At 39.5% G+C, this 144,179-nt stretch overlaps 3 protein-coding genes across 4 annotated transcripts; 2 read left to right on the forward strand and 1 right to left on the reverse strand.

Annotated features, from left to right (window-relative positions):
• The first annotated feature begins 19,600 nt into the window (after positions 1-19,600).
• On the forward strand, positions 19,601-22,030 carry NEUROD1 (neuronal differentiation 1). The gene is made up of 2 exons (XM_033065448.1): positions 19,601-19,778; positions 20,863-22,030. Exon 2 carries the CDS (start codon positions 20,872-20,874, stop codon positions 21,952-21,954), a length of 1,083 nt encoding a protein of 360 aa, XP_032921339.1. The 5' UTR covers positions 19,601-19,778; positions 20,863-20,871; the 3' UTR covers positions 21,955-22,030.
• Positions 22,031-31,992: 9,962 nt separating this feature from the next.
• On the forward strand, positions 31,993-82,912 carry CERKL (ceramide kinase like). Of its 2 annotated transcripts, XM_033064970.1 has the most exons (13): positions 31,993-32,218; positions 52,933-53,175; positions 60,044-60,175; positions 65,110-65,173; positions 67,735-67,877; positions 73,868-73,942; positions 74,992-75,169; positions 75,430-75,495; positions 75,821-75,846; positions 75,931-76,039; positions 78,925-79,021; positions 80,214-80,380; positions 81,217-82,912. In XM_033064970.1, the coding sequence occupies exons 1-13, from the start codon at positions 31,993-31,995 to the stop codon at positions 81,296-81,298; spliced, it is 1,608 nt and encodes a 535-aa protein (XP_032920861.1). In that variant the 3' UTR covers positions 81,299-82,912. The 2 variants fall into 2 exon arrangements, with proteins under 2 accessions (XP_032920861.1, XP_032920862.1); XM_033064971.1 differs by lacking the exons at positions 31,993-32,218; positions 52,933-53,175 and adding an exon at positions 63,623-63,686 and having other exon boundaries at positions 60,090-60,175.
• Positions 82,913-84,710: 1,798 nt separating this feature from the next.
• On the reverse strand, positions 84,711-117,752 carry ITGA4 (integrin subunit alpha 4). The gene is made up of 28 exons (XM_033064969.2): positions 117,568-117,752; positions 117,360-117,481; positions 111,396-111,502; positions 111,168-111,297; positions 109,831-109,898; positions 109,058-109,187; positions 105,617-105,702; positions 105,229-105,288; positions 104,997-105,134; positions 104,261-104,372; positions 102,551-102,645; positions 102,157-102,247; positions 100,791-100,836; positions 100,255-100,409; positions 98,802-98,956; positions 95,597-95,746; positions 94,119-94,195; positions 91,684-91,834; positions 90,840-90,938; positions 90,335-90,414; positions 89,918-90,004; positions 89,274-89,364; positions 88,509-88,616; positions 88,183-88,302; positions 86,664-86,783; positions 86,050-86,148; positions 85,726-85,845; positions 84,711-84,876 (listed from the first exon to the last, which is right to left on the reverse strand). The coding sequence occupies exons 1-28, from the start codon at positions 117,750-117,752 to the stop codon at positions 84,784-84,786; spliced, it is 3,075 nt and encodes a 1,024-aa protein (XP_032920860.1). The 3' UTR covers positions 84,711-84,783.
• Between the last annotated feature and the right edge of the window lie 26,427 nt (positions 117,753-144,179).

A 144,179-nucleotide genomic window follows, 5' to 3' on the forward strand; every position in this document is an offset into this window, starting at 1 on the left:
CAGCAACATGAAAAACAGACCTTATATCCCACAGGTATTCATCTTGCAGGAGTAAGAGGCTTGACCTGCAACCACAGTGAGGCTCTGTCAGTCAGCAGCTGCCAGAGTTGCTCCAACAACTGAGGGTGTTTTTTGTACATCCAGGCACAGGACCTCCAGCAGCATTTTCTTACATCGCTCATGGAAAGCTTGGAATGAAGTGGAATCTTAAATGTTGTGCTTTGGAAGGCGAATCACAACCCAGAGAGATGCTTTTGGGCCACAGTGCCCAGGTATGCAGAAGGAGGATTTGGATATTGCTGTTCATGAGGATCATGCTACTGTATCCATCATCTGCCAGCCAGCAAAGCTTCCTCAGGGAGTGCTCATTTTGGCTCAGAATGGGACTATCCAATTCCCACTGTCTCCTATATAGTCTGTATATTAGAACATCTGCCATGGAAGATTTAGTTCTTCACTGTCAGTTTCTGCTTTGTGAGTTAGCTGGGTGCTAACACCCAGTATTCTCTTAATTCTGCAGAAAGACTTGCACCGTGATAATACTAAAATTATTTGTGTGTAGGCTATTACCATGAGGTTCATGCTGAGGTCCTTCTCCTTCTCTTTCTTTTTCATCTGTATTTAAATCTGAGTGCATACATTTTATATTCAGTAACTACTAAGTGGCAGTTTAAGGAAAGTTTTTCTTGATTCATGATAAATCATACCTTTTGATATACAGGTCTCATTCAAAATGGGTTGAGTAATTTTGGTTTTGTTATCTCAAATCTTTGTTCTCTAATGAAGATCTATTTTAAATATAGTTTTCACCTTCTCAAATCTAAAAGCATGCAATCTTTCCTAAAGATTACTTTCTTCCCCAATATTTTTAATAATTAATTCAGTGATATGAGTAGCACTGTGTACAAAACAAGATAAACACAAAATCTGCCTGCACCCAAACTCAGGGGGAGGTGCAAGCTGTCTCCAGATTATCCCCAACCCAGACAGAGAGTAACAGCACCAGGAAAGTGCAGAAGAACCTTGGTATCTCAGGGCTCCTGCTGAGCAAGATCCTGGCAACATCCGCTTTCATTGTCTGCTGAGTTGCTTGATTTGGGATAAGATAGGTATGCACAGGGTACATGGTGTACAAATAACTATTGCTTGCTTTTCTTCGTGATATTTGTGCCTTTGGTTTCCTTTGCAAGGTCCAGCTTGCATCCAACACTGGAAGACAAAAACCACCCTGAGAACAGAGAGTGCCTATGTCCAATCCACTGACAAGACTAAATAAGACAGTCCTGAAAACAAGAAAGAAATACATACCTGTGCCTAACAGGTGTATATCTCCCTGTGAACAAAAGTAGGAAGAAAATTTATAAAAAAAAAAACCACTTGTTTTTGGGAATAGTATTGGAATCAATTCTGGAACCATGTTCTTAGAGAATGGTGGTCAAATCCTCCTAGACTTTTCCCATGACAAGGGAGTTTCAGCAGGAGTAACAGGACAAACAAGTGCATCTGTAAATCTGCATCTGTAAATTAATGACCGACAAGTTACCAGGGCACATTGTGGACTGAAATAAGAGCTCAGGCAATGTTTGATTTTGGTTTTAAGGCAGATTTAAAATAAAATGGAGCACAGTTCTGAAGAGGAGTTCAGCGAAACCATTTCAATATGTTCAACAGACTACATTTTACTCTCTCAGTTCCCAAAAGAGTCAGGGTTTCTCTATAATTTCCAGGGGAAAATCACACGTAATATAATCCTTTGGTAAAAAGGACAGACCTCGTAGCGCAAAGGAAAACAAACTTTATTCCCCAGGTAAAGATTAAACAAATTTTTTTCTCTTAGAAAAAATATCCAATCTTCAAATAGAAACAAAAATAGGGAATAACAGCTACGATAAAAATAAACCAAGTTAACAAATAAAGATACAAGCATGTTTTTCTTCTGAGAAAAAAAAAAGAGTAAAATTCTGTTCAAATAATGAAAGGAACTTCCAGCCTTTTTGCTTCCTTTTTTTTTTTTCCTTTTTGAGAGCTTGAGTATATGGTATATGGTGGTATATGGTGTATGCTCCAATTTCTCCCATTCATAATTTGACAATGGCATCTCTTTTTTTTCCTTGTGGCACATGATTCCCTCTTTCTGCCCCAAATCCAAAGTCTGCACAGAAAATGAGCCTTTGTGAAATGAGCAGATTGTGACAAGCAGTTCACTTTTACCTATCAAGACCAATGATGTGTGAAACTCGCATGTTAAAAAGCATTAAAATGTGTCCAGAACTGATCCTACCATATGTTTTGAGGCTTTCACCACCAAGTAAGGACCTGTTTTAAGGAGGCAATTTTTCCACATCAGCTTAGTTCCTCTGTTGTTTCAGCAGGAGCACATTCATTGTGCTCCTGAACTTTATTTCTTCCATGTGTATGTGCTCACTGCAACTTGTCATGTATAGAATTGTTTTTTGGAGCCTGAAACCTGAGCACTTCCCAGGAAGCCTGTAATAGCAGTCAGGCTCTAGGTCATGCTTATCATGTGTGAACCACCATTTCTTTGGGTCTTTAATACTGATTAACCAACCAAATAATAAATTAGATTGAGAGGGAAATCTTCAGGGAGGAAAAAACAGATTCAATTTAATTACAACAACATATCTTGATTATTTCTTGAATTAATACTAAGATTCTGCACTTAAACAAGTAATCTTTGTCCTAATAATTAAGGTCATTTGTCCCTATGGGTTATTTCCTGCCTGAAACAGAGTCTGGAGCTGTGCAAAGGTGGTGGGCTGAGCATGTGGGAGTGGGAGCAGAGAGACAGTTTTCATCACAGCCATGCAGGAATGCATCTCCTTCCCGACAGGAAAACCTTGCTGGGATCATGCCGGGATCACCTGCAGTGTCTTCCTCAATGAGCACCCGTGAGGACTCTCAGGGGAGGGAAGGGCAGTGGGCAAAGCCAAACAAGCCAAAATCTCAGTTTCAGTGCCACTGGCATGTAGGACTGTTTCTGGCCTCTCAGATTGAGGCACCCCAATGCCATGTGCCTCCTCTCCCTCTTTGCTTAGGCCAGGATCCTGCGTGGGAGACGGGCATGTAAAACACACCAAGGCATTTGAGGCATTCCCAGAAAGCCTACACTGGTGTTCCCTTGAAAGCTGGGCAGACCTCCAGCTATCCTTGTCCTTCATGAAGAGGATGGACTCCATGGTCTCTCCAGGCCCTTTTTGGAGCTTCCCCCCTGTGCTGATGCTTATAATTACTGATACTGAACCTTACCTGTATTTGCACTTCTTCACTTGAAAGATGCTTATGCATTTTGAAATGAAACTGCACTATAAAGGCAACTGTGTTTTTGTTGTTGTTGCTGCTGGTTCCATTCTTCTCATTAGCTTAAGAACAGCTGACAAACAGGTCATAATCCCTCAGGAATGTGAATAAAGTTTTTTTTGTCTGGGACTTCTATGGCCCAAGCATGTCTGCAAATGGAGGAGTAAAGCAGTCACAACAGAGAACAGCAGCAGAAAAACACCAGCAGCACCACCAAGTGTCAGCATTGAAAACATCACACATCGGGAAAATACCCAATTTCTACAGGAATTGCAGGGGTAAATATTTTAAAATCCAGCTTGTTGGCATCTAAATGAAAATAGTTTCATTTTGAAAATTTTTTAAAATCAGTTTTGAAAATTTTCAGCGTCAAAGAAACCTGCAAGCCTTCTTCCAAGTGCCCAGACCCATCGTGTTCTGCCAAGGTAATATTAGTATTTTCAGAAAACGAAATACATTTCCAATTAACAAGGTAATAATTTGAATAGAAATTTGGATGCAAACCTTCTCAACAACTTAAATGGGTTCGTGTTTGTTAACTACACGCTGACAAGCACACCCCCAAGTACTCAGCTGCTGCCATATGCTGCAGTGTGTGCAGGAGTCACTGCTTTCAGCACGGGTGCAGATCTGCTTCGTGTTACAGGCACAGACACAGCACATGGCAGCTGCCAACGGAGGCCACTTCAGAGAAAATCCTTCTCTTTTCTGAGAGTCTTATGTTATTAAACGTGCATCAGAGACACAGCTTGTGGATGTAACTCCTTTCTTGTATGAGAGAACCCGAGAGCACCTGCTTGTCGAGCATCACATCCCCAGCCACACGCTGATATGTCGGGGTGCTCCCTCAGGGTCCCAGGAGATGGAGCATGGCCAGTGACCATGGCTCCAACAGAGAGCTACCTACCTCTGCCTTGTCAACAGCTGTCAGGGACTGCATATTTGTGACACCACTGCTTTTATTTTTCAGGGTAGAGTAAGCAAAAAATATGAGTGATGCCTTTTTTTTTCTTTGTTTCCAAGCATTGTTAGATTCTCAGTCCCTTTCGGCTAGCATTTATCTAAGGTGCCTTTACAGACTACCCAGACAAACCAAAGAAGTATCCTTTTGCTCCTTTGAGCTGGTTTTCTGGTTGACACAAAATTAAAATCTTCAGTGGAAGTGAAGAGACACAGTACTTTCAGCTAAAACACACAACCAGCTCTCACAAGCCATCTATTTCCATGGCACATTTTGACAGTAAAACAGTCTATTTTTTTGTGATTTTCATTTCCTAATTTGTCTTGCCTGGCTGCAGCTTCACGCTGCTGTTCATGCCAGTGCCAGTCCTGCACACTCCCCTGCTGAGCATCTCTTACTTGGCAGAGTGGGAGAAGGCAGAGCATGATGTTACCACTGCTTCCCAGGCAGTGCGGGGCTGGGGACTGCTCTGGCTGCCACAGGAGGACATCCCTGTCCTTCTGATTAATTATGTCACCTTCTGAAACACAGCCTCCCAAATCTCTTGTGCGAGTCTGAAGATATTATTGTAGTTCATGGCAATGGAAAGGAGAGGATTGAGGGCAAACTCCCATCCCAAAATGCTGTGGCCATGCAAGAGGAGCTGGAAACCACTGCTGTACTCAGCACTTTTCTTGGGGTGTCCACCCCACAGAAATCACCAGCACCTGCTGATCTTTGTGTGTGTGTGCTTTCTGGGTGTGAACCCCCTGTCCTGTTTTCCAGAGACAGGTTCAGGAGTGTGGATGTCTCAGCAGCTTCCTGGCTGCATGAGACAGAGGGAAGAGTTCTCTCTCCTTTAACTTCTGATACTCCTTATCATAATCACCCTGATAGTGGTTTGCTTCAAATGCAACCACATTCACGTTCCCTCCTCCGACAAGTGCCGGATTTCTTGGTGATTTGCACAAACACAAACACCTGTAATCACATCAGCCCTGCTGAGAGCCCCCAGAGAGGAAGGGGCAGCGTGCAGCCCGCAAGGAACGCGGTGTCCCAGCGAGCGGTCCAACGGCTAACGGCCACTGCGAGCATCGCGGTGACCAAGCACCACCTGCTGCCCAAAAACTCAGCTCTTTGAATCCATAATTACAGATTCCAAGCTAGCTGCAACAGGCATCATCTGATAACCTGCTGAAAGTCTGAAGTAACCTGCAAATCTTAACTCGCTTTGCAGAATTTCAAACCTTAACACTGGCCCTTACCAAACCTCAGAAACTCATGGCTGCTTTAAAATATATCACATCTATCAGTACTTGCCCTGTGTGCACTTCAAAATGCATAGTATTGTCTCTACTCTGTGACTACAGCCCTTAAATAGATAAGATAAACTGTTGCTAAAGTGACTCCAAAATTAAAAATACCACATTAGCTTCTCCTAACTTCAGCTTGGTATTTATTTGTATGGCTACCCAAAACCAAATATTGACCCTAACTTCTGGGAGAGCTATCCAAAACTTCAGGTGAAACATTCGTTTTTTTACCAGCAAGAATACATTAACCTGATTCTGTGATCCTAGTTGCCTCATACTCCCCTAAAGCCTTCACAGAAGCAGAGCAGCACTACTCCCACCTGAAAATTAAGAATAAGGCACCAGATTAATGAGGCCAGTCCCCAATGATCTCATGCAACTTTGCCAAACATTCAGGAGAGATCCATCTCTGAAGCCTACTGTCCTAGCTCCTTGTGCTTCGCTTACTCTTGGATTTATAGAAAGTTCAAGACCACCTACAATTCCTGCAAAATAGAAATACAGCATTCAAACCCAGCCTTGAACTTGCCTCAGAGTATCCTACAGATTGGAGAGAGAAATGTGCTTGTCAGTATTTCATGTCCCCTTAATTCTATCTGTAACTGCAAGCCCATAAGAGGTAACATAAGACTTAGGTGGAAATTAAGAATAAAGATATTCAATTACTTTCCTATATGTCTGTTTGGGAGGACATCTCAAGTCACCACAGGAAATTGCTGCTATGATCTCATTTTCCAGAACTCATCCTGAACTGCCCTGTTGCTCAGGTAGTTTGAATGAAACCACTCCATGTTTCCAGACCTACTTTCCCCTTAACTCTGGCAGCCTCACTTTACATGTAACAGTTAAGATGTCTCCAAAATACATTTTCCAAAACAAAACTGAGTGTTAACTGTCAGCCTACAGGTGCCCAAACACCTATGGATGCTCTGAGTTTGACAAGACGTTCACATAGGGCTATATCAATCCCACGGCTTTGCAAATCCAGCAGAAATCCTGCTGTTGCAAAGCTTGTTTTCTCAGATCCTAAATTGAATCTTACCCTCAAGCCTTCCTTTTGTTTTAGGAAATCTCAAGTTTTACAAATAAAGTGGCTCTCGGGGCCACTTTCCTGCTCAGCTTCAAGAAAGTTGCTGGCCATGGGAGGGAAAAGACCTGCCTGCCCCAAAATTGAGTTTTCCAATTCTCTCCGTACTCAGACGTCCGGGTTAAAACCGGCCCAGCCCAGTTATTGGGATTTTCTGTGTGGTGCTGCAGCCGCGAGGCGGTGAGCTGGCTGGCAGGGCAGGGCTGAGGGACGCGGAGGCGGAGGGGGGGCCGGGGGAGCCTCCCCGGGGCGGCGGGGACCCTGCCCGGGAGGGGGAGCTGCGGTCCCGCTGCTGCTCCGGTCTGCTCCCGTCCCTCTCCCGGCTCCCCTCTCGCCCCTGTTCCGGCTCTGTTCCCATCCCTGTCCCGGCTCTATTCCCATCCCTTCCCCGGTTCTGCTCCCATCCCTTCCCCGGCTCTATTCCCATCCCTTCCCAGGCTCTATTCCCATCCCTTCCCCGGCTCTATTCCCATCCCTTCCCAGGCTCTATTCCCATCCCTTCCCCGGCTCTGTTCCCATCCCTGTCCCGGCTCCGCTCCCATCCCTTCCCCGGCTCTATTCCCATCCCTTCCCAGGCTCTATTCCCATCCCTTCCCCGGCTCTATTCCCATCCCTTCCCCGGTTCTGTTCCCATCCCTGTCCCGGCTCTGTTCCCATCCCTTCCCCGGTTCTGTTCCCATCCCTTCCCCGGCTCTGTTCCCATCCCTGTCCCGGCTCCGCTCCCATCCCATCCCCGGCTCTATTCCCATCCCTTCCCAGGCTCTGTTCCCATCCCTTCCTCGGTTCTGTTCCCATCCCTTCCCCGGTTCTGTTCCCATCCCTGCCCCAGCTTCGCTCTCGTCCCTTCCCCGGCTTCGCTCCCGTCCCTTTTCTGGCTCTGCTCCCTTCTCTGCCCCGGCTCCGCTCGCATCCCTGCCCCGGCTCCGCTCCGGTCCCTGCCCCGGCTCCGCTCCGGTCCCTGCCCCGGCTCCGCTCCCGTCCCTGCCCCGGCTCCGCTCCCATCCCTGTCCCGGCTCTGTTCCCGTCCCTGCCCCGGCTCCGCTCCCATCCCTGTTCGGCTCCTTTCCCGTCCCTGCCCCAGCTCCTCGCCCGCCGGGCTCGCACCGCTCCCGGGAGGCAGCTGCAGCAGGCAGGAGCCCCAGTTTAAACACACGGTAATTATCCAAATCCTAATCCGGCCGCTTTATGTCGGTTTATGACTTTGCAGCAATTAGCTGCGGTGCACGAAGCGCTGCGGGCCGAGAGCTATAGACCAGCAGCCTGTCCCTGTCCCTGTCCCTGTCCCTGTCCCTGTCCCTTCCCTGTCCCTGCATTCAGTGGCACAGCTGAGTGCGACAAGAAATAAAGCAGCAAGCAAATAATACCGAAAATACAAATCTCAGTATGGAGTTACCCGAAAAATAAGCGGAAATACAGCGAGGGGAACTCAAACCTACGCAATTTGCCCACAATGATAGCAAAGAAACAAACTGTGATACTGAAATGTGAGGAAAACAGCCCAAATTCATCAAAAAATACGACACTTATAATTTTCAAGATGCATACTGTATGAAACACAAGATGCCGAAGTGGTTTACTAAGCTAAACATTCAGGTGCAACGCCGTAACTAAATACTAAAAGCACATGCTAAAATAATATTTTAAAAATCACTCGAAAATCAAAGCTAAATTTTAAATGTCTTTAAGTATTTCATCGAGGTATACGTAAATTAACATCTTTTAAATAAAGCCAAGAAGAAAACCAGAAGATATCTTCCTGGAGCACAGAGAAAAACCTAAACAATAATAGGTAACACATAAAAAATGAGTAACAGATGGACCAACTGGAGGATTGTGCTTAATGTAATTAACATTAGCACTTACTGGTAACGGTTAATGGTCCTATACCATCACACCTCCCAAAACAAAGCCTGATCAGGGACGCATCAAAAGACACGAAGTGAACCCTGAGGCGTAAGTGCCATTTAGAGCATGTTGAAGACATTTTCATCAATCTTCATGAGAAGTAACAGCTATGGGAGAGAAAGAGATGTGAGCAAGTTTCCATTTTGTAATCTCTACATTCTCTTAAGTAACTAGACTTTCCCCCAAAAATATTATATATGGCTAATTTTTTCTCATGTCTCTGCTGCTGAAGCTGAAATATTTACATCCCTTCAGCTGTCATTCAGTATCAACCTATCCGAAGGCATCATTTTGCATTTTAAGAAAGGAGTATGAATTTACTCAAATTCTTCAAGAAGCCAAAGAAAGATTTAGTATATACTAGATAAGTATATAAAAGGTGGAAATGTTCATGTCACTAGAAAATCCTTTGTATTTTTAATTAAAATTTGAAAAAATGTATTTCCACATGAAGTTGCTAAAGTTGCTTTGTATCAGTCAGAATTATAGTTCTATTAAAAATAACTTGTTTGTTCATTTAGAAAACGTGTGTTATAAATAATAATTATATGAGAAAACCCCTTTTTGCTCATAAGATCTTGGATTTGAAAGCTTATCAGAGTTGTAGATTGATAAGAGGACTTGCTTGAGAAAACAACAACATGCTTCACTAGGCAAACCCAGATGGCATGGACTAGGTACTGTGGTTGGTTGGGTTTTTTTGCCTCCTCTTCATGTTTGAGAACAAAATGAAGAAACCACAAAGTCTTAAGTCCTTCCTAAAAGCAAGTACTACCGAGGAGAGATACCTTTAGAATTATTTAGCGTTCACAGACACAGACCCGGTTTGTGAATCTGGGTTTTCTGCCTTCTCGGGTCTGACTGCAGGACAGGTTCTTCAGTGCCATCTCCTGGTGGGCACGATCGGCAGGAACACCGACTGCGGCATGAACCTTATGGAGGGTCGAGAAGATGAAATGTTAATATAGGAATTTGTTTCTGCCAACTTATTCAACAAAATGACACAATCCAGTGGCAGATAATTGCTTTTTTTTTTTTTCTGCTATGAAAAGTATAATTTGTACCATGCTTTGTTACATACATTTATATGAATTTACTTACATGGAAATAAATGGAGCCCATAGACCATTACTGCTTCTTGTCTAGAATATGTGAGAAAGATTTTTTTTCAAATAAACGTAAATGTGAAGATAGGGATGTTTTTGCTTTTGTATTTGTATTTTTTTTTTTAGGGGAATTAGCTTTCTTATTTTCATTGTTAATAAATATTTGCTCTATTGAGTACACAATAAAAGAACATCCCCATCTTCTCTCCCACAAAACCCACGCAATTTTTGCAAAGAAGAAGAGGGTCACTGTCATTATCATCACTTTATTGCTGACTTTACAGCAACCTCTCTGTGCCATCTTCAATTATACATGTGCTGTGCTGGACTGAGGATGGAGGTGGAGAAAAAGAAATTAATGCTCAGGTATTACTGCAATTCCAGAGCAGGACAGAGCACCCTCAGAGAGAATCCTGGTGCTGTGTGACCATGGCATGGTCCTGGATGACAAGCAGTAACTGCTGTGAGCTTCCATGGCCCCTGCAGATCATGGAGCACAGCAGCACCTCTGCACATTTTAATCGTGCACGGCAACTGGCAGCTGGTATAAGTTGGAGACATTCTTCATTTTCTCTGATTTATTTCAGAAGTTGATTGGGAATGCACGAGGCAAATGAGCACAGAAATGGCTCCAAGTTACCTCATTTCATGTCCTCCCCCACTCCTCCCACTCATCTGCACAGCTCTGCCCTCACTGCCATCCATCTCCCCAGCACAGCACTAACACACACAAATGAACCTCGTGCAGGTGCTCCATTTCTTCTGTGTTGTCCGTATGAAGCAAAATATCTCATCAGTTATTTTCTGCTTCCTTTAATATTCTAATGTCTGTGTGTCACTAAAGGCTTGTTTTCAGTCTCTTGTAAACTATCTCACCATAATGGTCAAGAACATCATGTCTAATCTGCATCTCAAAGCAAAGAAATCAAGATATATTCTCTTGCACTTAACTGGACACAAAACGAAGGAAAACCTTGCTTAAGTTGCCTTTAGCATAAAGTCTATTTAACAATTTCAATCTTTTGTAAAAAGGATTCATAGAAAATACTTAATTTTTCAATCAAATAAATGTTAGCACTAAGGTTGCTAGAAGCAAGCTTCTGATGGTTGCTGCATGAATTCTTGTGCCACTAGAGATGGGCACTGGATGCCTCCTTCTCTGAGTCTGATACGGACTCTTGTCTGTCCTTCCCAAATATTGCTGTGAATCCTTGTCTTTCAACCTGGTCTTAAAGAACATCAGTATTTGGCCAGATATTTTCTTGCTAGTTCGGTTGCTGACTAAAACAATTGTATTGGCCAGAGAAAGGAAAGCTGCCATCTCTTCAAACTGAAAATGTAGATCTAAGCAGGATTGTGTATCTGTTCTTCAGAGTGAACAAGCACAGGTGACACTTTGGGGTTAGCTTGGAGTGAGAAGGAAACACGTTGCAGATGGAGAGTGAAATGGGTAGGATGACATGGGCTTAAGCCATCCAGGAAGACTTCTGCTTCACTGAAGACATCTCAGGGATCATTTTTTCAGAGATCCAAACTAGGATAGGCAGGACTTCCCTTCTGCCATTCCTACAAAGCTAAAAATGAAGAAAAGGACAAAAATCCAGTATATGTAATAGCACAGTGATCCCATACTGGACCAGATCAAAGGTTCATCTAGCCTGGTAATGATGTTTTCAGCAGGTCCATCCCAGAGAGTTTAACGAGGAGTAGAAAATGGTGCAGTGCCACCAGTCATGATGGCTCAATGCAGAACCATATTGCAGCAGAAAAAGCTTTCCCCCCTCTCTCCCTGTTCTTATTCTACTCCTGGCTGTGTGCTTCTGCTTCTTATCCTGCATGTGTGAAGATGTTTGTCAGGTCTTCTATGAGCCAATGGAGCCAGCTCAGTGGCAAAAGAGTTTTCTAAATTGAATCTCACGGACTCCATTTCTGTATCAGAGGATGGAGCAGATTACACCAAGAAAAACAAAGGGAAGAGAGAAATAGGAAGGTAGGCAGAGGAAGTGAGCCTTCCCACCCTGAACAGCACCACGCTGTTACTTTTCTCCAGCTGCACAGGGACATAATGCCCTGCAGTAACCACATGGCCTTTACTGAGTCCTCAATTGCTGCCTGCACCTGCATTGCCACACTTGGGCTCATTTTCTCAGTCCTTGATCCAAGGGTGGGAATACAACAGTGCTGCCAACCAATGGCCAGGCTGACTCCTCACTACTGCTCCTTCCTGTTCACAATTCCCACACCTTTGTTCACAGCAGCTACTGAATGAGCTGCCCCAAACTTTCAACAGAAAATTTGAACTCAAGGTGATCCAAGAAACTTATAACTACTTGTGGATCTATAGTAGAAGAAATGGATTATAAATTACTCTTGAGATCGAGTATATGCCTGACACCAACTGAAATTGCCAGCCTTTTTCAATAATAAATCATTTTAGAAGTACTACTCTATCAGACATAAAGATTCTTGCTGTTGTGAACCTTGACCCACCAGTTTAAAACAAAAACAAACAAAAACAAACAACCTGCTGACAGTTGCTTTTCAATCCTGGACAACTGTAACCTTTAATTTTGAAAAGAATATGCAGTCATTCTCTTTAGTGATAGTTTTACAGAGCATCAGTCTACCTAGAGATGACATGGACACAGAAGAACTACAGATGGTAGTTTGAATCAGATCTTTAAAAAATACATCTTAATGTTATATTCTGTATTTCTGCTTTCACCAGTGCTTTTTTACAGTCAGTTTTAAAAATGCTAGATCTCATTCTCCCTTGTCTAGTCATTGGTTTTGAGGTTTTTTGTGTTGCCAAAAGATTCTGTAAATACCACAGCATGAAGTCTGAGGATAAATATACAGAAACATAAAAATAATCATAGATTTCTTCTCTACTGTTTCCCATGTGAAATTGTCAATTACAGATCTGCAAGCCACCTGAAGAGTGACCAGGTGAGAGTTCTCCACTCCTGTTGGAGGAAGGGGTTTAACAGCCCCCTTCAACAGAGACCCCACTCTGCAAAGCAGTGGAGAGCAGGGTTATTTATGTGCTCTTGTTCAAGTGAACATAAACAACTGGATGCTCTAGCAAACTGACAACAGGCTACTAACAAAGGGCCAGATGCTCTTATCCACTTGCAGGGGTGAAGAGGGACAAAATGAGTAAATATTTATATTATCATAGTGGCATGTAACTGGAGCTCGGTTGTAGGGAAAACAGTGATTTACAAGCATGTTGCTCCTCTCTTGGGAATCCACATAAACCAAGCAAAGGTTCAGCACTGAGAAAAAAACTCTGACAGAAGGACTAATCCAGATGAGAGAGCTACAGGTTTTCAAGACATGCTTTTCTTTGGGCTCAGATGATGACTAGCAAAGAGAAATGTTTTCTTGGGCCAGAGTCATCACAAATTAATAGGAAAGATCTACTGGTACATGAGAGAAGTGAGTGTGCATTGTGGCACACAGCTTCAGTCTCAGCACCTCAGAAATACACCCACCTTTGGACAAAACACACCAAATACACCAGCTTTGGACAAAAGCTCAGCATTTAGGATGTCTCTCTACAAGATTAGTCCAGCCAGAACATCCTCAGCTGTTGCCTCACCGGTTGCTCATGCCACAATTCCATTACAGCCAGTCCTTTCTCCAAAGGGGACCTGGCAGGCTACAGTGTGGAGATCATTCTTCTTCTACTGCTTTTTTCAAGTTTGTCCACGCTTGTCCCACAATCACTTAGAGTCACAGCCATCAGTTCTCTGACACTGAGCACCTCAACAAGGTTTGCATCTTCCCTACTGAAAGATCACAGAAAGTTAATTTTGCACAAGAACTTACAATAAAATATTTTGAGGTTTGGACATAGTCTTTATCCTCATGAACATTTGCCTTGGAAAATTCTTGGAACATGACTGCAGTTTATTTATGTCTATGTTGTGCTTGGTTTCAGCCCTAGGGCCTTGATATAACCACACTTTCTGTAGCTGAATTTTAAGATTTCCCCCAGCCAACGGAGGGCAATATAATCACATTCTGCAGGAAGTGATACAAGAACAAAAATACTTTTTTTTGGATGACAAGATACCATCTTTTATGTGAATCTTTGCGATGAAAGAGGGCAAACAAAATGTGCTATCTAATGCTAATTCTGTTCTTTGTGGATTAGAGGTTGAGACACCTCCTCAAGAGACAGAGAAGGAGCACATCATGTCAGTGTAGTTTTGGGAAAATCACAGCTGGGATAGTTACTGTCCCAGGAGCATCTCTGAAAAGCAGTCACATGTGATGACACACACTCTTAGGCATTTGACACAATGCTGTGAGCTGACAGTGAAAATCGTGGGGGTAAAAAGGGAGTGGTGACAGGAACGGCAGAGGAAGGCAATCTCTTAAAATGTGGTGATGTGTGTAACTAAGAATATCCTCATATACTCTTAAAATGCTTAGCAAGAGTTCCAGTTGATTACCTGTGTTCTACTGCTGTAGAGGGAAATGATTCTCCATCATGCCCAGCTCACTGTGGAGCACTTAAAGCACAGATCCAGGTGTGAACTCACTCCAAGAGGTAAAAACAAAGCCGTATTATGTAATAAGATTTAATGATTATTTGAATCTCTTTTTCCATCCCTGTGGATCATTGATTTAATCTTTCTTGTTTTGTTCTCAGGATATTGCTTAAACAAGTAACCATGTTTTGAGATTAATCAGGACCGTTTTTGTGTATAACCCTTTAAGAGAGTTTTGGCTTTAGCTTTCTTCAATAAAGGAACACTAACAGAAGCAATAGCTTTTCTAAGAAGTGCAAAATGTTGGCAAAATGTTCACACTGGATGGCCACAGGGAACAAACCCATAAGCTTTTATGTGCACGGCCTGGGGTTCAACTGCTATTTTCTCTCAGAGGAAAAAAAAAAGCAGACCTTTTAAAGCCACCACTAAGGAGATTTCTATTTAGAGAATATGCAATAACTCATATTGAGACAAGATTTTAATCTCAGCAAAGCTTTGGATAATCTGCTGGCACCTGTGTTTGATGCTCTTCCACCCCATTGCACTGCTTAGACTGAGGCCAAAGGCCAGATCCTGCAACTGTGTTTGTGGCAACAGTCCTGCTTGTGCGAGAGAGAGTTTTAGCAGAAAATAGGCAAAGACTGGTCAGGGTCTGCCCTTGAAAGCGTCACCTGTTAGGAAATTACACCAGTGTCATCATCTTTTATATTCCTTTGGAGTCTCATATTCTTTTTAACAAGCACTGCACCAATTGACATTATTTGTTGTAAATATCTTACCAATGCCTTGTGCTGCCTTGCTGGAGGACACGGTGTGAAGTACAGACCACTCAGCCTGAGGGAACCAGGGGAAAGGTAATATCTAGGATGGTTTTGGAAAGAATTGGGAAAGGTTTTTCACATGTAAATCTCAGCTGCTGGAGACTGTGCTTCAGCCTGTGTGTGATCTAGAGAGATTTTTGTAGAGGTTTATAGATACAAGCAAGCAGGGATGGGTTTGGTACTGTGCAGATACCATTAGAGATGCTGTGGAGTGTTGCTGCTGCTGAGGCCTCTGAGATGTGAGCCCCAGTTAACAAGTGTGATGTTGGTAGAAGTTCTGCAGCCTCTGCAGCTCAAGCAAAGAGAAAGAAATGTACAAAATAAATATGGGCTTGGGTTTGATAATTTGAGCACACAGTGAAAGGTCCTGTAAAAGGAGATAATGTGGCTGGGCATAGGAAAAAAAGGAAAAAAATATCTACATTGATGTGTCTTACACAGATACATGTATCTTTCATCTCCTTAAAAACGAGCTTTATTCATTTGAAAGGGTTAAAAATAACATCAGATTTCTCTCCTTCTTTGATTCTGTGATTCATGTGTCCCATTTTAAAGTCTACACCCTGTGAAGAGGAGTGCATTATCAAGGAAAGAGGCTTGCCAGGGACAGAAGGCAATTTCCCGTAGCAGGTGCGTACAGCAGGTGGTACACAGTGTACCTGCAACGAAAAGGTAGATTTAGGCTAAGATTTTATTTAATATGGAAAACTTATTGCATCCTGAGCCACTACTGGGGATGTGCCAAAAATCGTGTCTGCAGCATGATTTATTACGTGAAAATACCACCGAACTAATCAGTGGAGTTACTAATTAATACAAATCTGCATTTTTGCATAAGCAATTAGTGCAAAGAGAGTGCAATGAAAGAGGAAGTTTGACTCATTTAATCTCAGTGTCTATTCAAGCGGAAAGACCCACTAGGGCAAGGCACTAGGATCTACATTTGGATTTTTTTTTTCCTTTTGATTAGTTAAAGGAACTAAAAGGTCAAATTATCAATATTTAATTCAAATGGAAATGCATTTGTTCAAGAGGAAAGAAAACACTTTATTTAAACAAGGTGGGACTCTGGGGGTAAATGCCTGGATCAAAAATAATTAGATTTTGCAGTTACAACAGCATCTAAATCCCTTCTGATAAGAATCCTTTTTCCTAATAACAGAGGTGGTTTGACACCGATAGCAAAGACTGCTGACGCTATTTAAACTGTAGCTCAAGCGGTAGCCAGCCCACCAATACAATTTAGACATTTGCTTTAATGGTACGTACTTCTCTGATTTGTTTTTTTTTAATCAATTTGAATTATATTTTAAATCTATTGTGATTTCATAATTGTGTGCACTTGACTAAAAGAGTAATTTAAAAAGCTGATAATTAAACCTTGGTGGTGATGTATTTTCCATTAACTAAATAGAAGTTTACATTTATAGAATTAAAACAACAGCACTTATCTAGCGGGGAAAGGCTCAATAAAATTAATACACTGAGTTTTAAGGGGGAAAAGAGCAGAAGAGGCACCTTAATGAGCCGTACCAATTTTCGAGCCCAGATGTACATTGCATCCTAGAGGGACGCTACGAAGGGCGAAGCGGTCTCACCCCGCACCGAACCGGTACCGGAGCGGCGCTTCAGCGCGTTGTTCTCCCGCGGTGATTCCCGAGCCGCGGCAGCCGGAGCAGGCTGGCACAGCTCGGAGTGATCCGGGCGGTGGGGCTGCCCTCTCCCCCCGTCCCCTCCTGTGGCCGCAGTGGGCGAGCGGGGGAACACCGCGGGCAAGCCCGAGCCGGCCCTTCCCGAGCCCGACCCCCGCTCCGGCGGCTCCGGCTCCAGAGGATGCGCTGGGACGGAGGGACGGGGAGACACAGCGGGGAGAGACCTTTTCCCTTCTCTTGTTTGAGTCAGGATAACCTCCGTGCGTTGTGTGAGCGCCTCTCTGGAGAGGGAGAGAACGGGAAACCTGGCAGCGAAAGGAGAGAGCCCGAGCAGCCCGGGCTACCCGGGCAGTAAATCACTCGCTCAATTATAAGCGAGGCTTCCTCTCTCCAATAGCTCCAAGCTATTTGGGAAGGCATCTTTTCCCCGCACTCTCGCAGGTGCAATATGAATCAATTATCTTAATTAAGATAATGCCGCAAACCCAAGAGATTTCATCGGGAGCGGATTTCGCGCTCCGGACAACTGTAAGGCGTTTTCACAGCGCTGCTTCCCCCGCAACAAACCCCCCTCCCGGGCGGCTGGGACAGGGCTCGGCCCCAGCGGCGAGCCGCGGAGCGGGGCCCCGGGAGCGCCTCCTGCCAGGGCCGGGGGGCAGCAGCTGAGGCGGGAGCGGGGGCGGCCCGGCCGGCCGCAGCTTTGTTGGGACGCGTGCGGTTCGCGTGCCGCGCCGCGGGAGGAGGGGAGGGGGCGGGAAGGGAGCTAGGGAGGGAGGGCAGCAAGGGGAAAAAAAAAAAAAACAGAAAGGAAAAGAATATAAAAGAAAAGGAAAAACAAAAAAAGAAAAAAGAAAGGGAAAAGGGAAGGGAAAATGAAAAATAATAATATAATAATAAAATAGAGAAAAGAAAACCAAAGGATTCGGGAGGAAAAATAAACAGAAGCCGAATTAGAAGCCAGATGGAGAAGGAGGAGTCTGTAGGTCAGGGAAAAAAAAAAAAAAAAAGACACGCTTGGAGCGATAAAATCAAGCGGTTGGGGGAAGAGGAGGAACAGGGAAGGTGGGAAACTGGAGCCGTTGAGCCAGGGGACGGCCCGAGCAGGGAGGCAGAGCCGGCTGCAGGGGCCATCGGGAGAAGCTGCAGTGCCGAAGCAGCGGGAGAGCGGGAAGGATGAAGGCGGAGAGCAGAGCCCAGCGCAGCCTCATCCCCAGCCCCGACGGGCGGCACGGAGCAGTGCCTCGGACCTGTCGGCCCGGCTCCTCACGGCCACGCGTGTCCCCTCGCCACAACCCACCGGGGCGGAACGAGCCGGGTCCGGTGGGTTTAAACCCCTCTGTCCGACTGCCTGCTTCTTTATTTGTCTCTCTAGTTACGTGCCAAACGACAACGTGTTGATTTTATTTTGTTCCTAGCGAAGATGACTGTGTTGATCACACTCAGAAGAACACGAGCACCCAAAAGTTCTTACCGCTCCCCGAGATCCAGTTTTCTGCCAGTGCCCTCCTCCCAATATTTTTGCCTACTGTTTCCCCAGAGCCCCACATGCTCAGGTGTATTCCCAGTCCTATTCAGAGGGACATTTTCCAGCAACCCAGACAGGGCTGGACCAGACCCATCTCTCTCCTGCGCTCTCCAAACCTGTTCGAACCTCTCCGCCAGCAGAACGCGCCCGTTCCGGTGGCAGCTCCCGTTAACGGGGTCTCGCTCTCTCGGGGGCCGCTGGCCCGGCGGGAGGCCCGGCCCAGCCGCCCAGGGTACGGCACGCTCCCGAACCTGGCCGGGGACACCTCTGTGGCCAGAGGAGGCTCGCCACGGGCTGGGGCTAGCATCGGTGGCTCGGGGCCGGCGCTTCCCTCCCCTCTGTGCCCCCGGGAAGGGCCGCAGCCGCCGCTGACCCGAGGGTGCCCCGCTCCAGCGCCGGCCGCCGGACCTGGCACACACCGCGCTGTTGGCCCTCGCTTCCCACAGAGAGCCGGCCAGCTCGGAAATAACAAAAAGTAGCCGGTTGCCCTCTGTATTTTATTACCGAGAACATCCCCGGAGTCCCCTCCTGTTGCCCCGCCGGCCCCGGGCTATGTAGGTCACCAACAGGAGAGAAACATTTTAGAAATTAATCCGACCTGGAAAATTATCTTCCAAATCCATTTCCTTAGGGCGGAATGATTTGTTTCGTATTTAAAGCTTCAAAAGGCGAAAATAATTTTATTTTTAATTAATAAATATCTGGATAATCGTGCCGGTAGCACAGGTATCATGCGAGGGGGCTATCTCGCTCCTTAAAGCGCATCCCTAAGGTGTGGCGGCGTTCGCAAACTCCGCCGAGGCGTTTCAAGACTCCAAAGCCACCCCATTCGGCATCTTTCCTCCAAACTTCCCGTTAACCGGCAGCATTCCCACCGAAAGCTCGGGAAAAGCCAAGTGGGGTTTACTCCAGGCCTTAGGACAGACCGGGAGGTGCGTGTGCGTGCGTGTGTCACAACAGCCCCGGGACGTCCGTCTTCCCCAGCACCGGGGAAAAGCGGGGAAAGAGAGGGGGTCTGGAGAGCGACGGGGGCTGTGGCAGGGAATCTCCGGGGTCAGCGGCGCCCGTTAGGAGATGTAAGGGGGCGGCGGCGGGGACCCTCGGGGCCGCACCCCAGAACAATGGGAACAATGCGGCTCGGCGGGCGGCGGCGGGCGCGGTGCGGAGCGGAGGGCGCGGTGCGGAGCGGCGGAGCGGCGCTGGCGGGGTCGGCCGGGCGGTGACAGATGGCGCGGCCCGCGGGTCAGCGCGGGCGTGGCGGCTCCGCGGGCGGGCGCGCGGCCGCATACAAATAAGGCGCGTCACGTGGGGGGGCGCCGCGCGCCTGACGTGCGCGGCCATATGGCGCGTGCCACCGGGCGGGGCGGGGCGCGGGGCGGGGCGCAGGCGCGCGGGGCGCGGCGGCCGGCGGGGCCCGGGTCCCGGTGCCGGCCCCCGCCGCGCATCCTCCGTCCCGCTATATAACGGGGGGAGCCCGGCGCTGGGCAGCCTCGGGAAAAAAAAAACACCGCACACATACATACACACAAGCGCGCGGCGCCCTGGCACGGAGAGCTGTGCCGGGGTTATGAGACCGTCACCGCGCAGGAGAGGCTGAGCAACGGAGGTAACGGGAAACCGTGTTTTGCCCCCGCGGGGAAAGGGCTCGCGGCGGCTGTCGGGGTGGGAGAGGACCCTGCGAGGTCGGGGCGGACGGGATGTGCCTCTGCCGGAACGGCTGCAGGTTTTATTGTCACTTGCGGTCGTTCCTGCGGGTGTGTGCGGGCACACCTGTATCCATCCATACAGGCACACATACATATGCGTGTGTATATATATGTATATGTGTATATGCGTCCATACACACATATAAATATGTATCTGTGCGTCCGTTCGTACGGACGCGTATCACATATGTTGATGTGCTTCCACCGATGCACCTCCGAACTTTGGGCTCCCTTTCCTCCGCGGAGCGCGATCGCCACGGTCCCAGCGCAGGCTGCGCCTCGGCGGCCGTGCGGCATTGTTTCTTCCCGGTGTGCCCGACGCTACCGGGGGGCGGTCGCAACCCCACACGAAAGGTCCCCCCGGGGACCGGGGGAAGCGATGCCCGTTTGCACCAGAGGGGACGACGGAGACGGCGAGCCGGGGCCAATCCCGCACCTGTTACCACGGGCAGGGGCCGCGCAGCCCCTCCGCGGGCACACAGTGACAGTCCTGCGGACGAAGGCGGGACCGGGGAGCAGGTGCTCGGCGCCCGCTGGGGCGGCACAAGCCCCGCGCAGGGAGGCGGCAAGGGGGAGCCGCGGAGAGCGGCGGGGACGGGCGTCACAGGCGCCATCCGTCCCTGCAGGTGCCCTGTGTGTGCGTGTGTCCGCCTTCCCCTATTCGGTAAAAATGTTTGAGGATTTTTTTCCGAAACAAAACAAAACAACCCACTCGCTTGGTCCACTTGTGTCGTGTCGCCCGGGCTGCCTCCCGCACGCATAATCTACTTATATTCCCCGCTAATATCGGCGAGTTACATAATGGTATTTGAACATATGTCAACTTAATTATAAGGCAGAAACGCGGAGACAATTAAAAGTTTGCCCTGGCACGGTGGGGAATCCAGGGCTTCCCTCGGGAGGGGGCGGCGGGATCGGGGAGCGAAGCGCGGGCAACTTGTCCGGGTGCTGACACGTCTCTTTTCTGTCTCCCCCGCGATGCAGAGGCTCACCATGACCAAGTCGTACAGCGAGAGCGGGCTGATGGGCGAGCCCCAGCCGCAGGGCCCCCCGAGCTGGACGGACGAGTGCCTCAGCTCCCAGGACGAGGAGCACGAGGTGGACAAGAAGGAGGAGGACCTGGAGGGTCTGCACGCCGAGGCCGAGGAGGACTCGCTGCGGAACGGAGAGGAAGAGGACGAGGAGGACGACTTGGACGAAGAGGAGGAGGAAGAGGAGGAGGAGGAAGACGACGACCAGAAGCCCAAGAGGCGGGGCCCCAAGAAGAAGAAGATGACCAAGGCGCGCATGGAGCGGTTCAAGCTGCGGCGCATGAAGGCCAATGCCCGGGAGCGCAACCGCATGCACGGGCTGAACGCGGCCCTGGACAACCTGCGCAAGGTGGTGCCCTGCTACTCCAAGACGCAGAAGCTCTCCAAGATCGAGACCCTGCGCCTGGCCAAGAACTACATCTGGGCGCTCTCCGAGATCCTCCGCTCGGGCAAGAGCCCGGACCTGGTGTCCTTCGTTCAGACCCTCTGCAAGGGCCTGTCGCAGCCCACCACCAACTTGGTGGCCGGCTGCCTGCAGCTCAACCCGCGGACTTTCCTCCCCGAGCAGAGCCAGGAGGTGCCGCCGCACGTGGCGGCGGCGGCGGGCGCGCCCTTCCCGGCGCATCCCTACCCCTACCAGTCTCCGGGCTTGCCCAGCCCGCCCTACGGCACCATGGACAGCTCCCACCTCTTCCACCTCAAGCCGCCGCACGCCTACGGCGCCGCGCTGGAGCCCTTCTTCGAGAGCGGGCTGGCGGAGGGCGCCAGCCCCGCCTTCGACGGGCCGCTCAGCCCGCCCCTCAGCGTGAACGGCAACTTCTCCTTCAAGCACGAGCCGGCCGCCGACTTCGACAAGAGCTACGCCTTCTCCATGCACTACCCCGCCGCCGCCGCCGCGCTGGCCGCCGCGCCCGCCCACGCCGCCATCTTCCCGCCCGCCGCCTCCCGCTGCGAGATCCCGGTGGACGGGCTGGCGCCCTACGAGGGCCACCCGCACCACGAGCGCGTCCTCAGCGCCCAGCTCAACGCCATCTTCCACGACTGAGCCTCCCCTTGCCGCGGCGAGGGCCGGGGGAGCCGCGCCCCGCCGCCCGCACCGCCTTGTTTACAGGGGGCAGCCCGGCGGGTCCCCCCGCTCGCCCGCTCTCTTTGCTTCCGCTCCTCCGAGCGACGCTGTAAATTGGGCTAGGGGCATTGGGATCGCGTCAATTACCTGATCGGGATAACAAAATCACAAGCAATAATTAGGATCTATGCAATTTTTAAACTACGATGGGCCAATTACAAAATATATATGAAATCTATATTTTTCAACCAACGTTTTACTACTTGTTACCTTTCCCATGCTGAATTATTTTGTTGTGATTTTGTACAGAATTTTTAATGACTTTTTATAACGTGAATTTCCTATTTTAAACCATGCAGCTTCATCAATTTTTATACATATTGGAAAGGTAGAATTATATCTAATTTATACAAAATGATTTAACTAATTTAAACCAGCAGAAAAGTGCTTAGAGAAGTTATGTTGCCTTAGCACTTCTTTCCTTTTCAAATAGATGAAGAAGAAAAAAAAATGCACAATCCGGGCAATTTCTTTCCCATGCAAGTCTCTTTTTTCTTTTTTTTTCTTTTCTTTTTTTTTTTTTTTTTTTTTTTAGTTTCTTTTTCCTTTCCCCCGTACAATAAGAACCAGATCCCCTAGGTCTTGAGAAGATATAAGGACGATAGACTTATTTTCTATTAAAACATATCATTTCAACACATTACTTGCACAAACTTGTATATAAAGATTATAAGCAAATGCCAACATCCTTTTAAAATCGAAAGCTGCTTGACTATCACATACAATTTGCACTGTTTCTTTTTAGTTTATGAACCCCTTGGCATTCCGTGTTTTTGGTTCGTTGGATTTTTTTTGTTTGTTTTGTTTTGTTTTATTTTTTTAAGATAACTTGAAGATGTTAATGTTTCCAGGCGCTATAAATGCATGATTTTATACATGTTCACACAATCCGTGGTTGTCATATGCTCATTTTATGAATCTGAACCGAAATCTAATCAGGTTGTTAAAGTCGGGCTATATACCTATTGTAGTCGATTAGTACGGTAGCTTGAAACAAATTCAAACCATTTAATCCGTAATTAGAACAATAGCTATTGCATGTACAATGCAGTCCAGAATAAGTGCTGTTTGAAATGTAACGCTGGTTCAACTGGAATCAATCTGTACTGTAATTTTGTTTGTAATCCTGTATATTATGGTGTAATGCACACTGGGATTTTAGAAAAAAAATCCATCCTTTGGCAACAACATAGTATTGAACATTTGGTCGAATGTTGCATTTTTCCTTAAATGTGATTTTTTTTTCTTAGTGTATGTAATTCCTATGGGATTATTGTTTTATTCGGATAGCTCATGAAAGGTGCAACACTTATTATTTGTAGAATAAAATTGGACTAAAAAAAGGACGCGGATTCTTTGCTTACCTTGAGGAGCACTCGGGGCGGGGGGTGTTGGTTTGTTTACGGCGATGCCGGCTATTTGCAATGCTGATGTGCGGACTGAGGGGAACGGGGCAGAAGCGCGGTTCGCCTGCGAGCTGCGGCTGCCGGCACGGGCTGCGCCGGGCGCCTCGGCCCGGCCCCGGGGTGTCCGTGGGGTGTCCGCAGCCAGCTCGGGCCCGCGGGGTGTCCGTGGGGTGTCCGCAGCCAGCCCCGCAGCCGGCCCGCACCGCACACCGGGAGCGCAGCACCGCACACCGGGAGCGCAGCACCGCACACCGGGAGCGCAGCACCGCACACCGGGAGCGCAGCACCGCACACCGGGAGCGCAGCACCGCACACCGGGAGCGGGCGCTCCGGCCCCGGCGGGCGGCAGCAGGTGCGCCTTTCCCCCTGCAAGGCAGACCTGGACCCGCGCTATCGATTCATCGTCCCTTCCTCTTCCCAGACGGGAAACGTATTCCTTTAATCTTCACTGATTATTCTGAGGCTTAAGAAACCCGGAGACACAACCTGCGGGAGAGCAATTCCCCTAATGACCAGGAACAATTATCAACAGGTCTTTGCCTCCGACCACCAGAAACAGATTTAAGACGTTACCTGAAATACTTCATATGAAGCCTGTCACAAAGCAGAGGTATTTAATAATATTTCAGCAGAAAGTAAACAAGCTTTCTTATGGATGAGGGCTTTTTTTTTTTTTTTTTTTTTTTTTTCCCCCAGGAGAAATCAAGCTTCTGACATCTATTTTAAAGGTGTTTGTAGCTACGGAAATCCAACGTGTAAGCATGGCAAACCTGTCCTAGCAGTTCAGTAGTCTCTGCTGCCAGGCTTCCCCGTTAAAAACATGCTAAAATTTAAATCCGATGCTGACTGATGCATTCTGCGGCATCTCCCTGCATTTTGCCAGAGCCTGCAGCTCCACACTCCAAAGCTGTTGCTGAATCTGAATAGAAAGAAAGCAAAAGGCAACTTTTCAAGCACCCATTAACCTTTCCCAGGCAGTGGCAATACAGGTACATGTGCCCTAGATAACCCGAGGGGGATGGATGAATGACGATTTTTCAGGTAAAATTGAAAAAGTTGACCCAGGCTTGCTTGCCTTTTGGTTATGTGCCTTCTTCCTAAATACAAGGATTCTTCTAGTCAGTCAAGGGGCAACTCACATGCCACCATCTTTTATTCAAAGGCAGGCACAGATGTTCCTTCTGCAGGGGAGGTTTTAATTTATGAAAATGATATTGTTTATGCATGAATGCACTCTGCATAACACACAGTACTTCCATCTGATGAGAGAAATACCACAGAACCAGTGCCAATGTCAGGAACATATTCTGCAAATTTAGTCGCTTAAATGTTTAATGAATATTTGGAAGGCATTTCCAAAGCACAAGAAACCTTTTCAATTACCTTTGCTTTTTCCACCGTTGATTACAAAATTCAACTCCTCCAGCCAATGCAACCTACTTAAAAGATCTACCTAGGCAATCTCAATATTTGCTACTGTGATCCTTCAGAGAAAGTAGTGTTTTAATGCTATGAGCAATCTAACAAGGAAAATTAATTAGGCATTTTGGTAACTAGAGGCTCTATTCCACAAATCACTTGTGAGTTTTCTTATTTCAATTAGTTTTGGGTGGTTTTTTCCCTACCACCACCCTTATAAAATATTGGAGACCTTCCCCCCACCCCCGCTTCACTGATGCTTCTGATGTCTCCATGATATTTCTTTCATACTATTAACATCAAGCCAAATGTTGAAATTTCTGCTCATGACTCCCACAGGAAGGTCTATCAAGGTCTGTTTTAATGGAAAGAATTACTCACACTGTTCCTCTCCCATGAACATATTGCTAATTAACTAAGGCTATAGGGGGATTATCAAACCTCCACACGCAGAGAAAACTCTGGGGTTGGTTTGTACCCACACACATACTGGGTCAGCCAGCATAGGCCTAAAACTCTATTTTTAGGGCTGGTTGTGACCAATGGCCTTTCCCTTCTTTATGGCGTACTTTTGACAGCAGAAATTGCTCTGCCACCAGTGCACGCTTGAGGTTAAATCTGCAGGTACAGTATGTAAGAAACAGTCATGACTTGCAGCCTTTCCCTTCTTGGTGTTCTGGAACAACAGAAGAGGATCTGTGGAGGTTGTGGACCCATTGTTGGTTGTGACAGACACAGCTGACGCCCCAGCCAGGGCAGAGGAATCTGAAATGGTGGAATTCCAAGTTATATCCACAAGATGTCTGAGAGACAGAAGTCTCTGTTTTTCCTAGCCCAAATGAACAATGGGCCTGAACAACATCAGACCTTGGCCCAGTGCACTCAGAAAGAGTCTCCAGGTGAAGCAGGTTCAAGGAGAATTAAGATTCTTGAATTCACCAGAAGAAAACAGAGAGCCACTTTCTCCAAAAGATACTGCTACAGAATATTAGTAAACTAACATGGAAAAGCAACATGCAGTTCCAAAGGTAATAAGGATTAATAGAAATAATTCTGAACTAAATACTGGGAGCAAGAAAAACAAGTCTTTTATATCTTCTGTAACTGTAAAGAAATCTTGCAATTATTTCAATATTGTAACTGATTAAAACTATATCCACCATGACCTTATCAATCGCTTTTGACATATGAAAAACATGAGTCTCTTTTTTTAAAAAAAATATAATACTTCTGTTCAGAGAACCATCTTGTCATATAGTTTTAGAAATTACAGAGTTAAATTTCATTCTCTTTTTTATATATAAAATGTATCTTAAGATTAAAAAAGCAAACAAAACCCACTCATTTTTCACTCATTTCGATTGAGGAAGAACAGAAATGAAACTTGGAGTTCTGCCTGGTGCTGTATCAGGCAAAATATGCAGAAACTGGTCTTTGTTTTTATTGACCAAGATGGGTTGTATGGTAATTATTTCAGAAATTATAAATGGTTTACACTGTTTCCTTTGCTGAAAATCCCATATTACAAAAGACCCTTGAAAAACATAGTACATAAATACATACTGAAACAGTGAGCTGAAGATCTACAAATACACTGTTATTTAGATATCTACATAAGTGTTTTTTAAATAATTCATATATGTATTTAACAAACTGTCAGAAGCTATGCAATACAAAATTAAAACTGACAATGCTCTCAAAGCATTCTCTTAAGTATTTAGGTTGCCTACAGGGTATGTAAAACATAGAATATCAGCCCTAGTTTTCCGTTCCCTAGCTTGTAGGGGTTTGCAGCATAGAGTTAACTGCATTTTGCATGAAATAAAATAGAAGCAACTAATATTTACATGTTTACCAACACTGTGACAGAGCAATAGAAAATAAGATTCAGAGGGAAAAAATTACCTTAAAAAGATAGCATACCAACCTTAATGCAAAGAAAGGACAATATACTCTGATCAATACATTCACATTTTATATTTTTCCTATTACCACATTTTTCTCTATTGTTCTGATTAAGATTAATTTCAATTCATGAGAGTATCAGGAATGGCTGCAACTTCAGACTGCATTTCTGCATACTTGCATAATAATTTCACTTGTTCTTGTTGTTCTATTAGCAAAGGTTTGTCCATTTCCTTTCCTACTCTTCTTTCTCTGTTCTTTAATGCTTTCCTTCATTTGAAAATTTAAAGATGTATAGTAATAGCAATGCTCTCTTCTACAGACCATTGATGCCATTTTCCTTCATAATAATTTATGGCTTTGCTTATCATGCAAAAAAAAAATGGTGTTCTGCTTAATGTCACTTCTTCATGGTAAACCAACTCAATAGAGCTGAATTCATATTGAGAGTTACAAAAGATTATTTTCAAACATAGAAACATAAGAAATATAAGAAGGGAGCATATTTAGGAGAGCTAATATCTTTGAATGAACAGCTGAAGTATAACTGGCTATACACTAAACCCTCACTGTATAAACACACATTGTAGCCAGAAAAACATACAAGCCAAGAGTGTGCTGCCAACTTAAAAATTCAGGTTTCTTCAGAAGGAAATCTCCATTAGCAACAGAAAACAAGTCAGATACTAGAAATGTTCAGTCAAAAGCTCTGGAATGGGGATCGGGTATTTTCCCCAGAGTGTCTTCTCATCTCTTCTTATCTAAATTCCTGTTCCTTAACTTGAACATCACATTTTTTATGAATCCAAAACTGGCCTACTTACATCTGTGAATTTTTACAGATATTTTTCTTGAGGTGGGAGGACATATTTTCCCATAGAAAGCTTGCTGTCCTTCAGTTAACACTGGCTGTACTTCCCTCACTCACTATTTCTCTCACATGTTGTCCTACCTCTTTCTTCAGTTCACAAGGTTCTTCTAGAAAAGTTCTGAGGCTCTCACTGCTTCTCAGCATCTAGAGAGCAAAGGATGATTTCCAGAAAGAAATATTGTTAGTTAAGGAGAGCTTAGCTCCTCTCTTTGTTTCCTACTACCTCTTCTCTTGGTCCAGAGGATGTTTCCCCCTCCTAGGCCATCTGGCTGTGCTCAAGACCAGTACCCTGACCAGGGGCAAAACGTCCCCTGGGTCCAGACTGCTGAGAAGAAATTCTAAGGAACCACAAGGGAGATGTCCCTTCCCTCATGCAAGATTTATGATTTAGAAGAGGCTCTTATTTGTGGTGTCTGCCTTCATTTATTGCAGCCCTGTCTGTGCCATATCCAGGTCCTGACCCACAAACTTGGTATTTTTGTCTGACTTTGGACCTGCCTTGGTAACACAAGCTTTCCTGGTGGCTGCTGGGCTAGCACTGACACTGGCTACTGTCACCTGACCTGACCTAATGGCTCTGCTTTTCAGCTTGATGCTGGACCTACCTTGACACAAGGGGTTTGCCTGGCTATCTGGGCTCTTGTTGAACTTAGCTACACATAGTTCTGTTTACCTTGGTCAGGTATATGGGATCCTACCCAACCTGTAATCACTCTAAGCCCCACCTCCTTTATGAAGCAGCCTGCTCCTACTGTTCCTCAGAATTGTGCTTCTGGCTGCAAGGCCCATGAGGCCATTACTGAGCCTTAAAAACCCTGAGCATCCCCACCTGCAACCCCCTCACCGACCCTACACATGAGCCTGGAGCTCTATTCAAGTTCAGGCTGGGACTACAACTCCTTTAATTACAGGTGCTGTGTGATGCTGGTCTGCAGCTCAGCCACAATCTTGACCTGAACCCTGCTGATCCAGACCTGCCTCATCATTTTAAACTTGGCTGATGATTTGGGTTTTTGATGGATTCTACCACCCTCCCAGACTTCCTTACTCAGGTACTTCCAGGTGGGTCCTGGCCAGAAAGGTCTCTGCCTTGCTAGCCCTGGCATCTTTCTCAGCTCCCTGTTCCTTAGGGAGCAGCTGGCCCTTGCTGTTCTTGACCATGGCTTTGCTTCCCTTTCTGGTGTGTCTTTTTCCCCCCATCCTCTTTTTATCTTCTGACTTTACTGGAGATATTTGTCTAAAAAAACCCAACCAAAGAAAAATGTGAAGACATTTCTAAGGCAGCTCCACAACCTCTCTGGAAACCACATGGAAAGTTTCAAAACCTAGTTTGAAGGTTTATTATAAAAAATGTTATTTAAATTATGTAATCTTTACTAAGGGATGAACAGGGCTTCTCTATTTTTTTGCACTTATTGGTATTGAATCATGAGATGGATTGGGTTGGAAATGACCTTAAAGACTATCTCATACCACTACCCCTGCTAGGTCCTGGTCACCTTTCATGTAAATGGAATGTAAAACACACTTTACCTGCTTTGGCTGACCTGCAATGTCTCCTGCACCATCCCATTTCCTTGTGCAGCACACTGTACTTCTAGAAGTCCCTTGATCATTCTGTTGCCACAGGTACTGAAATGCTTCACTTCCAAAATTGGCTAGGATCAAAGATATCGAAGAAATCAAGACTGTTGCATGTAGGCTCAGTGTCCATGCTGAATGCTACTATGCAACTCCTACTGATTGTCTTGCATCATCTTTTTCTCTGAGAACAGCACAGAAGAAACTACATTGTATGATCAACACACAACCATTTCTTACAAGAAAGCTCAAGGAAGTTTTATGTGTGACAGTTCCAGACATAGTCCAGATAAATTCTGATTTATCTAATCAAGTCTAAATGAAGTCTGATAAAATTGTATTGCTGGACTATTCCACGCATTTCCAAATTCAGTGTGCAAATCTGAAATTTGTAATAACTAAAAAAAAAAGGTCCGTTAGAATAGACTTGTTTAGAACTTTCCCCTCCAGGAAAATAGTGTCTGTCTCAGATTTACAAAGAATTGTGGGGGTTGAGGATTGCGAACAGTAGCAAAACACAATGAACAGACTTGTATGGTTTTTGTTACTATATACAGTTCTCTAACTATTTTGTTTTTATCTAATACATTTTGTACCTGCACTGTTACTGATTTAATAGACTTTTCAAGTAATGCCTGTAAGAAAGTGTTACAAATTTTAATTACATCACTTGAAGAATATTACAAATCTCTTAGGAACTGGAGTAGTTTTCCACTGGTGGTACTGAAAACACTATTTATTTTAGGGTTCTAAGCCAGTCTTCAGTTTACCCTTTCCTCTATCTTAGGAGAAATCATCTGGTGATAATATATAATACACACTAGGTGGTATAGGCTAACAAATTGTCCCAGAAACAGCTACAAATGACTGCAGGGGATTATACAGGGCATACGACCTCCAAACAGATTTGACTATATCTAGCTTCACATTATGCTTTATCTTCCAGTTAATGATTTAGCTTTCCTTTTGAATGACATCAGTGCAAACACATTAAAGATCACTGACACCAAATAACAGGCACAAGTTGAATTGGCTCATCTACTGCTGTATCAAAATGATAAATGTTAAGGTAAGTTTGTTTGGCTCACAGTTTTTCCTGCCTCATCACCCATTTTTTTGCTTAAATGTATATTTTGCACAAAACTTCTACACTCCACACATAATTTCAATTATTTATACCTTATTCTGTCTGATTACTTTGCAGTTGAGATATTTATGTCCCAACAAAGAAGACCTAAGGGACAAAACAAAAATTGAGACAATTACTAAAAGCTTGAAGCAAACATAAACCTTATGTGGTCATGTTGTGATTCAGAAAGGCAAATTGGTGAGGACTGCATTAATGTTGGTAAAAGCTGTGTTAATGGCATGATGCAAATTGAAAACAGCTTGCATATTGAACAAATATTTGGAATATACTTAAAATATGGCAAAGTAATAGATGGACATAAAATTAAAATGTTTTACAGTGGTGACTTTTAAAACCTGTCTTAAATCTGTCTTCTCTGCTACATAATAAGTAGCTTGGTAGTGGTTTTTATGGAATTATGAAGGAAGGCAACATGTCTTGAGAACATGCATTATTTCATGAGCTTTTGGCTGGTTTGATGTTCTTATCCGTAACAACATTTCTACAGTGCTGAACATCACAGGAAGAGCCTTGGATACTCTAACATGCGGCTTAAACTGTACCATGTATCCATCTGCAAAAGGCAATATTTTCAATTTATTGCTTTATTTCTCAGAAGGACATTTACATTTGTCCTGTTACAAACATTAAAGATAAAATTACTAAACTTCTTGTTTAAGAATATCCTTTTCATGCCCTAGTAAACCACCATGACATTGTAAAACTTGCTAAGTGTACAAGTTTAGCCCTTACTGGCTCAGAAGCACCTTATCAATGGGAGCTGGCCCTGCACTGTAATGTGATTGTCATCAGTGAATCTGGACATCAGGACATCAGGACCTGTGAGTAAAGCTGTCATTCCTTCAGCAGTAAAGTCTATCATTTACAGAGCAAGAGTAAAGTGGTCTTCCTTCCCTGCATTCAAGCTTTGAGTAGGAGGGATGAGGGAACCATTCTGGGTGTTCTTTCTGCCCTGGCCCACTTGCCAGCAGATCTGTTCTAGCACGGGTCAGTACCAGACTCCGAGTCACTGCTCTGCCCTTACGAATGAAGGGTTAACGGGGTGATACCTCCACCGGGTTTATGGCAATAATCTCTTTTGCAGCAGGAATGCCAACATGGTCTTTACATTAAGGTTATGCCAGAGTCACAACTTGTGAAAGACTCAGCCTCTTTAGTATGGAAGGGCTATTAGAACTTCACGTCGTAGTTTTCTAAAGTTAAGTAGCAACAATATTGTTAACGATAACAGAAAAGTAGAAGACGAGGGACTCTGACAAGGAAAATTAATTTCTGTAGTGGGAGCGTTCCTTGTTTGGAGGAGTACCTGAGGAGGGCAGAGCGCTGAGGTGCCCGAGTGCCCTCGGGCCGCTGTCCCCGTGGGCAGCGCACCCGGCGGGGCTGCGGGCCTGTCCCCTGCGCCCTGCCCGGAGCGGGAGGGACGTGCGGCCCCGCCGGCCGAGCCCCGCCGTGTCTCGGTACGGGCCCAGGACGCGGCCCCGGCCGGGCCGGGCGCTCTCCCGCCGGCCCCCGGGCGGTGCGGCCCCGCCTGCGGGGCGGGGCGGGCGCTGCTGGGCCCGGCGGGCCGCGGGCGGTGCGGTGGGGCCGGAGCCCGGTGGAGCCCGGCAGAGCCCGGCGCTGTGGCCATGCCGGGCACCGCCGCTGTCCCGCTCCCCCGCCCGCAGGGCCGCGCCCGGGCCGCGCCCCAGGAGCGGCGGCGGAGGGTGGCCCCGCTGGCCGCGGCCCCGCCGGCCCGGGCGGGGGACGAGCCGCTCCTCAGGGGCATCTTCGAGATCGGCAAGAGGAGCTGCGACGTGGTTCTGAGCGCCCGGCGGCTCCGCTGGAGCCCCATCCTGCCCGAGAGCCCCACAGGTGGGACGGGGCAGGGCGGGCAGGGGTGTCCGCCCGGGCCGGGGCGAGCCGGGGCAGCGGGGGCACAGCCACCCTAACCCGGGCTGAGGAAAGTGCCTGAAGGCAGCGCTGCCGGGCACCGCTGCTCCCTTCGAGCTTGCTTTGCTGACTGACAAGAAAAAGAAATTGTTCATAACGCTTTGAGTGTCTTGTACCTGAACCAGCTCTCTCTGGCAAGAGTCTTGTCTTCTCGGTGGGTCATACGAAAGGGACAGAAGGTAGAGAGGATGTTTGTGTGGCGTCTTAGCCCCAGGCAGAGCAGTAAGAGGATTTGGTTTTGTTCCCGCGGCATCAACTTTTCCCGGCTCATACTCTCTGGCAGGTACACAGGCTGGAGCGCGGAGAGCAGAGCGTGGTTCTGCGGGACGTGCCCGAGTTTGGTGCTGAGGCTTCTCTTGCAGGTCGTCCTTGCTCGGTGGTGTTCACACGATAACACTCTGAGGAAGCGTGGTTAAAGGGCTTGATCAAGTGAAACAAATTATACACAAAAGTTTAAGAAGCAAAGGAATGCTGCTTGGACGTATCCAAATAGATATTTTCCTCCTAGAAAGTGTGTAAACATATATGTAGTTTTAAAACTGCGTACACACTCCTAAAGGTGCTTGTTTATTGCAGTGACCTCCCAGTGCTTACATGGAAGAAATCAAAGTTGCATTCAGGAATGCAGTTTCCAGGCAGCGTGTTTGCCTTCCGGGGTGGCATGGTTAGCTTGTCCAGGCTTAAAATACCACGTTTATTTTAGCAGTGTGTTGGACAAACTTAAAAAGTTCCTATGGGTAAGATCTCATAGCCATAGAGTCAGCATTTAGAGAAGCACAGAAGTAGTTAGATGCTCACAGATAAAGTCAATATGGTTCATTTAATGTAACCATGTCGGGATACTGGAGCTACTGAAACTGAACAAGCACACAGCCATGCCCTGCTGTTGACTCCTCTCCTCTGCATCGTGTAACCATGTTAATGCTTAAATGTTTAATACTCACGCTTAAATACCTGCATTTCAGCAGGACGGCTGAGTTCTGATCGCCCCTGCACCCGGTGGGGGTGCACAGTCCTTCCCTTCCTCTTGGGGAGCCAGTCTGGTACCTTAAGTAATGCTGTTACTTAGTGCTGAAGGTTCTCTTCCCTCCCGTTTGGGACTAGCTACAGGTCTCTGTGTGTGTGGTCTGTAATGTGATTTGTTAATTATTTAGTTCTGTGTGTAGAGCTCTAATAAGAGTGTCACTTTTTGTTCTGCCTCCTTTAATGTAGGTTGAATTGCCATATATCAGGAACTAGCGTCTGTAATTGTCTTGTAATTGTCTTGTAATTGTCATCAGTGTGGGATATTAAGGTGCAGACAGGAAGAATAAATTTTGGTATGTATTGCTCCATGCTTTCAGAGATGGGGAGTCTATTCTGTGGTTTGGGATTTGTGTGGTTTTGGCTTTGTTTGGCTGGTTTGGTTTGTTTGTTTTCCTAAGAAAAATGAATCCCTCTCAGCTGCTACTTTCATACAGACATCAGAAATTTTACATGGCTCCTGAAAGGTAATGAAGTATGCAGTGCCTAAAGTCAGACCTATAGCAGATGGCAGGACTTCAGGAGTCCTATGGAAAGCAGCACTGACAAGCTGCTGCCAATTTTATCAGGATTTGAGCTTTTACTGTGTGTGTATTAAATATATGCTAAAACTTTTTTCTCTGACAATTTGGTTTTATACGATGTGGTGTTGAGCTGCTGAACTGTTTCGTTTTTAAGAGGCTGCAGTTGCAGCAGTCAAACGCAGATTCTGGAGCTTGAATGCTTTTTCTTTCTCTCATTCTTGGCTCCCAGTAGCATTTGCCCTGGGGTGTTGTGTGCTGGTGCTGGGAGGAGCCATCTGTGGTGGGGTCTCACTCGTAGCTAAGTGCAGCAGTGGAGCGTTCAGAGATGGCTAAGGGCTCTCTGGACACATCTCTCCACTGGGATTTGGCTGTTGCATGCTCTCTCCAACCAATGTAGTTTGCCTTGGGCTCTGAGAGGTCAAGCCAGGTCCTCACGCTTTGCAAGTGCTACTGAATGTCTCTTGCTTGGACTTGTATGTAGCAAATCTTCCTATTTTAGGGAAAGGTCTTTATTCTGTGGCAATTACTACAGTCTGTCAAAATCAGAGACCTATAAGGTAGTTGCTTTCTTCCCTTTTTCCTAACCTCCCATCCCCCGTGGTTCTCCAGATGAATTCCTGTCTTGCTGAAGTAGTGGTTCGTCATTCGCAGCTGTGTGGTTCCAATTGTTTGTTCTTACACGTGGTAGTTTGGGCAGCCTTGGCTCCTCCAGATTCTAGCAGAGCTCAAAGTTCCAAAGCAGGGGACACCTGCTGTGCCTGTGCCCAGTGGTGTCAGTGATGTGTGTGTAGTTGTGCTCCATTGTGCTTTTCCTGTGGGGCTCTAGGCAGCTCCATTATCAGGAGGACTCTGTCCTGATTTCTGCAGCTTCCATCTGCAAGAGGGTTTTGGCTTGCTGAGGATTTTTGATGTCTTCCTTCATTGTTCACTCTACAGCAAAGTTCCTTCCTCTCAAATAAGCATGATCCATTATGGTTGTGTGTTATTCATTATGACAAAGCTTATGGCAGAAGTGAGTCTTGGGCTGGTGTTTTGGTATGGAGCTGGGCAGTGAATGTGTCAGGTGGGGATGTGGACAAGTGTGAGGCACGGCTCAGCTGGCCCTGGGAAAGGCTGCAGCTCCAGCCTGGGCGTGCAGCTCAGCTGAGCCTTCTCTCTGGAGCCAGAACCCCTCTGACCCATAGCTGGTTACTTGCTTTAAACACTGCACTGGGTGCTCCAGTGAGAAGCAGAGCTCACAATCAGTAGTTGATAGTTTTTTTCTCTAGCTTCTTTTTCTGTGGCATTCCTATGCCATAAATATAATCACAGAAATTAAGAAAAAGGCAAGACTTCTCTATTAATAATCTAGCCCTGAACTGTGGAGGTTCTCATTTTGAGTGCTGCTTCAAAACTATAGCAGAGAAAGCTTAAGTACAGATTTGAATGTTATATGTGATTTTTGTGGGTTCCCAGAAGATCTTTTGTATCCTTTTTATGCATATGACTTTTTTTTGTTGTTAAATAAAGACTAATTCTGATAATTTTTAAAGCCTCCAGCATGTTTTTAGAGTTTACCACAGAGTTTCCCAATTAACAATAACTGCAGTTTTTCAGCAGAATTCTGTCAGGTAGGAAGTGTAACAAGACTGGCACTTGTCCAGTGCTTTACCAGTATGTGAAGTCTGGAGGATTTTCATCATTATGAAAAGCTTTATATGTGTAATTTCTTTTGTGTGTATTAGACTGGATGGTAAATGAAGTTATTCTCTGACTGATAGCTTGCAGGCTGGGCTGACCATTTGGATAATAATAGCAATAATTTGCATAAAACTTGCTTTTTAACTGTAGGTAATTAAACATAATTTATAAATTAATTACTGAACAAGAAAATAAGATCTTGAAGCAATCCAGAGGTTAATGTACTATTGAATATATATTTCATAATGAATAAAATAAAAATGAAAAAATATATAGTTTTATAATGAATTAAAACTAATCAATATATTGTTTAAGTATACTGTTCTTATCTATAGTATGCTATAGTTCTTGCTGATATTCATCTAAAATATAGATTTATAGATATTCTATGTAAATGCAGCATTAAGGAAAAAGAATCACTGGTGTATTTCAACAGTGAAAGAGTGAGCAATAAAGGACTTAAAATTAATTCCGAGTGCATAGTGGCCTGTTGCCAAGGCTATTTAGGAACAGATGTGGCTGAAATAGATACCAATAGTCTGTTTGGGATCTCTAAAGTAAGACATCTGTCAGTCTATCGGTCAGTCAGGAATAATGGAAATAGAAACTGGCTGTTACAAAACGGGAATTACTGAAGTTCCAAGAGGACCAAATTCAAAGCTTTTGATTCTACTTCTGACATGTAGAGAACATATTTTCTCTAAGTGGCTTATCTGTTGTCCAAACAGAAAAACTATTTTTAAGGAAGAGACATAAAAAATATGAAGTGTAACTGAAAGTGAGGTGTTCATGTACCACATTAATGAGATGTAAATTGAAGGAAGAAAGCACGCAGTTTTAAACAATCCCGTGGTGTCTGAACTTATAAGACGCTCAAATCTTTTTCCAGGAAGTCTGTAAAATTAATGCCTTTCAGAAAAATGTTGCAAAAATAATTTACTCATCTACAATTCATTGTGGAAATTGAAAAATATTTGCAGAAGTAGGATACACTAATTAAAGGAGTCTTAAAATTTGTTCTTTTTTTCAGGGGACTTTTGAACATAATATCTTGACTGCCCATGAGTTGTTTTTTTTTTCGTTTTTCAGAAGATCAGTTCATGTGTTTGTGACACAGCTTATGTTGTTTCATTCTTTGTTCTTTCTTGTATTTCACCCATTTATGCACCTGTTTGCTGACATTGAAAGGGGCTAATAGCCTCTGGTATCTAATAGGGCCTTTTATATGAACTTTAATTTTCTACCTCCAAAGAGAGAGATCAGATATTTAAATCTTTGTTCCAGGATAAAAAGCTTTTATGCTAGTTCTCAAAATTTATATTTGTGTGTTCACGTTTGCATACACATTAAGTCCTGCCTGTATTAGTGGGCTGGATTCCGATACAATGGGAATCTGAAATAACAGGGTTATTTAGCTTTCATAGAAAGCAACCCTTCTTTGTGGCCTTTTTGATGCAAAACTTTGTTGATGAATTTGTGGTTTGTGTTATCTTAAAGCTCTTGTAGGCAAACTGGGCAAGTTTGAGATGTGGATAAAGGTGATGGATCTTGCTTTTGTGGTTGGGGTTTTTTTTTTTTGTTTCTCCTGTAGCACTGTGTAACAAAGAGGTCTTTGCCATGTTCTGTTATCACAGATAAAGCTGTGTTTTGCTGTATTCCTCTCCCCTTCCTCCTGGGGAGCAAGGATGGTGCCTGGCTGGGTGCTTGGCATGTTGTGCATCACTGGGCAGCTGGCACACCAGGAACAAGCTGGTGCTGGTTTTCCACTGAGCAGGTGGATGGAAGAAAGATAGGTGGGAATCAGGGGCCAGTCAGGAGCTCTGTGGTGGGGTGAGCTGAAGTATGATGGCAGTGGAGGGGTTGTGGTGCAGTGCCCTGTGGGTGTGGGAGGGATGTGAGGGGACAGAGGGGACACTGGAGCTGTTGCTGGGCAGACAGGGGACATGCAGGGTGATGCTGTGGTGGGAGGAGGGGTGTGATACAGCGTGAGGGAGTCACTGCAGTTAGAGGAGACACAATAAGGTGATGTGGAGTAGAATGGGAATTTATTCTTTACAAAATTATCAAGGTTCCATAATTTTCTTGTTCACAGAGTAGCTGACAACTTGACTGTGCCTTTTGGGCAAAGGTGTGCAAGAGTCAGGTGCTGGTCCTGCTTATATAGCATGAGGGAGAGAATCCAAGGGTGTACATTCAAAAAGAACTTGATATGCTAACCAATCTATTATGCCTATGCTGGTGATATTTTCATATCCACAACAGTGCTGTAACACTGAGTACCTTTCTCAGTGTAAATTATTGTTCTTTTTAAATCATTAAGGAATGTGCAGTCAAACCCCTTATCTCCATTTCTTAATTATCCTGGTTTTTTGCCCTTCAGAAACACTGATTTTCTTCTAGCCCTTCTTTCAGATCCTAGATGCTATTCTATTCTTTCTTTGTCATTTTACCATATCATCCTTGAATCTGTACCCCTCTATTATGCACCTTTGTCTTTTTCTATTGCATCAAATGTTACCTGCTTATCTTGACTTTTAAGCGTAGTTAATTGGAAAATGCATGAATTTTTTTGCAGTTGTGAAATAAAAATAAAAGGAGGGAAGTCTGTCACCTGCTCTTATTGGAATCAATAAAACTAAACTTAGAAAAACAGTTCTCCTCTTCTTGTAAATGTCTTGTCAACTATGTATATTACAGAACCAGCAGATAAATAATAGGTACTGTTGCAATTATGTAAAACCCAAACAAATAGATACTGGATAAAAAAGAACCCTTTTTGTTCGTTTTTTCATTTAGGTCTATCTTGTGCACTGCCTTTAGAAGGAAGTTTTTATTCAACACATGCAGTATTTCAAAGGTATTTTTATCCTAAGACAATTTATGAAAAAGCTTAAGTGGCTGAAAATCTGAGAACATAACCTGAAGAACTGAGTAGTCTGTGTGCCTTAACATTAGTTGGTTGTGGAACTAATGTTTTCCTTTCGAGGAAATCAGTGGTCCTGGTTTTTATGACTTATGTTGTAACAGTATGTGCAGACAAAAAACCATAATGTGTTGAGTATCTGATACATGTATTACCATATTGCCATAAGGAACTGCTATTATGTTAGACACCAACTGATTTTGTGATAGTGTTGGATTTCTCTCACATATGCTTATGTTTTTGTACAGATGATCCTTTAGGAACATCTGCTAGTTTTGTGGTGGTATCTGCTGTTTCCTTTCAAAATTTGACCTTTTTGTCATTTAGTGCTGTGACTGCTATAGAATTGTGTTTTACCGGGATCCTTTTCTAAATTGATTTCTGTCTCATAGACATTAACTGTCTAATTTTTGGGTTGTGATTTTTTTTTTTAAACTTTTTAAACTGCTGACTTGAAGTAAGTGACTAGAATGTCTTCCTTCCAATTGTTCAGGGTGTTTCAAAAATACTGGTGTCTGCTCACCAAAGGTGTGGATGGTATGTCTCAAACTATTTCACTAGGGAAGCCGTTTTGGAACTCTTGTCTTGCAGTTTAGGAACCCTTCTCCTTTTAGCTGAAGAGCAGATTTGAACAGTGAAACCAGATGTTATAAAAGAAATTGAGATTGTAAGCCTGAATTTTTATGTGAGACTTGCTGTCTGAAATCTGTAAGGGATTTGATGAAACACAGGTCACTTACGTTTAAGAGCTGGTGGAGCTTCCTCCTTCCCCAGTTTCTCACTTAGTCATAATAGGAATATATTAAATCACTGACAACAATTTTTTCAATGGCTTGATTTAACTTGCAGTTTTCTAGTCTAGCATGGGGCTATTTCTCACCGGTGTGTTTTTAGTTTAAACAAATGGTCAGTTCATTTACAGAGTTCAGTGCTGAACTCTGAATTTCCTGGCTTTTGCCTGTTTGAGCAACGTCAGATGGTAGTTAGCTGGATGCTTTTCAGTACTGAATAGTTGCTGTAGTTGTCAGTTTATTTGAACTGTGACAATATATCTGTTCTGCCAGTCCATACAGCTCAAGTGAATATAGGAAAGTATTCTTTGTGAGGCTCTGAAAATGCAAAGCAACAGATGTTATGTACTGCACAATTATAGGTATCCTGGAAACAGATCTTTACACAGTGCAGGCAGTCTTGGAAAAACAAAATTTGACACGTGAATGATCAAGTTAAGGGTAACAGCAATAAATCCTTATGACTAAATATAATGCTGTTTTGCACATACTGATCTGAGTTTGGGTAATTCAGTGCTCATTGTTATATCACCCTCCTTTCATTTGACAAAAGTTTAAAAATTATCTTGTTCTTTTTTTTCTGCATTGTTTTAGTACAGCAGAGTAGAAATAGAGTAAGTATTCTCTCTTTAAAATAATGTAAAAATGGCTTTTGAAAAAAAGCTATGTAATTCTAAGGAGTGAAAATTCTTGTAAATAAATTGCTAACAGTAAATACAAAAAATTCAAGATGACTTGCTGGGTTTTTGTGTGAAAATAGCACATCTTTGCCTGGCTGATCTGTTGACTGTTCTGAATATGGTTCAAAATGAGATTGCTGCTGTCCAAGTCCTCTCCCTGCTCTCCTGTTTGATGCATGGCCTTTTGGAGACTTGTCAAAACGCTCTGTCAAGAAAGGTACTGAAAGATTTCACACTTGGATGGTTTTGGGTTTCCCAAAGGCCTGCTCTGTCACATCTATGTAATTTAACTTGGAGTGAGGTGATTAGCTAGGGATCAAAATTATTAGTGTCAGTGAATAATACACTAAGAGTTAGATGGCTGTAGATGGTGGTAATTCATATAAATATCAAAATTTGAACAGATTTGTGATTTCATTCAGTGAATTCTGCAGCTGGCACATTCTCTGGTAAACCCAAGTGGGTAGTATGCTACCATGATTGGGAAAAGATTGCATGCAGATGTCTATTTTAAATTTTTGTATTGTTTTTATTTCAGGAAAAAGAATACTCTGAATATTTAATGTCAAATGTAATGTTTCTTGGTCACTTGACTCCAACACACTTAGTTTAACAAGGCTAGTAACTGGAGTTGGTTTGGAAAACAATTCTTAGCAGAAAAAAAATCAATGTTTGTTTCTTTTTTAAACTGTAGTACAAATTTTAAAGGAGGTTTTTTTTTTGTTTTTGTTTTTTAGGATTTACATTTCTTGAGTAGTTAATTATTTAAAATAGGATGAAAACAAGCAGGTGGTGATTTTGAAATTTTGTCCCTAGGTCTCATTTGTTTTATGGAAACCATTTGGTGAAGATACCCACTGAAATTCAGTACTGAACTTAAAATTATTTATGTATATACAAATGTTTGTCTTGCTTAAAGCAGATACTGCTTTTTTCATCAGCATTTAGCAATATAGATTTTATGTAGGAGCAGAATAATAAAGTAAGACCTTTCCTACAGCACAACTTCAGAGCCATGGCAGTTTTACAGATTTGACTAGGCAATGGGACAGTAAGTCTGAGTGGGAATAATTGCACAAAGTGAAATGTATTGATCCCTTACTGTAATGCCATCAGCTTGGTATAAAGATCAGGAGCTGTAGCTATACCTTCCCTAATGTGTATGATTATAGGTTTATCATGTGGAAAATGTTGTCTGTCACTTAAAGAGTTGTTAGGATTATTATGTTAAGGATAATTAGAACATAAATAGAGACTAAAGCAGATGTTTGTATGCTCTATAAACCAGCAGTTATTTAACCACATCTCGGATCTGTGTGCAGTTCTGGTGTTCTCAGCAAAGGCGATGTGGGACTGGAGAAGGGTCAAGGGGTGGCAATGGTTAAAGGCATGTAATGGCTTCTGGATGAGAGGGGCAGACTAGGCTGGCGCTTTTTGGTCTGAAAGGAAGGTGCTTGAGATGGGGCTGGACCAAGTAGGTGACAGATTTACAACATAGAAGAACCAAATGAATAGCTGAGAGAACTGTAAAACGTACTGCCAAAGGATTGCCAATGCTAAAAGATTTTGTGGGTTCAGATGGAGATGGAAGGCCTTGTTAAATGTGTAGTAACCCCAGTCAGTTCAGGGTGTCCCAGATGAAAACAGGTGGGGAATGGAAAAGTACTAGTGGGAAACAGAATAAATGCTTCCATTATTCCTTCTCTTCTCTTAGCATCTGTTTATGGCTATGGTTTGATATAAGATACTGGGACAGATGGAGGTTTGCTCTGTCCTGGTATTGCTGGTCTTACATACCAGAAATCAGTTAAATTATATTTAAATGATATTTTGAGTAAAAGCACACCCATCACTAGTCTGCAATTCCACCTGTGTCTGCAGTGCCAAGCAAGATTTGATAAAATTTGAACTTCAGTTAGTCTAACCTTCCGTTTGCAAGGTACTTATTTTTATTGGTGGAACAAAACAGTTTAAAGAAAATATGTTCTTTGCCTGACAAAATACCAAGAGATTAATTTTATTAAATGTTGATTAAGAATTACAGTGCAGTAGTAGATCATATAGGAAACCTTAGCCATAATTCACTTGAAAATATTGTTCATACGAATGCTTATAGTTATTATAGTCTTGGAGGTTTTTTTAATACTTATTTTTATTGTGGAGAAAGGAAGTTAAATTCCAAAGACATGGTTAGTCTTGTATAGGATGAGGTCTGAAACTATTGTGAATGATTTAGTTTGATCAGCCTCAAAATAAGGAAAAAGCATAGCTTCAATATGCCCTGCTGGTATTTTTCCATAAATATATTTGAGAAGATCTCTGATGCTCACAGAAGATAAACCTTAGTATAAAACATCCATTTCCATTTCCTATGTCAGCAGCTTAAAGATGTGTGCCAAGATATCAATAATGATTATTTCTTGAACACAGGTGGTGATAATTTTCTTGCCCAATTCACTTTATGGCTTAGTCAAAGATTATTGTATGATTTGTAATGTGTGGCTGGATATGTGTAAAAACTCATATTTGTTAAATTCGCTTTAAAATGAGCAAAATAGGTTTAATACTGTGGTAGGGGAAAATTTGCGTGGAATAGTAACAATAACACACTGTGCAAGTGTGTGCTGGAGAGTTTGAAGATGCATCTCTCTGTTGCTGGTTGGGTGCCCTGAATGGGAATTGCTCCCTGACTCTGCAGCCATACGCAGGATCGTGATACTGTGAGTAAAATTCGTAGGATCTGCAAGTGAAATACTTACTTCAGCCTCATAGTGATAATCCCTGTATATATTGGTGTAATGCTAGCATATGAAAGTTTGGGGAGTAAAAATTTGTGTGTATTATGGGAAATTTGAAGTGCATCTTTGTCATCTGATGTGTTTATTCAACAGTGAAAACTGGTCATAAACTTTATTTTTTATATATCAATCAGTAATCTTTCTGTTTGATTTTAGTACTTTAGTACTAGGGTTAGGAATGGATATGTAAATGTGATGTGCAGTTACCGTACTGGAGATAAGAGGAGTTGGTGGTAGATGCCAAAGCACTTGCTTAAAGTGCATTGGAGAGGTTTGTTTGAAGTTGTTGGTGCATGCCAGGATGCAAAGCAGACGTTGTGAAGCATTTTGGGATGGGCTTATTTGGAGGGTTTTTCTGATGAGTGACTCTGTTTTAAAGCAGTCAGAAAATAGGTAGTTTTCTGTACATAACATGGTATGCTAATGTAATTTGATATAAAAGGGGATGTTATCTCTATACTTAATTTGAATTTCGTGGTACTCAATGTTGAAGTTTTATTCATAAAGCATCATGAATTCTGTGTGTTCTCTGAAATGCATTAACTTATCCTGCTTTAGGCTATGTCACAATTAAAAATGGAGATTTCCACATTTTTGAGAATCTAATGAAAATTCCATTTTCATTACCATTTATTAATGTAATTTCTGAATGGTATAACAACGTGAAATATTAAAACAACTCAAATTAAGGGCTTCACCTGATAATTTTGAGTGTATTTTAATTTTCAGAATAACATTATATATGATTTTTTTCTAGACTAATCAGGTATTTCCTAGAATTATTTTTTCTGCTAATCATTTTGCAGACCTGTTGATAGACTTGATAAGTGTCTGATGCGCACAGAGCAGAATTCAAGCAAGCTCCAAGATATTTATTATTTGCAGTTTTTGTTGGGTGTGTGGCAGCGGGTGTGCATGGGTTCTGCTGCTCAGTGAAGTGAGTGTGGTGAGCTCGGTGCACATCCACGGGCACAGGTGGGAGTGCTGGTGGCGTGCCCCACGCAGGGAAACACATGGCACCACACACCATGGGGCAAAGAGCACGCAGTTGGAATTAGAAATCATTTTATGGATACCTTGGAAATTTGTGCTTGTTCGTATGGGCTGTGATTTCTGAAAAGGCGTGCGTGTAGTTGTATTGAACATTTGTGAGACAGACAGCGCTCTAATGTAGCTGTCCGTGCTTTGTGCAGAGAGGAGCTATTGTACGAGCTTGTTTATGTCAATATTTTAATAATTTATCTTTATAACTGCTTTTGACCATATTTATAGTAATGTTGGCACCCTGTGTACAGAAGATACAATCAGTGCTGAAAGGAAACTTGCATCCATCTGGAAGCAATAAACTTTTCTAAAAGACTGCACAGTGTTACTTAATCCTGTGATTTCTCACTGTGAGTGAAATTAAGGTTTGGTTCAGTTGTGTCACATCGTATTGGTATCAAATCTTTTGTGAGAGCTTTGTCATAGTGTTAAGCTACAAAATAAATTTTAAAATTGATGACAGTCTGAGAATGTGATTTCCTCAGTCATAGAATTATGCATCATTGCAACTGAAGTCAATTCTATATAATAAAAAATAATTGTGATAGCGGAAAGCTTCTGGTGGTGCATTTTGCCACTTTCTCTTTATATGAAGTGCTAATTTGTGTACTGCATAATTGTCTAAGAACACCTTAATTTTGGTGTGGCTTTCTAAGTAATTTTTGTATTGTACATCTATCATGTAGTATAAATTATATTTTACAAATAACAAAATATTTTACAAAGTTAGAGAAATGTGAACAGTGTCCATAAGAAGAAAAGGGGAAATAAAATCAGTATTATAAACATCATCTAACAAAATTCTGGGAGGTTTTTGGTGCTTTTCTTTTAGGTTTTAAGTTCGTTACAAGTGTGGTGTACATGAACAAAATAGGATTCATTCACCCCTGCAGGCATTCATTCTTCCTGTTCCTAAGTGGCAACTGAGCATTGGGGTGAGGGAAGGGTTTTATGCTTGTCAGAGGATTCTGGTGGTGCTATTGCCATCTTTTGCCCTTGGGCTAGTGTAGGAGATGCAGATACAATAATACAAAGGATGGCAGAGTTTCCTTCATAAATCTCTGGGAAAAAAATAGAGCAGAGATCAATGAGGATAAAGGCAAACATGTAGAAGTTCATGGGTGAGCTCATCCAGCAGCTGATAGCTATGCTTTGATAACTAAAAGCATGACTTGCAAGGGTACATGAATTATCAACAGTTTACAGAAGGAAGTTGATTTGTGTTTGGAATGGACTGTTTGTTCTTTTTTCCTGAAGAAAATGTTTCTTGATAACCTTTTCCAGAAGAGACTAAAATTCAGATATTTGAGGCATAATGAAACACTGATATTTAGCAGTATGGATGGTTTCTAAATCTGTATTTGAGGCTGAGGCAGGTCTGGTGCAAGTAAGACTCCAAGTAAAAGTAATTATTAACTTGTATTTAATCAAATTCGGTAATGTCATGTGGCCATAAGAGGCCATTTGTTTCCCCACTTCCTCTTATTTTCTGAAATGACAGAAGTAATTGCTGTGATTGTAACATAAATTATTAGCTACAAAACAGTGTGTATGCGTGAGAGGTTTTCGAGGAAATGTAAAATTAGGCTCATGTTTCCTCTTTGGGGATTCTTTAGTGTATTTCAGCTCTGCTAGCCCATTCTATTCATCATCTATACCAGTCTTCTGTTTGTTTCAGAAATCTCTCTCAAGATAAATTCCATTTTATAATGGGCGTATGGTTGGTCTGTGTAAGACCAGTAATTTAATCTGATACAAGTGTTTTTGCGGAGGTTTGGGAAATGATGGAAATCAGTCATACTTTTGTTACTCTGAAGTTTCTCACATAAGTCCTCTTATTTATTAAATGAAAGGCCTCAAAGTTTCAGCCACTAAATGAAAGGTTTGCAGCTACTTTTCAAATCATATCATGAAATTAGGCAATATGTGGGCCATATTCTTAATATAAAATGTAGAACTTTCTATAGTATATTTCCAGTGACCTCTTTCTTGTGGTGTTAATAAGAAAATGTAATTATTAAAAGCAAAATCTTTGCTTCATGAATCCTCTCAAATGCTTCAGGATGGGAATCAGTCATTGTCTACCTTGCTTCTTTTCAGCTTACCTTGTTGTTCTAGCCTTATTCCCTATAGATCTTTGTTATTTTTAAATTCATCATCTTCCCTCACATTCTTTCTTGTAGAATGAAGGGGAAACTCTTCCTTGACATGAAGTTTTTTTTCTCTGGAACAGTGTTAGCCTTCTGCTAAATCTTCAATCACACTTTTTTGCAGAGGTATTTATTCAATAAGCTATTTGACTTCTTTCAAACTGCCAGTTTCAGTATGTTTTTCTAATGAAATTCTGCCATTAGCCTTAATAAGCACGGTACTTCACTGCTCTGTCTGAGAGCTGAATGAAGACACTAATGAAAGCTTGATGGATAGATGTCTGATGAGCCTCATTCCAAGAGGAAAGGCCTTTTCCATGCCTGCTGGGCATCAAGCAGACCCAGGATGCTGTGTGTGTGTCACTGAGATGTGGTCAGAGGGGAAGTCCCCACTCCTGGCCTTTCTGCACAAGGCATCAACTCCAGCAAAACCAGCCCCTGAGCTGTACTAAACTATGCTCTCACACTGTGGGATCCTCTTTTCTTTTGATTCAGCCAGAACTAAGTACTTTGGTGATGGTTATTCTTTTCAGAAATTTGCCCATTGCCATCTTTTAAAGCTGTTTTAAGTGCTTGAGTCTGGTCCAACTCAAGACTTCAAGGATGATGCCAAACGTTCCCTAAAGCTGCCCTTCCTTCAGTTGCTGTGATCTGATGCTGTGCACAGGGGCTGTGTGTGCAGCAGCCCTCTTGGTTTGGTGGGATGTTCAGAACCTTGAGGATTAATTTTTAACAGATATGGTGGAGAACAGGGGCTGGCATCAGCTGGTTATGGTGTCGTGGGGGAAAGAACTGTTTGAAAAGTGGTGAGAGACAAGAGGGGAAGATGAAAAGTAGGAGGTTACAGTTTCAGATGGATTTACCCATGCTGTGAATACAGTAAAATTGTTCAGAAGCAAGTGAAATTATTCTGTAAACCTTTATCCCATGACTGAGATTTGCATTGGAAAATTACTGAGTTTGTGGCTAGTATTGTGTTGAAAAATTGAAATGTTCTTGAATTTAATTTTTTTAAATATGTCCATTATTCTTCATAAAAATATTCTTTTTAGAGGTAGCTATTTGTGATGGTAGTTTAAAATAAGATGACTTCTTTAAGCTAGAATAGTGAATACCTCCTTGTTCAGTGAAACATGAATTTGTCATTATTGTTTTGTAAAGTGGAGTTTTATTCTGAGACTTATATATATATATATATATATATATTTAATCTATAAGATGTCAGTAGAGCTCTAAAGAATTAAGAGAAGCCATTGTGCATCTTTTCCAGTTCTTGCTGACTCTTGTTGATCTGTGTGATCTTTGGGGAGTTAGCAGTTGGAAGTGAAAATGCACAGCAGATTGGCTCAAGCCATATTGGCTTCCTGCTGATGAGAAGAGATGGCCCCAGTCCTTCCTTCTTCCCTGCTGGGAATTTTCTTAGCCCTTTGTAGCATCTCTAGTTTTAAAGGACTTTGACTTTTTAAAGGACTCATTTGTGAGCTGATCATACTAAGCAACTTGTCAGAAGACTAAGCCAGGGTAAAAGTGGGCAGTCTCTGTTACTTTAGGGAGTTGGTTTGACTCAGCTGGGTTGTGCCCAGAGCCAGACTTCAGGAAAAGGACTGGACTGCACAGTCGTGGCAGGTGAGTTGAGGGTAGGTGTCTGTATTGAGAGAGGGATTGACAGCATTTGCTTGGCAAAATACATCACTTCTCCCTAAGGTTCTCTAGAGAAGGAGAATGAAAATGGGTTGTATTCCTGTCAGATGTTTTTAAGCTCAGTTTTCTGCCCTGAAGGAATACAGCTGCTGCTGCAAGTGAATAGCTGCCATTAAAAGGTGAAGTGAGTAGTTGCACCCTGCTTTTTCTCTCCAGCTCTGCAGAAACTGAGATGCTTCTCTTCAGTCCCTTGCAGTACTTTCTGAGCTCCTTGCTGCTCCCAAGCAGGTCACTCATTGCACACAGTCTGAGAAATGTGTTTCTAGATTAGGGCCTTGCTTGTGTTAAACTTCTCCTGAACACCTTTTTAAAAGGACTAGAGTAATGTAAAACTAATCTTCAAACAAAAACCAGCCCCTCCCCAACCTGGCCCTGGCTGTACCACCATCTCCTCAGTTTACTGTTTGATACTTTTGGCAAGCAGAAACTGAAATTTTGCTTTCTCTGCTTGCAGAAAAGAGTAAGAGGCATAGCATCAAATTTTGACCGAAGTGTTACATGACCCATCTTTTTGAAATAAGAAATTATTCCAAATTAATGTGTTTTGAAATAGCTTTTCTGTCTCATGTTTAGAGTATTTAAATAAGTGCTAAATAGCCAGTAAAGCTTTACACTTTTTCTTAGCTTTTCTGGCAAGAATGATCATATCTGCTTTTCTCACTGCCAGCCCTTCTTAATCAATAAGTAGCTGAAAACTGTAGAGGTTTTATGAATCAGCTGCATGCTGCTTACTGTGCTTTGCTGATTTACAGTGAGGGAAAAATGGGTTTACTGACTGATGGGCCAATAGATGCTGGTTTATATGCATTAGACATTATATTAAATATTCCTAAATATAGATTTACAGATATACTGTCAAAACTAATTTACTTTTTAACTCAATTTTTATCTTTATATTAATATAGTTATGTTTTATTGTATATCCCAAATGGTTCTTTTACAAGTCGTGTTCATACAGTGTAGGATGATCTGTGATCAATTTTATAATAAATAAGTGTTTTATAATAAAACACTTCTTTAATATGTACTGATCATTGTATTTTCTTTGGTTTGGTCTTGATGATTTAAAAAAAATTTCCAGTTGTTTCTGTTAAGTTACACTGCATTCAGCTGTATAAATCAACTATTAAGAGTGTAAACTTTGAGAATGTAGTGAGGCAGAGAGCCTAAAATGTGTGAAAAATTTATTTATTCCTTATAGTCAGGAAGGCTAAGTATCTTGCCAAGGGTCATAGGAAGCATTTGTGACCACGGGAGTATAACACTCTTTGCGTTGTGTCCAATTCTTGTACCTGAATTACAGTCACATTTCGTGTGTGTTTTCTGATATTTTCCATGTACTCCAGATATTTGTTATGGAAATCAAGTCCTTAAGTACCACTTCTAGATGTTGGGTCTCTGTGGTACGACAACAGTCCAAAAACTGGTTCCTTGTTGAAGTGTTGTTTATATTTAAATATCACATTTTCTTTTAAACTGTTCTATTTTTCAGTAGTGCTGCTTTTTTCTCTTGTGTATGTTTTCATCAATTTCACTGTAAACATGAGGTAGTCTTTTTGTTTAAAACCTAGTGTAACACGCTTAATTAATTAAAATTTGGCTTACCATTTAAAATTAAACTCGATTTGAGTGTATTTCTTCTTCATCTCTTGGTTTAGCTCAGTATGGTTGATTTAGACATAATTTTTTGTTAAATAAGAGATTCGACTACCATAAATAGGAAAAATGTAGCATAGTCTCATTGCTTGAAATTAGTGAGATGATAAACAGGGGCATAAAACTTCCTAGAAATCCATCTATCCAGGCAGATTTTTCTTTTTTTTCATCCTGTATTTGGGAAAAAAAAAAAGTGGACATGTGCAGAAACTGTGAGTACAATTAGCGTCAAGCAGATAAATCCAACTCTAATCCTGTTTATGCTCTACATCAGACAGATGTGCTGAGATTGATTTAGACAAGCCCTTGGCTTATAGTAACTTTTTTTTAAGTGCCATATATTCTGGTTTTGTTAGATCTTTGTTAAATGTTAAGTGCTGTTAGTTTTGCTCTTCCCTAACGCCTGTAACCTACTTTATACAGGTTCCCTCTCTGCTTTCATGATGACAGGGCAGCCTGGTAGAAGAGATTATCTTTATTCCTTGTAATTAAATTGACTTTTTTTTTTTCAGAAGATACAACAATGGGAAGTGGGTACTGAATTAAATAAATAGCATGATATCTAATAGATGTATACTTAAATCTCTTGCAAGAACAGATGGTACCCAATATCTTTCTAAGTAATGTGAGAGGACAGTTAATGTTCTGAAACTGCTAGCAATAACCAATATGATACTAACGAGTCAGTACGGCTTTCAAAGTTTAAAAAAGTGTTTAATCCAATATGTACTTTATTGCAAAAGCAAGCTTGGTTGTTATCTCATTCTAGAAATATTTTATAAATACAGCTCATGACTTAAATTTTCTTTTTCTGAGTTGTTTTATAAAATTTTACTGCATTTGAGATGGTCTTATTTTCAATAATTAAAGAGAATGAAAATTATAGAATATGCCTAGGATTTTTATGCAGATTTCTTTACAACTTTGGGCTGTCCTAATCCTACTATCTAGTTCAATCCTACTAGCTAGCTGTTTCCTCTAGAAATTAAAACTTGAGGATGATGGTTTTTTACAACTCAGCATTCCTAGAGTTTATATCCTTTTCCAGGATGCATCTGGAAATGTATTCCTGTGAAACAAACGAAGTCAGATTGTAGTTTTGAAAGTCTAGTGCTGCCTGGTAAAAATGTTTTATTTTAAATATCAAAAGTTTTGCTATGCATCTGAGCAACATATGAATTTGATAAATACAGAGTAAGAGGAAGATGCACAAGCAAGTAAGTAACTGGCTGAAATAGTCATGAAAAGAAAATGCAGACCTTACCTGGCTTAAGACTAAATGTCATTTTATGAAAGCTAGTGGGGAATAAAAAGTATTTTATCAGGCCTTCATTTTCCTTGACTTGTACAGGATAAATAGACTAATGTTTGTAACTTATATGTGGGGCACATCCATAACATTGGCATAATAAAGTTTGTGATATCCTCAGCAAAACTAAGAGTTAAATGCAAAATATGATTTATTTCAAAGTATGATTTATTTTAAAAGCAAGCCCACTTAGAGTATTTGTATTGATCTGGGGAAATGGGAAATGAATGTTGTAGCTCAGTTATTGCTGCAGAATGGTTCTGGTTATATTTCACTTGTCTCTGTTCACTCCTTTTGCTAAAACATTGAGGTTGTGTGCTGGCATTTTCAGTGTACTGAAAGAGACTTTGTGAATAAACCTAAGCAGACCCCTCAAAGATTCAGTTATAAAAATAAAAACAAGTCTTAAATGTAGGTATTGAACTATGTAGTTTTAGGTAATTTGGGACATCATCAGTCAGTTTTTCATTTCAGGCCTGTAAAAACTATTTACCCTTAAATGTTTTAAAAGAGCAATACAAAGTTGGACCAAAATGAAGATCTTGGGTTTGGTAGTGTTAGGACCAAGTTTGTACAATGTCCACTTTAAGTTTGTAAAATCATAGTTCAAATGGAATCATACAGTATTTTTTCCTCTCCCAGTTCCCTAATTTTAAAAGGATACATTGAATGAAAATACTTTGGCAGCAGTTGTTACAGTACTTCAGGATTTGTGTTAGTTTTTTTAAAAAAATATTTAGATGAGTTTACTCCTGTTTATTTGCAGTGTACTTCTGAAAATACATGCTACAGACAAATTCCTGTGTACTATCTCAGTGCACACCAATATTTACTTGTCACAGTATTCCTGCTGAGAGTGGAATGATTTTAGTCCAGTTGTACACTTTAGTAGCTGATTTCTGGAGATATTAGGATAATAAAGTGTAACAAGTTGGGAAGAATATGTGGGAAGTATAACAAGGTCATGCTTCTATTTCTCGCAGGTTATTTGGTACAGAACAGGAAAAATGAATTGCTTGGGAATTGTGAGAAGTCTTATTGACTTGAGCTTTAGCTGTGTTAGCTTGGCTAAGGAGAAGTCATCCAGGATTCCTGGATGGAGGGATGATCACTGCAAAGTCTCCTTCCAGAAATGATGTTGAGAAATGCCAGTATCAAACTGTTACAAGAATTGGCAAAGTAATCTTTTTCCTGCCTGGAAAATGTATTTGACTTTCTGAAACCCTCAGCTTCACGTGGTGTAATGAAGTAGGGGGTGCTGTCCATCTTTGCCTGGATGACAATTAAAATAGATTTTCCCAACACTCCAGTACAACATGTATGAGCTATTCATCAAACAGCATCTGCTACAGTCTTTGCTATTGAGAAACCAATTGAGAGGATTGTTCCTAGATTTGGAGAAGTTTCCTGGTTTCCAGCATTTCTTGCCTTGAACTGCAAAGAGACCTTTGTTGGTGTGCTCTATCAGATCTGCTGTAATTATGAAGAAAGCAGGGAAAATTTTCTTTCTGTGTCCAAAGAGTCTGGTACCTACAGGAATGGTGACATTTTTCCTTCAGTGTGTGTATTTGACTTTGTTTTTGAGGGATCAGAATGCAGCTCAAGAGAGCAGAAAAGGGAGAAGCCTGTACTCAAGTGCCTCAGTTGATACATCTCCAAAAGGCACTTGGAAATGAAGTGTTAGCATCTGCAGCCACAGTATCCATGTAACTAACAGCCCCAAGATAACAAAACCTTCCCTTAGCCTAACACAAATGTCCCCTGGGATGAGGATCTCAAACTGTCACAAGAACTTTTTTGAAACTGTTTTTCTTGTCTTCTAAACTGAATTAATAAATCAAAAATGAAAGCAAAGATGGGTAACACAGTTTTAGTTTATTTGTCTGTTTTTGCTTAACTGTTTTCTGATATGTTTCTGATCTAAACACAAAAGGCAGTGGTTGTATCAAACAAAAAATATAGTGAGTATATAGTCAGCTTGGGTCATAGCACACTTTCTGATCTATGATTTCCAAGTATGAATGCCATGACTTGGGTGAATGGAATAGAGAATTTACTTTTTGAATGCAAATTCAAAAAAAAGTGTTTCTTAGAGTGTGAAATGTTATTAATTTTTTTGGACACCAGAAAGCTGAGTAAATAACCTCTTTGAAATTGTTTTGTTTGTACAGCTGGATGCATAACAAAGTTGGTAAAAGAAAAGACCAATGATTGAGGGAAATGATATGCCATAAGTTTCAATGCAAGCATGAACAGATGCAAGAAGTGAACCTAGAGATGAAGCCCTAACAATACTTTCAGTTGTTACTCCCAATCACATTAGTAATGCTTTTTTTTTTATTTTTTTCCCCTTACAGGTGATTCCAGTGTGGCTTTACAGGCTCAAGAGGAGATTATTGAAATGAAAGATGTATTTTCAGTAAAATTGAAACGTCGTCGTTTTGCAGGGCAGAAAAAAGGTGGTACTTTGTTGGGTATCACAATTTTTAAATGCTTGAATAAAGAAGAGAATAAGCTTACAGACTGTGCTGTCCATTTAAATAACTTAAGTGAAGATCATTGTCAGTCCTGGTTTAGACATCTGAAGGAAATTCTGAATGGTAAGCATTTAATTGAGGTTGATGTCATATTTGTTTCTATTGGCAATACATGAGACTGAGTGAAGCTTAGAAACATCCTGCCTGTGGAATTTTAAACACAGATATGAATCTTATTTCTGGCAAATGTTTAGTGTTGGAGTAATACATGGTCAAGCGTAAATAAAGTGACAATAATTGACTAGTGCATCTGTAAAAATGAAACAAATTGATGTTATTTTAGGAAGAGTTTTGGAAGCTACTGAAAAGAAATGGTTTTCTTTATTCTGACTGGAGAGTCTTCTGGGAAATCCGTTTCTGAAAGAAATAACATATTTTGTTGATATTTTTACTTGAAATTGCATCACACTTGATGGTACTACAGTAGTTGCACTTCTGGAAGCTCTTCAGAAACTTTCTGGTGATGATTTAGGAAATCTGACTTGAGAGCTCCATATTCTTTAGGAGACTAATGGGAGAGACTCCTCATCTTCATAAATTCACAGGTGGCAGTGCTCTTAAGGTTCTGTAGGACTCCTGTTGCATAATTTGATACAAAAAATTATTGACAATAGTGATGGGATGCTATTCTTTACTTTAAAAATATCTTTCTGTGTTTGCTTAGGCTCATGCCACTTTCAGGGTGCTTTGTTTAACCAGTTGCAGATTTGTTTGGGGTTTTTTTATTTTTTATTTTATGGAAGCTCTATCAAAATTAAGAAAAAAATATTCACCATATAGGGAATAAAGCACCACAAGAAATCCAAGCCTTTCACTGTAGTTTATATTTGAAAGGCATAGAATGTAGCACATTTTTGATTTAAATAACCAAAACAATATCCCTTCCCCAATACCAAACTCTGATTTAACTCCAAAAGGTGTGTCTGTTTACAGATTGTAGGAAATGATTTTTTTATTACAGAAGAAAAGGCGGTCTATCTTGTGACACCCTATTGGAACTCCAGCTGAATTGTTAAAACAGATTACAGAATTCAAATCCTGTACACCTGTGGTGTTTGTAACAAAACTTTGAACGAGAATTTGTGGTGGACTTCTGCTAGAGTTTCACAAGCAGTTATTAAAGAAACAGCAGGAGTTATTGATGATGCATCCTTGCTTTGTTTACAATATGCTTTGGATTTTCCCAATGAAAACGTGTATTAAAAACTGCCTTTCCTTTTCCGCTTTTGAAAGACTTTATCATGAAATATCTCAATCTGCAGGAGTGCCAGGATTCCTGTAGATCTCCAGCTATCCATAAAGGCAAGGACATTTGCATAAGGAGCAAATGTCTGTTTTGTTCCTAGATTACTCCCCATCTATCAGGAGCGGTGATACCATATGTTCACAGAAAAAAAAGCTGCAGTATCTCTAGCTCAGGTTGCCTTGACCTCGAGGTGCAGTCTCTGTTTTATAGCTTTGTAATTGGAAGCCACCTGAACCTGAAAAAAAAAGAGTGTTCTGTCCAATGCTGTTTCAAGTTCTTGCTTCAGTCTTTTTCCAGAAGCTCAGACCTTGTACAGATATGTTTTGGATCTCTGATCAGTACATTTTTTTCTCCTTGCCTTCTACTTCAGGAATAAACAGAACTCAGAGAGACAAAAATAACCAAATTAAATCCTCATCATACCAGTTGCTAGTGTGTATGTTCCTCTTAGTCTGAAATAAAAGTATACAGTGCAGTTGAGATCTGTTGGTTTCTCCATGGCTGATATTTCTGTGTGAAATTGTAATGGATTTTCATAATTTTTGCTGCAGCCTTTTTCTTTTTTTGTAGTAGGGCTGGAGTCATTGTTGTTAATGAACTCAAATTGCTTCTGGTTTTATCCTTCTGAAATAGTAAAAGTTACTTCCCTGCCCTCCCTCCTCCCCCACTCTGTCTGATCACAAAGTAATTTTTCATTAACTTCTGTGTTATTTACTTGAAGGATTTTTTTAATTGTTTCTAGGCTGGATCAAAAGCAGGTGATTTATCAAAATAGAACATATATACATATATATGTGTGTATTTGGTCAATAATATTTGGACATTATGACAAATGGGAGTTACTGTCAGGTGTGTTTCCTCTGCAGATAAATGCAATTTCTATTTGTTTACCTTTTTACAAGTTTTTACTTTTTTTTTGCATATACATTAATTAAGGAACAAGAATAGCAAATTTATCAGTGATAATATGAGCCAAATGGGGGTTTCTAATGAAGATTTATTTTTTTCAGAAGTTTCATGTACACAGTTTCCTTTTTACAGTGTGATCTGTGTCTGACATGAATGTTTCATACATGGTTTTTCCCTGTTCATTTTCATTATCTTCACAGTGAGGGTTCTCTGTTGCTCTGACTTTATGTTCAGAGTACTTCAATTTAAAGTTTAACTGGGCTATAATTTTTTATGAAGCCTGTTATCATGTAAGTGAGCACACAGAGATATAAGTGTTTAGAATTTAGTTACAGTGACTGCTGTTATGGTTCTTTCTGTATGTGTGTGACAGGGTAACACAATATATGTACCTCCATCCTCCCATATTCAAGTAAGTCCTTATTTTCTGCCTGCTTTCCAGTGCATGCCAACTAGATATGAAGAGCTTCCTCACTGATAGGGTGTTCCTGAAATGTGATCTGTGCATCACATGTTTGTTAAACTGCTGTAAGATAACCACTGCCATCTTCATGCACCTCTGGAGCCTTGGCTCTGGTTTGGCTCCTGGAAGGCCCCAAAAGGCAGCTCAGACAGGGTCTAGTGTGCTGTTATCTCGTGTCAGCACTGGTGCGCATCCCACTGTCAGTTATTTCCATTTGTACATCACATCTTTTGGTACAGGATTTATGGGCATGGCCTGTGGAGCACTGACTGTGTCAGTAGAATTCACTGTTTTATCTAAAATCCTGTGCACATGCAAATACACAGGTGTTCTTAAAGGATTGAGACAGGCTCAAAAATGAGAGAAAGTGTACAGTTGTCAATGCTCATCCTTTAATTTTTTTAACAAGATAATACTAACAACTGATTTGGAAAAACTTTACTTAAAAATTCTATAAACTAACAAAAAACAGTAAATGTGGTTTAGAATAAATGATAAAGTAGCAAAAAAACCCACAAAGTGCATTTTTTAAATCTATTGTTCCATACTATCTGTCACACAGGGTTTTGATATGAAAGCCAGAAACTTCATGCATGAAGTTTTAATTAAACCATTAATGTTAAACATTAACTTAGGTTGGTTAATATTAACAGTGGTGTCTCCATAGTTACATTATCAACTCTGCCTCATATTGTTGGTTCTTCTCATGTATAATATTCCTAATGTTGTAGAAAGTATTTATAAATGTAGGTGGTAATGACATGATTCCAGGCTCTTAACTTTTGTAACATAAACCCATTTTCCTGAGGCCGGGGCCTGAAAGCAGCACAGATGTATGTCTGAGCACAGCGTCTCTGCTGCCCCAGGAGCCTTTGTTTTCTGAACACCCTGATTGACCCACCACCCTTCATGGTTCACTGATTCACTTGATAGATCAAGTTTAAACTAGTGCATATTAGCACATTTGTTAGTACTAGGGGAACAGTTGGCCTTCCTGCTTTAGGCTGCTGGCTCGTTTCAAATGGAGCAGCCACAGAAAACAATGACAGAATACCAGTTAGGAGAGCCCCAAAAGGCTGCCAGACTGGGATCAGTTGCACACAGTAGTCAATGACATTGATTCATTCATATACAGGTTGTTTAAAGACAATTAAAAGATTATTATTTAAAAAACACTTTAAAGAAACTTCATAATAATATTGTGTGCAAGTTTAATCTTTGGCTGTTAGAGGATATGCTTTCATTAAATTCAGTTGTTTGGTGTGTTCTAATGTGTCCAGTGCACACCAGGAATGATAAAGTAATAACTTTTGTCATAATCATCCTTTCATGTCAGTTGGCAATTATTTGGCACAAACAAAACCACTTCAGTAGCATACCATCTCTGCTCAAATGCCTTGTTTGTGAAAAGTATCTCCATCAATGAAATGTTTTCTCTCTCTAAAAAAGTAAATTGATATTCAAATATTCATAAAGAGAGTATTTTAATACTATCATACTATGACTTAATTTGGTTCTTGAATATCTTGCTAGGATTTATGTATTAACTGATACACTTTTCAGTCATAGCCCAATATACATGATCATAAATAGTGTTTCTGGTTGAATGAATTATTTTTTCTTAAAAAATTAAATCCAAGAGTTTCCTCAAAAATCTAAGATTCCGCACCCCCACCCCCAACTGAAAAATCTATTTTCTTTTGCCTATATAGGATTTCTTTTTAAACTTTATATTGCCACCTAGGGTTAAATTTTTATATCTCATATGCAGAAGCATTGGAGTGAGATAGTGATGTTTGCTTTTATCCCTTCAGTTTTTTCCTGATGTCTGTTTTGTAGACCTGGAACTCGCACTGTCTGGGTAACAGAATTTTTGACACTTCATCTGCTTGCTTTCTCTACTTCTGCAAACTGTACTGTCCTATTCTTTCCCCCTGCTTTGTGTATTGTATTCTTATATTTTTATGTTTGGGGGTGTGTTTTTGGCATGTTTGTTATAATTTTTAAGGTATACTCAGATATCCATGACCAAAGTCAGTTTTTACAATTTTTTAGCTCTGTTTGTTGGTGGGGGAGTTGAGTATTAGGAGGACCAGCTGATCACAGTTTCTTGTAAATAAGATAAGAAACATGACAATACATTTATGAATTTGGTTAAATCTTGTCTCTCTTGAAGCAGAAGTCCTTATTCTTTTAAGTTTTCCATTTGATTTTTACTCATGCTTTAGGCAAATGATTAAGTCATAGAGATTATTTTTTAGTCTTAATATTTTTGTAACTCTTGAAAGACTGCAACAATACCGGTTAGTAGGTGTCAATCAAGACATTATTATAATGTCTTTATGATAATTATATATATGTATTAATAGTCTGTGGGAACTTTTGTTTAGTGTTCCTTGTTTGTGTTGTAATTCCTGTAATAAGAAATTCCAATGCAGGACATGCCTGCAGTGCTTCTTTCTGTTTCCAGAGAATCAAGAAGAATTTAGGTTGGAATGGACCTCTGGAGATTATCTGTTCTAGCTTCCTGCTCAGGGCAGGTGAGCTTCTAATAAAGATCAGGTTGCTAAGAGCCGTGTCCAGATGAGTTGTGAAAATCTCTAAGGACAGACCATGTCATCCATGGCGTAACTGCCCTCATTGAGAAGGGTATTTTTTCTTTATTTCACACTGGAATATTCCTTGTGCCACTTGTGTCCATTGCCTCTCTGTCTTTGCAGCTGCAGGCAGCCTGCCTTGGTGGCCTGTTACTCCCACAGGAGATGCTTGAGGAAAGCATCTCAGTAGATTTTGTCCTTGAGGCTGAAATCCACATCCACAGTCCTCACCAAGTTCCCTATTTTCTTTTTTCTCCTTTTTGAAAGAGATGCTTTTGAACATAGGTGCTTGTTACTGAAGGCATTCAGGATTCTCCAGGATTAATTTGCTGTGCAATGACTTGGCACTCTGCATAACATTTTGACATAAATATGGTTATATGGGGGTTTTTGTTTATAATTTTGAGGCTATAACAGCAAACTGATCCAATAATTTCCTTCAGAATCTTTAAGAAATTCTCTAAATTTTCTGACACAAACTGGATAAAAGCTAGTTTTCTTTTGAAGATTCTTTGATGTGTTTAAATCAATGAAAAAATTATCTCTGTGACTTTTATAATTATGTTTTAATCTTAAGGAATACCTTCTTCCTTAATGCTGGAATAGTATTTAGCTATAATTTCTTTGACTAATTGTTCCTGTTCAGTTGTTGAGGTAGAGTAAGTGGAACGAGCTGCAGGAAGTCCCTGCTAACACTCTGAAGGTGTGGCTATAAAAATTGAAGTAGTATTCTTGGGGCAGGAAAATGTGCTTTCATTCTTGGCTCCTTTTGGAGTTGTGGGCTACTACTAATTTTGTCCTTGAATGTTGAAAGCAGTGCACTTCCCAGATATTCGAGCTTTTATTTGGCTAAGAAGGTGGTAGTCTATTCTGATACCAAAACAAAATTTGGGATTGTTTGAATCAAGTATTTTAAATAAACACCAAAAGAAGACCAGTAGTGCACACTACTGCTTGCTTCTTGATTCAAAGCAGCCTCACTGAACCATGAAAATTGTAGGAATTCTAGAAAAGGGAATTTGAGAAGTAATGTTATTTGTTTAGTATGAGTTATTTACTCTTCAACAAAATGCCATGTTTCAAATAATAAAATTGCTTCATGGGATCAATGTACAAGATGAGGTTCAGCTTTGCATAGCAGTATTTCTCAGTGTTATTTCCTTGGAGTTTATTACTCCAAAGACCTGAATGAACAATAATTCTCAGATTTCTAAATGATACTGCCAATTTTTTATTTCTTTATATTTTTGGACCTCTTTCACAATGAAGAAATTTCCTTTGGACTGTTTGATTTGCACTCTCAGAAGAGAAAAGTGTTGGGTTGTGGTGTCAGTTTTGCTGGATGTTACTTTCCTGTGCCTGTTGGGAGTGAGTCGTATTAAGCTCCCACAAGGACACATTTTTATGTTTGAGTTTCTTTTCTTTTTTTGTGCCCAAAGTTCACACTCACCCTGCTCCTGAATCAGAGTTTAACTAGGCTGTGACATATGCAATTTATTTCTGGTTCCTACAATTATTTATTAGCTTTACACAAAAATTAATCAATACTGTAATTTAAAGATAAGTAGTGCACATGCAAGAAGAAATTAAGACTTTTTTTAGACTGTAATTTACTTATCCTGTCAAAGAATTGTAATGGTTCTGATATTAAAATACCATTTAAACTGTAAAAACAGTCAGGTTGTGTGTAATCTTAAATGTTTTATTGTCTTTTAGGCTTTCAAAACAGACCTAAATCCTTAAAAGTGTTTGTTAATCCAAGCAGCCACAAAAGAGAAGCCACTCACATTTATTATGAAAAAGTTGCACCTCTTTTTAAACTTGCTGACATAAAAACTGATGTCACAGGTAAGTTGCTTCAGAAGCACAGCTTAATCCTTTGTGAAACTAATAGTTAAGCATGAGAGACAATTTAAATTTACTGCTTATCCTTGTTGCCTTTGACTGCAAGTACTGCATTTGGAACTCTAGTTAATAAAACACAATATATTTTTAATTGGTCAAGAAGTGCTTTAGTAATTCTGTTATTGATTCAGTATTTTTCACCTATAGCAATCAATACCAGTAATCTTTCCTATATCTGTTGTAATTGACTTGAAAAATTGTCAGTCTCAGCTTAAACAAATTATGAGAGGTCTCCTCTTTTTCCTTAAATTTCTTTTGAAATGACAACTAGTTCAGGTTGCAGGCCAAAAATTATTCTGATAAAATCTGATTTAGCCATAAGAATATACTAATGCAATAACAGTAGATGAAAATTCTCTTGCTAATTTTCTTCCCTGTATCCATGTATTTTTTTTAACTATTTAGCCCACAAATTAAAGTCAATTGAAGATTAAAGACTCATTAGAAGAAATGTGAAGAAGATTTTCTGTATTACAATTCTGTAGCAATAATTTCTTAACTACCTTCAACTAAGAGGGAAGGTCAGGGGTTTTATATAAATTTTGATTCTCACAGACATATTTTTCCACCTGGAAAGCATGGATTGATAATGTGAACAGAATTATAATGCTGTCATATTAGAAATCGAACTTAGCCTTGTTTGGTCACAATTAAAAAAAAATATAATACAAGCTGTGAATACAATTTGTAGAGGCTTCAAAAACATTTTCGCTAGTGGGATAAAACTGGCTCTAAGTTGATTTTTTAATTATTTGAAATTTTTATAAGAAATTTCTGAGATAAGCCAGAAAAATGTTTAATGGCCTATCCTTTAGCCAGGTTTATTCTGGCAATTTGAAATACTACTGTGCTTATTAGCTGCCTAACACTCCTCCTACAGGCAAAATGAGAAAACTACATTGCAGTTTTCAATGCTAGTGGAGAACTAAATAATTAAGAATTATGTTTAAAAAAAAAAAGTGTGGTGGTGGGTGCTGAGTAAAAGTCCTGTCCACTGGAGCCCTTTTCTGATAAAATTATTTCAAGTAAATTGAACTGGGCTTTTTCCTCCCATAATTGTTCTGGATTCTGTGAAGCTGGAGTGTGCATCTTGCTGTTCCTGGTGTTTAGGAACATGGCCAGTATTTACACAACTGGTGGTGTACAAAGGTGGATTAGGTACTGAAATTGTGAAGGCTTTTGTACAATTTTTGCACTGAAGATAGTTTGCATTTACAGACTTTGCCTCATATATTTAAAATTCATTGAATGCGAAGTTAAAATTTAATCCGTGCAAAAATTTTATAGCAAATTTGAACCTCTGAAGTGCCTTCTAGTGCATATAAAATAAAAAAATTGCAGGTTACTAGAACCACTTCATAACATCAAAGGTTGACATTGGAGTGCTGAAAGACAGAGCTCTCCTCAGCCAGTCTTGTACATTGGTTGCTTCATCTCTGATCAGGCTTTCCAGATCTTATTCTTCATTGTAGCTTCCCTTGGAATAAACTTCTGTGTTTAAAAGTTTGGAGTGGAAATATTCCTTTCTGCCCAAAACCATATAACAATCTAAAGAGATGTATGTAAATAACTGAGTACTAAAGTTATATTTAGTTTTTCTAATTATTTTTAAATTTTGTTGAGGCTTCCTCCCCCCCCCCCCGCCAAATGGCGTTGTGTACCATTTATATGTGCCATTTAATAATTTTAGTAAAAATAAATAAAGCTATTACGGAGTGGATTGTGTTCTGCTGGGGTTTTGGGTTATTTTTGTCACATGCAGTAAGCAAATCTCTGAAGTGCTTAGAGCTCTAGAAAGTGTGAGTTAGCAAATTTAAACTGAAGCAGTACTTTTAACTGTAACTAGGGTGAAACAATAGTTCAAAATCTGGGCTCTCTTAGGAGTTGGGCAATTTTTTGTGCTGCAGCTGGGATATGACTGCTAGGATAAGAACAGTGACTCTTCCAAAAATTTAGTTCTACAAAAGCTCACTCCACTGTTGAGATACCTGCAAGTACTGGCAAATTGTGATAATTGGAGCTGGTATTTTAGAAATACATTAGTATCTTGCAAAATCTTATACATATTTAAAGAAAAATAAATAAAGGAAACCCTGAAAGAATCCTAGCTTGTCTCACTTCTCTTCCTAGTTTTGACTCTTTTGCTTCCATTTATGCACACTTACAACCTGGACTTTAGGGCAAAAAATAACAACCTTCCCAAGCTCCTATTTCTAAGGCAGAATCACAAAAGGAAGGAATGTTTGAGAATTGGACAAATAGCAATGGTTGGAGCTTACCATTTACCGTATGTTGGTAAATACCAATGTATAACTGGTGTTAATACTGGATGGAAAAAAACAATTATCATTACCAGTTACAGTCCCACTGATTTTAGTTTGTGACATGAGTACCAGTATGGCACAAGTGTCACATGAAAGCATCCCCTGTTTGAAGTGCTGAGCTAATTGTATATTGCTTTTTCTATGTGTAGAGGCCAAGCCCTTGGTTCTTGTTTGCAATGTGAAGAGGGTGTGAAAGGGGTTTTGGAATATGTGGGACTCTGTTCAAATGAGGTGCACCTTTGGTGTCCTTTCTTCAGAAGGATGTTATCTGTCACTTAAGAACAAAACATTATTGCAAAAGAAAATCTTTCTAAATTACGCATTAGAAATGGTCAAAAAATAATTAAATAATATTTTTTGTGATAATAATTTAGACAAATGTGAGATCTGGATTCTTCTTGAACAATGAAAGAGGCTTTCTTCCTATTGCCAACATATATTGAGTAGGGTTTTGTTTGTTTGTTTTCCCCCCTGAATTGGACCAGTGCCAAATATTCAAACACTTAGCTTTTTTTCCAGCTATCAGAATGATTTATACATGCCTCTCTGGAGGACGTCAAGCCTGCAGAAAACTTTTTAGACATGGTCTTATGTCTGTTGGATTTTTCTAGGTTTTTTTTTCTACTTGAATGATTCTCTATATGTTCTCACATGTTTTCCTAAAAACCTCTTTTTTTCCACTGTCTTTTTGTCATGATGTGTCAAAATAGATCCTCTGTCATTCTCTCATCAAATTTTGAATTTCTTGGAATTCCCCAAGAAACTGCCTTAAGCAGTTCTACATAATTTCCAAACTTCAGCTATTAGATGCAAAGAGGATGGATCTGCTCTCAATCTGGCTAACATTATTCATTTTTACTGCCTTTATTGATTTCTCTGTAGACATGAGCCCTCTTTATTTTCATGTCCTTGTTCTTTGAGTGAATTAATTCAGTAACAGTAAGCGTAACTTACATTAGGATAGCACTGAGCATGTTTTCTGTTACGAAATAAATCTTATTTACTGTTCCATTTTAATTAGAATGTACTCATAACTTTCTAAATGTCATCATGTTCATTTAAAAAGGCATGTAACCTGGTAACCAACTCTATGTTTTCATGGGAAGAGTTTCTTTCACAGCTAAGCAAGGGTAAGATATTTGAACCTTTCTGCATTTTTGCATGATGCGTACTGTTATTGGTCACTTTTCACACAGCCTAAGATATTGATAAAAGCATTGTTCCCATTGGTAATGCAAAGCTGAATATGGCAGCTTAAATAATGTGCCTTGATATTCCAGAGAGGCCCTGCATGGAAGTAAATTCTGGAAATAATTCCCAAAAGTTATTATAGTAATAGGTGTTTCTGCAGCAAAATGATAAACCTCTGCCTCCCATATAATCAAAACAACTCTAGTTTTTTAATGAAGAATTTTCAAAACACTGAGCACTAGAACTTTGTTGGTAATGATTGAGGGATTTTGAAGTTATTGACAATATAAACAGTTTTTTAGTGTGAAGTGTAAAAATTGTATCACTTCAGTTTTGATTTTGTTTTCCTTATTTTTTAGGAGGAAAGATATAGACACTCACTATTGCTACACACACTTGTGTGTTTATATAAATAGGAAGAGATAGGGGAGTTTTCAGTTCTTGTAAGCAGCCTTTGAATAGTCTGTAGAAATACTGTTGGAACAGGTACAGCTATGGAATGATTGTTTTAGACACCAAGACTAATAATTTTAGCAGTGTTTAGGAACACTGGAGAAAAGCCTTGAACTATGTGAGCACCAGGGACAGACAAGCATGAAAGATTAATGTAATTTTGCATATAATGATGCACATTCTTACACAAAAAATCCATCTGCAAGTGTCATGTCAGTCAGCAAAAATCTTTGATGGGTGGCTGCAGCTGGGCTGTCTCTTCTGGCAAAGCTGCCCTAGAAAATGCTAAATGTAGTTATGATGCTTCGTGCCATCTGTAGTATGCCAGTTTATCCTGTCTTCACTGGCATTTACTGTACTATATAGGGTATCAGCAAACACAGAGACATCAATGTGGAGTGACAGATTCATTTCCTCCAGAGGCTATGAACTCTGGTGTATACTTGTGCCACCTTCCTCTGTGTGTTATATGCTGTTGTCGCTGGTATTTGGCTTGATTTCATACTTCTGTGTTTAACTCCTCTTATTTTTGATTTAGCAATTTGCATATCCTAACACAAAGGCAATTAAATTTGATTGATACTGAAGTAATTCAATCTTAACTGAGGATATGCTTATTTTTCTGAAGTTTACCAACTGTGTCAGTGCTAAAACTTGCAATTTTGATGCAACAAACATCTTCTTGAATTATCTGAATTTAAATGCATGAAGTAGCCATATATCTGATAGCAGCTGAAATTTAATGTTTGGCCTTTTAGCTAGCATAACTGCATAATATAACTTCTCGTACTTTTAATGCATTGATGACTTAAAAAAATAATCTGAATTGAATTACTCTCTGTTCCTGATGTTGGTTGGACAAAATAATTTAAAATTATCTAATCTGCTGATAATTGATGTTTTCCACAGTCACTGAATATGAAGGACATGCTCTCTCAGTACTTAAAGAATGTGAACTGCAGGCATTTGATGGGTAAGTTGGTTAGTGACTATGAATTTTAGTTAAACCTCATCATGTTATTTTTTATTTGTATTTCAATTAAAATTATGTTAGTATTTAATGAGTGACACTGTTTCTCATATATATGAAACCTGGGAAATTCAGTTCTCATTAAATACTTTGGTATTTATTAATTACTGACAATAGAAATGTATCTTAGATTCATAAATAACCATAAATAAACATAAAACTTTCTAAACTATGCTTCATGAGAGTTTCAGTCTCTGTATTTGTAAGAATACAGAGATAAAGAAGAAAAAGCCTGGATTGTATTTTTTTTTCACAAATATCTTCTACATTGAATCATATTTGAATTGTTTGATTTTTGGGTAGATGCTGAGAACTTCCTCTGTAAGGCTTTCTCCAGTAGCCAGATCTTAGCTGAAAGGATATAATTCTTGTGAAAGGCCATAGGCATATATCTGAAGTACTCTACCTTTTTTGCTGTCCAATTTTTTTTTGGAGACACAAAAATGTAGAAATGGCAAGACAACGTGGTATTTTTATTTATTGCAGTATGTAAACATATAGCAACATGCAATTTCTGGGCTTGATTTTCCCTCTTGGAGACTTATGGTTCCTTCCATGTTAACAGCGTATGAACTAAACTGAAGCTTATGATTTGCAGCAGTAAACTGGAAGTTTATATCTCAGTGCTTTCTGAAAGCAGCACTCCTATGTGTTAATTCTTTGTCAAAGCTGTTTGTATTTATAATTTCTTTGGTATCCACACTTACCATTCCATTTTGAAATACCACGGGCAGATGTCTTGTACACTCTACCTTTTTTGCTATCCACTTTTTTTTTAGGGACACTGAAAATTGATGCACTTTGTCAATTTGACTTTTTCCCCTGACTTGTGGCTGAGCTTTGGTGACAAATAGAGAGACTGCATTTGTGATGCTGCTATCTCAGCTGGTTTTTCCTATTTGTACAGAGGCAAAAATAGACAATGCCCATGCAAATACTTCTTCCTAATCAGGAGCCTAAAGTATGAAGGATCTTTAGAGTAGCCTGGGTTAGTCAGTCCTTAGTGAATAGTTGGTTAAGAAAGTTGCACCTGATTGTGGAATAGGTGTTTCTTTCTCTCAGAAGCCTTCTTCAAGGTCTAAGTAAAATTTTTTTGCTCAAGACTTTCTACTCCTTATGCACACCAGGTTCTCACTGATTAGCATGGCAATCCCAGGTGCCTGATGGTATCTCTATTTCCAGCCAAAAAGGCAACTCTTGATGATTAATGCTAAAGTAAAATAAATCAAAATTAGCAGCATTTTCATGTTATTCCTTTGACTTAATCTACACAGCACTCTAAAATCAGAGAAAAATATATCTGCTTTCAGAAGACAATCCACACAAGTCCTTCTGGGTATACAGTTTTTCAGACTTCAAAGATTAACTGGTTTTGCTACTGTGACAGAGAATTTTAAACCTGGGAATAAACAAAAAATGAGTCAAAAGAAAGACGATGACTCCTGATTGCAATGAGGAAGAAAATGTGCTATATTCTATTCTTCAAACTTTATTTTTTATTTAATGTGGCAGTGTTTAGCTAGATAGAGGAAACATTCCTAAAAATCGGAGATTAAAAATTAGCTTGAACATAATAATAGGAACTGAAGAAAAATATTAAAGGAGATGAGGTAATTGAATTTAAACATTATATAACATTAATAACATAATGGAGTTTTTCTTTTAAAGATCTGACCAGTTTTACCTGATTAAATGATTGGACACAGTTTCACAACTGCATTCATACAGATATATGAAAAGAATATAATTAGGTGAATTCCTCCCAAAGTAAATACAGCGCTTCTGTCATAAATACTTGGAATATATTATTACTATTCTTATCATTAAGGTATGTTTACTAATTTGGAGAATCACTATAATATGTACGGAAATAAACAAAAACAAGGAAAAAAAAAGGTTTGCTGTAATAGAGCTTTTACAGACAAATGCATTCCTCTCTATAGCCACAGCAGGTGGGAGTTTAATTATGTGCTCCAGAAGCAGTGATTAAGTACCTTTGTGCAAAGGATTGCTGGCACTAGGATTTTATACTTTGCTAAATCCCTCAACTGCCTGCATAGTGTATGAGAATAGCTGTTTCCAAGTGTTTTTTTATTTTATTGTAATCTTTGGTGAGTTATTATTATAAGGGCAATTAGAAGGCATTGGAATGTTTGTATGGGTCAGCATTGAAGAGGTAAAGAGCTTTTCCACTGAGGCACTTAAATGTGTTTGGTTCTTCCATCTGATCAGTTTATGTGCATGATGTGTGCTAAGGTAAGAAAAACTTCATAAGTTTTTAAGTGTATTTACTCCTACTCAGACAGAAAGCAGAAATAAGAATGCTTAAGGAGCATTCACGTAACACTTACTCATCTGACAGTGAAACCCAAGCTTGTTGTTAAAGAAACAGTGTTTTTTTGAAATATCATTATGTATATGGTGTGGGGCAGCTGCCTTCCACCTGTTTGTTCAGCTATGAAAGAGTTTGTTTTGAACTGTTTGGCATTTTTGTTTTGTAACAGGGTGGTTTGTGTTGGTGGAGATGGATCTGTCAGTGAAGTTGCTCATGGGCTGCTACTCAGAGCCCAGATAGATGCTGGAAAAGACACAGACTATGTATCCAAGCCTGTCAGAGCACCCATTCCTCTTGGAGTAATACCAGCAGGTGAGAATGAAAGGTACTGTTACATTTTGTTAGTCATCTGTTTTAAGTCCCCCTGGCATGTTGTACAGTTTTGGCTACTAAAGGCAGTTGTTAATGCTAAAACTTCAGTTGTGTAAGGGAGCTATTGAATAAATGTCTAGATTAGTGATTTGTATTGATTACAAATGGCTTGCTTTTAAATTGTAATGATAATTTATAGTAATGGCACAGATGAGCTCTTTGCCTGAAGGAAGAAGCTGAGAAAAAATAAAACTAAAGTAATTTTCAGCTGATCCATACAAGATCAAATTTCACCCTTATTTCCTGACAGAAATTATACTAAATGGAAACTTTGTTTCCTAGATTTTCCTTTCTTGCATCTCCAGTTTACTTGGCAGAATTCTCAGTTGGGTTCATGCTTAGGGTCTATTTTAAAATGATGTCTCAGAAATAAGTTGTGTGAATTACATTTTAAAAAACTGTACACAAAAAACCTCTGCTTTCTCTCTACTTCAGTTTTACAGGCATGAAAATCTCACTCTTAAATAGTCATCTTGCTCTTTTATTAACTTGTACCTTGTGGTGTGGTTTTTTGTTTGTGCTGGGGGTTTGTGTGTCCCTTCTCCTCCGTTTCTGTATTGGCCCTCCTTGGAGTGTAGCTTTGCCCAGCAGGAAGGCTTTAGCAAGAGCTGTTGTGGTTTAACCCCAGCCAGTAGCTCAGCTCCACACTGCTCTTCACTCACTGCCCCACCAGTGGGACTGGGGGCAGAATCAGCAGGGTAAGTGCTGGAAAACTCCTGAGTTAAGGAGAGTTTCATAAAAACCTAAATGCTGTGTGCACCAGCAATGCAAAACAAGGAATTAATTCCCTGCTTCCCATGGGCAGGCAGGTGTTCCACCACCTCCAGGAGAGCAGGGCCCCCATCACATATAACAGTGGCTTGGGAACACAAAACCATCACTTGAAATGTCCCACCCTGAGCATGGTGTCATATGTTCTGGAATATCCCTTTGGTCACTTGGGCTCCCCTGTCCTGGCTGTGTCTCCTCCCACCCTCCCACGCTCCCCCATTTGCCTCACCAGCATGGCAGTACAAAAAGAAGAAATGGCCTTGGCTCTGTGTAAGCTCTGCTCAGCAATAATAAAAACATCTCTGTGTTATCAACCCAGTGTTCAGCACAAATCCTAAACACAGCCTCATATTAGCCATTGTGAAAGTTAACTACCCCAGCCAAAACCAGCACAAATCACTACAGTCAGTATTGATTTTGGACGAGTATATGAATCACTTTTCTTGAAAAGAAGAGAGATATTTTTGCATGAACACTACTCTCTGGTGTGAATGTTTGCTATGACTACTTCACATAGCTTCTCAGATGTTTTTAACTGGTAAGGAAAAAACTCCTACAGCCAGTAAAACAGCAAATCACTATTAGTTTTCTACAAAAAAAAAGAGCATGTCACTTTGAACTGAGCAAGCAGATTTTTAAATGCTTTGATTTGGTTTGCACATATAAAAGGAGCATTAGTTGCTTGTAAAGGAGCAAGATTACATTAGCTTTTTCTCCGGTTAAAAAGTCCATGGTAAAAGAGCCAGCAATCTCAAAGACATGATGGTAATGAATTTGAGTACAGAAATTGAGCCATCACTTAGCAGCTCAGTCACTCGATGGTGCTGAGACAGAATCTCTCCAGCATGATTGTGCTACTCCATGTTGTGGGTAGGTCACAGTGCCTCATCATCAGTGCTTACTCTCCTCAGTGTGAGAAATATGTCATGGTCAGAAAGGACTCTACACCCAAAAGAATTCCTTATGGTTTCTTACACAGGATGGCGTAGATTTTGTAAAAGAGGATCAGAACAGTTTATAAAATGATACTGGGAGAGACTCCTAATAGGTTCCTAAAAATAATCTGTTGTTTGTTTGATTTCCATCTTCTTGATATTCCATGGGGTAATCAGTTAGGAAACAGGTAAGTATGATACTTGTTCTCATGAGGATGCAACTCTGGTCAGTTAAGTTTTTTTTCCTCACCAGAAATCCATTGCACAAAACTGTTAGGATTTTCCAACCAAGTAGAAACAGCAGCTGAATTACAGGATAGTATTATGTGGGTGGCTTAAAATCTGGTTTTCGCCTCTATAATAAGTACTTAAGAGAGCATTTTGAACTTTCAGTCATCTTGATGGGAAGGAGATGCTCTTGAAACAATTTACCTCCTGAAGAGAGAGGTCCAGAGGGGAGTATGTTTTTACTGAAATACTCTACTGAGCTGCCTTATTGTGGTCCAAATCAAATGGATGAGATGTGGGGAAGCCTGCAGTTGTACTGCTGGCCATTAGCAAGAGTGTTTGTTGCTATGGGAACTACTGCTAAGGAACTGTACGGAGGGGGGAAACAGAGAAAGGGGAGGGGGAACTGTGGAAGGACATTAGAAAAGCTACCCAGTTGTTACAGAACAAGAGACAATCTATATCTGATGCCTGTGAACCTTTTGGTCCGAAGTGGTTCATTTAAATAAATTCATGATTCCCAATTAATTCAGAAAATAAAATATTACTGAGGGACTGTTAATTTCTGTGATATTTCAGGCAAAGAACCAAAATGTTGATGCAGTTTTCATCAGAATTTTAGCTATGCTTGACTAGGAAGTCATTACATCACATTTATCTGTTTGGATGGGGGAGACATTAACAGCCTTATGAATATTCATGTCGTCTGGTTAATTAAGTTAATTGTACTGCAGAAGTGCCTGCACTTCCAAGGACAATTTTTTTCTCTACAATTTCTGTTTGGTACCTTCATCAGTCATGCTTTACATGACCTGCAGATACTCTGTTCTTACTGAGATGCTTTTGCACTTTTGGTGGGAAGGGGGTGGTAGGAAGTTGTTTGTAATGTCAGGAAAATTGGTTGGTATTTTGAACAGAGTTGCATTGTTGGAGTAATAAAATCTTCTTTGTTTCTGTAAAAAAAATGCTGATGATAGAGATGCCAGAGTTGTATGGAAGAAACCTTTTCACATTAAATTGAGCAGCTGACGTGAGAACTAAAAATGTGACTTACTAATGTGTGAGCAGTGCAAGTCATGGGCATCAAAGGCTTTAGGTCTCTGAAGTAATATGATAGTGTTCAGGGGAACAGTTGTTATTGGTAAATAATATCTTGAACTTGCATAGGGGAAAAGAGATTACTTGGGAGTATGAATAATGGCATTAAAACAACTATTGAATCACCATTTTAATCAGAAAGGCTTGTATCATTATTTATCTATAACTTTTATAGTTTCTGCTTTGTTTATAGGCTGCATGTTTTGAGTTTGGTTTGGTTTGGATTATTTTGTCTATCATCCTGCTTGTATAGGACTTAGTTAATGAGGCACATTTTTCAGTCGTTATTGGGGTCAAAAATGTTGGTAGGCATGTATTAAGTGGAGTTTTTGGAGAATATGATGGTGCTTACTCCCACAAAACCGTGCTTGGCCTTGTTCTTCCCCTTGTGGAAGGGTGGATGTGGTACTTTTGTTTTCGAACACAGAACTTGTTTTATCTTCCTCAGAATCCTGAAAGTGGGATTTTGCCTTGTTTACTTCTGCAAATGTTAATGAGCTCCAAAGATTTAAGGGAAGGATGCAATTACTTGTGCCTATCCTGTTTAGTAGGAATGAGATTTAAGTCTCATTAAAGTCAGTTTGAAGATTGGTACCGACTTCGGCTGTGGTCATTTGGTATCTTGCTGCCATCTGCATTGATAAATTACTCTTAAATCAGGATTGCAGCTTAAACTTACACCAAGCTTGATCTTCCAAACTGTGTTCTACCTTGTGCTCTTTAATTAACTTGGTCTTCAGTGAGAAGTGAAATATATTTTTTTTAGAATAGCAACTGCCCTATTTTGACATAGAGGAAGTAAGCATGATTTGCCTGACTTGTAACAGTTTGCTGCTTGTATGTGTGATTTCCTTTGTTTTGGAGACATACGCATAACAGTTGGTAAGAGATGTATAATTCTGATTGAAGGAAATATTTGAGTATTTTTGTGTTACATCTTTAGCTGCCTTCACTGGCAAAGCAGAACTAGTTGGATCTGGAAGTTAAATCCCTGAAGTCTTCCAACGTGAAATAGTGTTGGACATATACTTGTATTCTGTGAAGAATTGCTTTTTAGGTCAAATGTAGGGGTTTTTTTAGTTTTTTAAGGTACATCTTAAAAGATGTACCTCACTTCCTTCATATAGCAGGAGCTCAGAGCTCTTCTTTCTGATGTTATGGCAGCTTTCCATGAAGTTCTGAATTACACTCAGAGGCTAAGGTGCTCTAAGGACTTAACAGGTGAACTGTGAGATTCCCAGTTATATTGCAATTTTTTATTTAGACAAATTACTGAAAAAAATCAAAATTATGTTCCTGAATAAGGATAGCATGATGCCTTGAGAGCTGTGTAATTATGTTCATCAGTCTTTGCAAATTCAGTATTTTTTCCTACATTCTGCATGACATCAAAGTGGTAATTTTGTTTGGGGATAAGCAAAATTTTTCAATGTGGTACATGATGCTTTAAAAGTGCTTATTTAAATATTGAGTGCCTGTTGTTTGACATGTGACAGTCTTTCCCTTTCCTTTCTTCTTTCCTCTACTTTAGAAAGACAAGTAATTCTTAATAAAACTTAAGGCAACTTTACCCTCCAGAATTGTCCATTGCTACTGTAGCTTATTAAATAATTCAAACAAGAAAATAATCTGAAAATATATGTGAGCTCATTTTTATATGGGAGTGTTAGGTTTTAAACTGTTATTTTGTAATTTTTGCTCTTTTAATTAAACTTATTGAATTATTCATGCTTTAATCAGTGACATGAAGACATTCTGCCTGTTTGGTGGCAGGCCTTTATTTTTCCAGAGGAGAATTCTTTTGCTCTGCTGCTTGGTTAAGTAATGCCAGAAATGAGAAAAATCAATTTGAATTTTTTTAAATACTATACCCATGTAGGAGAGACAGAACTGCTCCTTCTTCATGATTTAAAAAATAAATTTATATTAAAAAGTCAGGTGGCACACAGTGTTTTATGTCCTAGGCCTTAAAGCAGAAGGGCAAAATTTACATATGTATCTCCATGTTTCTTACCTAGGTAAAGTGCCTTGACATCAGTCACCACCAGTCATGGGCTTCAGAGCTCTGCTGCTTTCTTTTACAAGCTGACAGCTGATTTTCCACTCACTCTGTGCCGATATTGCTGGGTTTTGACTTTTTCTTCTATTTGCCACCTGATTTATTCACTCCCTTGTATCAAAACCTGCTCTACTCTTCTCTCTGGTGGCTGGTAGGAGGACTGGCTGCCAGTGTCCAGGCAGTGACAAATATCAGTGAGATAGATCGGTTTTGGTGCACTGAATGCAACGTACCTGTTTGTCAGATGTCACATTCTGCCTTCCCTGTTTTTCAGTCACTGTGAAGCTGGTGTGCAGTAATTAATTTTATTCACTATTCCTTCTAAGAATCTAAAATGTGGCCTGCAAGAAGCACAGCAGCTATCTCTGACTAGGTTAAATGTCATTTGGCTTGGAAAAGCTACAATTTTATACTGTCTGGGTATTATTTTACCAACCTAAAAATATTCCCCAAATACATCTTATTATAATCTATTATAATACAATTATTATAATCTGCCTTCCAGTTCCTTAGAGCAACACTTGGGTATATAAGAGGTGATTATTAAGGAGATGATTTTTAAAACCAAACAAGCTTTAAAACAGGCAATATTTTGAAAAACTTGTTTCTTCCCCTGCTTTGATTTTATGGCACTTATGAATGAATTTGCAGAGATTTTATAGACCTCTGGAAGTTTAAAGGTTGTAATTTCATACTATTCAGCATTTCTGCTGCTAACAAGACAGTCTGTGGGGAGGCTTTATTTTTTTGAAAATGCAGTAATTAAAAATGCTGAGTATATTTGTTCTTGTTATTCTGTATCTCATGTTTTTTACAGCAGGTTTTGTTCACTTTTACAGGTACTACAAATATTTTGGCCCATACACTCTATGGTATTAAACATGCAGTGACAGCAACTTTGCACATTGTTATGGGTAAATATTTTTACATTCATTACCAGATTATAAATAATACAGCAGCATGTAGAGGTTTGTCATAAGCAGTTGCTCAGTAAAGGCATAGCATTTTGCTGTGTCACTGTAACCTATATTGTACTCTGCTTTTAGCTCCAGGTGCATTTCTTCTAAATCCTAACAGTTTCTATAGCTTTATTCATATAAAAACTGTATCATTTGCCACTGGGTCTGCACAATAAATGGGTTTTGAATGTGAAAATGTAATTAAGCTAAAAAAAGAAGTAGGTTGCTAGTGCAAACCTTATTTTTTGGTCTCAGGAAATAGCAAATACTTTGTCAGGCAGTGTAATTTTACTCTCAGTCTTTCTTTAGAACTTTTTTTTTTAATTAAAAAAAGAGAAAAAAAGAGTAAGTCCCCTCTTGAGCATCTCTTGGTCTTGCAGTCTGCAGTGGAGGAACTTTTGCACTATTTCTCAAGTCGTAATACAAAACTCTTTACAGGCAAAATCTACACCTGTCATTCTTTAAAAATCAGAGACACTGAATGCAATGGAAGATACCCAGGATCTATTAAAGAAAAAGTGTATATATCCTATCATGAACAGAATCATATGCTTATATTTTGTAACTGTAAACATGAATACATTTAAAACCTATATTTAAGAGTTCCCATATATCCTGCAGTACAGTGTGCAGTCATTACTTATATTTGGTGAAATGGTTGCAGAGATTTATGCAAATATTAGCAATATTACATTTTCCTTGATTCTAGTTGTTGAAAATGTACATAGAATTAAGTCAGACCCTTTGCAGCCTTATGAAGTAGCTGAATGTTTTACCATAACTTTAACATTTTCAAGCATCTGAAATGACTACTTTGATAGAGTCTTAATTTTATCTAGATTGATTCTGGTTTCAATTAGTAAAACTGCATTTCCTAGAGAGAGAGGAGTCTGGAGGGACTTTTTTCCCCCCAGCTAAAGTAGATGAAAAAGGAATGGTAAGTTGTGTGTCATTTGAAATAACAGAGATGTAAATTTGTTTTTCTGTTCTCTGTGACATGTTAGGACACATTCAAGCAGTGGATGTGTGTACTTTCAGCACCCCGAGCAAGCTGCTGCGCTTTGGGTTCTCGGCCATGTTCGGGTTTGGGGCGAGGACTTTGGCTTTGGCTGAGAAGCACCGCTGGATGCCCTCCAGTCAGAGGAAGGATTTTGCTTTCATCAAAACACTGGCAGATCTCAAGTATGCCAAAAGATGTTACTTTTTCTAGTATTTCTCTTTTCTTGAGGAAAGTGAAATAGTAGGTCTGATAGGGAGAGCAGTAGTTTATCTTAATTGCAGACAGATTTAACTCAGATGTGATGTATATCCCTCTTACAAGTTAAAGAGGAGATAAATTCTTTACATTCAGAATCTCCTTAAAACCATCTTAACTGCGATAAAAGTCTGTCTAACAGTCAGAATATTGGTTTGCATCATAGTAAATGTCAATACTTTTCTAGGCCAGAGGAATGTGAATTATCATTTCTCCCTCTACAAAATCTGCAGGAAGATTCTCATGAGGACAGGTAAGTAAAACTGACTCAAGAAATTCCAAAGCAACAAAAATATGTCTTTGAAGAATAAAATTGTACAGATTCTTTACTTGGTTCAAATTTAATCAGCAGGTGATATAATCTTTAAAAAATATTTATTTTGACGACTGCAAACTTGTACATATTGTAAAGTGTTTCCTGTAGACTGTTACAGAGGATTTTGTTACAAGGCAGTCTTCCACTTAGTAATATTGATTTGTTCAGTTCCATTCATATGTTACTTTTTTCATAAAGTCTGTGTTGCTTAAATGTGCAGAAATGATTTCAATTTTTTACCTACTTGTTTCTACCCTTTTAGAAAGAAGAAAGAGAGAACAAAGAAAGGTGAGTTTCTGCTTTCAGGATTTTTTAAAAAGTGAACCATGGCTGATTAACTGGAGTAATATAGAATTACTCTGTTATATTTAGGTAGCAAGGATCAATGGCAGAAAATTCAGGGTCACTTCCTGAATGTGAGCATTATGGCAATCCCTTGTCTGTGTTCAATGGCACCAAGAGGCTTGGCACCTAATACGAGGTCAGTATGGGTTTAGAGAATTAGTCATGTCTATAAATTCTGACATCTTACCTTAAGACCTTGGCTTTTCCGAGAATATGAGCCTATGTTTAGGTAGTCTAGTCCCTCTGGACTGGGGGAGGGAGCGTAGACTGCAGCAGACTCGATAATCCCAGGAATTGTAATCAGTTTTTGGATCAGGCAAATAAGGTCAAGCAGTCTAACTAGAATTATGAGTGGATAATTGCTGTGATTAAATTAGTTGGCAAGTCTGACTTAAGTAGTAGTCATCGAGCAGTCATCTGTCATAGGATTTGGCTTTATGGGGAAACTTCACCCTTAGATTTTATTTTATTTTTTCAAATATAAAAGTGTCTCTAATCTTCTGCTCTACAGCCAGCAAAAATGAAATATGTCTTTCTCATGCTATTAATGACTAAAGTTAACACCTGTCTTTTTATTCTTACTATTTTTTGTTTGGTTTCCCTAACAACTTGAGAAATGAAGCTTCTACTTGCAGGGTTTGGGGAAACAAAGGAATGTGTAACCTGGTTGTTGACATTGCCTCATTTTGCCTTTAGCTCCTTGTTGAAAGCCTGCTTTGTGGTGACCAAAGCAGTTCTGTATTTGAATCTGTTGTAAGCAGCTGGCAATTGAGCAGAATAGCAAGTACAAACTTTGTAGTTGTATGCAAAGTACAAAATACTCCCTCCAAAAAGAATGCAGAGACTCGTGTGTGTGCATGAGTGTGTACCAAAAAAGCCCCAACACTCAGGAGGGTTTATGGTACAAGACTCTTTTGTTTCAATAAATTATCACTAGGTGAAATTAGAGGAGAATTGATGAGGCATTTTTCTTCAAATTTACTGGCTTATCTACTAAAATTTGACTTCTTGGAAACAATGTAGAACCAAATTATTTATGATTAAATTCTTAAAGAGAAGTTTATTTTACTAGCAGGGTCCTGCTAATCTCATAGTCCTCAAGACAGTACTCTGATGCTGTCCTGTCTTAGGAGCTTTATTCTGCATTTCGTGTGTTTGTATTCCAGTCAGTTGAAAAATTCTGATGAAAATTTTAGCTTTGCTTTCTATCTGTTCTTCCCCATTTCTCAGTGACAGGGAATTTCGTGACAGCTCCATGCAATTATTGCAGGTTTGAATGAGCCAGTTTCTCTCCCAGTGTAGCTGCTCAGTGGATCTCCTTATTTTTTTTTGTGTAAGAATACCCTTTGTCCTTTCATTTCTTTTTAAAAATAATCTTAAAGTGTGGTCAGCTAGTAGAGTAAGATTGGTAGACTCAAACAGCAGCTTTCTTTGTCATAGTGAATAGTATATTGATTGTGAATCTCTTCAATATGGGAAACAAAAATGTGACACCAGTGGTTGGAGACTTGAGATCCACTATGGAAACTCATCTAGGTTTCTTCTCGCTTCTGCCCTGTGAAGACATTTGGAGTGGGATGCAAGCTTTGGCTGCTGCCTGTAGCACCAGTTACACTGGTCTAAATTTGCAGAGACATGTCCAGATACATTTAACAGTCTGTGCTATGTGAGCCCTGTGGGATGTGTTTTCACAGCATAGATTTGTGCTTCACTGCACATGGGGCTTCCTAGAGAATTAATGAGAATTCTTAGTCATTTCTGAAGATGAAAGACCCTTGTGCTGAACGCCCAGTAGTCTGCTGTGCCCTTTTGTTGAGACAAATATGATAAGGAGGCAACTTTTTAAATGTCATCATCACTCTTTCCTGAATCAGCAAAGTGCTGCTGTGCCAGGTTACTGGCTTAATGTTTATGTAACAATTGCCCTCCCAGATAGTGCTGTTACCATAGTCTGAGAACATTCCTGATGCAGCTGTTCAGTAGCAATCTGAACTATCACTTTCAGTGCTGGTAGGCTGGAAGTATTTTTTCTTAAACACTCAAGATATTTTCCAAACATAAATGCTGAATAAATAAATAAATATATGTATGCATATATGTGCAGAAGATAGGAAATAAACCATCTGTCTCCAGAAGGCAGTCTCAGCAGGCATTGCCATATTCATCAGATACTCTTGTTGAACACTGATCTGTCTCTATAACTCAAATGGAACTTTAGTCATGGTTGCATGGATATTCCAGTTGTTGGCTTCTGTGTCCAGGTACATTCCATTAGGGAATGGGGGAACTAGCACTGCTCACTGTCTGACCCCAGTTCTCAAGGATGCTAAAATACTCATGGTGTCTGGATAGTGAGAGCCACTGAGCATCTGCAGTGTGGGGGCTCTTCTTGTTTAATCTCTAGTATATGACTGTTTCATCTTGTATAGAATTCTTAGTCCTCAACTTTTATTTTGTTTTGTGAAATGTATAAATAGAACTGTACTAAGAACAGCTAAGAGAGTGTGAGTTGGAGATGGCAGCCTTTGTTAGGGCAGCATGGGTGTTGGTGGAGGGGGAGCCCATCTGCACTGGGTCTGTGCTGGGGGGGCTTCCATGCTCCATGGCACTGTTTTCTGGGTACAACTCTGCCTCACAGCACTTATGGCATGTTGTATGTAGTTGGAGAGAAAAGTAAAAAGAGAAGTTTGTGATCCCCACTGTTTAAAAACCATCTGTTAAGTAGAAAAGCAAGCTCTTCTTAGATTCTGTGTATTGTGTTCAAGAAATTATGGCTGTTGATAAAGGACTACCAGTTATTATTACAATGTATGTTATAAATATATTGATGCTGAATAACTTCAGTGCATAATTTATATTGATCAGTGGAGTGGGGATCAGCAAAAGGATTTGAAAAACCATTGAGACTATCTTATTAATTTACTCTTGTAGGCTTTAAAAAAAAATTATTTCTAATCTAGGCTATTGAAGAGCCTGCTGCACTTCCAAATAATCGAATTATCTTTTTGGTCTGCTTTTCAGGTTGAATAATGGAAGCATGGCTCTTATTGTTGTACAAAATACTTCTCGATCAGAGTTTATAAAGCATCTGAAAAGATACACCAGTGTAAAAAATCAGGTACTATTTATTTCTTTCTGGTGATTACAAAAAGAACAGTTAATCGTGAAAGTAGACAAGCTGCAAGAGTTAATGTTAGCATCCTCGTAAGGAGACTTAGCTTCCTGTCAGAATACATTAGCCCCTTTTTATCTGATTTTTTTTTCTTTTTTTAAATCACTAGACTAATACAGATTAGCCTATTTCAGTCCATCTGTTGTGGTTTAAATTGTGTTTGTGTTGTACCATAGTTTTATGGGTGTAAAGCCCTTTCACCACAATAAGGAAATGCATGCTGTGTCTGAATTTTGTGTAGCACAGAGATGAAGAATGCAGAACTGCAGGGGCATCACACAACTCTGTCAGAAACTGGTAGAGTTGGTAATTTCAGCAGGTCACTGCTGTGCTGGTAGCAGTGGGTTGTGAGCATTGATTTTTAGCAGGTATGCATCCCATCTAGTTATGATGTTTTCAGAACTGTATTTCAAAATTTTAGTCATAATTCTGTCTTGGAAGAGAAAAATTAAGCATTCAAACACTGATCTTATTGCTGTCTAAAGCCCCACTGCATGGCCCAAGCACCCTGGTACTCATTCAAATATGAATGGATGATTATGTGAAATCACTTTAACAGGAAGGTTTGTTTGAATTCATCTGCAGCCAGGGAGTTTGGGGAAGAGATGGGTGACAATTCCAGGTGACAGCACTAATTGCTGAATTGAGGAAATTGCTTAAGCTTTCTGGGACCTTTTTTATGCTTTTAGAGGAAGGCCTTGCTTTTCTGTAGTTACAAATCAGACAAGGAGATGTGGGCCCTCCTTTAAGACAGCCATTTACTAGAATTCTAACTAGCCTGGTTTAGGACAAGATTGCTGGTAATGGTGAACAGAGCACAGGAAACAATCTGTTTGGACTTTACATATTCTGAAAGTATTTGGTATACACAACATACACCCCCTAACCTGCAGGTTGATTGATTCCAATATGGGAATACAAATACCACCATTTTTTTCTGAAGCATTATTTAGGATAAAAACCACATTAATCTATAAATGCTAGCTGGAATATATAATAGCTCATGTGGTCAATGCATGAGTTAAATGTTCCCACTTAGGACAAAAAAAAAGTCAGCCTTTTAATTTCAAGTAACCTATTTTGTTCTAAGCTTCCTCCTGTATCTTTCAAATTCATTTGCTGTTTGTGTTTGGTTTAGTTCAATTTTCCCTTCGTTGAGACCTACACAGTTCGAGAAGTAAGAGTACAACCAAGGCTTAAAAGTGGCCCTGATGCCAAGGAAAATGTGTGTCTGAATGCAGAAGGAAACTACCCTTGGAATATAGATGGAGACTTAATGAAGGAAGCCTCAGAAGTTCATGTTCGGTAAGGTTAAATATCTTATTTAGGGACCAAATGCCCATAACAGATTAGTGCTGCACTCTTGGATGTGTTACATCTCTGTAGAGCACAGATGGTACCAGAGTTAGATGTTCTAAGTGCTCCTGCAACAGAGCTGCTGTGCACTGCAGGGCCTGGCCCTCCCACCATCATTTGGGCCTCTGCCCTGGTTGCCTTGTGTTCATCTTTGGAAGGGTTTGTTATAACTCACGTGGCCTTTCCATCCTGGAGCTTCATCAGCTCCAGTTCTCTTCCTTCTTATTACTTTACTACTACTTCTTTCTTCTTTCCTGTTCCTTTACCTTTCCATTTCTTGGATAACAGATGCAGGTACAGTATCTCCATGAGGAGCTCCTTTTGGGACAGGGATTCCTACTTGGAAAGCAGCACATGTAAGGTTAAGAAAAACATGTTGTTCTTCAACTGTGGAAAACTTAATGCTGCTTGAGAATAGTCTCCATATCTGAGAATAGTCTCCAGCATCTAAGAATGAGACTACAAATACATAGGAAATGGGAGGATTATCAGTGGAATTAAGTGGGCAGTGGCTCATTTTTCTGCAATGCACACAGGATTAGTTGAAGGCACACAGCTCAGAGTAAGTCTAGTATGTAAAATGAAAGGCAGATCATGCTGTAGGATATGTAATATATTCTTCTAAAAATGATCCTATAGGAATTGTCAAAATGTAATTTACTCTGATTTATTTCCATATAAAAGCTTGTACACATTTGTTCTCTTCACCAGCCTCCAAAAGCAGCACACCCATTGCAAGAGTTGATGACCTTTGATTGATAAAGTTTGACTTCCTTGCTTCACAGGGTGCATCCTCAACTTATTGATCTCTATGGAGTGAACACTGATGACCTGGAGAGTTCCCAGGTGACATGCAACTGCATCTAGAGGGGGCACACCGGAAATTCTGTAATAAAGAATCCTGTTCTGGGCACTATGCACAGCTTTCCAAGGTCTGGGCTTGTAGTGATGTCAGTTGTAGCAGGTGCTTAATCAGGATGTTTGTTCTATTTCTGTGTTTAAATTCCAACTAAATTACATATTTTTACCAGGTTCTGTTTAACAAGAAAAAATTAAAATTGATTATATTGGTCTCTTACAAATTTGGGATATGAGAAGTGTCCATCAGAATAGAAGAATTTCTTTTTTTTTGCATTAGTCTTGATTTTTTTAGAATGAGATATTTCTAAGTCTGCTGCTGCTATCCATGCTGTCAGGTAACTCAGTTCAGCACAGGGAAGAACCATACCTCTGCTCATCAGCTCTAGCTGAAGAGTGGTGGCAAAACAAAAATGTATGCATTTATTTTTTTATCAAGTACTTCTATTTTTAGTTATAATTTTTAATGTTGCCTTAATATATTTGCTCTCAAAATGTTTTTAATCAAGTAATAGAATATGCTGATGTCCTATATGGCTTTCCTTTGTTAAAATGTATTTTTAAAACTGCTCTTTGTATAAAATTAATATTTTCTCTGTCTTAGAACTGAAATGTTATTCAGCATAGTTTTTTTTGTTGCTGAGACTAAAGTTGTGAGAAATAACGTAAGAGTTGACTTAAAATTTTTATAATTTCCTTGTAGGACATAAACATAATTATTGAATGTTAGTTTTTTTTGTAATGTACTTAATATTGTAGACAATTATTTTAGGGGACAGCAAATTGAGGCTGTATTTTTTCTGGGAACTGGCTTCCTTTGAGACGAAGAGGATCAGATGGTGTTTTTCCATCTGCAGGACCGTGGATAGCGAATGTTTCCCTGTCACTCCTCTAGGAGTCCTTCAGAAGGCAGTGCACAAACAATGCTGAGAAAGCTGCACTGTCAGGGCAAGAATGAGTTGGTTTAGGTGCTTTCTTCAGGAAGCAGTCGAGTGTAATGTGAAATCCAGCCCTTGTGTGATGTTGTTAAATCAAGGGCTTTTAAATAAATGTAAAAATTCTTATCTTTGATAAATACACAGGATTAAGTACTGCACCTAAAGTACTGTAGATGGGGATTTGGCTCCTTAGCCCAAGGTAATACCTGTTGTCCAAGTCATAGCAAGCAGCCTCCACTTAAAATTCATATTCTACTCCATCAAATACTCCATCAACTATTTTTAACATGCTAAGGCAATTCAAACTAAACTTCCTTATGTTGTCTAAAAAGGCATACCAGCAACATTTAGTAGATTTAACTGTTATTTATTAAATGAAATTTAACAAAACAATTGAACTTGCAGAACAAACAGCATCCATGTGTTTAACTTGTTTGGTTTTTTTAAAATAAAATGCAATTGAGTAATACTTTATAATCTTTTCTCCATCAGGACACTGTACATTTTTTGTCAACCTGGTTTATAAAAGCTTCATAATTTTGCTTCTTATCCTAAGAAAAGGCAGCCAACATTTACATGTTAACAATCAAATCTGAATAGAAAGTGTACTATTTACAAGGCATCATTATCACATGTACTGACTTATGTAAACTATTTCAAAGATAAATAAAATCCTTTGGTTTCACTTCCTTGCATTGTTTGTACTCAAAAGAACATGAATGCTTATTCCAGTATTTGAGGTATATTTTTCACAGTATGTTGTAATGTCAAACTAATTTCTGTTCAAAGGTTTTTTTGGTTAAAGTGCAAAAATTCACTAAAGCCATGTGGAAGGTAAGCATTTTTTTGTACAGTTTTTATATAGATTTGCAAGCAAGTATTTCATTCTTGACATATTTTATTTTGACTTTTTAAAAAAATATATGCACATTCATTTGTCCTTGCACTGTAGATATCAGAGGAAAACATACTTTGGAGTGATCCACATCTTTGGCATCAAATGAAGCGAAAGGAAGTTACAAAATGGTCCCAAATACCTTTGGAATCTGTGGGCAACACAGCTTTCATGGCACCAAGCACTCCAGTAGCAGAAGTGCTTGCTGAAGGCACTCACTGGGGGTTTGAGTTTCAGGCTCCTTCCCATAGGATGGTGCAGCTTTGAAGCATTTGCACAGATCCATTCTTGTTGGTGCAGCTCAGAAAGACATCCAAGGCCATGCTCTGTCCTGCTGCTGCAGTCAATTCAGTGATTGAAGAAATTGAACATTCTCCAGCTCTTCTGGGGAGCAAAGGAAGGTTTATTTCCCTTGTGGCTTGTGCTGTTTGACCAAAGCTAGGTGGCAGTGCAAACTTAGCTAGCTGCTAGCTGCAGAAAGTTCCTGGAGTAGCAGAGCAGTGGTTTGATCCATGTTTCTGTTCCGTCGTTTGCCTTTTGCTGAGTGGCTGCTGAGGGTGCCTGTTTGGATGGAATTTATCTGACACCTTCCCAAGAACCCAAGCTGGCTCTCCAAGTGACTTCCTTATTAAGTACTTTCTGAGGTACTTAATCTAAAATTTGGCCCATTACAATTGGCAGTTGGAGTCTTTAAGGTAGGTCTCTGTTTTGTCTGCTGAAGCCTGTCCTTTTTTTCTGGAAGGTTCTGGAAAAATGCCAGCACTAAATCCTATTATAAGTACTATAGAAAAATCTTCAAATAAATAAAAATAAATACTTGCTTTAAAAAACCCCCACATAGAAATAATTCATTGGAGAAGTCCAAAACCTTATGGCAGTGCTGTCTGAGGAAAGGATGAAACAAGTGATTCTATCATGCTTGCAAGTACCATGTTATAGATGGCTACAAATTATGATCTCCAATACTTTAATCTTTCTACAGCTGCATCTCCAGGCTACCCCACACAATTCCCTGCTCTGAATTCACCTTTGGCCTTCCTGGTTCTGGGTTGCCTGGGTGTCCAAGTACCTTCAGTGATGTGGCTGTGCCTGTGAAGCCAAAGATTACGAGGTTACCTGCATTCTGAGAGCTGTTTTCTCTGTCTGTGTGTTCTACTTACAGGCCTATGGGTTTGAGCTAATTTACCCTTGGTAAAATGCCAGACCAAGATGAGAGAGGATTTCATCTTGAATGCTTGAGCAAAATATTATTGAAACTTTAAAAATAATAGAATAACTCATGCTACTGTTTTTGAGATCTTACTTTCCAGGATTGGCCAAAAATTATTACTTTCTACAACTACTTCCTTTTGGTAAGTAATTCTTCTTCTCTTTATCTTTAGTGTTGTTCTGTCTGTTTGAAATCATATACATCTATCTATATTTATAGATATATATGTGGCATTTCAAATATTCCTGGGAGACTTCAGGACAAATTGGTTTACCATTTTCATATTAGAACAGTACTGTAAGTTGTATCCTCCATACAGTTCAAGGAAATAAAGCATGTTTTGTAAGAGCAAGTAAGCTCAAGGCCTAGGTTTCTTGGTGCTGATGTTTCTTCTGTGAATTAATCTGAATTTTAATGTCTTCATTTTAAAATCAAATGTTTATTTGCCATCTTAGTCATTTTTGTTCCCACTTTTAAAACTCCAGCTGTCTCTTCTGTTCACGTCTTGAGGGACCGCTTTGTATTTCCTTTTGAAAAAGCCAATCTGAAATACATAATTTGGAATCTGTTAGCAAATCTTTGTCATCAAATTTAAACCATAAACGATTAACTAAAATAAAAATGCATGTGTATGGTGTTTATGAAGTATGGTATTTGCCAGTGCTTTGCCATACCAAGTAATCAAGTGTTACTCATCAAAAATATAGGTTTGCTTTTTCCTTCTTTTACTTTTTGGCAGGCTAATGCTCTCCTCTATGGAGTAAAGACTTGGCCTTGTGAACTTTAACAGTCCACAGAATCCAGTATTTTTAAAAATATGGTAATAAAATGTTCCTGTTAAATTTGTTTCCTTTCTATATGTCCGTGTAAAAATGTTGGATGGAGAAAGTCTCAATACAGGTAAAGAAGTTGTAGAAGTTAACAATCTCTTAATCACTTGTCAAAGGATCTGCATCCGTATTAGTTTTCTCTTTTATTTAGGCACAGAATTCTTTTAGTATTTATGTTGCAGTTTGAAATCTTAAACACTTTATACTGGTATGAAACCATGCTTTAATCTATCAGTCATCATGTGTCAAGTGATATAAAATGTGGAGCACCATCCCACAAAAATGATCCATTTGATATCATTAAAATACAGAAATCATTTGCAAACATGAGATGCCATATAAAACATTGTAAGAGGATTCGTGGTATTGAGTAAAAGAAAATCTAGAACATGCAGAAGATGAAATGAAAAATGTGAAGAAATACTTTTGAAGAACCCCAAGTTACAGGAGGAATTATCTTTAGAAAGGACAGATCATAATAAAATGTTGTTTATTCTTTAACCCAGATCCTTCAACAGTATGAATTCCTGACTTGAAGCAACAAAAGAATACTAAAAACCTACCTTCCATAATATAAATGAAAGAACCAGTAACAAGGTAACACCAACTATTAAGCCTAGGGAAATAATTAGCACAGTAACGTGGTATTTTGGCTTTTGGTGGTGCACTCCTTCCAAATAGACCTGAAAAACAGAAAATAACCTTAGTGCTAACTGTTGGGGTTTTTCCCCTAATAGATACTAAAAAAATTAGGAAAATTAATTTTCAAAGTAATGAACACTATATTCATTGCTGCTGTATAGGTATATATAGAATTCTACTATATTAATTGCTGTTAGTTTTTCTACTTTAACATGTTCCTCACAAATTCATAAGAGAATTCTTACATATGCAGCTTGCTTGTCCTTATGTAGTTCAATAACTTTTGCATTTTTTTCTGGCCAGGCCGTTGCTCTTACTTCAAACTTCAATACGGATGCATCATCCTGATTGAAAAAAAAAATAATAATTCTATATTTAAAAAAATAACTTTAACACATTGATTCCTGCCCAGCAAAAATGATAACACAGCTGCTGACATAACCAGAAACACACAATGGTGCCCTTTTCTGAGCACAAAACAAATCAGTACCAGAAGCTGGAATGTAGCCAGGTTGGATTTTACTTAAGTCCACATCCACGCTGCTTTTCTTAGAAAAATACAATTCTGAGTTGAAATTAAATCCCCATCCTACATAATCCAGCCAGAATAGTCAAAGAAATACATACCATAAATAGAAAGTGACAAACTAAAATACTTATTTTTGTTTTTCATACATCACCTTGAGCCTTAGCACTGGCAACATAAAATAGGTTAAAACCTAAAAGATTTAGATTTAATAATGTTTGAATCATATTTCACTGTTAGACAACAAATACTAACACCCAGAATTTATATGCAGGGAATACTGCAAATATGCCTTGAAATATTCCCCTCAAGTATGAAAAATTCATGTGTTACCATTTGCAAAAGTAAAGGAGTGGCCTCCAGATGCAAGTGAACAGTTGCTTCTTTTCCACTTTCCATGTTTCCCAGCTTGCAATGTATTTGTAAGCAAAGGCTGTCATTTTTCATGCAGTACTGTACAAGGGAGGGAAAGATTAAAGCTTAACTTTATCAACTATATAATCTTAGCATTAAAGACAATAGGAACTGATTCAAACAAAAGGATTCATGTTTATTCTTGAAGACTCAGGGTATAACTTGAGGTTGTCATCCATCACTGTCATTTCAGAGATGCTAAAGGTGCAGTAGCAAGAGACTAATTGTTATACAAAACACATGTCATTTTTATTAAAAAAATAAATTATTTTAAGACTGAAAAAGAATAAGTGTTCAACGATTTGTTTCTATGTTTAGGGTTTGTTTTTACACTGTTATTTTATATTAGCTTTTACCAATAATGATAAATGGCAATAACTGTATGCTGTCCAGTGCAAACAAATTGGTTGATCCTTACATTTGTACACTGGCACCACTTCACACAGCTTTTGAGAAGACAAAAACACAGGGCAGTACATAATTATGTTTCTCACATCTTTAACATTATTCTTTATGCAAGACTAGCATGCTGAATACTGATTGGATATTCTAGTGCAGACTGTATCTCAATCATTGGCTGATATTTCCTGTAATGTGCTTGCTTAAAGGTCCTAAATTAAAGTTATTTTTAATATATTTTAAAAATTTTATATATTATATATATATATATTTGTTATTTTTAAGATGACAGATTAAACAATGTAATTTATCAAAGACAAGGTGCAAGGAAACAGATTTCTATGAGGACAAAGCCTCAGCATTGCAATGCTAAAATAGCAATTCTGGTTTGGACTGTGGAGTGGAGTGTCTGATCTCCAGCAGGGTCTGTGAGCAGAAACAGGGATGAGCTGGAACAGGCCACACATGTATGGCACTCTCCCAGCCTCCCAAATACTTCTAATAGATTCCCAGCCAAAAATTATTTTCACATATTTTACAACTGTTTTTGACTTTCAGTCCCATTAACTTGCATAGTTTTCCTTGGAATTTGGTTATTTTTAATATTTGAGGGGTTTTTTTTACCTAGGTCCTGTTAGTTATGTTTGATGGCACTGTTTTGATGAGGAAAATATTCATTGTGATCTGCATACTTCATCTAATTAAAATAAAGCCTGTTTTTCCCTGATGCATCATTTTCTGTTTGTTACTGAATTTCCTCTGCCATCCTGCTTGCCCACTCATTCAGTTCCATACCCCTTTGGCATTTTTTGTAGGTGCCTGTCATCCACACTGACTTCAGCAATGTGTCATTAATCAACTTTTTCTGCTCAGTTCTCACCCCTTTCACTAAAGTCACTTATGACTACCCTGAACTTATCACAGATCCCACCACACATCCTTGGAAGATGGCTCTGTGACTTCATTATATAAAATACACTCTTTTCTTAAGGTTTATTCATACAGTCATTTCCCACTGATGCCAAAAGACAGGCCTTACCATGTGCCTCTTAGTAGGCTTTGAAAAGAAAGTGATGACATCCTTTAGTATGTTTGCATTTTTTTCTTCTGCAGTACAGTTTCTGGGATATTTATTATAGGAGCAGTGTCCAGCTGTTGTCTGAAAAGAAATATAGCATCATTATTAAAATTACAAATTTTATTTCCAGAATTCTGAAACACGTGGGACTGAAGATGAACCTGTTCTAGTTGACTCTGCTTCACCATGGCTAGCAAATCAAACACAGGCTGAGTACCTAGCTGACTTTGCTTCTCTTTTTCAGAGAATTCATACAGCTACAAATACATTAGGTAACCTTTGCTTACCTTGATATCCAATGGGTTGAATAATTTGGAGTCTCTGGGTGGAAAAGCATTCGGTATCATTATCTCTAAGTTGGTATTTGGAGACATGCTTGGTCCTGCATTGATAACCTTGTGGGGAAGAGTTCAACAGTTAAAGCTTCAAGGAACAAAACCATACATATATAAATACATAAACTGCACAGAATGGGGTAGCAGCTGCTCTGTTATGCTGTCACGAAAGTGGATTGTCTAGGAGTGTTAACATTTTGCTCATTCATTCTGTGGGCTTACTGAACCCTTCCCTCCTCCAAAGCTGATGAGTAAGTGGTGCTAATCTGTGATGAGTACCTGAGGTCATGCAGACTGCCTGCCAGGAGAGAATGCAAAGGGAACTAGGAGAGATTATGTCCAAACTCCTGCTTTTAATCCACTGCAGACAAATTTGATGCTATAGATACTCTTATAAGAAGCTCCTAATTCCTTTTTTATTACCATAATACCTTTTGAAGTGTTTCTGAAAGGAAAAGGTGGCAATTCAGGACTGCTCTGAGACTTTCAATCCTGCTTGTGTTAGGAAATTTTTCTCCAATCACTCAGTGGAAGATTTGCCAGGCCGAAAAAAAAGTGTTCTAAGAGGGATCAACAGCAACTTCCCATCACTAATGTAAAAATTACTCACGGTGCCCTTGTACTCTTAAAAGTTTCCTGCTAACTGTCTAGACTCATTAGATGCACTAAACATTAACCTTCAAAACAAGGATGACAAGGTTTACAAAAAATTCTTACATGGAAAGTGAAGTTGATATTTTCCTTCATACATGTCACTGGTGAATCATTCTCTTCTGCTCCATAAACAAATGAAGTTGGTGACACAAACCTACAATGGTTTAGAAATTGTTAATAAACAGAATTCCCATATATTACTAGCATAACTTTCTCCTCCATGATACCTCCTGTAAGACTGATTGTAAAAAACACCCAAGTTTGCTTTTAAGTAAATCTAGGAACACAGAGAAATCACCTGTCTTTGGAATAGAAATCCTCTACATTTGTACTCTTTCCTCTGAAAAAGTCATAAATTCTCACCCAGAGCTACTCTCCATGAATGCCCCACAACAAACCCAGAGTATGGTTCATGTTAAGCAAGGAATCTGAGGATCTGCTATGCTCTTATTAAACACATCTTTCTCTAAAAAATACTCCACTTTTAAAACATGTTAGTCTGTTCAGAGGCAAGTTCAAGCACAGATACCAATGGTCTCATCTCACAGTAGTGGGAAAAAAATCTCCTACAAGTGTCTGGGTCAGAGCTGTGCCAACTCAGTCCCAGGATTTTTCAGCTGTGTCACACTTCTGCTTAAAGGCTTTGTGAATTTAGAAAAGTAACAAGACAACAGTTCTGTGGCAGGTGATACCAACAGGTGACTTACCCATGAGTAGTTAACTCAATCTCATATTTTAGAGGTATAGGTAAAGTTAGCATGTTATCCAGCAACATGTTCCCATCTTCATTTTTGCTACAAAAATGCAAAGAGAGAAATCTGTATTGAAGGCACCATCATAAGCTATACACTATTTCTGTAAAAAATACTAAACAGACATTTTAGCTTATTAAAATAAAAATATTTAATTGGTAACAACATGTCAGGCATTAATGCCTCCCACATTTTTTACAGGCAGAAAGCTACTCATTATTTAAATGGCTATCACCAACTTTTTTTGATGGTTTCTCTATTTGCTTTGCAACCAATTTACTTCCTTGCAATCCTGCTTTGTTAAGCCTTTCCAGTTATCTGTTTTCCAAAGCTAGTAGTATTTTCCATTGAGCAATTTTTATTAGACTTTACCAGGTAGCATTAATGATGATGTTGAGGTCCTCTTCTGCTCTGGTTAATGAGCTTGCATCCAAGAGGAAACTATAATCCAGCTGTAGAACAAACAAAATTTTCCTTATATTAAATGATAGTGTATCTTGACACAATTTCAATGCAAATATTTTATTAAGCTCATTTAGAATTTCCTGCCCTAAAAAATTCAGAACTAAGGAAATACTTGCTTTCTACTCCCTTTCAATTGACCTAACACATATGTCCATGGCATTAGTCAGCTCTCTTGTCTACAAGCCAAGCACAATCAGGCAATGCATAATACAAACACTGTTGTCCCTTAATGAATTATTCCAGGGACTGTTCAAGCAATTCATTTAAAAGTAGCAGGAGAGGAACAGATTCCAACATGATGAGAGATGTTGGCTGGGAATGAAGAAGAGATTCAGAGGTTCCCTCCCACCATGAAAATCCTCATAACATATTTAGGATGTTTTTAAAGCTAAGAACTTTCTTTACAGCTTACCTTTGAGTTGTGATCCACATATAAATAGCCAACACTGCACTCAAGTGTCACTGCATTAATTTCTTTGTCTAATACTGCACAATGTATCTGTTTTTCTTCCTAAGATAAAGAACAAGTTACAAATTATTAAAATAAAAAAGGATTCTTTCTCCAGACACTTCAAATTACATGCACACATTAAAATTTGTTGCTTTATATTTTCCTGAACCAAGTGTTAGTTATTTCACTGATGCCAATATCCAGGACATGCATGACCACTTTAACATAACAGATTATATTGATTATTGTTCCAGTTACTTCATCTGCTGCTTGATTTTACTGAAGCTAAGGCTCATGCACCAGACCCAGACCCACCTATGTTAAAAGGCAACTGACAAAGGTGGATCTGGGGGATTCTACATGGAGAACAGTTATTTTTAAAAAGCAGAAAGAGAGCACAATTAGATTTAGGACTTTTTATAAGCCTGTGTATTTGGCAAAAAACAGATTTGATGAGATCTCTGTGATCACTGAAAACATGATCATCAGCCAAAACACAGCCAGTAACATCCTGAAATAATTCTGAGCTTTTTTTTAAGCATTTATTTTAGTTGTTACCAAAATTATTTAAGTCATCTGTATTGATTAAATTGCACTTGATTTAGGTAGCTAGAAGTCTAAGAACTTTAAAATGGATGTTTTGGCAGCTTTTGATGAGAGGATGTAGGTTGTTTTGGCAGCTTTTGATGAAAGGCTGTAGGTTCAGTATCTAACAAAACTCAAGAATACATAAACATAATTTGAAAAATGCCTGGTGAAAAAGAAAAATACAAAGAATTACTGTTTGAGATTTTTTTTTCCTTACCAATTCTAAAACTCGAATGTAATAAAGACCTTTAGGGATCTGAACATGGAGGACAGTTTCATATGCATCATCTCCAACATTAAGCAGAGAAATGTTCAGCCATAGAGTCTTCACACTTCCAACACCAAGGTATGCTTTCTTATCATGAGGCCTATAAAAATAATTATCATAATGTAAAGGGAAAGTGATTCTACAAACAGCCTGTAGGCAAAGCTGCTGTTTTAGGTAATTTCAGTTGGTTCTGACAAAGCTCAGCTGGAGATGTAAGGGAAAGTTTTACTCAATTTTGTAACTGAGTTATATTATAACTGTATTATACTATAAAATAGTTAGAATATAACTATTATATTATTCTGTAACTAAAGTATGAGACCAGTTATGTGGTCACCCCTTAGAGGCTGAAGTGGTTCATGAGAGAGCAAGGAAATTGTCATCCATCAGTCCAGTGGTGCTTCTGGCTTTACAAGAGCAGTCCTTTTCTTTACAGGCCAGAATAGCAATCTATTACTGCTACAGTACTTTCACACATTATTTCAACATTCACTCTTTGCACTCAAGACCTGGGATTGAGCTAATATGAAGAGGGGCATAATGAACATGCCTCTCTTATGATCTATGTAATGTTTTATAATCATGTTACAAGTACAGACACCCTATTGGGGGCTGAAAGTAAACTTCAGCTTGACATTAAAGTTTAATTAAGACTTGCAGAAAGGGTGCCTAGAAATAGACATTTATCAAATATTCTGGCTTGAAACCAAAGCATTAGTCACTGAACACCTTTGGGAAAGAAGCTGGCACTTATAAAAGCAACAGAAGGCAAAAGCACTGCATAAGCAGATAGGTTCCAAGACAAAAGCAAATTAAAGAAAAACACAATGTTAACATTTTGGTAGCTTGTCAAATTTAGGCTAAATTTGAACGTTGTTTTAGTACTTACATACCCACCACTCACTCCTCTTACCCACGTTAAAGCCAAGCTCATTAACAATATGCTGTCACAAAGATGCCTCCCAGCTTAACACACAAGTACACAAAAGCACCAGGTGCACATCTGGGACTACAACAAAGCTGAACTAGAGCTTTTCCCTGGTAATCATATTTCATTCTCCATTAAAAAAATGCATGATGCAGACTAGAAATTTACAGAGCAGGCCAAAACGGATGCAATTTAAACAAAACACAATAGTGCATACATGAAGACTTGTTACTCAGTAAATAAAGCATTACATTGCCATCCCTACTTGATTTTATTCTTTTAAAACCAAAGGTGTTTGCTTTGCTCTTCAAGGATAATGAATGCATTCTGCCTAGACAAAATAAATTATCACTTCCCAGCTAACTAGTTTTTAATCGAGATTCTAAGGGCACAAGGTAATTTAAGGTGATACTTCACACTTTATCAAGATATTTACACTATTTATTTACACTGCAAATCTGCTACTGGTGCCTAATGTCAAGCAGGAATGTTGTAATTTGTTTTCCTTTCTTAGAGCTTGGAAGTACTTACAAAACTGCATTTCTAACATCACAAATGAAAATGCAACCATTCTTTCTGAAAAGTTTATGAGTGTTTAAATAAAATAACCAGCCTAAGAAAATGAAAAGGCTTAGGACTCATGCTACAGGTCCCATGTTAAAGTGGGCACAAACATACTCATCTTACTCTGACGTCTATGAAGATGACAACGTTTGTGCTCAGGATCACACAGGTGTGATTAATGTGCATTACGTGACTCAGCATCTTTTGATGCTGTTCTAGGTTGTTCAACCAAGTGTTTTAAGTAGAATCAACTTTAAAAGTGATGAATGACACAATAACGAGGAACAAGAAAATCCAAGTTACATGTAAAATATCTAAATAGCTGAGATTCACAACAGGTACAATTCCTCTTGTTGCTTGCCTATATTTCTTACATTGAAATCTAATAGTCAATAAAGAAAAAAGTTGTGATGATAATACACAAAACAATTAAGTGACTCCTGTATTTAAGAACATTACATCTTCAGTTTTATACTACTGAGACTTCATACAGTGCAAGTACAGTATATCCAGAAAGAGCAGAAGAAATAACCAACAGCTTGTCAGTTTTACAATAGTTATGATGTTTGCATATTGAGTATGCATCATGCAGTGTTATCTTAGCCCAGTTATATATGAAGTCTAGAGAACAAATTTATGTTTTTGTGAAGATGTATTTTATGAGCTGTAAAATCTTCTAATTATGCAATAATAGTTTTTCAATCATACAGATTTCTGTTACACTTCCTGGAAGATTTAAAAATAGTCTTCAATTAAGCACAGCTTTACTTCTTGTTTTTTTCCCCAGGGAGTCCTGAGAATCTGCAAATTGCTGTTATTCATATACAAAAGACTATTCAAATAAAATCTTGCTAAAACTTGTCCTAAAAATTGAAAGTTACATTATACTTACTTTGGAAGAACAACTTTTCCAGAAACTCTCAAGTCAGCTGAACAATTTTCTTGGGAGCAAAATCTTGCAAAAATAAACTAAAAGATGAATTTAAAAAAAGGCACTTCAGGTCTTATGCATGCTATAGTGAGTAACGGCATTTCCAGAGAAAAAAACCCATCAGCTACTAAAATCAGGAAATGTCTAATAGCTCTTACTGCTAACATACAATTTAATCAGGCTATGATTTTCCATTTTCCATTTTCTGTGCATCCAGAGTAACAGTGGGGAAGCATTCCAGACTGAGTCTGTCACAGTTAAACCTGTGGGTGTATGTTCAGACAATTTTTACAGCAGTACATAAGAAGGGCAGAAGATTTTAGAAGATCCAGAACTGATGTCTGTGCAGTCTCTCCTGCAACACAGCACATTAATTTTTGCAAGAGTTTAATTCACTACCCTTACTTATCCTGCTGTGAGTAAGGTTTGATGAGAGCAGAGACACCATGAGTTGCAGGTGTCCTTGCCTTGGTTATCAATATCTGCTATACAGCACATTTATGGCACTGTATTCAACATCACCCTCTTTCTTTCTTTCTTTCTCTATAACTCTGAGGTTTCTAAAACAACATTTTGAATGGCAATGAGAAATCAAAGCACACCATCCAAAAGATGCTTTTACATATCTCAGGAGTTCTGATGGCCAGCTGTATCTCAGTTACACGAATCGCAGAGAAAGCTGAGTTGGAAGGGACCCACAAGGATCACTGAGTCCAGCTGCTGGCCCTGCACAGGACATCCCCAAGAATCACCCATGTGCCTGAGAGCATTGTCCAAACACTTCTGGAACTCAGACAGGCTTGGTGCTCTGACCACTTTTCTGGGGAGCTTACCACTGTGAAGTTAAAAATTCAGCGCATTCTGATTTTCACTAAAGTCAAAGTCTCTCAGTAAGTTGGGATTTTTTGGAAAAAAAGGAAAAATTTTATAGTTACTAAAGGATAAAGAATATACTCTTTTTTTCCCCTCACAGACTTTGTGTTTGAAAATCTGCAGTTTACAGAACTAATATTTCAGCAACATCAACATCTCAAGATTAGTACCAACATACACAGAAATAATTTTAAAGTACAATTTTATATTGGAAAGTGACTCGTACTATGTAGTTAAAAAGAATGGATATTTCAAAGAGTGAATTTTCTACATGTGTGTTCTGAGGTATATCATACTATATTTTTGGCAAGATCTCTGCATATACCTTTTTAACTTTAAATCATAATAGAGATTGTATACAAGTTCTGTAAATATTTTTTCAGTGAAAAATTAAGCTTTTTTTTAGCATTCTGGTTTATTAATTAATATCAAGACACTATTCCTAGGTGTTGGTCTGGAATATGCATTCCTTCACATGCTGTGATTCAGTGAAGTTTTTTTTAGCTGGAGATCCAAACATGAATATTTACTCACTGCACTGTAAAAAAGAAAACTCATACACTAACCTTGCTTTTTATAACATCTTTTTCTTTCCTGCGTTGAAGAACAGGTTGAAGTGGTGAAAATTCTTGGACATCTCTTTTCTGCAGAATATGATGCCCCAGATGATAACTCGCTTCAACATGTACAGGAGTCAAGATATCCCTTACATCTTTCTATGAAAATTGGAAACCTAATGAGTTAATCATATAAGACAAAACATGTATGCTTATGTTTTAAAGTTACAAGGTTGCCCAGAACTCACTAAAACAGCAAAACTTATTTTTCACATGTAAAATAATTCCATATGGCTAATATACTTTTCCAGACGTCTTTGTTGCTGAAGGAGGCAGTCAGAAATGCATAAAAGCATAATATGTTCAATGACAGCATCAGGCATTTCAGAATGGACAATTCTGTGAGGAGAAATCTTACTGAACAGTGAGCCCACTCCTGTCAAAATCCTGCCTCACACACCCCTGAAAAGCTGCAGTGCCCAAGTAGAAAAATAGGCAAAGTTGGCTAAAATGGAGAAAGTTAACCAGGGGAATGAGGCCAGACAAACCCACAGGGTATTCATGTATGAAATCAAATGGAGTTCTCCCACAGTACAACTAAATCAAGTAATGACTGCATTTTATTTTTCTGCCCCTTTATTTCCCATTCTATGTTAAAAAGATTGAATTCCTCAATAAATGACTATTTTGTGCAGGAAGCCTTGCCTGTGGAGGAATGTTCAGATCAGAGCCCAAACTACCTACTTGTGAAAACTGAACAGCTTGAAGCACCAACAGTAACAAACCTGATTAAATTAGTGTAGGGGCTAGACAGACACTGATTGTCCTTCCACATGGCCACTATTTTAATTCTTATCTGCAAACTTGTGTTGGCCAAATCTCATATTATCTAATTCATAATAATTAATTTTCCACAAGGTCTTCTCTGCATCTGCTTTTATATTACTTCCATTATACTAATTAGCTATTAATTAGCCTTTACTCAAAATACATGAAATTTATATTGTCTCTTGCAAGGACTGTACTTGACAGACATTCACACTTACTTAATTTTGGGAGCTTCATACAAGTACAGAAACGTGTGGAAGGAGATGCTTATAATGCTATTAATTAAGAACTGAAAAGAAAATGGAATTCTATGGAGGGAAAAAACCCCTAATGATGGACTACAGGAAGTGATGAGGCAAATCAATTCCTTCCTCCTACACAAATACCCGCTAATGCTACCACAGCAATCTGTACAAGGTCAGCTATCAATCACGTCTCTGTTAGTTTATAAAACTCTTATAAAGTAAGTGGCAATGTGCCACTGCTCCTGCAAGCAACATTCACTTAGGTGCAAATATCAGTTGAGATGCATCTGGGCAATTTTCCAGTAAGTAACATAAGCTTTCCTTTCTACCCTGAAGCTTTATGATGAAGAACTGGCTTCTAATAGTGTCACAAACAAAAGGTGAGGGAAACCAAGGAAGAAGAAAAATACATGGAAGAGTATTTCCCTGCAGGTTTTTTTGTAGCTGCAGAAAATAAAGTTTATTTTCCAGCCTTTGTGCAGGATCAACTGCATCAGTCACCTTGATAGATATTTGTTTCAAAAGGTCACAGAATTGCTACCTTGAGGATATTAAAGAAAAGGCTAGGCAAAATAGTCCATTATTTTGTTGCCCTTATTTCTCCTTACATCTAAATACTCCCTTCTCTTCCCCCCTAGATAAGGTCTGACAGGAAAGAAGTCTATTTTTATTCAGTTGAATAAAATATGGTTCCTTTGCATCCACTGATTTTTATTGTTTGTTGTGGTTTAGGACAGCCAAGTTTTTCCAAAATTTTTATTTTGGAAGACAAGCTTCTAAGATGTTTGATAGAGTAAAAGTGATTAATTCTTTCTTGTTAATTGAATTTCCTTAAAAATATTATATCCTTGTCCTGATTACAGGTTTTATTCCACTTTCAAGGCAAGTCCCTCATTCATCTTTCAGAGGGATACAGCAAGGACGAATACAACAGTCCATTCCCTCCAGGGCAACAGCCCCTTTGAGGCTACTTTTGTAGTTAAGATCTTACAGACAGATTCTTATTAGCTTCCTTCTGGGTCAGTACCATGCTCAGTTTGGAAGGATGGTGGCTGTTGGATCAAACTGTACTTCTGCAGAAACCAGCAGCTGTGCCATCTATTGCTGGTGTTGGTTCAGCCTCCCTGGCCCACACCCTGCAGGTCTCCGACAGCTCCTGCTGTGCCCATTGCTCTGGCACAACTTCTGCCTCAGTGGCTTCTCCTCTGAAGCACACAGCAGATTTTTCTACAGTAAAGCTGTCTCTACATCATCACAGAGGGAGAACTGCAACCACATTCACTGCTAATCTGGTCCAGGAGAGGCACATATCTGTGCAGGCTTCATGTCTGTAAGCAGAGATCCCTTTTTCAACACACTGTACATTCTTAATCTTGTTCAAGTCTAAATTCATTTGTGGAACTCTCACAAGTGCTCTCCCTATTCCGTTTCCACCTTCACAGATTATGAGTGAGTACTCCATTCTTTGAAGGAAAAAAAATTAAGCAAGCCCAAGCAATGGTCTTCTTCACACCCTGCTAGCCTTTGGCTCCTTGCAGCAAATTCACAAAGCACACCACACCATAAAGTTTGAACTTTTCTAGCAATTGTCTTCATTTCACTTCCTATGAAACAGGAATGGTTCTTTCCTTTTTAGCTGAGTCTACCTTATCTACTCACAATAAAAACAGGAGCAAGACTAAACATGTGTTCTTTGAAATAGTTACAAATGAAAAAACATAAAAATTACAAGTTTTAAGATTTGCATTAAGTCGTACATAAAGCTCCATCAGAAATGTTTGGCAGAATATGAATGTTGTATCTTCATGGTTGCTCCAAACCAGCCTCAATCTATGTATGATTTGTCGTCCAAAAAATGATGAAAAAATTTCAAGGATGCTCACAGTCCAACTTAATCACTGAAATTATTATTATTATTATTATGTATCTTCTCACCAGTGTAAGAGATGGTAGAGCCACTGACTTCCCCAGAGAAAGCATCAGAATTAAAATATATTAAACTGTGGAAGTTCTGAATACAAATATTTTACTTCCAAATGATGTGATGAAATTGTTCACAGAATGTGTCCTTTTGCAGCAGGTTTGCTTTTCAAAGGAGAACAAAGGAGTCACAAGACAGTACATACTGAAAACTACATTACCCTCATAAATGCTGGATGATCTTTGCAGGTAGTAATATTGCTGTAAATCTTCATTTTTCCTGAGATTGTATCATATGTTCCATTGGAGGAAAAATAAAATCTTGCTTGTGTATCCTCTTTTCTGTTCACGTCAACACTCAGATTATAAAGCAGTACTACAAAATTGCACCCAGGGAAAAGAAAGGTTAAAAAATCTTTAAGTGTTGAGATCTTAATGAATTTATGGTAGAAATTACAATTTCTGAGACACTTCTGTAAGTATGTTCTGTAACATCCATTTTAAAATGCTCTGCTTAGAAAAGCTCTGACATAAATCCATACTTAATAAAAACTGCTAGTACTCTGAAAATTGATTGCTTCATGGCTGCTCCCTGATACATGCTTTTATATCAGGGATAGTTCATCAGGTTGTATTTATATTTTCTATCAAAATCTATTTATAGAAAACCCATTTCAGTTAGTTACAGGGCTGACAGTAAATTATACCAAACACTTAAGTCAACTAACACTGACAAATGTTGTTTAACTTCACAGTTTTTTCTATTTAAGTTAGCATTAATTGCTATAACAAGTTGCAAGCAAGTTTCAGAGCATCACAGATCTATCACTTCTAAATTTTTGCCAAGGGTTAGGTTATCTACAATTTCTACTAGTCCATTTTTAAAATTAAAAAGTCTTATGTACAAGTTCAGCAAGGGTGACCCAGTCTGACTGCTCATCTTTCAAAATGAATATGAGTTTCAAAAGATCTGATAAAGATCAAAAGACATAACTTTACAGTTCATCACTGCATGTGTTCTCTGTTATTGTCTGTTCTCACACAGTTAATTTTATATACCATGCACTTGCAGGGCTGTTTGCAGTTTACAAATAGCACATGACAAGTAGGTTAAAAGCACTCAGGCAATACAGTCAAATTTAGACAGTAAGTAATTTTATATTAATTCACCAGGAATACTCCCTCCGATAGTTATCATTTCTAGCAATACCAGTTTTTTGCCAAAAGAAAACTATGCATTATATAAAATATAGTACAAGATTTATTTTTCAGTAATTTTGGTGGGACTCCCTGCCTTTCACATAATGCTTCACAGTGGCATGATCAGCTGCTTGAGCTGGTTTGTGAAAGAATGTTTTCTCTCAATTGCTAAGTGGAAGGCAGCATCCTCCAGCAGCCCCATCTGCTTTGGTCCATGCCTGAGGACTGCTCTTAGAGGACATTTAAACACCACCCTTTCAGTGCTGCTGTCTCTCCAGGGCCACGTAACTGCAGCAGTCCTAGCAGGGATGCGCTGTTATTCCAAATCGAACAGAAGTGCAATGGCTTGATGTTATAGGGTAATCATGGTATAAAAAAGGTGTCCATGTTTTCACTTTTCATTTTTATACTGAAGTGAGAATAATGGTCTATTAAAAACCAGTAATACAGTGGGTTATTTTTCCACTAGCTTACCAATATAACCAGGTACCTCTCGTCCTCTATAGGTAAAGCATATCTTCAAATTCATACAGGTGGCAGGTTGATCATTTTCCATGCAGTCTAACTTAGTTCGATTTATTGAACTAGAATGCTTTAAAGAAGCTTCAACAATTATCACTGGTTTTGTTCTAAGAAAAAAGAAAGAGTAAGTGTTCACAAATAATATTCAGATTCAGCTTACAGAATCTATGCAAAATCTAACCATTCCTGAAAAATCTACTTTTTAATTTTAGAATTATAATTTTAAAGTTATCTGCATTTTTCAGATAGTTTCAAATAGTTTATGCACATTATTTGTCACCTCAAAAAGTTACAGAATGATATTTTTATTTTTTCAACGTGTTTACTTAAATGTTTCATTTGTAGAGCCTTGTAGAGCCTAATGACTGAAGTTCAAGACATCAAGAATATAATGAAGTGAAATTAAACTACTGAGTTTTCATTAATTCCACTAAAAAATAGAGGTCAATTGTATGGTCTTCAAAAGTACTGAAATGTAGCAATCTCACCTCAGCACCACAGCAGAATCAGAGAAAAATGCACCAACTGCTACATCTGCACAAAAAGAATAATCACAATTTGTCAACAGGAATTACTTCTTAGGTACAAGTATTTCATAGCATGTTCACCTTTCGGTCAGCATTAAGACACCATTTGCCCTTTATTTATTAGAAGGGAAATGCTAGTATTCAAAGGCAGTTCCTCAAATACTTGTCCAGTGTCCATAAATGCTGCATGTTAATTTGCTGGACTTGCAGATATTGATAATGTGATGATTTGATTTCTATTCCACATTTAAGTGGTTGATACTGAAGGACAACTCGGCTAAATAGGAGATACTTGCCTTCTCCATCCAGACAGTCAATATTTCTATACATGCACATACATATTGGTTTTCTTATATATAAACTGATTTGCTTATGTCTCTTGTGTGTATGAAATTATACAGAGACAGAGGGAGAGAGAGAGAGAAAAGTATTTACTTTATTCCAAACTGACAAACCTATTCATGCAAGAAGGAAAGAAACATAGACAGTATACATACCTCTCAAAGGAGGTAGCAAAAGTGAATTGTGACTAAATGATATAAGGGCCTGATTAGCAACAGCTGCCCTGAGAGCAGACTGCCTGTAATCCACCTCTTAGGCCAGCATTACAAATTAACCTGGATAACATTTCTGTGGACACAGCCAGAATGTACAACATGCAGTTCATGGTAACTTTGTGCTTTTATAGCCCCAAGAGCAGGACAGATATACCTGACCTGACCTAAGACTTATTTGCAAAATGCCAAAATGTTTTGATGATATGTATAAAGCAATTAGTATGTACTTGGCAGCTAAGTTCCTTTACACTGAATCAGCACTACTTTGTCATGGCCACAAGAACTCCACAATGGTCTTGGTTCAATACCACGAGCCCTAAGTGAGGTTAAAGTATTGTTCACTCAGACTGAGAGTCAAGGAGCCCATGACTCCTGTCAAAATCCAGACTCTGGAAGGCCAGCAGTATATTTAGGTTAGCACACTAGCCTGCACAACAAACATGCTTCCAGTGCCCAAACCAGCTGTTTGTGACATTTGCAGATGAGATGTCTGCTTTAAAATTATAAATCACACTTCTCTTCCCCTTGTGCACTATGATCTCACTATTACATTGTTCTCAGTCCTTAAATAATAGTTAGATGACCGTGAAAACTGACTGCCTGGCCTCAGCTTTACCTCTTATTTTTTCTTCCCAAAGTATGAGATGTGACATGTCATCTCAATGACAGATTCTGCTTCTGTTAGAAGTAATCAAGTAACACAGTAGGACAGTTCCCTACGAATTTCTATTATTTTAAAAATTAAAAATAAACAAAATTGTTTAATTTACCTTGATAACCATTGTTATCTACATCAATGCCACTTGATATTGATTGTCCAAACATGCTTAAAGAATTACTGACTTCTCGTCCTTGAATTCTCTGAGGAGAAAAATGTATAAGAGAAAATTATCCTTGGAAAGCTAATCTCTGAGTTACAATTTCCACTGAAAAATGTTAGCAGAACAATCCTGCTGCTGAACTTAAATCCCATAAACCTTTTCTAAAGCCCCCCAAAAGAATTTTTTTCTCTCTTACAGATACTGGAAGTCACAGACCATGTAAAAATTTTCTGAAGCGTTTTGATGTACTTCAGATGGTCAGAGAGTTAAATGAAGGGAAAACCCTCTCAGATTTAAACTTGGGGTTTTCCTGGATTGGGTATTTTGCATAGAAAAAGCGTACCTGTGAAAATGATGGCGTTATTCCATCTTCCCTGCCATTGTATATATAAATAGCCCCTTTTAGATTATCTTCTTGTGGAGCCCCAATTGCCACATCTGTGGAAAAACAATTTAACAATGATCTGTTGACTAGGAAATATGACCATGAATCAGCTGAAGAAATGCAAATCATGATGCATGCAGTGCCAGACCAGATTTACTTGCCTCAATTCCAAGGCAGCTTTGAACACAGATATAAAGCAAACAGAAACAATACAGACCATCTCAGTAATCTGATTCTACCTTAACTACTATGTGTGAAAAGCAGCAAATACTGCCATTTTGTTACAGATTAAGTCCATTTCTAGCAATACTAATTTTGACCCTTAAGAGGTTAAAAGGTTACCATGAAAGAAGGCAAAATTATCATGATCTTTAAAAAAACAGGAAAAAAAAAACCCTTGTATTTATGGAACAGTGATGATTTCCTGTTCTTCCCACATGGATTAAGTCATTGAAAACAAGTACTTTTATTACAGTGCCCAAAACGAACCAGTTATTTTTCTATGAAATGTCTGTAACAGTTAATAATAAGCTTGAAAAGGCATTTAACAAGGACATGAAGGTAGCTGGTTGGTACAAAGGGATATGTTTTTTACCTGGATTACCTAATCCCAGAGAGGTGTGGCAACTCCTAACAAAGTGAATGTTCAATCTACTCACCAATCCTCAAAGGCCTAACCAAAAACTCTCATGATTCAAACAGCCAGAGGTTGTCAACCAAACTGTGGAGGGAGGGCTGGGAAGATTATTTACACCATCTTGAATGTCCCTTTTAATAACTGTGAACTTGCATTTACAAACAAGCAAAAACTGAACTATAAGAAATCAGAAATACTTTCTGCTGCACTGAACCAAAATCACAAGAAATGCAAAGCCTCTGACTTCACTTTTATGGAGCAATTCTCTGACTGAATTCACATTGACTGAATGCACACTGTGGTGACTAAACCACATAAAGCACATTCTCTACATCTCCCTACTGGTGAGATGGAAATGGGACAGTCAAGTTGTGCCTGTTAGAATTACACACGCATTCTTGAGGTCAGATTCTACACCAGCACATACATCATTATCTTAACAGGACTGATACTGATGGTTTAGGTCATTGAAGAAGTTGGTTCTGCTCTGCTTTTTAATTACTAGAGAAAAATGCTTTTTATTACCCAATTTTTATATTTTGCTTCCAGTCTTTTTCTTACAATTTTTTTCCTACTGCCATTCTCCATATAACATCTACTTTTAACTTCAATATTTCCACAGCAGTCTCCCAGTGTGAAGGTTGTTTTCAATATTCCTAGGTATTCAGTACTTACTGGTGACACAAAACCAGATTTTGACTCAATTTTTGTTGATGATTGTTACAAAATTGCCAAATTGTTCCCCAACCTTTGTCTCAGATACTTAACACAGGATTAGTGATTCCATTTGAGGTTCAGTACCAAAAATTACAGATTATGTTATCACTTTCTGCTCATGCTCTTTATTAGACAGAACCTAGTCACTTGGTATCACTGACTGGGAAGCAGCCGTACTTCAAGCCAGAAAAGAAAAGTAGAGTCCCAAACCAAAAAAATTCCCAGACTTCCATAATAACAGGAGGATTCCTCTTTATCATAACATTCCACTGATCAGGGAGAATAAACCCACCAGGTTTTCTTTGTGTTCTTACCTTCAAAGCCATCATTATCTATGTCTCCTAGATTGGCTATGGACTCTCCAAACCTCGCTGCATATGAGTCACTCCCACTGAGCTCTATGTTCAGTTCTACCATCTTTGCTCCCTGAAGGAAAACACAGCCAATGGCACATTAGCAGAGCCCCTTCCAGGTGACCTGGAATATTACTCAAAATGTTAAAAACTGCCTTGGACACCAATATATAACCCTACCAAACTCCTTGATGGAGAAGCAAGTATTTTCAAATATATTTTATGGTATTTAGTGTAAGAATAGTACAGTGATAACACTTCCACTTCTGAAACTTAGGAAGAATAAGAAGCCTATTCTAATGCATGATCTGTCCAGTCACTTGATTTGCAAAGCTGAGGAGTACCAGTCTCTCCTGACTTCATGCAAATGTTTCACTCCTTGTTGGTTTCCAAAGGGCTTAATAAGTTGCCCTTCAGTGGGAAGCACAGTAGTGAATGAGAGCTTGGAAAGAGGCTGCAGTGGCAGCTCCTAGGAAAGGAACCCAGTCTGTCCTCAGTTCCAACACTGGTGTGAGTAACTGTGCTACAGCTGACACCTCAGCCTTTGGGGGTGTGCTGGGCACTGGGGTACTCATCACAGCTCTGCTGTTGCTTTTTCCATATCTGGAAATAGGGGATAAGAGAGGAGAACTCTTCCTCCTAGCCCATTAAACGAGAATGGCTGTGTTGCCATGTGCTTTTAAGAGAAAATACTTACAGAACCTGAATTAATATAGACATAAACTCTTCCCTCTTCTCTGATAGTACTTTGCATTGGAGCACCAACTAGTAAGTCTGAGAAGCCATCTGAATTCAGGTCCACAGCACAAACTGCAGCTCCAAAGTAAGAACCAAGCTGTGTGTGGACAAGAAATCATTGTTATTTTTGAATTTTCATGAAGACACACCATAAGTTATAAGATGCAGAAAAATAATACGAAAAAATTTACCTTTTTACCCCTTACTTCAAATAGAATATTTAGTTGCCTCTCATTGCTAAAAATATATGCCTAAAATGAAAAGAAAATACAAGTGGAATTCAGCAAAGTGCAGTCTGAAATACTTCCCAGTGCTTTCTCTGCAGCATGTGCGAGAGAATCAGTAAAATAACGCACAATATCCCAAAGTACAGCTATCTCCTATTTCTTACCTGCACCTTTAACATCATAGTTCACATCAATGCTACCCAGACTGCCTACTCTAATTCCTTCTTCAACTTTTCCCCACATGAGAAGTCATATCTGATACTTGTCTTTAATATATTAATCTAAATGGGAAGATCATGGGTGTTTTTGTGGGGTTATAGTCTTCAAGCCAATATTATAGACAATCCCTTACTTTACCAGTCTGCTCCTGCTGGGGAGCCCCTCCAATTACTTCGATACTGGATGGTGTCAGAAAATGTCCAGCTCCAACAGAATATCCTGTAAATCAGAAATGCACTATTCAATACTGGAAATGTATATAACAAGGAAAGAGTGGGAGCACACCTTGTAAAAGCTGTCAACACCACAAATTATCGTGAGTCTGACATTCAGACGTCATGTAAGTCAGCAATGAAAATAGAATAGAAAGTTTTTGAAGTAAAATGTCACTACACAGTAAGTTCCATCAAGCAGGAAAAAGTGTCAGAAACACCAATTTCTTCCCAAGAGCTCAATTATCTGCCATACTTCAAAAGACAATAAAATAAATTTCAAACACCTTCTGTTAATACATATTCTGCAATAGTTCAGTGAGTCCATACTATTAACACAAAAATGATCAAAAGTACATGTACTGCAATGTGGAAGTACTTGATTCAATTGTTACTCTATTATAACTGGATTGAACAAAAATTAAATGCAGTGCTAATTCTGTGAGCACATACACACACAGCACCATGGACACACACATGAAAATGTTGAGAACAAATTGCAAAAGCCTGATTATGCAATAAGAAAGCTTTACATCAGCTTTTGTAAATAAATCTGCATTACAAAGCACTTCTGTACGTGGAGAGAGCTTGTAAACAGGACCATATTTTGGTGGAGACATCCAGACACAGAATTGCAAAACCTTAACCTGTAGCTGCACAAGTCATCATCACTCTTTGCAGAATACATTACAGATCAGTTGAAACAGGGAACACAGATAAAATATTCTGCTACTCTTGCATTTACTGAATGACTGCAGATGTTCACAGCATGCAGAGAAACTGGAAAAATCATCTTGTATAGATGAGAACAAGCCTTGAATCTTTCATCTGTGAAGATATCTGCCTAGAATTCAAATTCTTATTAAGTCACCTTTTTCCTTTCATATTTCAAGCTAAAAGAGATGAACAGAGCAATTTATCACTTGAAGGTCAACACCTAGTTTTTATTTACTCAACAAAAAATTAAGGATGAACCTTAATTTGCCTCCTCTGACATTTATTTTGTAGTTATTTTTGTTTTGCTAAAGTGTAAACATTACTAAATCTTAAGAACTTTAGAAAATCCCAAACATACATAATACAGTAATCACATAGTCCTCATTTTTCTTTAATGATATTAAAATGTTTGGCAGGGAAAGGGGAAATCACATAACTGACCCTTTAAATTTAAATGCATAGAGAAATGTAATTTTATTTCCAACTCCATAGTTTTCACCTTTCTACCATCACTACAGTTGTTCAGTTTTCTGAAATGTTATTTGCCCTTTTCAGATTTCTAAAGGGAACTGTCTTCTACTTTCTGATTTCTTTAAGGCAGTTTAAGTACCTAAGGTTGCTTTTTCATCAGGGCCAGCTGATTCAAAAGACTGAATAACTTTGAAAATTCCTTTTATAGAAGTCAGCTATGAGTCTCAAGAGACTCTGACGTAGTCAAGAAAATATAACCTAGTGTTATGTATTACAAATGACTTTCTAATGTCCTTTCTTTCAGTTGTCTGGTACATGATCAGCTTTGTTTCTTCCAACTTATGGAAAATGCTACAATACTACTGCACTTCCTGTACTCTTAGTTTCTTAATTATTATTCTTTAAGAGTTTAATGAAAAACAAAAATAAAGATGCCAATATCTTGTTCCCTAGCAGAAGAAGAAGAGAGTAAGTAGATAATTGTATCTACTTACATGCTTGAGTTACACTGGTCAAAACAGACTTCCACCACTTGGTAGGAATAATTTTATTCATTACTTAAGGGAGCAACAAACTCAGACTTCTAAAAAAAATAATTTCATAACAGAAGTAACCCTGAACAGATTGTTGTCTTCAATAGTTACAAAGACTGGACAGAAGTTGAGGGAGGGGAAGGAAGGTACCTTTAAATTCTTTCAACTAAACTATGGATTAATATGAGGGAAGGAAGCAGAGGTTAAAGTAGCATGAAACTGCAAAATTCCAGGTTTATCACAGCTGCTCTTATAAAGACACACAGATGAGTTAATGGTGCCCTTCTTCACTTTGCTGTAGAAGGGAAAGTTTAGAAGACATATGGCTCTCCTGAGCAACACACACCTGATCACTAGAGTGAAGCAAACTCCAGCTGATTTCAGGTCCTGGATGGCCAAGGTAACAAAGAGAGACCACAGATGTATGGAAAGGCCTTCCCTAACCTCTCTCCAACACAGTCCTTTTGTCTCCATTTGCCTGTACCTGGCTTCTGACTGTCAATGATTTGACTCATTCATTACAGAAAGTCTCATTCTTCTACTTGTAGAAGCATAGATCTGGAATGAACTTTTACTCCTAGGTACAGTACTTTTTCTGCTGATTATTATTGGAAAGCTGGAGCTTTCCATTCTCTGAAGGTTTTCTTTTGTCCTGTGAAAAGTCAGAAGTTTTACTGCTTGACCCTAGGGATCTGCACATCTGATCCCCTTTTGTCACCCAGTCTTTCTTCTGCTTGACTTCCCCACAGAGTTACTGTGGCCTTTGCAGGCTCAAACTGAATTCTGAAGTCTCAGACTTCAGTCAGTTGACTGTGTTTCACAATAATTATTTCATAACATATGCCAACTTCCCATTGTCAGAGACGTGGAATCCGAAACAGGAAATGTTTATCCACGTGAACCACAACTTTGAATGGGAAAATGCAAAAACCAATGGTCACAAGCAAAATATTCTTGCTCAGGATTCAGGAAGGACAGATAAGCTTTTCTCAGTGTATAGTGAGAAGACTGAAGATGCTGTTGCTTTTTTGGCATAAACCTTTCCAAACTGTAGCACTAAATTCAGCTAGTTACTTGGATAAAGGTACATGAGTAGAACTTCATGGCCTTGGTTACAGATATCCACAAATGAGGTTTGTCTTCTCACATATCCAGACTAAGTTATGTTTGGAATAAAAAAAAAAAAAAATAACCATTGGAGGAAAGTTTGTCTCTAAAAATCATAGCATACTTCCCCTTATTAACAATACAATTAAGACTTGCTTGCTTGCAGCTTTCACTAAAAATCATTTCACATTTCTGTTTTATGTGAAACCACTGTCTTTTTCCGTGAAAGCTCTTGGCAGCATTCCAGACTTGAGCAAAATGAAAACCATTGCTAACCAGAAACATCTTTACTTTCTAAATCAAGAAATGGTTAAAAGTCAGTGGTGAGATAAGAATAAAAATCCATTGTTCGAGAAGCTTCCTCATAAAAAGAAGAGAGGAGAAACCTTATAAATAAATAACATTTCACAAAATCAGAACACATCTTTAGAACTGTTACTTCTGGGATTAATAGTGACAACACTGAAAACCACTGTGCACTCACCCCAAGACCAGCTATTTAGCTTATAGTAAAGTATTAAATATTTTAAGTACCTAGATAACTGCCAAATTTCACTTCATTGTTTGAATCTGTGTAAGCATGGATTGTATTTGCAGTTGTATTGTATACAAAAACAGAACCAGTCCAATAAAATGATCCAGGGGCTCCCATTATGATTAAGTCCTAAAAGAAAAGTAAAACAAAGCCATGTTATTCACACTGAAATATTCAGGAAAATAAGCAAAACAGGTAAAATGCTCTTCTTTAGATCTCCTGTGAATTCTATTAAATGCCACTGGAGATGCATCTAGCTCAGCATTGGGGTTTACTACTAAATTACAGATAATATTTTCCAGACTTTATGAGAATACTGTTATTCAAAGCTTTTAACTGTAATAACAAAATAGAGCAACGATTAGAATATTCTCTTCTCGAAAGAGTTTTTCAGAAATTAAAATCTTAGGGTGGAATGGAGATTAAATAACAGAGTATTACTCAGTAAAGCAAGAAGGTAAGCATTATAAATGTTACATCAAACAGATTAAAGAGAACAGTAAAATTTCATCCTCTGCCCTTTTTCCAGATGAAAAATAACTTTGGGTTTAGTAAGGTGTAAAAGTATTCTTGGAAATAAAAATTAAAGTCTTACTTGGGAATTATGCAAGTCATACATAGCAAGACTCAACTAAAAAAATTTTCAAAAGGTGATTTTTCCCTCCCACAATAAAATGTAGCACTGATGTTTGCATTTACATATTCACTTTTATGTATTATACATAAAAGTAAGTATATAAACAGAGAGACATTTGGTATCTTTAATACACACCTCAATGTAAAAACTAGACATTCCAGCCTGACAGGACCCATGGTTTTCTCCAAACTTTCGTGCGTGATCTGGGAATGGGCAAGAAATATTAAAAAGGATGAGAAGCATGTAGTTCCACAGTTTTGTTACCAGGCTTTCAACAGAAGTTGAGACAACTCAGAAAAAAAACCCCAAGCAACACTTCCCCCAAAAAGTTGTTTTTCAGCTCTGTAATAACACTACAAACACTGGTTTCCACTATATAGCCTTTAGGTGCAATATGGTATTGTAACAAACTCAAAACACTATGAATCACTTGATCACACCTCCTTTTGAAATACTGTGACCTTAAAGGTTGTACTTTTCTATCAAAACTGTTCCATGAATGAAACAGCCAAATAGTTTGAGCACTACATCTGGATGCTCTTCCACTCTGTACTTCAGGCACACTCTGACAGGCTTATGCATCTTGATAGAACTTGCCCTGTGCTCCACTGGTGCCATGAAGGGTTTGTGTTATGGCAGTCTTCGACATACTTTCATGCTTTCATCCTGGCAATCCAACACTGTCTCAGCTCTGTCTTCCTGCAATTCTTTGCTGACTCCCTGCCATCAGGCTTCCCTTCATTCCATAGATTTGTACACCTGAAGTCTCCAAAGATAAAAGCAGGATTTCACACCCCTTGTAACAGTCCCCAGAGCCGGCAGCAGGACATTTGATGGCATTACTGTCTGCACAGAAAAGCCAGACTGTCAGCTGATCCTTGCATTGGCAAGGCACAGGGGCATGAGATCCTTCTCCTGGGTGGGTGGCAGATAAGAATGGGAAAGTATGGGTGGAATCATTTCACAGATTCAGGTCTTGACTCTTATTCTGCTCCTCAAGTTCTCTGAGGAAGAATCCCTGAAGGTCTCATGCCACAGCAGTAGCCTTGTCAGAAGGCAATTACGGGACAAGGACACACACTGTGACAGGCACTGCAGCACCTTTGCATCAAAGGCTAAGGAGCAGATGGCAACAATCACTTGCAGGTATTTCTGCTGCTCTGCTGTGAGACTCTCCAGAGCACTGACAAGAGTAAGGGAAGGAAGGATGTCCTCTACTGCCTGTTTCTGAGAAGCACACATCCTTCAGCAACACAGTCTGGGAAAAAACTATTCTGATGCCCTGTTTCAATTATTTTTTTGCCTTTTGAAAGCAGGCTTTCTTTTAAGTGATAAACATCTTTATATCACAAACTGGGCGCATATCATCAGCACTCAGCCTCCAAGCCTTTGGCTCAGAGCAACACAAACTCTGCACCATTCAATTGTGTGTCTCACCCTTCCCTACAAAAGGACTCAGGCATTCTGCTTACCTATATAGCATGGGCATATTCTTCTGCTCAGCTCAGTTCGAAAATCAGGAGGGATGGCAAAACAAATTCCATGTGGCAGTTTGTGCTCATTTTTCACATAAAACACATTTTTCCACCTATGCCCACAAGCCTATGGATATAAAACAAACACAGCATTCAACATGGAAGCCTAAGAGAGCTGACTGCAGTCTGACAGACAGACACACAGACACAGTGGTTAATACATACAACGATAGATCCGCCCTCCTTGGGCTGCCTCGACAAGCTGACCCCCAGCCACTGATTATCCCGCTCTTCCAGACAAGTCTTCCCACAGCGCTCTCCGCTGGGCTGGCCTAGGAGACAAAGACCAATGCTCTGAACAGAGGGATGAGGTGAAGAACGATGTGGTGGGTAACAGGAGCACCTAAGAACTCTGGGGCACAATGCAGCAATTTGGGTTTGGTGGATCTGACCTCTGTCTCTCTCTTACACAGGTCATACAGACTTTTTATTTTCTTCTTGAGCAAAGGTATGACTGTGGATAACCAAAGGGAACATACTGGCTCTGAATGCGATAGGCTAGCAGTGAGGATGGCTTCTCCATCATTACTCAGATAGAAAGTGACGTTACACTCAATTTTTAGTGAAGGGCTGTCCCTGTAAGCATTCTTCAGCCTAGAAGTCCGTAAGAGTTACAAATAATACTCTGAGTGCCAACTAAACTCTAGCCTAAAGCAAGCATCTCTCAAACTATGTGTCCATAGTAGGTAGCAGACCTTAAAACAATCTCCACTGCAAATGGTTACCAAATAAAAGTTGTACAACCGCCATCTCTACTGGGGATGGCAGATCATTACCTATGCATGCCCTGCATGCTCCTTTCACTGTTGCAGTTACTCACCAGCAGCTCATAGTCTTTGCTCTTAAGTAGAGTTACTTTTTAAAACCTTGAGACAATACATTGAAATGTCTTCTAACTCTGCCCTCACTCCCCAAAAGGTTACATTATTGCCAAATTAACAAATATTTGCTTTTTCTGGAAAGCAGTAATGGTCCCCAGGGTGAGGAGAAGCAACACACTTATTCCAAGTTATATAAAGCACACTTTTAATTTTTAAGGTGTTTGTATGAATAAGCATTAACCAAATTATTGAATCGGTATTTTTTATGCATCAGCATGATAGTTTATGAAAAAAAAAAACTTCTTCTAAAATGAGGAAACACAATGTCATTTGAACAAACTCTTTTGCATCATTTTTAAGACTTTCTCAGATTGAACACAGCTACAGGTGAACCCAAACGTTTGATGTTTAAGGGTTAGTTTAGCTACCCAGAAGAGGTTGCCAGTACAGACCACAGAGTACTAATGCTGAGGGGACATTGTTTGCATGGAGAAAAGTCCCATAAATCACCCCACACCTTCTCACCTCCTGCCCCACCAAAAAGCCTGCAACAATTAACTCACCAAACAAAACACCTGTGCTGAGAGCAGAACTGGCATTTATTACTATCCAACGCATTACAGAATTTAAAAGAATACATAGATTATCCTATTGGCTAATGTCAGAGATGTGAACTTCTGTGTACTGAACACATACTGCTTTTCAGAAACAAGTGTGGAATTGAGTTTTGGAATTGAATTTTGGAGTTATGTCATGGAAAACTTCTCACTTCCTAAGGGAGACATGTCCAGGGTTTGCGTGAATTACAGAGCATGTTAATCTGACTGAAATCTCCTCAGAAAAGAAAACTCCATCACACTCCCACATGTAAGAATTAGTCCCCCTTTAAACTGCAAAAGGCACTTCTGGTAACTCCCTTCTGGTGAGGCATTCCATCCTCTTACAATGACTTACCTGGGATTTGATTTTGTGTGGATTTGCAGGAAATGGAAGAAGTAGAGAAGACCAGGGCAATAAATTTAGACCCCAAGAGACTGAGACTTTTTATCAGTGAATCAAATAAAACCAGACAATGATGATGTGAGAGATGAGTAAGTTCAGCCTGACTCATGCTTCATTCCTGTGCCTGTTTCAGAGGTTTGTGACAAGAAAAGGCACCACCATCCCTTGACACTCTTGGATTGCATTCCCTTTTTCCTTTGCTCCAGTATATGGTGATTCAGGATTATTTTGGCCCTCTGCTGACATACTGCCTTGTGTTTCCTCTCTTTCTCTGACTGGCAAGTATTCAACCACCTTGAAATTACAGACTTTTGTGAGAGAGAGAAGTGAGAACCTGACATCCCAGACACCCTGATGAGTCCCTGCTCAGGCTATGACATTATAAAAGCTTTATCAAATGAAAAAACGCAGTATTCTGCACAAGCAACAGAGCAGCACTGCATAAGCTCAAGAGGACACGGCAGCTTGGTTGCCTCAGGGAAAAGGAGCATGTGCTGTCATAAAGTCACTGAGAAATAAGTAATTTCCCATGCCTGTGTACATTACACAGCTGGAAGATACACTTCTGCTATAAACCCCTCTGAACACATCCACAGAAACAATGCAACTGCAGATAAATAAGGTCATAACTTATAAAGCCACTTCTGGTTTTGGCCTCAAGGATCGTAATACGGATGTTTGCAATGTCATCTGAGAAACCAGTTTTATGTAACTTGCTCCAGTGTTTTCCATGCCCAACAGCCTCTCATGATCCTTTTTATCCTCCCATAACTCCTCTGTCCTATTACTAACTGATGAAAACGATGAAGTCTACTGCAAAGGCAATAAGCCTTCTGCTATCCAGCTCCTAGATGTCAGGGCCTCAGAGTCTATTTTTACTTACCCAGGAAGTATTTTCTGTTTTCACAGATCAGATAGGTTTTATCCCTCTGACATCCCTCAAATGACTTCTAATCAAAATATTTCAAATGACACCTATTTTCATCCCTTATAACAGACCTAAGTCCAGAAGATCCCATGTTCCTTGGAATAGTATGGCTATTTGAAAAAGATCACTTGCAAGGTATGAGCAGTGCAAGTGGCATAAAAAAGCCAAACTACCAAAACCCAAACTGACCAAAATCAAAGTTGAACAAACACAGCTCTGCCTTTTGGGGGAAACCATTAACTGTTCACTTTTCCATTGTAATGATTCAGCTGGGGGAGCTAGAGGGCAATTTGTTCACAGGTTAATTGTAGCAGAGACTTAAAGGAAGGGCGCAAGACTGAAACTGCAGGCAGAACTTTCTGCCCTATGTTAAACACTATGCACTGAATTTACTGCATTCATTTGCAGCTAAAACTAATTTTTTCTTCAGTCTGGATGGCAAATTGCACAAATTACTTCCTATATACTTTAGCCAGCCAATCACTGTTTCAAATCTGAGACCAGTACTAGTGAAGAACTTCTGTAACATTTTGTAAGTCCAAAATTCAACAGGTCAGAGTATCTAAAGAACTTGTTGTAAGTTCCTCTGCAATAATCCATGACTACCCCAAAACTGATGAGGGGAAGGATTTGAAACTCAAGACTAGAAGGTGGACACTTAGTGCTTCAACATGAAGCACTGTATCTTCTACTTATGCCTGAAGTTTTATTACAAGCTACTCCATCTAACATAAGCCATTATTTAAAAATACTCCAAATACAAATAAATCTTCAGTCTACAACACTTGACACCATAAACAGAAGTACTAGAACTCAAAAGGAGACTGAAAACTCTCCTATTCATCAATCAGAGAGATTTAAAAGTGCCAATGAGGGGCTAGGAAGACAAAGTCTTGCTAGTGTATCTTATAGCTCTTTTCAGCTCTTAAACCAGCCCAGGGCCTGCAACGTCTGGAAGAACATTAAATCTCTTTAAAGTATGTCTGGATGAGTTATCCCAGATACTGTGATGACTGCAGCATAAGACTGCTCCAGACTCTTTTGCTACTGAGGAAGCAGACAGGGACATGTGACATATAAAAACTCAACAGCAGTTTTGTGTGATCAGAAGCTTCCTACTTGTTAACGAATCCTTCATTAATTAATTATGGCAGCTTCAAGGCTACTTTAGTGAAAAGGAGTGACAAAGTATTTTAACATATTTATGTCTCTAAGTAACTTACATCCATTAATTACAGAAGCCCAACATTTGGAAAGTCACTTCTATTGCCTGTTATCACTTCTACATTTTTACGACCTATATTAGAAACTTACCACCTCAAAGATGCTTTTACCAGAACAAAATGCAAATTCAGCTATTTAAGAGCAGGATAGAAACACTTATTTCACATTGTGCCTCTTCAGCAGTGTAATATATTGCCACACATTTTTCTAAGGAAGTTCCCTACTCTATGAGATCAGAACCCAACTTGAATGAGTTAGAGATAATTAAGTTCAGCTTAGTAATTGCAAGTTCCCCTGCATATATCTCTGACCTCAGATACTACCCCACTTCATTCACATCCCATGCACCACAGCTGCCTTTGGCTTCTCCACTGACCTCAGTGACCTGTTTTACAATACAGCACTTCTTTTCAGCATCTATTTAACTTCAGAAATACTACAGACAAACCGTAGTGATGCAAAGACGTCATCTAGAAGTAATGGAAACCTAGAGTTTGCAAAAATCTCATGATACAACTTCCTTTAAAACGTATGTTGTGCAACCTGCAGCCTCTAAACCTGGGAATAGAAGCAATGTTAACCTAAGCCTTTGGAACCATGTAAACATTTTCATATACCTGTTGCCTCATTTCACTTAGAATCCCCTAAGCTATTGAAGAAAAACCCATCATATTATTTCCTTAGAGATTCTCCACTGCAGATGTATGTAGTTTTCAAAGAACCTGAAACTTTCAACTCTTCCTTTCCTTCTCTCACACAGTAAAGGACTATTTTTACCACCAATCCAGGAACAGGAGTTTATTGCCTCTTAGCTATTTCACCACTGTAGTTGACCTCATTGACGTTTTGCAAGCCTCTTGGTACAAACAGGCATTCAGAAGAAAAAAAAGTTCTTTGTTACGTATAACTTTTTAATAGATATAGTATTAGAACAAAATTACTCAACAAACCCCAAAAAACTGATATAAAGTTAATTTCCATTCTTTCTAGTAGCAACTGCTTGTCTTTTTCTTATGCGACTGTATGTAAACGCCACTGAAGTATCTTAGGTTTTCATAGCTCAGTTACAAAATATAACTCTTATATCCATTTGTAGCAAAAAAAAAAAAAATTGGACACAACCTGCCAGTTCTAAATTTTTTGCACAGACATGTGGAGAAATTATTGTTTCACCATTTTTTTGGTCACAGAATGCTGAGCTCTGCCCTGACAGCCACCCATCCATGGCGCGCTGTTGCTTTCAAAAATTTTGATAGGTCTTTCCCGCGCTTCTCCCGAGCGCTCATAACGGATGGGATACTCTTGGTCAGAGGGTGGCAGAGCACCAGCTGAGGAACATTCTCTCCACAGTGTATGAATAGTGTGAACAGCACTGTATGCCAGAGGAACAGAAGAGAGCCCCAAGCAATTCACGGCAACCCACTGCAAAGCCTTCCCCTTTTTAACAAGTATCAAACACTCGAAAGTTGAGTAAGTTCAGCAGTTACATCTTCTAAGTATGGAGACTGTGGAGATAGGGAGAAGGTAAGTGCAGGACCTGTAAAAACTGAGGCAGTCAAAAATAGCTTTGTTCGCCTGAAACTCCAGCAAATCTGCAATCAGGGAGAACCCATCAGCAAGACAACTGTGGTTCAGAGTCACTTTAGAGTGGTTTTTACAAAGAGAAGGCTTTGCAGAAGAAAACGTGATTTAGGCACATGCTTCCACCCTCCCATCCCTGAGTTTACTGCACTCACCCACTGCCCTGAACACTGCCCAACTCTCCGCAGAGCTGTGTCAGACCGAAACTCTCATGGGGCTTTTGACCCAGAGGTTGAAAGGTGCGAAACGGCTGTGGGAACGACATCTGGCACACCTAACTTCCCCTAATCAATTTTTAGCGCATATTTTCTCTCTTGATGCCGCTCCAGCCTTCGGGCAATAGCGCTGATCTCGCCCTTGGGCTAGAGGCAGAGCACGCTGCAGTCTGAGCCGGAAGGGCCCAGCGCTCCGCAAGGCAGCGGAGCGGAGCCGGGAGGGCGCAGGGCGGCGGGCACCGACCCTCCGTGCCCCGGCACCGACCCTCCGTGCCCCTTCGTGCCCCGGCACCGACCCTCCGTGCCCGGCCGTCCCCAGCGCCGGGGTCTCCCCGCCCACGCCCCGCCGCCAACTCACCCAGCTGGAGCTGCTCGCATCCTCCGCTGGAGCTCCCCCCGATCCGGCACCGGAATATGGCCCCGGGGTTAACCACCGACTCGTTGGCGGGCCAGCTGGCCCGGGGCGCGCCCGCCACCAGCCTGCGGGGCAGAGACGGCAGCGTGAGCAGCTGCGGGCGGGACAGGGCGGACGGGCCGGGGGCTCGCTCGCTCACTCACTCACTCACCATCGCTCCTCGCCGTGGCCGTGCAGGAGAACCGAGTAGCCGAAGAAGGTCCCGTTGCCGCCGCGGAAGAGCAGCGGGTGCTGCGTGTCCAGGTTGTAGGGCCGCGCCGTCGGCAGGCACTGCCAGAGCAGGAGCAGCGGGGCGGCCCAGCCCGCAGCGCCCCGCGCCCTCCCGCAGCTCCGCATGGCTCCGGCCGAGCGGCAGCGCACCGACGCCGGCTTCCCGCCTCTCCGCTCGGCGAGAGGGCAGGGCAGCGCCCAGCCCCGCCCTGGGTCGCCCTCCCCGCAGCCCGGGCTGGGGGGTCCCCGCGAATGGGACAGTCACACGGGCCCGCCGCCACCGCCGCCTCCCGCGCGGCCGCTGCCCCTCTCCCTGCCCCTCTCCCTGCCCAGGCGGCGGGGGTCGGGTTTCTCCCCGCCCCGTCCGCGCCCACGGGGACGCTGCGGAGCGGACCGGTCCCCGGGCGGTGCACAGCCCCGAGGGACGCGGCCGTCCGGACACCGGCGGAGCAGAAAGGGCAGCGTCCCCCTGGCTTCACGTTTGCTCAGCCGGGCCGGCAAAAGGGGGAAGGAGATACTACAAACTTGTCCTAAAATCTCCCACCGAGCGGCGGGCGGGCAGATCCACCCAAGCTCAGGACCGTGTTCTGAGAAAGGAAGTTCGGAGAAGATGGGGATTTCCTTTTAGATTTAGGAAGGAATCCCAGTACCCCTGTGTTGAAAGCGTTCCCCACCGTCTCTGTGCTGAGGGGGTCTCTCTTGCCGTCCCCCGACGGGGGGAATTGATTCCTGAAACCAGTGCCGCAGAAGCAGAGCACAGCGAGCCTGGCCTACCCGTGCTGTGCAAGACTGCTCGCTGCTGATGGCTCCTTCCTTTCACGTGTGATGTAGTCAAAACAACCCCTCATCACTTCTTTTACATTTTAGAGTAATTTTTTCACTTTCCTGTTCAGTTCTTCAGTTGCTGACAACGTTAGCAGCCATGCCTCCAGAGAGCAAAGGAACAAAGGGAAATGAGCATTCTGCAAGAGATCTGGTATTTGGCAGATCTTGAAAGGCCTCTCTTGATCTTAGTGAGGAGCTTTTCTGTGCATGTTTTCAGCAATCAGTCCCCGACTCTTGATTTAGCTCATACTGAGTTGTGTTCATCCTGAAATCAGGGCTTTTACTTCTATCTGCAAAGCTTGCCTCATTGAAGTCCTCTGGATACCAGGGTTTCCCTGTTGCTGTAATAATCCCTGTCTATGGATAACCTATGTATAACGGTATTTTTAATCTGAGGAACAAGAACAGAAAAACTTCTAAACGAAAGTTTTAGTTACAAAAGATTACTTACTGTATTTGGAATAAAATCAAGTATGATTGCAACTATTGAATGTTATGCATATTAGAAATAACAATGAAATGGCAGATTATCTTCCCCTAATGGAAATTCAGAACATGGCATTTTAAGCTTCTTGGGAAAATACCCCATTTCATATCCATTAAGTTAGTGGAAATGTGGAAAGTTTCACACTTCTGCAAAATGCTGAGCAATTACCAGAGTGGGGCACTGAGGCAATGCAGAGTGAAACATCTTGTCATCCTGACCACATGCAGATGTGTAGTTTCTGGAATGAGATCAGCACAGTGGAAGATCTGACAGTCAGCAGTGTATCTTTTTTTAAGTCCTCATCTCCAGAGCCATCAGAGGGCTTCTCCGGATGACACTGATGTGGAGCAGTGGCTGTTTCGTGTAAAGAAGTCAAACAGCTCCTCGGCTGCTATTCATCTTCCTTCCAATTACTGACATCAAAGGAGTTAAAGCAATCAACAGCAGCTGTGAATCTGCATTTCCACTACTCAAGAAGTTTTCACCCTCATTTTCAAAGCAGCAAAACAAACATGATTCAAAACTGAAATGCTAAATTGTGGTTTAGTTGGTGAAAAATTGTAACATGGTTGCACCACCGTGATGCAGGAACCATGTTGAGATGGTGGCAGGGTTCCTAGCTGACAGGAAAAGCTAGATTGTGAAGTTGTGGGATTCAATTATTGGCACATAAAAAGCTGCTTATCATCTATGACATGAAATTGAGACCTGTACTTTGCCTGTCAGGAGGAAATTTGTGTGCTGTCTCCTAGACTCTGCTACAGTGGATGTGATCATGATGCACCAGGCATCAATGAAATTATTGGAATATAAATTGCTGGAGAGTCAGACATCCATATTTTGAGAAATATTTGCAAGTTTCAGTATCATTCAGGTGCAGGACGAGTCAGAGAGCAGAACAAACCTAACTTACAATATGGAGTAATGCAGAGAGAACTTGAGTTTTATTAGGGATTAAGAGAATTTGCAGAAAAGGTGGAACCCACACTGGAAGCCAAGTACCTGTATTTACAAATCAAATATCAGTTATGTATCAGTTTATGTATGTTATCATCAAATAATTTAAAAAGTTCTCCCCAAAACATCTTGCTGCTACGCAACTATAAAAACACACCTCCCACAGTCCTCTGTGGGTTAATAACACTAGAAGCAAAATATCACAGTGACTTGCTCTTGTGGTTGAATTTAGTTCACCATCTAAGGCAATTTCAGAGGAGCCAGTGGGATGATTTGTTAATTATATTAGTCCACAGTTTGGCAGCTTTTTTTACAGCAGATGTGTGCATTTCATCTCACTGTCCTCATCTCTTGCAGCTTATTCTTGAGTCACTGCTGCGCTTTTTACACTGAAACTGTTCAGTGTCTGAACAGTGAAACACATCAGAGAAGTGATCTGGGTTAAAAATAATTCACCAACCCCCCAAACCTAGATGAGATTTGTAGTTTGTACGTTGTGTGGCTGGCCAGTTGTGTTGGTTGTATTTATAGGACGGCTAAAACTGATGCTGCAGCTTTAGGAGCTTTCTCAGGTAACAGACTTTACTTTCTAGAAGTAGCAAGATTACAAAATTAAAATCTACACATCTAACTTGAAATGAAGCAGAAATCCACTCCCCCAGCAATAATCTCCCGGAGCTCAACAATATTGGTCCAAATACTCTTCTACATGGGTCCAGCTAAAAAGGAGATATATTAGAGTAAACCAGAATTACTGGCGCTAAATGTCAACAAACATAATGTGAGCAAGTTCTATAAAAGTTCATTTATGGTCATTCAAGGTGTAGTATTTCAAATGCAATTATGAAGTAATAGCTACTGCTGAGTTTTTCATTTGTTAGTTTTTGCATATGGGAGGAGTATGAAAGAAAGCCACTGGAAAATGAACAAACAAATTTAAAAATTGCCTTTCCCATAGCTGTTCGATTTAGGAAAAGCAGTGGTTTGTCTCTTTATTTGCTCTGTCAACATTGTTTACCTGTAATACATCCTAGTGCTGGTGAGAAGAAGGTAAAGAAAATTACTAAAGGAAGAACATACTGATTTTGAATGTCTGTCAGCTTTCTTCTTTGGAAAATTGACTTTTTGATTCCCTAAGTTGGAAGGCATTTGTATTAAGTTACATCCTATGTATGGTCTGGTGTTGGGTAACTAATCACATGACTGCTTTTGCTGTGTTGTAAATACAACAAGTGTTAGCAAGTGTTGCTAAAAATCTTCATGGGTGTGGCTGCTTTCAGCTGTGTGTCAATGTAAACCTGCCACTACTTATGAAAGAGTGTCTCCAAATCTACACTGAATCAGAAGCAAAAACAATCCATGGTTGAGTTCCTGATTCCTAATTAGAAAGACTTGAATGTTTAATTTTTAAATTGCCTAAATACTTAAATAGTTCTATTTCAAATTTGAAATTTCAAAACCTTTCTGATTTATTAAAACATGGGATATCTAGGGTTCTGGTCAGACCATAACTTCTGATTCTTCCACCACCCCCCAACAATGGCAGTGGGCCATAATAGACAAAGTCTATTATTCGTATGCTGTCATTTGAGAAATTATAGAAGGCAAATACACTCTTACCTCTTAGGCTCTCTTCAAGAAACTTCATCTTCCCTCTGCTGTAAGATACATGTGAGCTCACATGAAGAGGTTATATTGTCCACTGACAAGTATAATTAAGCACAGATGTCTGAGGCACCACAAAGAGGCAAATGTTAGCAAGGATCTTAACGTTATTATTTTGCTTATATTCTCCTTAGAGATCTGAATTTCATTTAGAATCAGTTAAAGAGAAACAATCTTTTAATTTAATGAGCTTGTAATATATTTACATTCATATGATGTCCTTTTAGGAAATACTTTAAAGAAGTTTTTTCTTCCATTGAACAATTGTGCTGCTGAAGCAGACTGATCTGCCAAAAGAGCTTTCCAATATTTGAACATATAATAGTGTCATAAAGACAGTGCCTATGCCAACCTGACTAGAAGTAAACAAAAGATAATTATAGTTAACAACATCTTAACTAACAACTGCATTTTGATTTATAGATAGGTAAATTAATTGTTATACATATAAATGTGATTGATGCATCACATATCCTTTTTTATTTCTTAAATTTTTGTCTAAGATTCTTCAGTTGCAAGATCAGACACAACTAAATAACTGGTTCTGAGCAGAACTGGGCTGTAACCCCTTTTCCCATCCCAAAGGAATTGTTGTGCTTTTTAAACTTTCCCATCTGAAATTCAAAAAGTGTTTTCATCCACCATTTCTGTGTCTTTCTTTGTAAAAGTCTGGCTCAGCACAGTTGTAGCATTTTTTCATTATTATTGATTTTTCAAAAAAATATTTTAGTTAGATATAGTTTCATTGAGATAAGAAGGAAATATATATGTTCAGAGAATTTCTACATAAAAAATAAGGTTTTTAAAAATTAATAATTTATTTAAATCAGCACTTTTCAATAATTAATTTCCCATAATTAATGTTTCAACATATTCATCTCTACACAGAGAAAAGAAAAACATCTGACCATCTGACCATTTCTTGATATCGTATTTCTATTTTTTTCATATTTATATTCTTCCATAGGTTCCACATGTCTGCTGATGAGATCAGATGCAATGGGAATGGAACAGAATCTGACAAAACTTTGCTTAGATTTCTTAGCTGCAAAGAAACTTAAAGTTAGACATTGGTCTGTTCCATCTGCTAAGCAAGATAAACTAGAGGACAAGGTAAAAGCACAAGCTTTGGTTATTTAAACAAGCAGATAATAGTTTTGCTGAAAAGAAGGATCATTACTCAGGTATGAATTTATGTAGCACTTACCATCCACATTAGTTTCAATTTGCATCAGTGTTTGAGTATGTGCATATGTCAATGCAATGACAGTGTTATGTTATACAGGACTGCCTTAATTGTTGTTATTTTCCAAAGGTTTCCATACAAGAATACTTGAATGACTGAATATTTTTAGGGGAATGTAAGGTTCTATGTTGTGCCTCTCATTTCTTTTAAGTGTTTTTAAAATAATTTCTAACAAAAAAATATGCATGGTCAATGATTGGTGCAAGTTGAATAATTAATAGTTTAGAAACTGAGTCAAATGATGTGAGGCTGAAAGCCTTTGGCTCACAGAAGCACTAAGCACTATGAAAACAGCCCCCAAATTAGAAAAGAGGCATGTGTGTGGACCGTGTTCATTCAGCAGTGACAACAGCTATATTTCAGACAGGAAAAATACCTCACCAGACCCCCTTAATTCTTGAAAAACAATCCACCAAAAACCCAAACTGAAACAGTTTTTGGAAGAGAACTGTTGAAAGGAAACATCTGGAGGAAATGCCATTCCAATTTCAGTCTTGTCTTCAGTATACCATAGCATACATTTTTCAAGATGTGATACTGTGCTTCATCAGACAACATCACAATGAGATCATACCTCTGAATATGGAATCCAGGTCACCTTTATGAAGGATGGTAATCATCATGTCTGATTCTGCTTCCTGAGAGAATATATTAAAAATATTTCTCATCAATAGTTCATTTCTTTGATTCTAGCATGCAATCCTAGACATGCACAAAATGACTGCTGCACAAACTCCTAATCTATGTGAGGATGGAAGCAAGCATCTCAAATCAGGAGCCAGCCCTGGAAAAGTCTAAGACAAGGCACAGCTAAATGCAGAACAATATGATAAGAAAGAATTATGGTAGAAGGCAGTGAAAACTGGCTGATTTTTTATAGCCGTATGAACAACATGACACTTCTGAAATTCTTCAGAAGAGATGAAAATAAAATGTTTTTCTAGATTGTTATGTTTCTTATGTGTGTATATTAATATTTTTCTAGTATTCCTTTCATGGATACTCTTAGTATGATTCAAAAATCCATCCATTCCCCATAATGTGTCTTCATGGATTTATTAACGTCTTTAAAAATTAAGGAAAACAAAAATTTTCTGATAAGCTATCAGAGCTCTAGTTGCTAAAATGTCAACTTAAAATGCCCTTAGTATTGGCATCACATTTGTAATTAGTTATTTGCCAGCTGTGTGTCTGTGATTTCATGTTTTCAGGTCCAACAAAAGTTTAGATCCTGGCAATTTAAACTTTAAGAATTTTTATTGGCTTGCAGGAACAAGACCAAATCTGTATCATCATCATGTAATTTGAAAGAGAATTTTTTTTCAAGTTAAAGGAAAATGCATTAAAGGAAAATGTAGTAGTATTGAGACTGAGTAGTATTGAGAAGTATGCGGAGGATATACTACTAAGAGCTCATCCACTTACAGGTAAGCTTAGATGTCCTGGTTCCTGTTATTTTGACAAAGTAGGCTGTGTCTATTTGCCTGCTTGGCTGTTTTTTACTCTGTATAGTAATCTACACAATGGGCACCATAAAACACATTACATGTTGTTGCTAGAAAAATTGTGATGTAGTAAACATGCTGTTCTACTTGACAGTTTCTCTGAGTTGTTATTGCTCTGTTTAGTGTACTGCATGTAATAGCTTTAATGCTTTGTTTTTTAGGTATTGGTTTTGACATGTCCCAATTTTCAGTTTATTTCTGAAATGTTTGAATTGCAGGCAGATGTATTTGAAATGTATGTGACCTTTTGTGCACCTATAAAATCTATAGACTTATTGCCCAATATACACATATAAACTATGTACATATGTGTTTTAATCTCATATTCCATGGGCTATGCCCTCTGTTGCAAAATGGACCTGAGCATTCAAACAACTCTCATCCTTTTCTGTTTACTTATTCTAAAAATTTACACATTCTAAATACATTGGCATCAGGTCTGAGAAGTGTTAGTCCCCCTTTTCGGCGAGTACTTATTGGACATGAGCAGGAGCACTACAGTATATCTGTTCTGAGAAGAGAATACCCTGACTGCATTTTTTCTTCAAAGAATATTGTTATTCAGCTTTTGTGGCTAAAATACATCACTCCCAAAACAATTGTGAGTTACAGCAACGCAATAAATAAGATGCCTTAACAAACTTCCTCAAAGGAGTCTTCCCATAAAAACAATGTAACTCAAAGATGTCAGTGATCTCTTAAGGAAGAATAAGATCTATAATTTTCCTTCGTTTTAATGAAACAGTACTTCCAAAAGTCAAGGAAAGGCCGTGTGTGTGTCTTGCACATAAGTGGTAGTTTGCATCCAACACTTGCTGGTCTGTGTCTGTGGGGAGATCCGCACAGACACACAGAGCAGTTACTCTCTCTGCATATACATTTATAAAGGAGCGGAAGACACGGTGAAACTGGCTCTTTAATAACTCCAGGGAGAAAATCGCTCATGCCCTGGAGAACCATGCAGGTGTGTGCTCAGCTGGAGCACGCTTCTGATTTTTAGTGAACTGAAAGTTCAGCTCATACATGAGCTCCTCCTTAGAGCCTCAGTGAGTGAATTTGTACCAGTTCCCAGCTCAGTCTGGGAGCTGGTCCCCAGCTGTATTTGTTCTCCCCGGCTGCTGTGCCAGGGAGCTCAGGGATTGGCCGTGTCCTCCACAAGTTCCCTGTGTTCTCCCCACCTTGTCCCGAGCCCAAGGCTCCATGGCGCCTGGCAGGGAAGGTGTGTGCCTAAGCCTAGAGGGGTTGCTGGCGGGTCGCTTGGGCAGTCCCTGGCAGGGCACGGGCACCGGGGTGGCTGTGGGCACCCTGTGGGAAAGGCCAGGGCTACCCCATGCTGTGCGCAGCCGGTTCTGGCTGCCTCCAGCCAATTCCAGTCGGCTCCAGCCGGTTCCAGCTGGTTCCAGCCGGTTCTGGCCAGTTCTGGCCAGTTCCAGCCAGTTCTAGCTGGTTCCGACCGGTTCCGGCTAGTTCTGGCCAGCTCTGGCCAGTTCCGGCCAGCACCCTCAGTAGCTCCTGAGGGCTGCACCTGGCGGCCATGCTGAGGGCACCTCTGACTGTGCCTGGCAAAGGGCGAAGTGCTGCTCAGCTGGTGAGGTGTGAGGGAAAAGAGTGAGGGACAACACCGTGGGCACCGGGGCGGCTGAAAGCGCCGTGTGGGAAGGGCCAGGCCTACCCCGCGCTGCGTGCAGCCGGTTCTGGCTGACTCCAGCTAGTTCCAGTTGGCTCCAGCCGGTTCCAGCTGGTTCCGGCCAGTTCCGGCCAGTTGTCCCTCAGTAGTTTGTGAGGGCTGCGCCCAGCGGCCATGTTGAGGGCACCTCTGACTGTCCCTGACAAAGGGCAAAGTGCTGCTCAGCTGGTGAGGTGTGAGGGGAAAAGACTGAGGGACAACACCGCGGGCACCAGGGACAGGGCAGGAGCGGGAAAGGCACCACAGGTACCAGAGCAGAGGCTGGCCTGCGGCCTGAAAAGACGAAACGCCATTAAAGGTACCCAGGCTGTGGCTCCTCCAAGGCTCCATCCTGCAACCAGTGCATACGGCCTGGAGGAGCTACTGACTGTGGAGAGCCCATTCCATAGCAAGCTTTCCTGAAGGAAGCTGTGGCCCTGGAAAGCTCATGCTGGTGCAGAGCTTTCCTGACAAGAACTGTGGCCATGGACTGCCCATGCTAGAGCTGGTTCCCCTGGTAGGAACCATGGCCCCATAGAGCACACGTTGCAGCAAGTGACAGGAATGGCTCCCATGCTGGAGCAGGTTCTCATGACAGCCACTGTGGCCCTGAGGAGGCTGCACTGGAACAGCTTCTCCTGAAAAGAACTGAGACCCATGGAGAGGAATTTCAGCCCATGGACAGGAGCCTGCAGCCCATGGACAGGACCCATGCTGGAGCTGGGGGAAAATGTGAGAAGGAGGGAGAGGCAGAAAGAGGCTGTCATGTACTCGTGGTAACCTCACCCTCTCTACACTTTTTGGACATGACTGGGGGATATAAGGGACCTGGGGATGGAAGGGTGAAATGGAGTGGGTGACAAAAGTGTTGGTATTGGGGAAAGTGGAGTTTTAATTTACCTCCAAATCCATTTTAACTGGCATGAAATCATTTTCCCACAACTTGATCAATCTTTTGCTGATGCCAATGACTTGTAAGTGATTTCCCTGGCTTTACCTTGACTCAAAAGCTTTTCCATCATACTTTCTCCCCTTATCCTCTCTGAGTGGGACACTGAGAAAGTGTCAGCCAGACAAAGTCAACTCAACATGAAGTTTCAGGCCTTTTCCAATTCCACAGTGCTGCTTTTAATGTAAATATACTGCAGCTATAAAATTTGAGGTGTAACCCATATCCAGGACGATTTTCAAGGTATATGTAAATTAACCTATGTCATATCACAACTATGTTCTCTATTTAACTCTCTTACGTAAAACATGATTTAATATTTTTTTTAATATATTTTTGTGCAGTGTTCCATGAGAGTCATGATAAATGAAGGCTTAATCAAGATCTAGTTCCAGCAGAAGAATCAAGTTTTTCATAACTAAACAGTAAGAAACCATACATTTTTGATTTTTACAGACTTCAAAGTGATGTTAAGTTTCTCTTGTGATGTATAAGCAAAGGTTCCAGCTCTTGGTTATACAGATATCTCACAGGAGTTTACAGCTGTTACAATCCCAGTATTACCTTGTGGTATCACGTCTGGTAGCCCTTCACTACTATATCTTCTCCATGACAATCCTTCCTGGGGCTGTACAGAGGGTTGCAGAATTTAAAAACAATTGAGGATCTTGTCCTCTATGTGTGAATTTTATCAGTTTGAGATAAGGTGAGTGGAGAATCTACAGCAGTGTTTATGACATAATGCTTAGAGATATGAAAATGCGCCACAGTTTTAAGAACAAAAGATTTTCTTCTTTTAGGCAGAGTACAGTTATCTTTTTATGGTCATGATTTTAGAGCAAGTGAAAAGATTACTAACAAAACCCCCACACCTACATTTAAACATCATTATAAATCCTGTGTGATTTATCACTTTTCATTTTATATGAAAAATTATGTTGGTATTAACCTGCCACATAAGAAAACAGCAGAAATAACTTGGCCTTCTTTCTTGTGACATATTTATATCACAGTTCTCTCTTTATTCTTGCAGTCAGGATTATTTCATGTACAAAACTTACCATAAATGAGCATACAGTTTTCACCACAGACATGCCTGTGAGGTAATAAGACATAATATCTGTTTTGAGAAATGAGTGTTACTGATTAAAAAAAAAAAATCTGCTTACTGAGATCACAGAAGGCAGTTTGGAGAAAAGTAAACCAGAATTTAAGTGTCATCACAGATGGATAAAAATGAGATGTTTAATATATATTTCGTGTAGCTAGGAGAAAATTGTGTGTTTCACAGAGAAACCAACTCAGATCTAGAGCTACCACAGGCTGAACATCTTCAGCAATGGGCTGTGTCTCTGTGACCTTCAGCAGCCTTTACAGCTGTTTGGCATTTCATTTTATGAAGCAGAAATTTGCCCATGCTATTCACTATTCAAGCTTAGACTGGGTTTGAAATTCTAGCTCTTTTAATAGCTAATGGAGTTTCCTCATTGTTTTCAACCAGGCCACAATCTGTGTATTCATCTGGGACTGCATGAAAACTAAAGCATGATCATTAGATGAAATCAGATTAGTGTGCTTTGCAGTGTGATTTTCTTTGTGTTTGTTTGGTTTTTAGGTTTTCTGGCTAATGAAAATCGATCTTCTAATTAAAACCTTCACAAAAATTCTGGCATACTTATTTAAAATGTGATTACATAAATACTTGGCACAATGTATGAAAAATGGGTTCTCTAGTTAGGGGAGTTTTCCCAAGATGTTTCTATTTTGAAATGATACAGTGTGTTATAATGTCTTTACTACATGGTATCAGTGTTATAAACCTTCTGTTTTGTGAAAAGATGCTACATTTTTTTCTTCAGAAGTAGAAGGAAGTGCAATATTGTACATCTCTTTCTGAACAAATTTTGTTTCTGCTATAAATCTGTTGCAGTTGCCATGAGGAACAAGCCAATAAACAGCCTTCCTCATGTCCCAGTGATTGTAAATCTTTCAAAGTTGAGTTTAAAGGTCTTTAGAAACATAAAATTTATGAAAATAGAGAGTTTAAAAGGCAGCCATCAGTTTAAAAAGAAATCTGTCCCAGATAATTCTGACCATTTTACCACTTAGTCATTTTCAAAGTTATTGCTTGTCTGAGACAGTAAATAAGGCATATATGAGCAAACCTGATAATCAAACAAATTTTTATATTTTGGAAAGCTTGAGTTGGGTATATCTCTTCATCAATACAGTAATAGCCTTCTGAGCCCAACTGAGTCACGTGCACAAATTACTTTTACTTCATTACTTTTCTTCCTTCTTGTCTAAATCCAATCTTTTATTTGTCTCTGATTCTCAAGGACAAAAATGTCTACTTTAAAAAAAAATAAACTTAGATTTGTGTCCTCTGAGTTTTCAGAAGTTTTTTGAATGTTCATCTTGTGTTGGCTGATTCTTCTTCTTTCACAATTCAGCTCTTGAAAAGGCTATTAGACACAGTTTGTGAAGACTGTGAAATCAAATAGCTCTGTTTAGTCACATGTGTCAGTCCAGCAGTACAATTCTGCTCCAAAACAGGCACTGGAGTCCAGTGTTCACAGTCACTCAGCTTGCTGTAGCCATAAAATGTTAAATATTTTTCAAAGTATTGCTCTTTTCTATAAAAAGGTCAGTCCAGTGCTTCTTACATCGTTAGAGGCTGCAATGACTGCTGAACTTCAGGTTTATTCTTCAGAGAAGGATAGATCAATCCCAAAAATTTATGGTAGTAGGGGCCTGCTTTCCACAAGGGAATAGAATTGTATCTTTTCAAATGTCTTCATGTTTAAATGGAACAAGCTGACTGATGGAAGTCTCAGTGCAATTGTTAGTGTTCCTGAAGTTTGTTTCATTGTTATTTTCTTCTATTAATCATGGTTCGTGTCTGCTAACTGTTAAGTATAAGCAATAGGTAATTTTTCACGAGGGATTTTGCTTTTCCTTCCTTTGCATATTAATTTCTACAAAAGATAAAGCAAAAAGAAATATTGGCATTAAAATTTCAGAGAAAAAAGAGTAATCTGGAAAAAAAAATGGTTCACTTACAACCATTAATTGTTTGGAGTCTATTACTGTAATGAGTCAAAGAATCATAGAATCTTAGAGTACCAGATTTGAAGGGACTTTGAGGATCATCTGGTCCAACCTTTCTTGGCAAAAGCACAGTCTAGACAAGATGGCTCAGCACCCTGTGCAGCTGAATCTTAAAACTGTGCAGTGTTGGGGAATCCATCACTTCACTGGTGAGACTGTTCCAATGGCTGATTGTTCTCACTGTAAAAAACTTTCCTTGTGTCCAACTGGAATCACTCCAGGATCAACTTGTAACCATTACCACTTGTCTTTTCCATATGAGTCCTTGTAAAAGTGGAATTTTTATCTTCTTTATATCTATTCTTTAAATATGGGAACATAGTAATAAGGTGTCCCCTAAGCCTTTCTCCAAGGCTGAACAGACCCAGTTCTCTCAGCATTTCCTCACATGGCAGGCTTCCCAGTCCTTGGATCTCCTCTATGGCCCTTCTCTGGATTCTCTTCAGCCTGTCTACAGGGGGGTGTTTTTTGTGTATCAGGGACCAAAACTGAGTGCAGTATTCCAGGTATGGCCTGGAAGTAGCACCTTCCAGGTGAAAGAGAATGCTGGGATACTGAGTGGGGTAATGACTTCTGTCTCTCTGCTGGTGATGTCCTTGTTGATGCAGCCCAGTGTTCTTCCTGCTGGCTTTCTTTACCACAGCAGCACTGTTCACTCCCACAGAGCTGCTTTCCACCAGGCTCCTCAGTTCCCTTTCACAGAGCTGCTCCCCAGGGAGATCCCAGCCTGTGCTGTGCTCCTGCATTGTTTTCCCAGATTCAAGACCTTTATGGCTCTTGTTAGTCCCCTCTTCCAGCCTGTGCTGGTCTTCCTGCAGTGTGGCTCTCCTGTTGGAAATGTCCACTTCCCTCATCATTTTGGTATCATTAGGAAACTTCATCAGGGTACACTTGATCCCATCATCCAGATAATTTATAAAAATATGAAAGAGCAGTGTGTTCGATATTCATCTTTGGGGGCCTGCCCTTTAAATATAAGAAGATGTAGAATGTAGATGCTGATCTAGCTATAGATACAACTGTATACACACATATTAACACCCCTGAAAAAGAAATAACTATCTTTAAAAAGGTTAAAAGTGGTGCCTATGCATCTTTTAAAATGAAAATTACATTTTAAACATGGTAAACTGTATTTCAGCAAGGGCTGATGTATCTGTAAAGAGAGAATGCAAAGCAAACACTGTGCTACTTACAAGTAGGGAAATGTTTCCTTAAGTCTGGGGTGATATCATCACGGGTGAAGCAGATTCATAAGCACAAAGGAAGTGTCATGTATAGTTCTGGTATTTAGATCAGAACTGCAGCTCTGGATCCAATCAGTTGAGCGCAGGGTCTGACTTCAATGGATGTGTGTAGGAGTGTTTGCCATCTAAGGCTGTAACAGCCGGCTGAGCTTACAGTGAGCCGTGACTTGTAGAGAAATGCACCATAGTAAATCATACAGATCATATATTCAAAACTATAACATGCAGCAGTACAGTTTGGTAGGAAGTCTGCAGACTTTTATTCCATGTCTCAAAGCTAAATGGTGTGTGCCTGAGTGAAGGTTGGGGATGAGAGGTCAGTGGTGTTAAACTGATTTACACCTGCTGAGAATCTGGTGTGGTGAATTATTTCCAATCACTCGTTGAGCAGTAGGTATTTATTTTTATCTTTCTAAAATATTTTTCTCCACTTGTCTCGGTTAGCAGGCCTTGCTGACAGTAAATATTTGAGAGCAATTTTGCCACAAGTAGGACCACTTTCACTGACAGCTGTAGTTTTCCCATAAATTTGTGTGGATTATGCAATTTAAATGGGCAGAATTCAGTCTTAGCTGCCTATCATGTTGATCATAGTCACAGCTACTTTTTAGACAGTATTTTTGTAGTCTTTGCACATATGATCTCTGCAACTCAGAGTGTTTGCATACCACGCAGCATCTGGCTCAGTTTTTACAGGACCTTAACAGATGCAGTCAGGAACAATGTACAACTCCCTGATGTCTAAAAATAATTGTTTTTCAGTATTCTCTTATGCTATAATCACTGTCCCATACAAATATAATTATCATAAAGCATTGGAATTTACTCCAGAAAATCAGAGGAAATGCCCACAGCACATAGCCACTGAATCTTTTCTTTAACAAAGAACTATTGGAGATAGAGAATACTAAAGAAAATACTTACTTAAGGAAATACATTGAAATCTTTGTGTCAGGATAGTTTTAACTTAAATCATATTAGAAATACTTTGAATATCATATTGACTTTCCATATAAAAGATACAAATCACATATCTTAAACTATTACTAGTATTTACTCTGCACTTTTTCATGTTAAGGAATCTACAAAATTTCTTCTATTTTCTTGGTATCAAAAAGAAAGAAAACCACCATTGTATCATAGTTGAAGGAAGTCTTGGGCTCACACTTTTAGTTCTTCCACAAAAGATTCATTGACTGAAGGGAATGTTTTGCCTGAATAGAAAGTCAGAGACCAGGATGAAATGCCAGATGAAACAGACTGCTTAAACAGACTGCTTATAGTAACTTTAACATAAATATAATGTCCAACAAGTGTGAGGAACTGCAAGTACAAATCACGTGTAACTCTTTCAGGTCTGTGCAGATCTGAAGCTAAAACCCATCCTCGAGGTAATTGCTGAAAAGGAGGAATAATTAAGTTTTGAAAAGAAAACATAAATAGGTACTGAAAAGGTTGCAAACATTCATCAGTAAAATTATATTTGGGGATCTTTTTTGCAGAGAGAATAATGAAGGTAACATTTATCTTGGTTTTCTGTCTTCTGTCCAAGTTTTCATTGGCAGGAGGAGAGACGTATGGGTGTTGTTTGGGATTCCTGGGGTTCCAGCAGGACTCTGGGCTATGGGTTTTTTGGAACTGAGAACCACTAGTATAACAACCACCACTGTGTATAGTGGACTGGTAATCACTAAATATTGGTTTTTTTTATTCAGGACAGGTGTTATGAGTTCTAAAACGAGCAAAGCAAGAGCAATATTAGGTATCACTCTTGAAGGTAATATAAAGGGCAAAAGTGTCAAGCCAAGCATGAAACAGGTGTCTGAAATGGGGAGGAGGGATGGAGTGAGACCAGCATGCACAATTAGGTAATCAAAGTGAGAGCAGGATCTGTGAACAGTGTGTATGAATGGCATCAAGCACATCTCTCCTATTACTTGAGACTTGCATGTCAAGAAAAAAGGAAATGACAAATTTGTTGGTCAGCTTACTCACAGCAGAATGAGCTAATGTCTCCATATATTACCAGGAAAGATGTCTCTAGTTAGTCTGATTATACCTTCAGCACAGAAAAAAAAAAAATAAAAAGGAAAATTTAAAAAACAAAATAATAAAAAACTCCAGCCCCAAACCCAGGAATTAGATTTTTCTCTAATGACTTAGGAATTCTAAATGTGAATGATTTTCAGGTATGCTCACTTTTATGGAACAGAGATCAACTAATTAGCAGCTAAATAGCATGTGACTTGAGTGATCTATCACATATAATTATGTGCAAATAATAGCCTTACATATCAGATAATCCATAGGCAGTAATTTGTTTGGACAAGTGTCAGTGAGCAGTGATGAATAGCAAGCAAATTTTGTAAAATCATTATTGGTTTGTGGTTCAGTTCTACCAGGAAAAATGACATGTAGTAAACAGTGTTAATTCTGAATGTTCATCTAATTCTGTTAGAAGAGAAAAGACAACAAGGTTTAAATTCTCTTTTTCAGCCACTCATTTCTGTATTGCAAATAACTCATAGAGAGCAAGTCAAGAATGTGCCCCTTACAACATGAGCAACTCTAGCTGTGTGTACAATAAAACATACTTTGGTGACAGTATTAATCCAAAAATGCCACATGTATAATAATTTCATGTGTGTTTTTCTTGTGAGTTTCATGTTCCAGTTTTTGTCCCCTGAAGGTTTTTGTTTTCAGGAGCCAAGGTACACTGTAGAGCACTCCAAATTATGTGATATCTTTTAAGTATGAAATTTCAGATATTTAGAATGAAAATTGTAGTATCTGAGAGATGTAGGGTAGCATAAAATATTTGTTATCACACTTTAATTATTATGGGTACTGAATCCAACCTTCAGCCAACAGGTAGTCATGCTGTCTGTCCTTTTTTCCATATTACACAAGTTTGCTCTTTCACCTGTTGAATCATGCTCAGATCTTCTACAGCCATCCTTGGTTTACAGCTTGCTTGCATGACAAACCTTTGCTTAGTCATTTTTATTATCTTGTGTTAGAGAAGTAGAGGATGGTAGGGTTACTTAGCTGCTCCTTTTGGGGGCCCTGTTCCCAGGTGACCATCCAAGGTTAAGCATGTTTTGATATCCGTGCAGGATCAGTTTTCTTCGTAGAGGCACCCATAGAAATGGTGTTTCTCCTGTCTTCTCATGAAGGAGAGCTGCCATACACTGCTGCATCTCAGTTATCCAGATATCAGATGTTGGGGGTTTACTGATTTTTATACCCTGCTGTAAATTTCATGCACTTTTTAAGCAGAATGAATCTGGGAAAATTCTTCTGAAAGAAAAAGCACCACTTCTGCTATTTAATAATATTTTTTTGTTAAGGCATTCATCTGTACTAAAACAGTCCTCAGTTTTGTGGTCTGGTCTTCTTTGAATGCAGATTAGGATGTTCTTGAACTGAAAGGAAAACATAAAATAGAAAACAAAGTGGATTTCCTCTTTATTGTGTTCTATGATGCGTATTTTTCACTTCATTGCAAATTTATGTTTTTCCCTACTAACTGAAATGTGCTGTAATTCACTCCTTCTCATAGCATGTAGCATAACACAGCAACACCAGCAAGGCAAGGCATTTTGTAGTTTTATTAACTACAACAATAAATAGCATGCATATGGAAAACATGAAAACTTGGTATCTTATCTCTGTATCTAAGCTTAGTCTCTTATCTTCTTCTGTCTTCTGCTTGCACAGTACAACACTTTCCTCATCTATTTTTATGCAGAGTATATCTAAAGCAACCAAAGCTAGGCACTTACTGAATTACATTTGATTTCTAAACTTCCACAAAGCCAGGCCCATCAGGAGGATGCAGTGCCGAATTATTTATGCTTCTTTTGTTCTTCCTGGAAGTGATTAAAGCAAGAGCAATTTTGCTGTGGGGCTTATGGGAAAATAAAGCTTGCTCACTGCTAGCATTTTAGATTCTTGAGCTAATTTCTTCTTAACTAGAATTTTTGTTACATGAATTTTCCAAGTGTTTTAACCATCTCAGAGGGCAATGAGGTGACACAGCAGCTAAAATGAACTATTTCTATTTGGATAGATCTTTCTGGTCTGCTTCAAACATGTAGTTTGACTTCATCTATCTCCTTATGCTCAAAAAAGCACAGATACTAGCTAGCTTATGTTTCCAGGGATGTGCAAGAAAACTGGCTTCTGCCCTGCAAATACCTTATACTAAATGTTATAAAATGCATTGAGGAAGGTACAATCAGACCAGCAGCTCAGCCTGTACAAAGCTGCACTCAAACTTCAAACTCCCATTTCAGTACAGCAATATTCATACAACAGAATTCACTCTTTTCAAACAATAAAGCATAATTTCCCTCTTCTTTAGAAACTTTAAATTAAAACAAATCAAGAGAATTCTATTTCCAACTTTGGTGACATTTTTATAGGGAAGGGAGTAGAAGGGATGGAATGTCTTTTTTTCAGATTAGTTTTTACCAATTCTTCTTATTTCCTGTTAGTTTTTTGTTCCTTCTGTCTTCTGACTTGCCCTAAACTATGCCTTGAGAGAATCTAAACTCTGCTGTACTACAGAGTGCATAGCTGAGTGCTTTTTGAAAAGTTCCAGGGAAAAGCCATTCCAGGCCACTTTTCCATAAGGCTGGAGATTTGGAAGACTGAGCATTTTCATCCCTATATACCTTGCCAATGGATAAAATTTTGTAAAGGGGCTTGGATGTAACTGAGAGACTTTAGTTACAAACAACAATAAAGAAGGCTTAAAATTCTTTAAATACTACTGAGCAGAAGCAGTACTCATAAATGAAAGCTAAATCTGATTTCAAGTGAAGAACAAAGAGAATATTTTACGTAAGTGGTAAAGTGGGCTGATTTCTGAAGGACACAATAAAATGGGTGGGAGAATGGGGCAAAGGAAGAATTGTTGTTAGATATGATTATGGTTGAAATTAAAATGAAGTTACATAGGCTGAAAACATAGAACAATTTTCTAACTTAAAGGTTTGATCATGTCATGTACCCATGGGTTAGAAATGAAGCTAGGTGGAAGAAGGTCAAGATACAGGCTTCTGTACCACCAGCTCCCTGTAAATAGCAGGGAGAAAACAGCCTTCATGAATATATGGAATAAATCTGAAACTGTGCAAGCCACTTTGGTTTCGAACTAGAAGAAAGGAGCACAGTTTATTTATTCCCTGTTACCTACACTGGTCTATTTCCTCTCTGAAGCTAAAACATTTTCTAAGCAAAAATCTGAGGCATTATTACACTAATTGGACTTATCTACATGATAACCTTGTACCCTAAGTGAGAAAAGTCCAGATGACATCTGCTCTAAGCATGACTCCCATACTGAAGAGGAAGCAGATACAGAAAAAGAAGAAGAGAAAACATTGAGGCTGATACAGTATTTTCTCCATTATCTCCAGAACTTTTTTCTTTACCATAAGTACAATACAGTAGTACAGTAGCAGTAGGTAAAAAAAGTAATGAAGAACACAAAGGAAGGTATTGAATCTGCAGATGACTTTTTATCTAGGAGATAATACCTGGCAAACTCACCATATGAAACCTCTTATAAAATGTTTAATGTCTTGTTTGCTATAAAAATAATTTTATTATGTTACTGAACAATGTTGCAACAATGAAACATTAGTGAGAAGAAACAAACGTGAATAGTTTTGTAAAGTTACTTAAGTATTTATAAAAAGATACAAACTGCAGAACTACTGCATTAAATTAAATTGCTATAATTTGTGACAATAGAACCTATATTATGCAATAATGTGATTTTAAACTGTTTAAACAATCCAGATAAATGGTAGAGGCAAGATCCTGGAGTTTTTCTCATTGAATTTAAAAAAGGCTGTTGAAAATCCTTAATTTAGTAAATCAGTATCTGACATATTTGTTGAAAAAAAGTGATACATGGAAAAACTAGAAAGAAAATCTCTCTCATTAGCCAGCAGAAGTTAAGGTGTCTGGGCTGACATTTCACATGAGAATCCTTTTCTGTTTGGTCAAATGGACTGACATTTTTAATATTCATTATAATTTTCACACAGGAAATAAAAAAAGTGAGATGGGGTTCCTTGAATTTGTGAATCCTTGCCTGTGAAAGGATTTTGCCATGTAGCAAAGCCACAGTGGAGCCAGGGCTGCCTCAAGATGGGACTGTGACCCTGAGGGAGGCTTGTCCCCCTTTGCCCTGGGGACTTGGGCCCCGCAGAGCTGCAGCCTTTGAGGGTGGGAAGGCTGGAAATCCACAGAGCTGGGGGACCTGCAGGGACAGTCAAAGGCCCACTTAATGGGCTCACCTCATCCTTAGGCTCTGGCTCCAGAGATTCCTGCCTTCCCTCCTTAATGACCTTGCTAAGGGATTTAATAAGTAGTTTAATAAGGCCTTTGGTGGCTTTTCCTAACCATACAGCTTGGAAATTAGTAAATAATGGAAAAACAGTTTGCCTAGGCACACCTCCTCAAAGTCCAACCCCATGCAGAGGCAGAGGCTGGAGTACCACACCCTGAAGTCTGGGTGGATGTGGATGTGTTGGTTGTTGGAGCATCGTGTGCTCCCTCGAGTTGTGATGCAAACCCTTGGCAGTTGTGTGTCTGCAAAGAGTGTGACGTGTCGTGGGGTAGAAGTCTTAGAACAGAAACCACCATGTACCTGCTATAGCCATTTTGCTTAGCAGACAGATTGGAGATTTTATGCCACTGAGTGATGTGGTTTTCTTCATGCCCCATGACAGAATGAAATAGGCTGACACTCCTAAATTGAACCGAATAGATGGACCTTCAAATATCTTATTTTCTTGTTCAAATTTCAAACAGTTCAGCAGCAAAATATATTTATTCAGTATTAACAAGAGTATTTGTTGTTGCTTAATTTGAAGTGAGAATTAAGTAATAAATCAGAAATGAAATACTAAAAAAAGTATAAAGCCCAGGCAACCCAGGAAAGAAGGGATTGCTAACATTATGATTGTTAAGTTCTGAGAGAAAATTTCGTAACTCTGCTACCAATTTTTAATCTTTAGGGATTTTTGTATAATATAACAGCAGAAACAGATGTTCCCCACTAACATTGGATCTGTGTGTAAAGAATTAAGGGTATTATGTACTGTCAAGGCAATGAGTGATATTTAACAATGCAGAGTCCTGTTAGCCTCAGACAGAACTACAGTGGTAAGCATCTGTATATTGTCCACAAACCTTAGAGTAACCTATTGTGACAGTCAAGTCTCTATGAATGATATAGAAGTATTTAAAGCAACAAGGTTAATTTAGATAATTCCCAACAGAGGAAGGTTTTCATTTCCAGTAGAGTTGGGGCCATTAAATAGTTTTCTTTCCATAATTCAGCAACAATTTCAGATATTGATCTCACATTTTAAAATTGAGTCCTTTTCTTAAGTATTCCAGTATGTTTAGCTTCTTTTGGTTCTGCAGGCCAGCCCCAGGGTGGGCTTAAATGGCTGTTTCTGTTTAAGAGGATCACCGTCTGATATACTCTTTTTGTTACTCCTACTCTGATTCCCTTCTTGACCTGGATCAAAGAAATTGGAAAGTTATGAAGTCAGCTTTTCACTTCAAGTTTCTTCAACTACTCAGGCTGGAATGCCCAAGGGAAAAAACATTTAGTAATGATAGCTGTGTTATTGCTGTCTCAGTACTGATCTTCTTGGCCATCAAGCTAGAATAAATTGTGGCAGGGACAGAGCCTGTGTAAATCAACCTCAGGGTTATGACAGAGCAGAGCAGTGCTACAGCTCTTATCCTTCCACAAGGATGTTTTAAGTAAAGTTCCCCTGGATCTAGCATATATAATACATAACAGATCTGATGCTGTTACTTATTAAGGGACAGGGGCTTATTTTATATGGCCTTTATGAAAGCTCATTTTTGCACATCCAAGTATTGACTCCAAGTTCCCTGTAGTTTATGCAGTCAATATTTGTACCAAAAAGAGGAAATTCCCAGAGCAGCCAAGTTGCTTGAATTGAAAAGAATGCTTGAAATTACTTCTCTAACCCAGCATTTTCCAAAGTCATTGCCATAAATCTGCCAAATGCATTCCAAACTAGAATCTTATGACAGAGTATTCCCCTTTTTATACCCAATGGAAAAGACTGCAATCTGTGCCTTCTTTGCATTAACCAAAGAGGCATACTGAAGAATGTTAATTTAGAAAAGATGAACATGATACAACATTTCATATTAATTTTCAGTTTGGAGAGTACTTATGTAACAAAACAGTCCTAAAGAGCTGCATGCATCAATGAGACAACTCTTGTTAGCAGATGCAGCCCTGTAAATAAGGGATTTGTTATCAAATGTTGAATGGACTGAGTTAATTTGTAGTATGTATTAATTAAAAAAGAAATTTCTACCCTAAATATTATAGAGGAAACTTAACTATTTTATTTGTTGGAAGTGTAGAAATCATAAAATCTGAAATCTTTAATAACCTTCAGGAAAATATGTGCCCAGGAAAGAAGAAAGAGTCTGTGAAAGTTTCTCCATATCACCTGGATTTTGATGCCATGAGTGTTCATATCACAGTTGTGAATGCCTTACTACTAGCTCCAGTCATGTAAATTGGAGTCGTGCCTAAAATAGAAATATTGGATTCACATTTGCAAAGTTGGACAGGCTTTGCTCATGTCTTCAGTAGTCTTGTGAGACTCTTTTAACTTAAAAAGAGCAGGCTGCATTCTGCAATTTGGAGTAATATCAGAGGAATGCGATGAACGGAACAACTATAAATAGAAGTAGACAAGGATTAGAATATACATTGCTATGACCTTTGCTTTTCTTAAAGTGAAATCAAATAATACAGATGTACTGCAAATTGAAGTAGGACTTTGTTGTGTGCCCTGTGAAGAAGTTCAGCGTACACTGAAAAATGTGAGTCTCTCAAAAGTGTGAGAACTGATCACTAAGGATTTCCTGTATTCCCTACCTACCCTCACCACTCATCAGATAAGGCTGGGTACATCATCTCTGAAGAAGGAGAAGAGTAGCTGTGGATCAGATAATGTACATGTATTTGTATCTGGATTTTCTGTAAAGAAAACATTGTTACTTGCTTTGTCAGGGCTTGTGGCAAAGCCACCTACTAGGTACCACTCTGTGAAGAGACTTGGACAAATTCCTGTCACTGGAACACATTACTTAGGAAAAGCAATATGGAGAACAGCAAGTGAGGTGATTTTATTTCATAAAGCTCTGTTTATATCATCTAGATGTCAACACTTATGACAAGAAGCAGATTTAACCACTCTCAGCTGATCCATAGGGTCATGTGGCTGTCTCTTCTTGTATCCCAGGGCTGGCCCCCCACGCCCTCTGGGGTTAGTGCCATGCTTCTTTAATATGTCACAGAAGGGGAATTAAACTAATGGCTTTCATTGTTTTTCCTGGAAGAGAGGCAAGTTTTGTTTTGAGGATAAGCTTCCCCTTGTCAAGGGAAACTGGTGTGAAATCTTCTTCAGGGTGAAGCTTTGATCATTATTCTTACTCTTTTGGAGTTATTTTCATGCTTTTTTGCAAGACTATAACAGTCAGTTATAAATTCCTTTTCATTGAGTAAATGTAGTTTTTCCTAGGTGCTAAAAATTAGTGATGTCACCTCTTAATCATAGTTAATCACTCACCCTAGTATAGTTCAGCTGTATTTGGACATTAAAGAAAATTCTGTCAAACATACCATTTTTTTTGGTGCCAAAATTATTTTCTGCATTTTATTTCCCTATGAAGTTAGCTCGAGTCATTTTGAATTCATTTAGGAGGAATGGCTTCTCTCAGTCATCTACCCACCCACAGACAAGTGCAAAAAGCAGAAAAGCTTAGTATATGATGTGCTAGGAGATTGTGTACAGCAAGCTAGATTCCTCCTTGAGATGCAAGGGAACAATAGTTGGGGGGTTGTACTAACAAGGTTATTAGTAAATACCTTCCCAAGTTTCCAATTTGTGTGTGTAAATATGGTTTCCCAACTAACAGCAACTCTCTCTCACTCTTTTCCGAGTTATTTTTAGTGATAACCCAGAATGAACCCCAGATTATTAATTAGCTCAATCACCTGCAAAAATGAGGTTGTCATGGTCAACTCAGTTTCCATGAGACAGTTTCAAATACAGCACAGTATCATGGCAATGGCTATCACTGCATCACCTCTATCCCCAGCCCCAGCTCTCTGACACTTCACACGTGATACTGCCCTGCTATGGGTGCTTAAAAGTACCATAAACATCAGTCTAAATTCTAGACAAACTGAGCTTGAGCCCATGAATTGGCCTGTAGCTAAGCAGAGCTGCATGTAAATCCCTAAAAAACATGTTAAGGTAGAGATCTCTTGTTTATCCATTTCATGGTTTCTTTAACATTTAATGCTCCAATTAATTTTTCTCCATATTAATCCACATGTCCTTTCTGATTCCCTTGGATTACGTTTTCTGGATTTATGATTTCTTGAATTTTTTTTTTTGATCCATAAAGAATAAGATCTCCTTAGTTCCATAGAATTATAGCTTTCATAGTTATTTCATTCCCACAAGAAAAAGGGAAAAATAATTTTTTGCCATTAGACACGTATAATGCTTGCAGCATTATTTTTCTATCATATATTTCTTTCTTTGCTTTGTAGAGGCTTATAAAAGCAAATTTCAGGTCACATTAAAATTTGTTGAATACCTTTAGCAGTGCACAGAACATTACACCTAACATATGCCATCCCAAGATATTTCTTTTTGTACTCTGCCTGTGGAAAAAATCGCATACTGTGAACATTAATTTATTAAATATTAGTGAATGTTAGATGTGCGATGACATATTTCTTGCTAGCTCAGGGCCAAAAGCTAGTGCTCTATTTGCAAGACATTATTTAGCTTACCTAGTGAGTTCCTAAGCCATGATCTGTTTAAGCTTGATTGATATTATTTAAAAATGTTTTGCCATTTTTATTACATTTTTGCAGTAAATTAAAGGATACAAAGAAAACTCACAATTTTTGGAAGCACACAAGTATAGATGCAACAGACTTCATGCCCTTGGAATAATTTTTTTCCGTAGGTCATTTATCTACATTTTGAGCAATTTCAGGAGCAGTGTTTACCATGAATTCAGAAGTCCTTAACTTTTTTCATTCTATGTTAATGCGAGGATCTGTCTTTTCATAAGTTTTGTATTGCAGATAAAATGCACAACAAAGGCTTAAAGACATAAGATTAGCATGAAAGGATTTACCTCTAATGTAATGTAGTAGCAACTACTAAGTAGTAGCAACTTTCATAGCTTAATGTCCTTTTGTTGGCATTTTTGTATTAACAGAAGCAATTTGAGCAAATTCTGGTGCACAATCAGTATTGCTTAATCTACCTCTATGTGTGTGAAAGTACAAGTGTAATCAAAAGATACTAGCAACCCTGCCCTTTTTCAACTTCAGCAAACTGTTTTGTCAGAACACATTTTTTTTTGTTTAAAAATGAGATGAAAAATTAATGTCACAAGTTTTTTAGTCAACAATTAGATGTTGCAAAGCATTTCTTGACAGAATGATAGAGGTAAAAATCAAATGGCAAGAATTTACATGGGCAGCAGTTATTGAGGCAAGGATTTGTAGGAAAATAAGAAGTACTGTATAGGAAATATCCTTGCTGATCAGATAGAAAGCCTATCCATATAACTCTAATGTGTAATAAAGGAAAACCCCACACATTTGACAAAACAAAGGTAAGCAGAAGGAAAATGTGTCCTAGGAGAGCGTGAGTGAGCCCAGACCCAGAGGCTATTCCAGATCTGTTAGCACAACTGCCTTTAGACCTCACCACACAGCCAGATGTTGCTGCTAGAGTCTTCCCAAGCTTGGCATCTGGGTCCTGGCATGCCCCAGGAGCAGCCTGAGGTGCTACCCCCTCATTAGGGTAGGTGCACAAACATAAAGGCTGGGTGAATTGCTTCTAGTCTCAGCTGAAAGATCTGATTTGCTTCAGAGTGTAGATCGTCTAGACCACAAATACGAAATATTTGAGTAAAAGTGCCACAGATTAAATATTTCTCACTCTATATAAAAACATGTACATGTGTTAAATTTCATTTCCCTTTTTTCTATTGGTAGGAAGCTTTTCACACACCCACCCCCCTCCTCCAGACTTCAGGCTCTGTGTAGCAGTACTTTCAATTTACAGGACTTTGTAATGGCATTCATGAGGTTTAAAAATTGTCTAGGTTTTCAGACTGAATCTTGTAAGGTTCTTGTAGCCTTTGCACAGCATATATCCATCACTGGTTGCTCTATTCTGTCCTAGACAGATAGGATTTCACCCACACAATAGGGATACTGAGTAGTAACTATGAGCCAGATCTTCAGCTGGCACAAGCTGCACTATGCTTAATCAACTTCAGTGTGAAGCTATGCCAGTTTGTACCAGCTGGGCATTTAGCCCTTTGTCTGCCCCCACATAAAAACTGTGTTTATCTGCTTTTATTGAAGCTTTGCATCTTCCATGTGAGCATAAGTAACATTTTCACTTTGGAGCCAAAACTGACTTTTTATTTCATTTCCCATTTCTGCTCCATCTCCATCCATCTTGAGAATTAAATGCACACAGGGGACGGTAAGTAAACTGCTTAGGAACATCTGGGATGCATAGAGTCTCTGTTCCAGTCTCCAGGGAGAGCAACCCATTTGCAGAGTGTGTCTGGTGAACATAGAGCTATTACTGGAATCAGTGGTTGCTTCAAAGATTTAATGGAATATCCAAATCTTGCTGTGCTCCTTTCCCTTCACCCACCTTCAGTGGCTACTGAGACCAAATATGTCAGTAAAGGACAGATGCTGTATGAGGGACAATGGACTTGATCTCTGTGCCAAAAACTTGAACTAGCTGTGTAT

This window comes from Catharus ustulatus, chromosome 7, assembly GCF_009819885.2.
Source record: "Catharus ustulatus isolate bCatUst1 chromosome 7, bCatUst1.pri.v2, whole genome shotgun sequence".
NCBI lineage: Eukaryota > Metazoa > Chordata > Aves > Passeriformes > Turdidae > Catharus > Catharus ustulatus.

Bases quoted from the DNA above. Each gene is read 5' to 3' on its own strand.
- NEUROD1 (XM_033065448.1), top strand. From the start codon at position 20,872: ATGACCAAGTCGTACAGCGAGAGCGGGCTGATGGGCGAGCCCCAGCCG.
- ITGA4 (XM_033064969.2), bottom strand. From the start codon at position 117,752: ATGCGGAGCTGCGGGAGGGCGCGGGGCGCTGCGGGCTGGGCCGCCCCG. The intron at 105,135-105,228 runs GTAAATTTTTTC...GTCCACACACAG, and splicing joins TTGAAGTAAGGGGTAAAAAG to CTTGGTTCTTACTTTGGAGC. The intron at 95,747-98,801 runs GTAATGTAGTTT...CAATTTTCATAG, and splicing joins ATCATCCAGCATTTATGAGG to AAAGATGTAAGGGATATCTT.
- CERKL (XM_033064970.1), top strand. From the start codon at position 31,993: ATGCCGGGCACCGCCGCTGTCCCGCTCCCCCGCCCGCAGGGCCGCGCC. The intron at 75,847-75,930 runs GTGAGTTTCTGC...TGTTATATTTAG, and splicing joins GAAAGAGAGAACAAAGAAAG to GTAGCAAGGATCAATGGCAG. The intron at 80,381-81,216 runs GTAAGGTTAAAT...CTTGCTTCACAG, and splicing joins GCCTCAGAAGTTCATGTTCG to GGTGCATCCTCAACTTATTG.